Source organism: Ictidomys tridecemlineatus, chromosome 5, assembly GCF_052094955.1.
Source record: "Ictidomys tridecemlineatus isolate mIctTri1 chromosome 5, mIctTri1.hap1, whole genome shotgun sequence".
Lineage (NCBI taxonomy): Eukaryota > Metazoa > Chordata > Mammalia > Rodentia > Sciuridae > Ictidomys > Ictidomys tridecemlineatus.
Genome location: NC_135481.1, coordinates 114488427 through 114628220, shown reverse-complemented (window position 1 = coordinate 114628220; position 139794 = coordinate 114488427). Strand labels below are relative to the sequence as shown.

The following is a 139794-nucleotide window of genomic DNA, read 5'->3' as shown; positions in this document are numbered from 1 at the left end:
AGAATCACATGATCATCTCAATAGACTCGGAAAAAGCATTTGACAAAATACAGCACCCCTTCATGTTCAAAAGACTAGAAATACTAGGGATAACAAGAACACATCTCAACATCGTAAAGGCTATCTATGCTAAGCCCCAGGCCAACGTCATTCTAAATGGGGAAAAATTGAAGGCATTCCTTGTAAAAACTGGAACAAGAAAGGAATGCCCTGTCTCACCACTTCTATTTAGCATAATTCTTGAAACACTGGCCAGAGCAATTAGACGAAAGAAACTAAAGGGACACCTATAGGAGAAGAAGAACTTAAATTAGCACTATTTGCTGATGATATGGTTCTATACCTAGAAGACCCCAAAAACTCTACCAAAAAACTTCTAGAACTAGTAAATGAATTCAGCAAAGTAGCAGGATATAAAATCAACTTCCTTTCTCTTTCTCTATATTTTAGTTGAGCATAGCTAAGCTGTGCTCTATCACTGAGCTTCACCCCCACCGGCAAGATGCAAATTTCAGTGGTAAGATTCTAACGTCAGTAGAAGATGCTATAGGAGGGCTTTAGTGTGTGTGTGTGTGTGTGTGTGTGTGTGTGTGTGTGTGTGTGTGTGTATGTCACAGCTATAATACAATTTTTAGGAAGGGAGGGAAGGAGGAAAAAGAGAGGGGAGGTTGGAGGGGGGAATGGAGGGGTAGATTTGGTTGCAATGTCATGAAAGAACACTTTGGGCAAAAAACTGAGAATACCCAAGGAATTCCTGAGAAATCAACAAGAATAAGAGGGCCTTGCGAGAGGAGATGGAGGGAGGCTGCTCACGGGGAGCTCCAGGGGAGACCACAGGAGCACTCTCTCCGACTGTGGTGCGGGGAGGTGCAAACCAAAGCTAGCAGGTGTCACTCCACCCCCACAGACTGGCAGAGCCACACAGGCAAGGGGGACCTGTGGAATTCAAAGTGCCAGCAGGAAGGTGGTCCTGGGCAGCTGGTGCCAGCTGGGGGGAGCCTTGGGGCGGTGCAGCCCTCACACTCACACCTGTGGCCCTCGGGGCTATTTCTCAGGGGAACTTGGAGGCCGTCCATATGTGTCCTGGGGAACTGGTGCCTAAAGGTGGTGGGCAGAGGGGTGGTGTGCTGGAGGGAGCAGGTAGGTTCCGTCCCCAGTTCCAAAAGACAAAACAGAAAGGAGGCAACAGGTAAATGAATCCAGAGAGACGCTTCATGACCCTGTAGTGAGGGGAGCCATGACATGAGTTTCTGATTAGCTCAACCAGGACTTTTTCATGATTTTTTTTTTAAGAAAACAAGTCTTCTGCCATCGTGTTGGGGCTGTGGGGGCTGTGGGGGGGGGCATGCTTCAGCCTGTGGGCTTCTCCATTCCGATTCTCCAGCCTTGGTCGTGTGTGCCAGGCTGATTCCTCCACTCAGCTGAAGGACTGGTCTTCCACCCCTGGCCTTGGGCGTCAAAGGAGGGGTGTCGCTGAGAACAGACCAGGAGCTTTCGCATGCTGAAATGACAGTGGCAAATGGGGACACTTAGGGTGAAAGTAGCCCTCCTGGAAATCTTTGGCCTGAGAACTTGGGAGTGGTGCATCAAATGACAGGAGCAATGATCGGGAACACGCCTGCCCTGACGTCTAGAGAGCCTGTTGGAGGTCCAGGCAGGGGAGCGTGGCTAGTCCTCTGCCCTTGACCGAAGATCAGTCCTCCTGTACGAGGGATCGACCTCTTTGACCACGTGTGCAGGTTTGGGAGGAACGTGCATGGTGTGGCGAGGGAGGAGGGACACCTGCCCAGCCAGCCAGGTCAGCTGCACCGGCCCTGGAGAGCAATGGGGTGACAGATGTCCCAGCCAGCACATCCTGCACTCACATCTTTAATCCCCTCCCTGCCTCAGGGCCTCTGGACTCCCACCTGCCAAGCCTGGGAGGTAGAATCACCTGGTGACAGTGATCTCTGGCTTTCTGCCTGGGACCTTCCCACAGGCTGTGGCTGATTCTCATGACTCCCTAGGTAGGGAAGTAATTTGGACCCAATTGCACAAGACACAAGAAAGCAGACTCCTTCCCTCCTAAGGGTCCTCCACAGTCTCCCTTCCCCCAGGCCTTTACTCCCTGTAGAGACAACAATGGCTTCTCCCACCTACAGGGAGCCTGGCTGCAAATACTTCAGCAGAGTGCTGTGTGACCTTGGGCAAAGTGCTCAGTCTCTCTGAGCCACTGACTTCTCACCTATCAAATGGGCAGAAGACACCTGCCTGGCCCACTTCACCAGGTTGTCATGAGGATCACTTGTTCTGTGAAATTGTTCTTTGAATGAAAGAAGCTTTTGGATTACTAGGGGACTTTCTGGTATTGCATGGCTGGCAGGGTCACTTCCATAATCTCATTAATTTTAAGTTCCTTTCACCACCTTTTGATGCCCTCCCTCGTCCGTGACACAGACCATTTCACTACCACATATGACTTATGTATATCAGTCATCCTGATGACAGCTGCCAGGTATCCAATACGCACTAACACGCCATTGGGCACCGTTAGTGCCTCATCTAGGTGTTCCGTGTGTGTGTGTGTGTGTGTGTGTGTGTGTGTGTGTGTGTGTGGTGATCACACCCAAGCAACAGCAGCCCCTAATGCGAGGGTGACAGGGAGAACGCGGCATCGATACAGGGACCAAATAGCACAGCAGCTGCTGGGGTTCCCGGGTGCTCCACCCTGATCTGGTCTCCTCCCCCTGTCGGGGCTGCCTGTGTCCTGTGTCCTCCCCTGTCTCTGGTGGCTGCTTCAGGGCCACGGGATGGCTTTGGGGCCAGGAGAAACCGGAGTTTGAGTCCTGGCCAACAGCCAGCTTGCGGCCTGGGTGAGCCTCCTGCTGTGCCCAGCATCCCCCTGGGGCTCCAGTGAGAAGGCAGGTGATGGGGTTTGCCAAGCGCCTGGTGTTCAGTAGGCGCTCCGTGGTGCCCACTGCCTCCTGAAGATGTGTTTTCCTTCCAGTCTGGGTGCTCACGGATCTTTCAGAGAGAGAAGAAAGAGATATCTGGGAATAAAATAAATTAGATTTTTTTTTTGTTGTTGTTGTTACTGGGTATTGAACTCAGGGGCACTCGACCACTGAGACACATCCCCAGACCTAGTTTTGTATTTTATTTTGTATTTTATTTGCTTTTGCTGAAGCTGGCTTTGAACTCCAGATCCTCCTGCCTCTGCCTCAACCTTCCAAAACATTGGGATTTACAGGCATGCACCACATACCTGGCGAGATTAACATGTAATCAGTGGAATTTGAGTATAGCAGATTGCCCTCCAGGATGCGGTGGACCTAGTCCAATCAGTTGACAGCCAAAGGGAACAAAAGGCTGACCTCACTGAGTAACAGGCCTTCTCCTTGCTGACAGCCAAGTGCAACATCAGTTCTTCCCTGGGTCGCCAGCCTGTTGCCTCCCTGTTAGACTTAGAATTCACCAAATTTGCATAATCACTAATGATTATGTGTGCTCTGTATGTATACACATAGACATATAAACACATATAGACTTTTATTTTTGAGACAGTGTCTTGATAAATTGCCAGGCTGGCCTTGAACTTGCCATCTTCCTGCTTCAGCCTCCGGAGTCCCCAGGATTACAGGTGTGCACCATTGCACAGCTTGGGGTTTTAGAGGGAGGAGGAGGGGGGGCAGAAGAGGAGGAGGAGGAGGAGGAGGGGAGGAGGAGGGGAGGAGGAGGAGGAGGGGAGGAGGAGGAGGAGAGGAGGAGGGGAGGGAAGAAGAGGAGGAGGAGGAGGAGGGGAGGGAAGAAGAGGAGGAGGAGGATGGAGGAGAGGAGGAGGAGGAGGCGGAGGAAAAAGAAAGAAAGAAAGAAAAGTTTACAGTTAAGAGCGGCGGGTTACGCTGGCAGCTGTGTGCTGCATCTCTTCAAGGTGTCCTCTAGAGGCCACCTCGAGTGACGGACCTGTCCCATCTAGGTTTGCAGGCAGCACAATTTATGGTGCTGGCACAACGATGCAATTGATGAGCGACACTTTCCTCGGAGAGCACCCCGTCCTTAAGTGACACAGGACTCCTGCGTGTCTGGAGTCACGCCGGCTCTGCCTCAGGAGAACCGGAGCGGTCCCCGGTGCGCCCCCGCCCGGCCTCTCCGGGGAGCGCCTGGCAGCGGGCGTGGGCGGGGCGTGGGCGGGGGTGGGCGGGGCCCAGCGCAGGAGCAGCCCCGCCTCTTGCTAATGAGAAGGCGCCGCGGCCGGCGGCATCCCGCGACTTCCCGCGTGTCTGAATGATGAGGTGTGGCCGCCGCCGTCGCGGCCCAAAGTGCCCAGAATGCGCGCGGCGTGCTCTATCCACCATTTGGAGTAAAGGGGAAAAAAATCACATGGATTTTTTTTCTGCAAGCTCTCATGAAAGTGTGTGCTGTGTTCTCTGCCTTCCTCCCTGCCCCGCAGCGGCGTTAAGTTACCCCGCGCCCTTCCCTGGGTGCAGAAGTTTGGATGCTAAGTTCCTGGTCTTTTGCATTGTGGAGCTTTTTGTTTGTGTGTGTGTGTGTGCGTTTGTTTTCTTCTTCCCAAAGCACGCCTTTCATTCTTCATCTGATGCATCTTCTAGGCAAGAAGGGGAACTGTTCTGGGACTTTGTCCTCTGCACTGTCCCATGGCTGCAGCTCCCCTGGTCCTTACTTGTTAGTCACAGGAGACTCAGTACTTTTATTTAAAATCAGAAAGAAAGTGAATGTGTAAACAACAACATTTGATAATGAATTTAGGCTAAATTTTATTTCTCTTCACACTAACTCAATTTTAAAATATAATTTTTATTTGATTTATTATTATTTTAATGCAGGAAGGGGCTCACAAAAGGGGAGAAAGTGTGCAGGGCCCATAAATTCAAATTGCTGCCCTGACTGTACCCACTAGATGCCACTAGCATTCTCCTCCCCTATGGTGATAATCAAAACGGCATCCAGAGATTGGCAGGTGTCCCCTGGAAGGCAGCGTGAGGTCTGCCAATTGAGAAGATCTGCTTTCTGGTAATGAGAAGAGTTGGCATGCTTTGCTGGGTCAACAGCTCTCCTGGGCACCCGAGGGTGCCTGCAGGTTGTTTTGCTGAATGGCAAAGGGACCAGGCTGGAGGGGAGAGGGGGTGGCCAAGTGATGGGCTTGCAATGTGCTTGCACACCAGACACTTGGTCACCAGGAGCAGCAGGAGTTGGGTGGGATTCTCAGAGTTGGGCACTTCTGCAGTGGGTCCTGGCGGGTGGGTAGAAGTTTTACAGATTAAGAAGCAGAGAAGGTCCCCAACTTGCAAATGAAGTCTGGAGAGGGGTGAAGGGTACCCAGGCTCTGACTTCCTGACTGTTGCAAAGTTTCAGGGGCGGGACAGAGGCCCCCTTTGTAGTAGGTAAAATAAGTGGGTATTTAGTTCCCGGGAATCATGGAAATATTCATTTCTTCTTGAATCTCCTGAAAGATTCATTTCTTCTGTCGGCACCAACAATAACATACGATGTGAAACGCCACCGGCTCTGGCACCATGTCCAGCCCCGTGAAGTCCAATTAGAAATGAGCATTGATTTCAGATTTATCAGATTCGAGTTTTGACTTTTGTCCAGGGGAGAACAGGGATACAGTGTTGTTACAGGCTTATATTTCACCTTCTCAAGGAAGGAAAGGAAAGGAAAGACACACGTCATTTTGACGGGATCCAGAGCCGGCTCTGAGAAAGGCGCCCTATTTTATAACAGAGCTGCTGCCTAGCAGGCCCCGCACCCCGTGCGTGCGCTCTGTCTGGGGCCTCTCGTGCCAGAGACATGAAATAGAACGGTGGGTTCCCAGGCAGAGGGCTTCTGCCCCTGCAGAGCTACGTGGTCTTAGGACAGGGCTGCGTCCTCTTAAACTGGTCTTTGGGGCTGGGGGCACAGAGTTGAGGAACCTTTAAAGAAAGGTTTGCCCTTTGCCAACAGAATGGTGATGGCCCTTTCCGGGTCTGGAGACAATGGGGTGGGTCCTTCTATGGACTAGTGGGCCCCCTCCCCGCAGGGCCTGTTGAGAACACAGCAGCCCCCTCCCCACAGGCCCCTCCCTGTGTGAGCAGGGCCGTGTGGCAGGGGCTCACAGATTTGGGGTTGAGTTCCTGCCCCCCGCCCCCGTTTCTGAGGAATCTGGCCCAATGTACTTGATTTCTTTGAGTTCCTCCTCATCACAGAAGGGTGGATGCCGAGAGGGGCCAGGCTGTGCAGGTTCAAGCCCTGTTACTGCCACTCGGGTCAGTGGCCTTGGGAAGACGACTGGACCCTGGGGCCGTGGGGGAACCAGGCATGGCTCTGTTGCTGTTGGTTCTGTACCACGTGGCCTTGCCACAACCTTGGAGGGGCACAGGGCAGAGAGTGAGGCAATGCCAGCTGTCATCAGGGCATTGTGTGGATGGTCACCAAGAGCATGGGAGAGGGCAGGCAGAAGGGCTGAGCACCCACCCGATTCCCTGGAGGGGTTCCTGGAGGAGTCCAGGGTGCTCCTATCTGCTGATCCATGGTGAGCCTTGGTGATCAGGATCTGGCTGGGGACTCTGGACCTGGGCAGCAAGGGGGTACAGTCATTCTGCAGTGACAAGATCCAGTCTCAAGGAAATAGGGCCCAAGCCAGGCATGTGACCTGCCCAAGGTCACACAGTGGATGGTGGCAGAATCAGAAGACACAGGGTCACCTGCCCATGTCTCAAGAGTTCTTGTGTCTCCGTGGGACTTTCCTTTGGTCTGCAGCATTGCCCTCACTCCCTATTTTAATTAGGAGACTAGCACCCCCTCCTGGACTGGGACCGAGGTCTGTCACTGGGGACTGCCCCTGCACCCCCACCCCAGCTCTGGGTGAACCATCTGGGACTGGCTGCAGCAGGGGAAGCGGAGCCCAGCCGGGAGCCCAGCCGCCCCGTGCACCATCTGAAAAATGAAAATAACTTAATATTGCCAGCACAGCCCTCATTATCTCTCCAAGCAACAAGATCTGTCTCCAACCCTGAGAAGTTCAGATTACCAAGTTTCCAGGCCTTTTTACCCACCCCATCCAAAAACAATCCTGGTTTTATAACTCAATAAAAGGGACTCAAGAGCTTTAATAACAGAGCAGTGGAGGTGGGAGCCGGCAGGCTGGGGAGTGGGGGGCAGAGCAGGGGAAATTGACGATCGGTCTCCCCAGCTGGGTGCAGACGGCTGCCAGGGGGAGTGTGGAGGGCCTCTTTGGAACCAGCATCCCTGTCTGGGGAGAAAACCCGCCAGAAACGTCTCCTTCCACGTCCTGGGTGGGCTGTACCCTCAGGACAGACCCGAGGGGCAACCGGCAGATTACCCCCCTTTCTGTCCGACAGGTGGGGAAACCGAGTCCGGGAGAGGAGGGCGCAGCTGCTGGGCAGGGCCGCTGCGCACAGGCCAAGGCCAAGGTAGAGAGCAGGGAGGACGTCCCCTTCTCGCCGGGTGCGCGGCGGCCTCCGCCTGCAGGGGGCGCCCCCTGACCACCGCGCCGGTGCCAGAGCGCAGAGCGCACGGCCTCTGGCTCTTGGGTGGCGAGATTTTCTGCAGGATTTATAGGGGTTCCTCAGGTCTGGAAGTGAGGACCCCCTCCGCCCCCAGAGCACCTTTTTGCCTTGAGCTTTTCCCTGTGTCCTCATGTCCCGGGTGGCTGGGGGCGATGGTAGAGTCTGTGATCTTGGAATTTCCTCAGGCTGTGAGGGAAACCACTTTCCCTGAGCAGGGTTATGTAAGGTCTAAACAGGTGAGGCAAGGAGGTGAGGGAGAAGTCCTCTCCCACAGTCAGCGCGCCTAGAAATGGTTTCGCCTTATTGACCTGGTGATTTGAATCAGCGACAGGAAAACATGCTGCATCCATGATGCAGAGGCGCAGGTGGGTAGATCTACCTTCAGTGACTTGGAGTAAAAACTAAGTTACAATTAGTCAATCAATCCATAGCTAGCACACGTGCCACAGACGTTGGAACACGGTGGAGGAGATTATTCAATTTTTATAAAATCTTTATAGCACACATTTCTTTATATATGTTTTCTTGATGTGCATAGATAAATCTGTAAGTACTTGTCCGCCTGTTAACAGTGTTTTATCCCTTTGGAATAAGCATATGGCGACCGTGTGCAATCTACTGAATTCATTTTATAGTGTATGCTTTTTAAGAGAATAAGTGGCATGAACTTTAGAATCAGGACGAAAGGTTTTCCTGGTTGGAAAAACAAGCAAACAGATCACAGGAAAAGTTGGGTGAGCCACACAGTGACCTGCACATAGTAGGTGCTTGGTAAATGAGGCTCTGTACAGGGCTGTCACTATCAGCTCACAACTTCTAAATTTATGGGGCATTTGTCTCTTTGTGAAAGCCCACGGGTTTGGGGCAGCACGATTTGGCTAAATCAAAATGGAAATATACAGGCAAAGGAAGTCCTATCAACAGATGGGAAAAAAGGAATAGAAAAAACTTGACTCTACGCACATAAACCCCATCTTACGGCACGCTGGGCGAAGGCCACCAATTGGAAACACATGGAGCTGCCTTGGATGGGGTTGAAGATCTCATTTTTAATACAGGACTTGGAAGCTGAGCCATCTTCCTAAAGCACCTGCGGACGTGAAGGTGAGCAGGGCTTGAGGGAGCCTGGGCAGAGGGCAGGCTACTGGCAGCTGCTCTGGGGCATGTCTGTGGCCTCTTACTTCATGGCAGAGGCATTAAAAAGAATTTACCCGGCACCGACCCCTTCCCAAGTCACACAAGGGAAATGTCAAACAGATGTCCTCAAAGAGTGGAAAAATGAAATGAAAGGCACATTTAGGATTTATAGAGCTGAAAACCAAAAACCAGGGGAAATTAGTACTCTGATGAGCACGAAGCTCGCTGTTAATGTGGGTTCTTTTTTTTTGGACCACAGCACAGGCAAATTGGCTTGGATCCCCAAGCAGTCATCTGGAGCCTGCAGGGTGAGGTGGCCTTAGTGTTTGATAAGGTGGTGGGGCTTAGCCAGGCATCCATAGCTTTCCAAGGGCTGGCAGTGACCAACCTGTCCAGTTTTGACCCTCCTGCCCTGCCTTCACCAACATTCCCATCCTGCATCGACCCCACACCCTCTCTAACACTCTCATCCTCCATAATCCCACTACCCTCCACATCCCCATCCTGGGTCCCAGCACCTCCACACCCCCATCCTGGGTCCCAGCACCCTCCATATTCCCATCCTGGGTCCCAGCACTAACATCCCCATCCTGGGTCCCTAAAACCTCCACATCCCATCCTGGGTCCCAGCACCCTCCACATCCCCATCCTGGGTCCCAGCACTAACATCCCCATCCTGGGTCCTAGCACCCTCCACATCCCCATCCTGGGTCCCTAAAACCTCCACATCCCATCCTGGGTCCAGCACTAACATCCCCATCCTAGGTCCCAGCACCCTCCACATCCCCATCCTGGGTCCCAGCACTAACATCCCCATCCTGGGTCCCAGCACTAACTTCCCCATCCTGGGTCCCAGCACCCTCCACATCCCCATCCTGGGTCCCAGCACCTCCACACCCCCATCCTGGGTCCCAGCACCCTCCATATTCCCATCCTGGGTCCCAGCACTAACATTCCCATCCTGGGTCCCTAAAACCTCCACATCCCATCCTGGGTCCCAGCACCCTCCACACCCCCATCCTGGGTCCCAGCACTAACATCCCCATCCTAGGTCCCAGCACCCTCCACATCCCATCCTGGGTCCCAGCACTAACATTCCCATCTTGGGTCCCTAAAACCTCCACATCCCCATCCTGGGTCCCAGAACCCTCCATACCTCCATCCTGGGTCCTAGCACCCTTCACATCCCCATCCTGGGTCCCAGCACCCTCCACATCCCATCCTGGGTCCCAGCACCCTCCACATTCCCACCCTGGGTCCCAGCACTAACATCCCCATCCTGGGTCCCAACACCCTCCACATCCCATCCTGGGTCCCAGCACCTCCTTATCCCATCCTGGGTCCCAGCACTAACTTCCCCATCCTGGGTCCCAGCACCCTCCACATCCCCATCCTGGGACCCAGCACTAACATCCCATCCTGGGTCCCAGCACCCTCCACATCCCCATCTTGGGTCCCAGCACTAACATCTCATCCTGGGTCCCAGCACCCTCCACATCCCCATCCTGGGTCCCAGCACACTCCACACCCCCATCCTGGGTCCCAGCACCCTCCTTATCCCATCCTGGGTCCCAGCACTAACATCCCATCCTGGGTCCCAGCACCCTCCACATCCCCATCCTGGGTCCCAGCACTAACATCCCCATCCTGGGTCCCAGCACTAACATCCCCATCCTGGGTCCCAACACCCTCCACACCCCCATCCTGGGTCCCAGCATTAACTTCCCCATCCTGGGTCCCAGCACCTCCTCATCCCATCCTGGGTCCCAGCACTAACATCCCCATCCTGGGTCCCAGCACCCTCCACATCCCCATCCTGGGTCCCAGCACACTCCACATCCCATCCTGGGTCCCAGCACTAACTTCCCCATCCTGGGTCCCAGCACCCTCCACATCCCCATCCTGGGTCCCAGCACTAACATCCCATCCTGGGTCCCAGCACTAACTTCCCCATCCTGGGTCCCAGCACCCTCCACATCCCCATCCTGGGTCCCAGCACTAACTTCCCCATCCTGGGTCCCAGCACACTCCACATCCCCGACCTGGGTCCCAGCACCTCCTCATCCCATCCTGGGTCCCAACACCCTCCACATCCTCATCCTGGGTCCCAGCACCCTCCACATCCCCATCCTGGGTCCCAGCACCTCCTCATCCCATCCTGGGTCCCAGCACCCTCCACATCCCCATCCTGGGTCCCAGCACCTCCACATCCCATCCTGGGTCCCAGCACCTCCTCATCCCATCCTGGGTCCCAGCACTAACATCCTCATCCTGGGTCCCAGCACCTCCTCATCCCATCCTGGGTCCCAGCACCTCCACATCCCCATCCTGGGTCCCAGCACCTCCACATCCCATCCTGGGTCCCAGCACTAACTTCCCCACCCTGGGTCCCAGCAGCATAACTACTAGGTGCCATGTATTATTAAAGTGACAGACCATCAAGGGAGCTACCCTTTCCAGTTACCAAGCCCCACGTTGCTGGGCAGCCGTGGCAGCTGACCCACGGCCATGTCTGTTTTGGAGCCATTTGTTCTGCACCGACTGCCTGACCTTCCAAACACCCCTGAGGCCAGGCTTCATCTGGGAAATGGGCACAACAGACCAGTTTTCAAGGTGGACGTGAGGAAAGGGACTGAAGATGATGAGGGACACTCCTGTCGCTGTGGTTTTGAAACAGGCGTTGTGCCCAGGTGCCACCGTGGGAACCGCCCAGGAGCGAGGACACAGAGTACCCAGCCCCGCCCTTGCCCCCCAGGGGACACGACGTGAAGGCAGCGCCCCACGTTATAAAACCTGGTGTGAACCTCTAGTCCAGCCCAGCCACCGTCCCTCTCCAGGTACTGACCCTGCCAGCTGGGGTTGCTGTCCCCACCTCTGTCTCGCCTGTCCTCATGGAGGTCCCCCTCCGTCTCTGGGAACTTGGGGACCTCTTCCTGAAGTCAGGTGCCACCCAGCCAGCCCCTCACGGTGCTTCTGCACGGCCCTGTCCTGGCCCTCTGCACCCTCCGCGCTGTGCTGGGGAGGGGTCCTGCTGGGAAGCCCCTTCTACAGACGGAGACGGAGGACGCGCACCTCGCCGGAGGTCCCACAAGGAGAGAGGGAGGCGGCCTGGTCCGGGGCACCCTCCGAAGCCGAGGGCAGGGTGAGAGCAGGGGTCTGACAGTGGTCGGGGGGCTGGGGTGGGGGTGGTCGGGGCCTTGGGCATCCCCCAGCACCTGGCACAGGGTGTTGAGGGGAGACCGAGCCACTCTTGCCACCTGGTGTGAATGGCCGTGGAGGGTCTGCAGGAGGGTGGACAGGAGCCCAGGCTAGAAGGGGGACCAGGGAGGGTCTCCACACCCCTCAACGTCCGCCCACCTGGGCTTAGAGAGCGCAGGGGCCTGGGCCTTGCCCCGACAGGTAGCCCCAGACCCTGACCTTAGGTGAGGCCTCGGGGGGTGGGGAGCGCCCGGGGCTGGTCAGGGTGGCCCTGAAGTGAGTCGATGGCCCGGGGCCGGGGCTCCCAGGTGGGGGCAGGTGGGCCTGGGGAAGGAGCTCGCGGAGGCCTGACCTCCCTGACCTTGGGCAAGGCCGGCTTCTGTGTGTCCCCTGCTTCTCTCTGCTGGGGACGGGGGTGTTGGTCATTGTGTCCTGTGGACCCCCGACTTCTGACCCGGGTGGAACACAGAGTCCTCGGTTTCCAGTGTAGAATGTGGATGAGCCTCGTGCACCCCGGGGCTTGTCTGGGAGGATGCTCTGTCCAGGGATTTGGGCAGGGACAGAAGGAAACACAGGCCGAGGTGTTGGAGCTGGGGCTGCTCAGGACGGGGCCCAGGGGTCAAGGGGAGCCCCCCTGAGGTTAGAGGGGCACAGAAGGACGTGGCAGCCCAAAGCTCTCTCACTACTTTTTTGCTGGCATCTGCAGCAATTACTGGACTTCTCTGAGCCTTAGTTTTACAATCTGTAAAATGGGGAGAATCCCTGTCTTAGATCTACTTATCCCAACAAATTTTGACCTGGCTTTCTCCCGGCGTGGAATATTACCTCCTGGATCACACCTCACTGGCATTTCTCCTGTTCCCTTAACACCTTCATCCAGTTTCAGGTCACATTTATTAAATTCAGTCCAATTCCATTCACTGATTTTTTTTGGGGGGGAGGGGGTACCGGGGATTGAACTCAGGAGCCCTCGACCACCGAGCCCCATCCCCAGCCCTATTTTGTATTTTATTTAGAGACAGAGTCTCACTGAGTTGCTGAGTGCCTCACTTTTTGCTGAGGCCGGCTTTGAACCTGCGATCCTCCTGCCTCAGCCTCCTGAACTGCTGGGATTGAAGGCGTGCACCGCCGCGCCTGGCTCCGTTGCTGATGTTGATGGGGATTCCACATGGGGAGGGCCCTGGGTTCAGGTCCTGGGATGCAGAGGAGAGGTCCGGATTGTGCCTCAGAAGGAGGAGGCTGGTGAGGGAGACCTTCGGCGGGGCAGTGGCTTTTCAATACTCTACCATAAAAGAGAAGCTTAAAGTGGCGCGGCTGCTGTGACTCCCAGGGCCAGGTGGGGGAGGACTTCCCGGAGGAGACCCCATGCAGGACGAGTAGGAGCTGGGCAGTGCTGACGGCGCTGAGCTCAGGCCTGCTGCGCTAAGCCCTTGACATGTGTCACCTCCTGTGATCTGCACAACAGTGCTGAGGTTGGCACTGTTTTAACCTCATTTATAGATGAGGGAACGGAGGCACAGAGAGGTTGGGCAACCTGCCCAGGGTCACAGAGCTAATTTAAATAACCCAGGTGTCATTTATTGCCCCTTTTAAAAAAACAAATTGTTTTTTTGGTGGTGCTGGGGATGTGCCCAGGGCCTCCCTCGGGCTCGGCAAGTGCTCTGCCACCGAGCTGCCCCAGGCGCTGTGTATTCCCTTTGTACACCTGTGACTAGGTTACCTAGCTCCCAGCCCTGACATCCTACAGCGTTTTTCCGCAAGCTTGTGAGGTAGGTTCTGTCGCCCAGGTCATGGTTTACGTTTTGTTTTGTAGATTTGAAAATGAGGCCCAAAAGGCCAGTGCCAGGCCCTGACCCCATCAATGAGGGGGGACGCCCCTGCCCTGCGTCCATCCTGCGTCCATCCTGCGTCCATCCTCTGCAGTGCTGGGCCCTGTGCTGGCCCGTCCCCCAGAACCCTCCACTCACGGCCACAAAGCAGGTGCTCACTGGGTGAGGAGCAGCTGGTGAAGCACCTGCTCTTGGGAGCCCTGGGGTGGCAGGTCACCTGTCCCTCCTCACCCCCACCCCCCGGGTCTCCAGCCACTTGGTGAATGACGGAGCGGCCCGCCCTCTGCTCTCAGCTGACGCCTTCCTGGGAGCGTGGCCAGGCGGGGCAGGTGTTTCCCGGCATCTGGAGAAGTGCAGCGAGGGGGGCTCTGGGGCAGGAGGCCGCAGCCCGTGGCCTCTGGGGCTCAATTAGCGGGAATTCACACTTTGCTGCAGAACTGGCAAACAGAATGGCCCTGGAACGAGAGGAGGGCCGAGTTATAAAACGCTGGAATGTTTGGGTCAGGAAAAGAGAGCTCTCCCCTCCCTGCCGGAGGTGACCCGGCCAGAGCCCAGGAAGCCTGGCACCCCTCACGTGGTCTGCTGTGCGGGTGAGGCCACGGGAGGGACCAGGGAGACTCCAAGCTGGAGGCTTCAGAATCCGCCCAGGACCTTTGGCTGACTTTCCTAACCTCTCTGAGCCCAGCATCCTCGTGTGCAGAAGCAGAAGTATCTCCTGTCTCAAAGCACCCTGGAGGGTTGAATCCAATGCTCTACCTCATGGTTCTTTTTGTGTTGCTATCACAGAGTACCCAAGGCTGGATAATTTATAAAGAACAGAGGTTTACTTCTTACAGTCCTGGAGGCTGGGAAGCCAAGGTTGAAGGGCCTGGAACTGGCAAGAGCCTTCTTGCTGTGTCATCCAACAGCAGATGACAAAGAGCTGGGGGGACACATCAAAAAGAGAGGGAAGGGGACCCAGGTTCTCTTTTTTTTTTTTCCAAGATTCCCCTCCCCAGGGGACTAACCCCCTCCCCTGTGACGATGATAATCCACTCCCGAGGGCAGAGCCCTGTGACCTGCTCACCGCTGAAAGGTTCTGCTGTCAGCGCCCGGGGTGTGCTGCGGATTATGTCTCCAACCCGTGGGCTCTGGGGACCCGCCAGGGCCATGACACTGGGCAGGAAGCGCAGGGCAGGCCCCCTTTCTGGCCCCTCCATCCCCGTCCCTGCCCCTGCAGGTTCAGAACCATCACCCCGTGGACCTCATTTCCCAGGATCCTTTGCTCTGAAGCTTCAGCCTGTGGGAGGCCCCGTGGGAGCCCCGAGGGTCCAGAGTGGGGGTTCCTCCCTGTCTCTGGGCTTCCTGCAACATCCACGCTGCCCAAGTCCCTCTAGGGCTCAGCTGCCAGCAGGCATCCCCTGTGCGGTCCCCCTCCCCTGACTCTGGTAATCATTCCCCCATGTCCCCTTTTGGTGGTGGGGGCATCTCTCTCCTAGGCTTGGTGTCTCAATGCCCCGTGCCTTGCCCAGGTTCCGTCACTAGCCCTTGGTGACAGCCTCCCCAGCTGGGGAGCACACGGCCCCTTTCCTGCCTGGCCTATCCAGAGGCTGTGCTCCATGACGTCAGTCTCCAGTTCCAGCTGTGCACCAGCAACCTGGTGTGACCCCAGGAGTCCCAGAGTCCAAGTTGGAGATGGATAAAAGTGAGGCACACAGCCTGTCCCTGGCCGCTCCCTGCCCCGGTCCTTGCTCACCACCAGGATGGTGATTTGGGCTGGGAACTCAGGGCGCACGACTCGGCCCTCCCTTGGGGGTGCCACGGAGCTTGCGCGGTGTGGGTGTTTGGATTTGATCTGCAGAGGTGTTAGGTACTTGCGTTGGCCTTAGACCTAAGCTTGGCCTCTGATCCTATCAACCGTCCCGTCAAAGCTGAAAATGGGACCTATAATTGCACCAATTCTATGCCCGATTCTTGCTGCTAACAAACTCAGGGACAGTCCCCACCATGTCCTCCTGAGTCTCATCAGCCCCTCTGCAGGTGGCAGAGGTGCTACCAAAAGCTCACCCAGTACAGCTGGGAAGTTGTGCAAGTCTCTGAGCCCACGGGGTTGGGCCCTGGGTGTGGGTGGGCTGACTGTCCGTCTTCCCTGCAGGCTGCTCACAGCTGCTGCCCATTTCGGTTCTTCAGGGGAACTGGCTCCAGCCCCTCTCCCAGCCCAGCGCTCCTTAACCAGGAGGGTCTTGCTGCGGCAAAATAACCGGGGGTGGGGGTGGGGGTGTGATGAGCAACTTGTGTAGATTGATACAGCAGGAGTGGGAGCCGTTTATTGTAGGACAGGAGGGGTCTATATACATTCCACACAGCTTATCTAATTAACATAAACTAGATACAGCAGTCAACCAGGAAGGAATCTCCACACTTAATGGCTCGCTGGCGTTACTGCACAAACCACTCCCCCTGGCAAAATGCCAGGCGCCATCCCGACTTGTTTACAGACCCTAAGAAGCTAATACTTGGGAAGAGCAAGGGCCCCTCCCGATCCAGCCTCACGAGACACCTGATCCCCACTTCTGTCATTTGTGCTGGGGATCCAGGGAACTAAACTGGATTCAGTGCCACTATCAGGCTCAGCACTGTGGGGCACGCAGTGTGACCACAGTGTGACAGCTGCAGGTGACATCAACAGACCTTGTGCCCCCTCCTAGTCAAGGTCAAGTGCAGTCCATGCCTATAGGAGTCACCCTTGCATGTGGACAGAACCGTGACACCCTGATCTATTATTTAACGATTATAAAATAAATTTAAATTGAGTTTTAAATGCATGGTTGCTAATATTGCTCTTTTAAACTTGATTCTCTTTTTACTGTAATGTATTTCTTTTTATATTTAATACTTTCTTTTTTGTTTTGGTACTGGGATTGTACCTAGGGGCACTTGACCACTGAGCCACATTCCCAGCCCCTTTTTTTTTAATGTTTTTTTTTTTTTTTTAAATTTTGAGATAGGATCTCAAGCTGCTGGGATTACAGGTGTGTCTCACTGTGCCTGGATTACATTTCCTTAAATAAACCATATATATGGACAGAAGAGCACACCCCTTGCTATACACAGAAGGGACATGGGAACCAAGGCACATTAGTCTCTGGCTGTACCCTCTGGTCTTCTCTTGGCTGGAGGATGTGACCCTGCAGAGCCTTCTCTCAGCTGGAAAGCAGGGGTGACCAGGTGCTGGAGAGGAGTTTAAGCCGGCAGCACCACCCTGGGCCTCCCTGCCACCCAAGAGCAACACTGAAGAGGACCTGTAAAGACCTCCCTCTGGGCCACCTCTGTTCTCCAGGTGGCGTAGGGCCTCCAGGAGGGGGATCTAGGTACAGGTGTACAGGTGGTGGGCAGCAGCCTGTTCTCCTACAAAGGGCCAAGTCCACAGAGACTGGATATCACTGGTGCCACACTTGGGCTCCAACTCCAGGGTGGTCTCAGCCCACAGCTCTGGCCCTGGGCAGCCACAGTCTCTTGGATCCTTAGCTTTCCCACCCACATTCCACGAGCCCTGCCCTGGGCTGGCCTTCCAGGGGATTCAGCAGCTCGGAGGCCGGCGGCGTGGGTTTGCAGAAGGAGACCGGGTTTGATCCCTGCTCTGCTTCTCACTAGGTCCACTCTCGGGTTGGGTGTGGTGGTGGCACTTATCTGTACTCCCAGCAACTGGGGAGGCTGAGGCAGGAGGATCTCAAGTTCAAGGCCAACCTCAGCCATTCAGTGAGGCCCTAAGCATCTTGAAATCCCTGCATCCACATAAAAAATAAAAAGGGCGGAGGGTGTGGCTCAGTGGTCATGGGCCCCTGAATTAAATCCCCAGAAAAATATAAAAAGGAGAAAGGTCCACTCCCGGGGGTGAGCTCAGTGGTAGAGTGTGCGGGGCCGGGTTCCATCCTCAGTCACACATGCGCACGACGCGGTGTTCAGCTGGAGATGACAGCTTCCCCTGCAGAGCATCTGCGCGGGGCCTGAGAGGGATAAACAATTCTGCCACTAAAAATGCGCGTTGGCTGCAAGCAGGACGGCAGAAGCCCCACTGGCCCCTCAGCGATCCTAGGGAGGGCGGTGGGTGGTGGTCCCATTACACAGATGCGAAAGCTGAGACCAGAGTTAGGGTGCTCCGCCCAGGGTCATGCCAAAGGCAGCCCCCAGAGTCAACTCGCCCAGGTCCGGGACCCCGCCCCTCCCGTGCGCCACCCTGCTCCGGGGCTGCGGAGCTCTACACCTGGATCTGGTTTTTATGGCTCAGGTTTGGTATTTTCCTCGGGCAGCTGTGGGAGAGGCCCGCTCTCTCCACTGCCTTGGACCATAACTGACCTAATAACTGGACAAGACTTGGGCCTTTACAGGGTCCCATAAAGAGCACAGAGCAACCTGGGCAGAGCACACGGCAAACGAAATGCCCCTTGACTGGGAGCCCAGCCCAGCCTCGGCTCAGGCACCTGGGTGCAGAGTAAATGCTGACCCCGGGCCTCCGAGGTTGGAACCAGGGCCTGGCAGGGAGCCGGGCGCTCGGGAGGCACAGGGAGCCTGGGATCAGAGGGGCTCCCTGGTGTGGGCAAGAAGAGCGCGGGGACGCCTGATCTTCAGGAGGACAGGTCCAGGGCCGGCTGCGAGCCTGCACCTGGAGCAACACCCTGGGAAAGGGCCAAGGGTGCGGCGGGAGGAAACGGATGAGCCATGGACATGGGCTGGCTCTCAGCGCCCAGCGAAGAATGTTTCCACCCCCTGCACAGACGGGGACTCAAAGCCTCAGCCAGCATGGCTCCGTGGCCCCAGGTGTCAGAAGCAGAGAGGCCTGGGCAGGCCTGGAGCCCCGGGGAGGGAGGAGGCGGCCCTCCTGATCCTCCCTGGGGTGCTGCCTACACATGAGGCTTCTGCTGCAGGACTCTGGGAGGCCACGGATGGGCTGAGCTGGATACATGGCCCACACCTGGCCCAGACATGGACGGGAGACCCAGGTCCTCCCTGCACTTCAGATTGCTGCCTTTGAACCAGCCTGGTTTGGGCATCTCATTTAGGTGCTGAATGGAGATGGCTGGGGCCCTGCAGCCACAGGAAGTGGGGAAGGGAAGAAAGTTGATTCCGGATCTCTATTAGGGGGAGGGGTCTTCAGATGCCCCCTTTCCTGGTCACTGAGGGCGCGGGTGGTTAGCCTGAGGTGGGACTGGCCCGGGCTGGCCTGGTCCACACGTGAGCAGGCCCCTGGCTCTGCCTGCAGCACCAGGACAACAGCAGCTGGCCCAAACCTCAGGGGAAACCCTCGGCCTGTTCCTGTCCTGGCCAGCAGAAGCCTGGGAACCTCTGTTTTCAAGACAGAGGCCAGCGTTGGGGACCAGAGAGTGACCCTCACGGGGAGGGGTCATCCTACAGTGCAGCTGCAAGGTCTTGGCAGGTCATGGGTCTGGGCCTTCCTGTTTAGAGGGGGAAACTGAGGCAGGGAGGGGGGTGGTCACTGAGCTGCAAATCCAAGATCCAAGGTCCCCAGAAATGTTGACTTCATGCCAGAGGCCAAAGGCACTCTCCATCAAGGCCCCGGTCACCTCACGGCACGGCACAGGCAGCCAGGCCCACCAGCTCTAACCCGGGCAGGAGAGACATTTGGGGACTGTGGAGGTGGCCGGGGGCCCCCACCCTCCTGGTCTCTCCCCAGCCCCTGCCTGCTGCAGGGCCCCAGGGCCCTCCAAAGGGAACCACGATGGCAGATGGTTTTATGTCCACAGAGTCGACCGCAGAAGCGAGCGTTCAGGTTGCTGCGATGTAAAAAGAACCAGAAACGTCCCGGGTGCCTTCTTTGCCCTTCTTCCCCGCCTCTTCTAAACCAGGCTTTTAAGCGCTGGCCCCTGGCCTGTGGATTGCCTCGCTGCAAAGCTATTTAGAAACTTCCTGTTCCACATGCTAATTAACAGTCCATGAATTTTAACTTCCACCCCGGGCCGACCCGCACAGGCCTGTGTCCGCTGAGCCAAATCCTGTTTGCTCTGCCTTTCTCACCTGCACCCACGGGGGACTCCGGTGCCCCTGAGCCTGAGGCCGGGGACTGGACCTGGCTCCTTTATCTTGACTCATGTGGCCATTCCTGGCCCAATTTGGACTCAGTCCCACACTTGGACCAAGGCTGTGCCCCCTGAGGGTCCAGGCTGGGCCCAGCCCTTGGCCACAAGGGAGCTCCAGGCTTGGGGAAGGGCGGGCCGGTTGACGATGTTGATCCTGGGGACTCTTCATGTATTTAACGTGTACAACTACCCTGGTGGGGCCAGGACCCGTCCACACACAGGGACACCAAGGTCCAGAGTGGTCAGGTAGCTTGGCTAAGGACACAGGGGAGTAATGGGCGCAGCTGGGGTTGGAATTTTGGTTGTTGACACCCTGGGCCTGGGTTTTCCTGTGAGATTTTGGTCTTAGTGTCACGTAGGAGGTCTTTCGATATGAAGGAAACGTCTCTTATCGTTGGTATGAGCTGCAAATATTTTCCCCTTTGTATTTTGACTTTTGACTTTGATTTTTTTCCCATGCCGCTTTTAAATTGATGAAAATTTCACCATCTTTTATGTTGCTGGTGTTTTTTAAAAAATTTTTTTTAAACAATTTTATTTTTTTTTTAGTTGTTGGTAGAACTTTACTTTTATTTATTTTTTTATTGGTGCTAAGAATCGAGCTCCATACCTCACACATGCTAGGCAAGCGCTCTGCCACTGAGCCACAACCCCAGCCCTGTAGCTGGGGTTTTGTGTCGTACTTGGAGAAAGGACTTTCCTATTCTGAGGTGATGTACAAAAATGCAGTGTTTTCTTTTCATCTTTTAAATACATAAATATTTGGCCCATTTGGGATTTATTTTGATGCATGGGATGGGAGGTGGTCACCATCTCAGTTTTCTCCAAGTGGCTACCAGCTCTTGCGGTCTTGTCTGTCAAATGCTCCGTCTTGTCTGCTGACGACGTGAAACGCCTTCACTGTCACATCTGCATGGCCGGTGGATCTGTGAACCGGGGTCATGAGCAAACACAAAACAGCCACGCGGAGCAGTCTGCACATTTACGAAGTGACCTGACAGGCGATGGCAGTCACAGGGCCATGCATGGTGCATGCGACCTGGCTTTTGATGACACCCACACGCACACTCACGTGCAAGAGCACAAATGCACACGTGCCATGGGTAAGCACGACGAGTCAGGGGATCTCGTGGAAGTTTCTGGAACGGGAAGGCGCCATCCCATTGGCCGTGACACAGTCTCTGGATTAGAAGACTCAGGGCTTGGGGTCAAGGAGTGACCACACATGTCTACCCAACGGGGGCGCTGAGTGTTCCAGGAAACAAGGACATTGTCCAAGGCTGAAATCGTAATGCAGACGGGGCTGCGCTGTGGCCTGGACTCCTGTCACCAACAGCAGCTGAAATTTGAGGTCCCTGGAGCTACAGGTCCAGGTGCTCCCTTGTGCTCAGCCTGGAACAGACGTGGCACCTAAGGAGATGGGAGAGGTGCCCCATGCTTACAGAGACAGGCCCGGCCTGGGGGGCCATTGGGACAGGTGGGGGTGGGGTGCAGCTATGGGAAGTGCTGCCGAAGACGGACCAGAAGAGACACGCAAGGGGGCCGCCAGGGGGCCCAGCCCACATGCAGAAGGCCGAGTTTCTCTTCTCCCACGGGGGTGACCTGGGGCTTCAGCAGGATGGGACTGGACTCTGAAAACAGGCTTCTGGCCCAGGATTTCACTGGGTTTGCACGTGACGTGTGCACACTGCACCCATGTGTGCACACCACACAGACACACACCTGTGTACAGTTGTGCTCGCCAGCCTCATCCGGAAGCTTCCTTGAGAGGCCTCCACTACCTCACTGTACTTCCTCTGATTTGAGCAGCCAGGCTCTCCCTGCCCAGGGGACAGTGGCCCAGCATAGGTGGAGGAAGCCCCAGGGCTGCACAGCCCATGTTGCCCTCCCTCTCTGAGCCTCATGGGTGTGGGCCGGCTACTGCTCTTCCCAACCCCTCCTCCTCCAGCGTGGAGAAGCAGTGTCACTGTGGACAGTTACTGCAGGACCAAAAAGTGTCAAGCGCCTGGCGGGGCCAGGTGCACATGCCTTAATAATAAAGATGCTCATGATGCCACGTCCAACTATTATTGCGTCATCAGTGCTGTGCATGCGCAGATGCTTGTGTCGGCCACTAGATCACTGTTTCCGGGTGAGAAGGGGTCGCATGCTTCCCTGGAGGGAGAAGGCAGCTGTCTGAGGTGGCCTCTCTGGCATGGAAACACGCCTGCTCCCCCCCCCCCCCCCCCCCCCCGCTGATTTCCTCACTTGGCTTCCCACCACTTGTCCCATGGACCCCCTAGTGAAGGCTGGCGGGAGTGGCGGGAGACATTCCTTCAGTCCCTAGAGTCTGGCCTGGCCCAGGAGGCCCCCCTAAATAGGGGTTCCAGGTGGCTGGAGGCAAAGTGACTCACATTGGCAGCCGTCCTGTCCCCACTGGTGGACTGAGTTGCAGGGGCCAGATGGCCCAAGTGGCCCCCTGTGGAGGGCTCTGCAGTGGGCTCTGAGGGGACACCCCCGTGCACTCTTGACATCCACGTGGCTTTTGTCTCAAACTCTTTTAGTGTCGTCTTGTGATTCGAAGCATAAACATGTCCAGCGTAGCGAGCTATGAAGTCCATTCTTATACATCCCAGGGGCCTCCAGAGATTCTGGAAAGACGTTTCATGATCAGAGGGTGAGTGGCGGGTGCAGGTGGGAGACCTGGGTTCCGGCTGTTTCTCTGTGTGGCTCCCTGGGGAGAGGCATCTACAGAGGTGCTGGATGAAGACTGCAGCCTGGGGCTGGCTGTGTGACCTCAGGCTGGCCCACGGCCTCTCTGAACTTGCTGTAAAGGCGAGGGGCTGGGCTCCAGGTGCAGCCTGGCTGGAAGAGGCATCTGCTGCTCACTGCTTGGAGTCTCTGTGAACCGGGTGGGGGCAGCCAGGAAGACCCCTGTCCTGCTTTCGAACAGAGCCCTCCACTCTCGGTTCCCATTCTTCTTCCTGGCTGACAAATGAGGTCAAGGACATTCAGGGAGCTTAGGTAATTGAGGACACAGGCGCAGAGTGGATTCTTTTGAAAAGCTTCTAATCCTCTGCCAGAGCCTGCTCTACCTGGCCTTTTCCAGAAACCTTGCTCAGAGGCCTGGTTTGTCTCCTGGCCCCTCCCTCGCCAGCTCCAACCAGGCTGGACGCGGCGCCAGCGCCCCCTCGTGGCCGACGGCGAGCACGCACCTCGTCGCATCCCAGCGGCCGGGGATCCTTCAGCCCAGCGCCTGCAGCCCCCCAACCTGCCTTCCCCGAACCCGAACCCGCAGTGCCCCCCTCCTGGCGGCTGCCCGCTGTGCTTCTTCCCTTTGCGATTTTCTTCTTCACATCGAGGCTCTTTCAAGGGAGGGAAGAGCTCAGGGGCCAGAGTTGGCACCCCAATTTCACCGTGTCTCTCTTTGAGCCCCAGCTTCCTCATCTCTACAGCAGAAAAATAAAATCAGGAATTTCACAGAGACTCCAAGCGCAAAGGTAGGGGGGCGATTTCAATGACGTGGGATTTTAAAATGCTTGTGTCATGATATTTAGGTGCAGGGCCAGATGGCCCAAGTGGCCTCCCCGCGGAGGGCTCTGTTGAAAAATCACATTATTATCTAAGAATGTATTTTTATTAATATATTTGATAGACTTATAATGTACTATATATACAAGTATAAAGTATGCAGTACAAAACATTTTTGTTATTATTAAAATTTATTAATTGTAGGGCACCCGCCCACAGGCAAGAATTTTATAGTGATTTTTTTTTTCATAGTGGCTCCAATCTAGAAGAGCCCAAATGTCCATCCGTAGTAGAATGGATAAGTTGACCACAGGGCTGAGGGGTAGAGGGTTTGCCCAGCATGCATGAGGCCTGGGATCCATTCCCAGTATTGGAAAAACACCACCCAAACCCCCAAAAGCCCAGAAAAACAAGAACAATACACACCAGGGTACATCCCTCTCATAAAACCCTAGACAGAAAAGAAGCGCCAACCCAGGTATAGGCATCAGCGGGAAGGAATCTCACAGCCATTAAACTAAGTGAAAGAAGCAAGACACTCATGAGTCCATAGAAAATTCTGGAACAAGCAACTTCCCTTCCCAGCTGGAAGTGAGGGGCAGGTCTCTGGTTGGGGTGGGGGTGGGAGAGGAGCTGGGGAGGTGCTTTACATATGTTTGGATGTTATTCTTCTTTAAAAGAAAGGTAGCAACTGAGACTGCAGGAAACGCGGCAACATGCTGCTCCTCTGAGGCCTGGGATGTGGGGTGATCTCCCCATTTGTATGCATTACTGTGCCTTAATATCTGTAATTGGAAAAAATCGTCTTGAAAATCATGTCAGCACTGGTGATAAGGGAGCACACATAACATGGGCTGAGCACCCTCAACCCAAACCTGAAATGCAGGATGTTGCAAAATCCTCAACATGGCAAGGGCGCCCTGAGGGCACAAGTCTGAGGGCCCAAGGGTCACAAACTTTGTTTCTTGCACAGAATTATTAAAAGTATTGTGCAAAATGGCCTTCAGCCTATAAAGTGCATATGCAGCAGACCTGGGTCCCACCCCACGCCCCAGATGGATCTATTTATATATATGCAAATATTCCCAAATCCAAAACAACTGGAGACCCTGAAACACTCCTGGCCCCAAGTCCTTCAGAAAAGAGATGCTCACCCTGCAGGACACTGTGCTTTGTAAAATGCACTTGGGTTCCTTGTGCCTTTAAGGGACATTCTCTGTGTGTGGGGATGGGTGGGTGAGGGAGATGTGTTGATGAATCTGGATAAGAGCCCAGTGGTCCTAGGGGAATTTTCCACTTTAACCCCTGGGGTCTGACCCCACCTGGAAGCTTAGAGGGCAGCAGGCCTTGATGGGACTTCCGGCTACTAGACACCAGCCTGCTTTCTCCCGTTCACTTGTTGGGTGACCTTAGAGAAGTCCCTTTACCCTTCCCTGTCCGTCAGGTGCTCCTCTGGAAGCACAGAGACCCCTACCTTCCTTTCGGCCAGGCCTGACACCACCCCACACCTCAGGGTCCCAGGATGGCTTCTGTGGGTCCCTTCCGTCATGATGAACTTACCGTGTGTATTTTCAACATCATTGGTGTGAAGACAAGTACCATTTAGATCATGGTCATCCTTTCCTTCTGTCAAGGCATTAAGATATTTTGGGGGCTTTCTAAAAGTATCATGGGCTCTGGGTAAAGCAGAGAAGGTGGTCTTACCCCTCAGGAACCCAGCTTGGGGTGGGAACCCCAAGGGAGACCCTCTGTGAGCAGTGCATGTCTCCCCTGAAGGCCCCCAGGGACCAAGCCAGCAGGCTGTGAGAGCTGGAGGAGAGCTCAAGGCCACGCATCTGCCAGAACCCAGCCCCGTGCTCTCTCCCCCATTTCTGCCACCTTCTCAACGTGCCTGCTGTCCCTGGATAGATAATGGGCTGGGGGTGGGTTGGGAGGATCTAGCGGATGAAGCAGTCCGGTGGGCTTTCTGGAGGAGGCACGTTTTGCTGGGGGTGGAGGCAGCAGGAGCAGTGAACACCTCCCAGCTGATAACAACCATAGGGCACTCCCTGGGCTTGCTCTTACCCTTCTGGGAATTTGGAACTGTGCTGCAGTGCAGAAAGGCTCTGGATTCTGAACTTGTCCCCGAGGCAAGGGGGCTGCCAGGGCAGGTAGTGAGTTCCCTGTCACAGGACATTTGCTGACCAGAGGTCTTGTAGACCAGAAGCTCCCAACCTTGGCTGCAATGTCAGAACCACCTGAGAAGTTTTCCAAGTTTTGGAAGCCCAGAACTTGGCCCCACCCAGACCAATTAGATCCAAACCAATGCAGGTGGGACCCACACCCCAGCAGTTTTTCTTTATGATTCTTTTTTTTGTGCTGGATCCAAGGCCTCGTTAGGCAAGTGCTTTACCACTGAGCTACACCTCAGCCCTCCCTTAGTATATAAAGCTCTAAATGGAATTCGTGACTTGGACCAGGCTCTGGGTCTGAGGTTGGGCAACCTTGTAATTGGATGGTGTTTTTTTCAAGGGGGGTAGGGTATGATGATCATCCACCAGACAGCCAGGGCACAGTGCTCATCCCTGTCTGGGGCCATCCTGGGCCACCCACTCTCTGTCCTCCCCAGCCAGTGCATTTCCAGGGTCCTCCTGGTGTGTTTCCCCTTTCCTCCTGGCGCCCCCCTAGGCCCTCTCTGCCTCTCCTCTGCACCAGACTCCTCCCCACCTCCCAGGTCGGGAGTCCAGCTACGTGTGAACACTCTGTGGTTTCCTGCTGAGCTTGCAGCCTGCAGTGGCCAAAACACCAGGAGGGAGCAGAGGTGTCCCACAGCAGTGCTGGCTGGGGCTGCTGGAGGGCTGGCTCTGCGTCTGTCTCATGGTGGTTTCTGGTGTGGAGCTCCAGTAGGCTGTGCGCATGCACACTGGGGCTGGTGTGTGTGCTCAAATGTGTGAGCCTGCACGCACGCTCGGGGAGCACTAGTCAGGACGTGGGTGAGCTCTTGCTTACCGACCCCGGGGCAGCTGCGTGTGTGTGAACGTTCAGGCTCGTCCCTGCCGGATCATCTGGAAGGCAGGATCATACCCGTCACACTTGGGGCTCTAGCAGGGCAGGGGTGCCAAAAAGAATGAGCCAAACAAATAAATATGCACAGAAGACACAATTTCCAGTTATAATCAAAAAAATTCAGAAAAAAATTTTCTTCATTTCAGCACACACATGTTTCCTGACATTAAAAAAACAAAAACAAAAAACCAAAAACAACCTTTTCTTTTAAATTCCCCTTGTGGGGGGGTAAGGAACCTCCATAAGCTTTCCCATGCTTAGGCTCTCCTAAGAGTCATGATGCCACTCTGCACACAGAGGTGCTATTGAAAGCGTGCCCGAGTGTGCAATGAATACATTGGTGCATGGTCAAGGGGCTGCTGGGGGCTCTGCATGCACTTGCACAGTTGCACATGTGTGCATGCATGTGCCTATGTGGGACCGGCAGACGCAAGGGCTCCTCAGTATTGCTGTGAGCACTTGGTCCAGACCCAGAGACCAGTGTGAGTCACCCATAATCATAAATAGAAAGAAAGAAAAAGTGGCCAGTGGCAATCAGCCATTACACCACACAGAGATGAGCACTCCAGACCCCTGGAATCAGGAGGTTTGAGACAATCTGGCAGTAAAGGGTGGACACAGCCAGGTGACAGGGAAGACAGGAAGACTCTGCACACAAGGGGCCCTCCAGAGGGGCCATGTTGGGCAGCCTCTCTTATGCTTGCCTGAAACCTGCTTCCTCTGCCTAGGACCCTCCCTCCTTCTCCCCTGGCTTAGCTCTCCCCTGCCCTCCTTTTCTCAGGGCTCAGGCGTCTTCTGCACGCAGCAGCCTCTGATTACCAATTCCTGGAGCTGCCCTGAATCGTAACACTCTGCAAGCTGGTGTTGGAGTCTTCTCTTGGACCATGGCTCGTCTGTCTCTACAGACAGAAAACTCTTTGAAAGCAGACCTGAAATCATCTCCCCTTTCACCTGGCAGTGGCCCTTCTTGGTGTTTGTTGAGTGGGGTTTGGCCGTGTGGGTGCTTTGGAGAGAGCTCCAAGTTCATCACCTCATTCTAGTGCACAGACACCAGGCAAACAGACCCTTTAAACTGGCCAAGGTTCTCTAGCCTGGGGGGCACTGGGCCCTGCCAATGCAGCTTGGGCAGGACAGGGTGGCTGTGCTGGCCAGCCTCGTGGGCAATCTTTGCAGGCAGGCACTGGGGACAGGTGGGCCGCCACCAGAGGAATCCAGGCTGGTTCCCTTGGAACCTGGCCTTGCTTCTGTCACACCATGTTCTCCATCTCTTTAGCTTCCCCCCCCCCCAGGCTGTGTGGCTGGGCTGTGGGTGGACAGGGTCCCAACAAAAAGGAATGGCCTCTCAACTTGGGTAATTTGAGGAGAGTTGAATAAGTGGCCATTTACAGGGTGCAGCAGAGGCCAGGGAGAACACAGGGGAGTGCAGTTCCCCAGAGAGAGCAGTAGCAGCGAGCTGTCACCAGGTGAGGGCCTGTCACCTACAAAGGGACAGGAGAGCTATGTGGAAGGGCAGCTCAGAGGCTCCTACAGGAGACAGAAGTGCACAGAGCGCCCCCTCGTGGGCGCCCTTCCAGGCAGGGGAGAGTGGATGGGGAAAGGCTCAGGGGAAACATCCAGGCCAGGCTGTTTCCCCAAACTGAATGGATGGATTGGAAGGGTGGGTCCCTCTGGGACTGTTCAAAGAAGAGGTCTGCAGGGGTGGAGCCCTCCTGTCCAGGGCTCCGAGGTGGCGGAGGACTGCACACCACCCAGAGTTCTGCTCCTTTGCATTTGAGACTTCTGGGAGGGCAAGTCATCTCATAGAGAGCACTGGAGGGGGCATGCAGGCCAAGTCCCTATGGCTCCACGGGTCTTTAGAGCAGGGCCAAACAGCCACTGTCACTTCTGAGGAGGCGCCGACGCCCTCAGACACCAGGACCCAGCAGGTGATGGGGACAAATGGTTCCCAGGGAGAGAGATGCTCGTCACTGTGGCAGGCGCGCCTCTCGACTTCAGAGCCCTGCTTCCTCCCGTCCTTCCCGAGTGGTACGGTAACTAGAGCCTGCGGAGGGCGAGGGCTGCAGCGCCAGAGGGTGGTCGCCTTCCTCCTGCCCCCGCCAGGCAGGGTCGCTGCCTCTCGGCGCCCCCTGCTGGTGGGATGCGCCTCCTGCAGACAAATTTGGGCCAGCTCCTGGGAGGGGGTTTCCTTCCTGGCATGCGCAAGAAGACACCGACTCTGAGACGTGCAGAGGGCCTGAGAGCCCCAGGGCCGTTCCATCCACCCGGCCAGGAGAGGTGTGGGACTAGGCCAGCGGGCAGCAAACTGGGACAGGTGCCCGTCCCCTGGCTTCTCCTTGCATTCTGCCCCACCCCGACTTGGGTCTTCAGCAGTGTGGGCAGAAGCAGGTGCCGACTATGATTGCAAGGTGTCTGGACACCAAAAATTTCTGCTGTTAGCACTTAGCCACCGTCTCCAAAGGCCATTTGCAAACGAACCTTCCTCCCTCTGGGGGCCCAGTAAATGTTTTCTATAAGGGGCCGGAAAGCAGCTTTCTGAGGTGCTGTGGGCCAGGCAGAGGGGACCCGCTGGGGTAACTTAACCTGGTCACTGTTGTGCAAAAGCAGCCAAGGGAGGGACATAAATGAGCAGGTGTGACCGCATTCCCCTAAAACTTGATTGACAAAAGCAAGAGATGGGCTCAGTTTGGGCGCTTGGGTCCAGTTTATCCACTCCTGGCCTATGTAGTACACCCCTGCCCTGTGCATGGCCAGCATCTCCACTTCTACTTCTTTTGGTAAAACAAGTCTTCTCTCAGGGTTCTACCCTTCCTACATTTCCAAATGCATGGACTCTGTGGTCCTGAACTTCATTAGCATGGTCTCAGTTAATGAGCATGTTCTGCCTTACCCTCATGTGGTAATTGAGCCCTAGGTGGAAGGCAGAGAAATGATGGGAGATGTCTTTTCTCTGATAACATTGCTTGAGCCTCTGGATCAAGCCTTGCCTGAAGCCTAAATGATCTTTGCATGTTTCATTTCTGTGAGCCAATAAATCTCCTTTATGGCTTAACCTATTTGACCTGGGTTTTCCATCACTCGCAACCTGCCCTCCTGCACACCAAGTGGATTCAGTAGGCTTGGGATGCTATGTGGTTGCTTTGCTGATGGTGCTTCTACCTCTGAGACTCCAACATGCCCTGCTTTCCAGGGCAGTCTCAGGGCTGACCCTCCTGGGCACTGGGTCCCCCACACCCCCAAGCCAAGGAAAGCTCTGGCTTTTGCCTCCACCCAGGACTGGGCTTTGCCATAATATTTGGAGAACCCAGCTTCTCCAGCCTGTGAACTCTAAAATGTCCCGGAACGGAAACATCTGGGTCCTCCGCGGGCCCCAGGGTGCACACACTCAGCCTTCCATAAGTCACGACAGCGCGTCAAGGTTTTATTGCAGCTATGAATTATGGATATGGCCCGAGCTGTGCACTTTTCATTATTTTTTTCCTGCTGCAATTAAGCCACAAATCATGCTTGAGAAATGGGAGGGTGACTGAATTAGTCAGGATTCGTTCATAATAGGCTGACCCTGGAAAAGTCATCTGGGAGGGGTCAGATGTTTGCCAGGTCCCAAGAGCCCAAAGCAGGAGACAAATGTGTCTCCTCGCCCAGGTTTCCGGGAGAATGGACTATGTAAGTCTGAGAGGCTCCCACTGCCTGTCCACGGGCTTAACCCAGGGCGCACCTTCCCCGCCTCCACCAAAGGCAGAGAGACCGCCCACACTCGGTGAGCCTGAGCCGGGAGGCTGGTTGGGTCCTTGACTGACAGCTGCCAGGCTGAGGATTAACTCTCTGACCTCTAAGGCAGTAGAGCTGACCAGTGAATGTGACCAATCCCAAACTCTTGAGAATCCAGCATTCGAGGTGCTTCCCCTGCTGCAGTCTGTGGGTCTTATTCAGTAGCTCCTTCCACTCAGTTTTGTCCTCCATGGGGTCAGTTACCCATGGTCCACTGGGGTCTATAAATACTGCCTGGAAAACTCAGATAAGAGAGAGGCCACATTCATGTGACTTTTATTACTGCATATTGTTATAACTGTTCTATTTTATTATTAGTTATTGTTCCTCTCTTAATGTTCATAATTTATAAACTAGACTTCATCGTGGGTGTGGGTTTATAGGGAGAATCACAATACCTATGGGGGGTCCTATTCTATCCCAGGTTCCAGACACCCACTGGGTCTTGGAACGTAACCTCCTCAGGTAAGAGGGCGACTACTGTACTTTTTAAAATGATCTTTTAATTGAAATAGGCACCAGATCAGTGGGAAGTGTCTGCTGTGGACAGGAATGAGATGGGCTTTAAAGGCCCCGAGAAGCTCGCATTCAGCCAGAGGAAAGATGAGCAAATCCCTCAAAGTCAATCAAAATTAAGTCAAGGTAGGAGCGAGGCGGGGCTCTGCAGGCAGGACACGCCCAGCGGTGCGCATGCTCAAGGAGACCTGGTTTTCAGCCCCTGGGTTGAGGTTGAACTAAGACAGTGCCGTGTGTCAGGTGACCAGTTCTGGCCAATCAGCACGAGTGGGTGTGACCTGAACGTTTTCATTGCTGGTCTGAGATTCCCCAAAGCTCTCTCCCTTCAGGATGGTGATGAGTAAGGTTTGCAATGTAGGTCACAGAGGAGGGGAACGCGGGGCAGCGCCCTGGGTTGGCCTCAGAGGACGTCTGCAACGAGCATGGTTTCCACACAAGCCCCTGAGATTTTAGAGGTGTCCGCGCTGCAGAACCAAGGACCTCTGAGCTGATACAAGCCTCAGCCCCCCTCTCCTTTGCAAAGATGGTTAATGACAACAGCGACAGCCCAGAGACCATGGCTGACAATTAGGAACCTGCGACTCAGGTAGTGACTGCAGAAATCAATGAGGTTAATTGGTAACTAGTCACTTATCTTCCTGCCACCCAGATAAACCGGGGGACATTCTCGGATTCTCTGTCTCTGTTACCCTCCCCTCCAGACCAAGCCCAGGGACCTGTCCCTGAGCTGCCTCTCACCTCTTGTCATCCTTTATCCCCACAACCACGCCTCGGTTGAGTCCTTGGTGGTGACTAACTTGGATGCTGCAGTGTCTAAGGTCACCTCTCTGCCCCAGCTGTGGTCTGAATCCTTAACCCCTCCTCTTTCTAAAACACAAACATAGCTGTGGCTGTCCCTCTCCTCCTCCCCACTGAAAACCCTCCAGTGGCTCTCTGTTGCTTAATCGAGGCTGTTCAGGATGAGTGGCACCCCTTATAGGAAAAGACACTGACTCCAAAGCCAGCCTGGGCTTGATCTTAGCCACCAATGTGTCTTGGAGCAATTAATCAACGTCTCTGTGCTTCAACTACTTCATTTGTAAAGGCGAGGATCATACAAGTAATAATGCATAATAATACCTACCTCATAGGACTTCAATGGATAGTACATTGCTTAAACAATGTATTCGGTTATCTATTGCTGCAATGACAAAACAACCCCAAACTTGGCAGTATAAAACAATGGTGATTATTTTGTTATTATTGTCCACATCTGAGGATTGACTAGGCCCAGCTGGCCAGTTCTCATCTGGGTCTCCTGCACAGTGGCAGTCAAGCAGTCCTGGTGGCGAGGTCAGAACCATCGCCAGGCTTTCTCACTGTCTGCAGACCTTCCCTGCAGCGGGGCGCTGGGAGGCTGGGACAGAGACTTACTGGTGCTTGATCTTGGCTCCAGCCCTCACTGGGACGCCTAAGAGGAACATGCTGACCCTCAGGAGGTGACTGCAAGACTTCTGGGAAGCTAAGGCGCAGCACAGGGTCTTCCAGATGTACTGGGTCCCTTTCCGGGTCTGTGAAATCTCATGGCTCTCCACCGCCCTGGTTCCCTCCCATGGCTGCTCCCTGCCCTTGTTCCCTGGTCACCCCTGGTCCCTGTCACCCCCTCAGAGCTCTTCCTAGTCCCTCCTCCTGTCCCCTCTTCTGTGCCCCAGGGACCTGTGCTGACCTCCAGCCCAGACCCACAGGGGCCATCATTCCTATTTATTCTTGTGTCTCCTCCCTGTGGAGCTGAGCTGCAGGGGGAGCAGACCAGATGGCTTCTTCCCCATCTCTGAATGCAGCACACGCAGCAGTGAGCTGGCACACAGTAGGTGCTCTGTGCAGGCCTGTGATGGAGACTTGTGCCGCCCACTTCAGGGAGGGACCTGGGAGCCCTGGGAGCCCTGGCATGGCCTGCCCTGTGAGGCTCGCCGGCAGGCTGCATTCCCAATGCTGATTTTCTTTCCATTCCTCAAAGAAAACAGCGTCCAAGGAGGTCCTTCCACCCAGAATAGCACTCGGGGCGAAAACCAGAGAGAAATCGCCCACAGGAAATGGGGGCTGGTTCCCAGCTCAGTGGTGGCCTCTTGATGGAAGGGTGACCCTGCTTCTCTGGATAAACACATTTTCCTACAAGAGCCAGGGAAGAGGTGGCAGTCCCAGGCTCCTGGAGCCCCCTCGGGGGTCCCTCTGACCTCTGGCAGGGGAAGGCCGTGCTGTTGGCAGGCACTGCCCGGCTCTGGCACTCCATAGGTAATTAAAAGTGAGGCCTTGGATGTTTTCCTAATGAGCGAGAGCCGTCCACCACGCTGCCCTGCAGTCTCTCTCATCAACATTGTCTTCACATTTAATGGCAAATGACAGTGTTTATATAAAAGAAAGGAGGAAAAGGAGGCATATGGATCCCACCCACCCCATCTGTCTCCTTTCCGCTCCCCCCTTCACCCCCCCCCCCAGCCTCCTCTGTCCAGTTGGCCTCAGCAGGATAGAATTCAGTCAGGGGTGGGCAGTGTTTGTGGGCCCCAGAGGCAGTGACACCTGCTTGCTAGGGTCAGGGTCAGAGAACAGAGGCTGGCCCCAAAGGGAAAACAAACGACTGTGTGTGCACACACCGAGGTGTCCATTCTCCTGGACCTGCTGAAATGACCCTGCTTACGTGTTTTTCTCAGAGAAGGGGGAAGGATTATGTCCCCCCTCCCCCAGGGAAGGAAAAACTCAGCTAGTCTGCAGCTGTCCCCAAGAAACCACCTCTCTCTGTCTTCAACCTAGCTACCTGGTAATGATGCTGAGGTCACCAACCAGGGTTCTCTCTACCTTTTCTGGAAATCCTGATTAGGCATCACCTCGGAGCGTGGGAATATTTGGTGCACATTGTGCCCCTATAGGTGTCCGGGCTTCAGTGAAAGGTAACTCGTGTAACATTTGACCATCCTGTATGGGGAGGTTGGAGCCTTCAAGGTGTCCTGCTCATCCTTGACGACTCGTGGCCACCCCACCCATGCCTGTCTCCTTGACATGGGGGACGTGCCTACAGCGCAGTTAAATTTGTTCCTGTTTTACAGTTGAGGAGACTGAAGCTTAGAGAGTCAAGAAATTTGCTGAAGATCTTAGCCCCAGGAATCTCAGTGTCTTGACTTGGTCTCTGATCTCCTGACACCGCCCCACTCCACCCAGCATCCACAATGAGTGCTCTTGGGGGGCTTGCTAACTCACACTGTCTTATGCTTCCTGCTATCAAACTTGGATGGGACACTTGGCATAAATTACATTAGTATTACCCTGCTCCTATTCTGAGCTCTGTTAGCTCCTGGACGCCCTTATTCATTGCTCCTTTGGAGTGGCACAAAAATACTAAAAATTAATTTATTCCAGGTATGGTGGCCCATGCCTGTAATCCCAGCTACTGGAGAGGCTGAGACAGGAGGACCACATGTTTTAAAAATAATATTAAAAATAGGCTGGTGCTCAATGGTAAAGCACTTTCCTAGTATGCACGAGGCGCTGATTTCAAGCTCTCAAAAATTTTTTTACACTGAATTGCAGGATTGCTTATGCATCTGCCTTTCCGTCAGGACTTCCATGGGAAGGTGCTTAAACCCATGGTCTTGGTGAGGCCCTAAGGGCAGTAGGTGGACAAGACCCAGTCTTTTGCTTTCTTCCTTTTTCTTTTTTCTTTTAAATTTTATTTAGTTGTAGATGAACACACAGGATCTTCATTTTATTTTATGTGGTGCTGAGGATTGAACCTGGTGCCTCGCACATGTGAGGCAAGTCCTCTGCCACTGAGTGACAGCCCCACCCCAGACCCAGTCTTTTTCTTGGGGAGAGCGCTGTGTCACTCAGCCTCCCTGAATCCTACAAGGCAGGGAACCTGATCCTACCAGTTTTCTAGGGGAGACTACCCTGAGTGACAGTGACCACCAGCCAAGCCATAGGACCCCTCTGGGCTTTGCCTCTGGCCTCCCAGGGGCCACGTTCTGCAGCCCTCTGAAGGCAGGAGTCTGATTTGGGTTTTACTTTTTTTCCTCTTTCCCTCTCCCTCCTTCTCCTCTTTTCTTCCTGTCCCGTGTCGCCCTGCAAATGTGAAGTTCTTAAAACTTGAGGATCAGCACCTTCAGGATCCCCTGCGTTTCAGGAGACGAACCTCTCTGGGGGTGACTCATGCTGGTCTCAGAGGGTCTCTCCCGGGTGATCCTGCGCAGGTTGGGCATGGCTCCACAAAGCTCTGCTGATGCCACACTGCTGCGCCCGCACGCACCTGGCGGGGCCCTGGGGCATCTCACTGTCCTTATCAGAATGTGAGTCCTGAAGCTTGAGGGCCTGCTTGTCCTGTCTGATGTCACGCGTTATGTGTGTGCCTCCCCCCAGCTTGTGACAGACTCTTTGTGAAGAGACTGATGTTCTGGAACTTTCTGTGTATTTCTTCCTAAGGCCAAGTTACAGTCAGACTTTCCAAAGTTGAAGGTTCAGTTTTGATTTACTGGTTTTGCTCCCACGGGTCAGGTGATTAGGAGAACTCAGTTCTTTTGACCTTCCCACCCCTAAACCTGGCCCGCCTCTGAGCCCCTGACCAGCAAGTCCAGCCGCTAACAGCTCCTCTCCCCGCTGTGCCTGCAGAGGACAGAGTCCAGAGGAAGGCAGCTCCATTCTGCCTCCCAGGCTCCCGATGATCCTAGGAGGAGGGCCCTTCTGCACAGCTGGGCCTTGCCTGCCTGCCTGAGCACCCTGTCCCTGGTTCACCCTGGGATCCACCACGGAAACCTCGGGACTCAGAGTTGCAAATGCATCTCACACCAGTTCTGCAAACCAATTCCACTTGGACATCTGAACAGTGAACTCAAGCAAACAGCGTAAAAGGCTGGGAGGTAAGAGATTGCGAACGTGATCCGGGAGGGAGACTTTTGCATACTCTTATTTGGGTCACTCGTGTGTGTGCTGAGAAGTTCAAAGGCACCAATGCGTCACTGTCACTCAAAACTGCCTTTTCCCTCTTCGCCCCGCCCCCAGACTCCGCCTCCCCAGCCCCTGCCCAAGGTCACCTTCGTAATCACTGTCAGTTCTGGTGTATTCTTTTAGAGGGATTCTGTGTATTTTTTTTTTTTTAAATTAACATGAAAGTACATTCCTCTCACTGTTTCATACTTGCCTTTTCCAAAACGCAACTGATCATTTCTTATCGGGATGTGTAGGTCTGCTTCTTTTTTAAAAAAAAATATATAGATTCATATTGTGGTTTAGATGTGGTGTCTCCCAAAAGCTCTCGTGTGACACAATGCAAGACGCTTTCAGGAGAAATGATTGGGCCACAACCTTAACCTAATCAGTGAACTCATCCCTGATGAGATTAACTGAGTGGGGGCTGGAGGCAGGGGGTGCGGCTGGAGGAGGTGGGTCGTTGGGGGCGTGGCCATGGGGTCTATATTTTGTGTCTGTCTCTGTTTTGAGCTCTCTCTGCTTCCTGCTCATCATATGAGCGGGCTCTCTCTGCCACAGCCTTTCTCCACCATGTACAGCCTCACCTCCAGCCTGGAGGAATGAAGTCGGCTGCCTATGGACTAAGACCTCTGAAACCCGGAGCCCTCAAATAAACTTTTCCTCCCCTAAAATCATTCTGGTCAGATCCTTTGGTCACAGCAACGAAAAAGCAGCTGACTAAAACTCTTAATATGTTTTAATAGCAAGCTTACAGGAAGAGCACAGAGGACAGATCATTTCAAATCTGAATTTGCACGTAGGACATCATCTCGAACAAGTTCAGTAAATGGATGGAACAACAGAAGAAGAAAACACCTCCCATACCATTTAGTTGTAAGAAGTCTGTTTTTTAAAGTCCAGATTCTGGTATTGCCAAGAAAAGTTTGACAAGGTTTTAAAACATTATTATAAAAAAGTTAAATTTCTGCAACTTGTTCACCATCATTCTTATTGCATGAAAGCTGTACGACCTGCATTTATGTTATCACTTGCACACAAAGGAAAACGGGAACTGCCTGGATCTGATTTCTGTCCCCGTTTTCCATGACTGCCCGCCCAGCAGTCACACAGTGCTTAGGTACCTTTGGGCCCCAGGGGCAAAAAGACACCTGACGTTCAGAACCACCAATAACAGGAAGAAGAGAAAGATTCATTTTTCAAAAATGCAGTGTTTCCTATCAAGTGGCTTTTTAAAGATGTTCTGCCCCAAGAAAGGTGGTGAGCTGCGAGTGTTTTTTTGCAAATTGTCACAGTTGGGCACAGGTGGTGCATAGTGTCCCCAAAAAGGTTGGGACCATAAAGCCTGTCGGCTTCTGAAAAACACCAACAGCTGCTTTCTGGAATCCCAGTTCTGCTTTGAAGTGCCAAGCACCTTTGGACACCAGACAATGGAAGGAAAATGGGCAAATCTGAAGTTTACCAGATTTCCCACCATGTCTGATTGCATGGAGAGCTAAGGCACCTCTAGTCTTGCGGTTGCTTCCCCTGTCCAGCAGAGGGCGCGCGCTTCAGGGTTTTGTAGCTGGTTGCTTGGGGTGGATTTGCAGGCCCCTGGAACCTTGCTTGTTCCAGCCACGGATAGAGGGCACTCTTTTACCTGCTTCTCAGTAGGAGCTCAGTGAGCTGGAGGCAGTGCTGGTCTGGGGGAAACAGGCAGCACAGGGCCAAATCCAGTGACCATTCCATGATTTATTTCCTCAGTCTCATTGTTAGCTTCTTTCCAGTTGTTTGCCACTAAAATCATGAATATCTGTGTGCTTATGTGTGTGATATTTGTTTTACTGATTTCTTGGAACATGTTCCTATAAATTTAATTTCTTTTTTTTTTTTTTTTTTTTTGGTACTGGGGATTGAACCCACGGACACTTAACCACTGAGCCAAGTCTTCAACTCTTTTATTTATTTATTTATTTTGAGGTAGGGTCCGGCTAAACTGCTTAGGGCCTTGCTAAATTGCCAAGGTTGGCCTTGAACTTGTGATCCTCCTGCCTCAACCTCCTGAGTCACTGGGATTACAGGCATGTCCCACTGCACCCGTCTGATCCTATAAATTCTTAGAAACAAGCAAAACAGTCGATGAGAGCATTATGAATTTTGATAACAATAGTAAAAAGCTTCCCACCAATGCTGTAAAATTTGTGTACTCACTCAAGTTTCTGCAAGTGCCTATTTTCTCATTACCTTGGCTACCCAACATACTGCCACCTATCTAACCATCAGCTCCCTCTCGGCCTGAGAGATGAGTGAACCCTGAAGCTGCAGATTTCCTTTAACATGAGCTGTGTATTTAATGCTACCGGTACCTTCCCCTCCGTGAAGACACCTCTTTCCCCCTCCCTCCCCATTCAATTTTTTTCCATTTCTCTTTCTCCCTCCCTCCCTCCCCCTTTTTCCCCCTCTTTCTTTCCCTCCCTCCCTCTCTCTCTCCCCCCTTCCCTTCCTCTCTCTTTCTTTCTTTCCTTGCCACCCTCCCTCCCTACTGCTTCTCTCTCTCTCTCTTTCTTTTAATGGGGCAAGTGCTGCACCACTGAAGTAACACCCACCCCCTAATATTTAAAATTCTACTTTGAGTCAGGGTATCACTAAATTGCCCAGACTGGCCACTTGGGATCCTCCTGCCTCAGCCTCCTGAGTCACAGAGATCACAGGCGTGTGCCCCAGGGCCAAGCTTCATAGTCAAATTAATTACATTTTCTTTTATGGGTTTTGGACTTCAGTTCCTGATGAGGAAACACACACATACACAGGCACACGTATTATACATATTATAATTATAAATACAAAATTAATCTTGTCATCTTTATACTTTTTAAACATTTCATTTTTGACATTAAATTGTTACTTCATCTGGAATGTATTTGCAGTACAAATAAGAAAGTCAAAATCAATTGTCTGCATGGTTGCATTATCCTGATAACAATGATTGGAGATTTTTCTTTCTTTCTTTAAATGTCAAAGATGAAATTGAGAGGATTTCTTTTAGCCTAAAAATAATGGAAAAATATTACAAATAGTGGAAAAAACTACAATGTAAAGATCAATGTAAATGTCAAATTTCTGCACATGAAAATGTGCTATATATGAAATTTAAAAGTTAAAAAAAGTAAGCTTTTTGCCTTTCAAAGTAGGACAAAGGATTATATTTAAACTATAAAGAACTCCAACCAATAAATAAATATAGGCAATTGAATATGAAAATAAGTAGGTCTAGAGGAGTCATTGACAAAATACCAAGATTAAAATAGGAAAAAAATACTAATAATTGAAGAGCAAACTTTCTTTTGGGCCTATGCTACCTGCCAGTACTGTGTTGGAAATGTTTTTTTGGGGGCCTATGCTACCTGCCAGTACTGTGTTGGAAATGTTAATATTGGGAGAGAGAGAATTTAATGAGGCAGACACGTTACTGGTAGTAAAGTAAATCTGTACATCTTGGTGAAGAAATTTAGAAACACCCATAAAAAGCTTCCAAGTGGTACTCTTCTTGGATCTATCATTCTGTTTTGAGGAATCGACTTATAAAAACAACTAGAGATATTAATTTGTGGAATAGGATAAAACACACAATATTTATTTGTGATACCAAAATATCTCAAAGAACATGATGTCCATCCTTCAACATTCAGGAGCTTTAAAGTCAACTTTAAATCTGAATCCTGGAGCTGGCTTGTACTCATAAAAGAGAGCTGATGGTGCACAATGTTCAGTGACAGTGACATTACATGGGGAAAGTCATAGAACTGACCTCAGTGGGAGCATTGACATCAAGGAAATTGGCAAATGGTATGAAGAGGCAAATAGGGGTCTCCTCCCAGCACCCAGAGAACATTTGCCAGAACATTACCACTTGAAATTACATAAAACCCATAGAACAGACCACCGTGGGGCCTTGTAAAATAATCATTTTATAAAAAAAAATCTGCTGAAACTGTATAAACATTGTACTCCTAATTATTACTACATATAGATAGATACATCGTTTGTGTTTTATTTTTCACTTTGAAACAAGTATAAAATAATCTACAAAAGACTTAACCAGTTTTGTCTCTAGGAAGTGATATTAAAGATTGTTTTTAATGTTCATTCATTTATTTATTTAAAATAACTTTATTTTATTTATTTATTCTTAATGTGGTGCTGAGGATCAAACCCAGTGCCTCACATGTACTAGGCAAGTGATATACCACTGAGCCACAGCCCTAGCCCAGGAAAATATTTTTATTGCTTTAGGTTTTGCATTTTCCAACTCTAGAATCCCTGGCTTATGATAGTTGGATTTCCAGTATTTTGACTTTTCCATGGTTCAAAGGAGATATTCACTTAATAAAAATTCTGAATCAGGTTTGGATTCTTTACCAGGACTACTGATACGGTATGTAAGTCACAGCTCCCAGTCAACCACATGATCAGGGGGTAAACCGTCCACCTTACGATGTGCTGAGCTGCTAAGTGGGGAAGCTTGGTAAGTTAGGTGTATTAAGTACCATTTTCAATTTAGGATATTTTAAATTACAATGGACTTATCAGGACATAACCTGATTGGAACTTGAGAAGCATTGGTATATGAACTTCATAATCAGAAAATAAAATTTAAATAAAGTAGTCTCTTGAGGACACGTGTAGATTGTGCTTTGGTTGAATTGGTGCTAATGGTTATTTAGGAGGTTGCCAGGAATTGGGGAGGATGAAGACAAGGTCATCAAAGAGCTGCAGACCAAGGGTTTGCTTTTCCTTGAATGGGTCTGTTTTCACACACGTACCACACTGTTTTAGTTGATGTGGACTTACAACAGGTTTTTGTAGCTGGAAGCATAACAACTGTACTTTACTCTTCTTTTTTGAAAAATTATGTTAGCTATTCTAACTTTTTACAAAAGTAACTCTACAATTGCTTCTGTCAAATTTGAAAAACTTCTAGGGTCTGTAGCTCAGTGGCAGCGCACTTGCCTAGCATGCGTGAGGCACTGGGTTAGATCCTCAGCACCACATAAAAATAAGCAAATAAAAATTGAAAAACTTCTGTTGGCTTAATTGTTGTTACGTTAAATCTTTATTTAATTTGGGTTGAATTGACATCTTTTTCCCATGAGTGTCTTCCCATTTGGGAACATGTTCCTTCAATATTCTTAAATCTTCTTTTACAGCCCTCAGTAAAGTTTTATATTTTGCTTCGTATGGATTCTTCCATTATCTTTTTGGAGTCATCCTTAGGGATTTTTTTTTATTGTTGTTATTGAAGAAGGAGTCACTTCCCCCCCCCTTCATAGCTTCAAATCTGTTATAGCTGGTATAAAATAATGCTATTGGCTTTGGCCCACTAGCATATATCTGGCCCCATGGCTGAATTTCATTATTTCTTAATAGCTTTCTGATGATTCTCCTGGGCTTTCTTGATGTATCGTCCTGTCCGACAGTAACATGATTTCTTCTCTTTCCCCAGATCTCTCTTATCTGCCCGCTGTATGGAGTTGCATTGCATGAGAATCCAGGAACAATGTGGCCTAACAAACACAGCCCCTGGCATCCTTTCCTTGTTCCAGCTTAATGACAATATCTGTGATGCTTCCCCACGGAATGTGAGATGAAGTCTGACATTTTGCTTTTCCTAATTTTAGAAAAATGTTAAAGATTTAGATTAAGAATGAATACCAAATTTTATTAACTGCCCCTGTGACATTCGTTAAGACCGCACACATGCATTTCATTATGTAGTAGATCAGCTGCTATCAGGCAGCTGGCTTTCCAAGGGACTCAACTTGGTCCTGGTGGATGCTGTCACGAACAAATTTGGTCTTTGGGTTTGCTAATGCTTACTTGGTTTTCCACTTGTATTTTGTGTAAGTGGGATGAGTGTGGGTGGGTGTGCATGAGTAAATCCCTGGGCTTGGAGTCCAGGCCAGTCCTGACATCTGTGGGACCTAAGACAACGAGGCCATGAATAAAGGCCCTTGGGGCAGAGCACAGACAGAAGCCCACACTCTCTGTGCCTAGGCATCCAAAAGGTGCGAACCAAACTGCTGAACCACTAAACAACATATTTTATCTTGCCTTCTCAAATATACTCATCCAATGACCAAAAAAAAAAAAAAAAAAGGATAAAGCTATGACTTTTTATGACTTTTTAGTATAGCTACACTGTAGCAAAATATTTTTTAAAAAATGACTCTAGGGGCTGGGGCTGGGGCTCAATGGTAGTTACCTGACATGTGCGAGGCACTGGGTTCAATTCTCAGCACCACATATAAATAAATAAAAATGAATGCCTATCAACAGCTAAAAAAGCACTTTTTAAATAATTGACTCTACTCATTACCATGTATGTATGTCTGGCTGCTCTTGTGATAGACAGTCAATATCTGGTTATATAATAGAATATATTAACATGAAATCCTAAGAACAGTATTTTAATCCTTACATTTCAGCAAAATCTCCTGTCATTATAATCAATATTAGCACACAATAGTTTCTATTGATAGTAATGAGCTAAAGGATTAAAAATAAACTTTTTTTTTTTTGGTGTTAGAAATTGAACCCAAGGGATGCTCTGCAACTGATCCACATCCTCAGCTTTTAAATTAATTAATTAACTAATTAATCAATCATATTTATTTATTTATTTTGAGACAGGGTTTTATTAAACTGCTGAGGCTGGCCTTGGATTTTTAATCCTCCTGCCTCAGCCTCCTGAGCTTCTGGGATTATAGGCATGCATCACCATGCCCAGCTAAAATATAATTAAATGCCAAGTACTACATATAAAATATGAGTATATTTTTATAAAAATGTAAAAGAAGAATTTTCCTATTTTTGAATCATGATTTTTTTCTTCTAAAATATTAAAAATCATCTTTTACTTGATAAGGTTATACAAATATGATTAATGTGCAATTTTAAGTCAGAATTATTGAAATAAAGCAGAAGTTCAATGTAAATTTAATTAGATCTTATTACATATTTTAGGAAATATAAAACCATCTGCAGTTCTAGCAGAGATGCCTTGTGTGGTTGTATGGATCGATGTTTAGACAAACTTAGGAGTAATATGAATTCTTAGCATTAAAATGTTAAAACATTCCTCAGCTGTCGCGAGCCTCTGGAAATACGCTAATTCTCGAGTACCTTCAGAAGCACTAGTTGTAACACAAAAAGAAGCAGAGAGAGGAACAACCGTACTCCCAGAACACTCCACTGCTCAGAGCCTCCTGCACTTCTGCTGTCTGAGGCGACGGTTTGGCAATCTGCATATTCGTCTTCCCTCTTCCTAAGAACTCTGCCTTTCCCAGGCTCAGTGCAGGGTCTGTCTCCAAAATCAACAGAAACGCAACCCACAATCCCTCCCGGCTCCGGCACACACTTATCTTTTGTTCTGATGACGTGGATAAGAGACAAGAGGAGTGTTTCGGTTTCTATGGGTCCTGAAGGTGTCAGCGGATAAGAATGCGTGTTAGGGTTGTGTGGCCAGCGCTGAGCACCCGGCTCTCAGAGACAGAGGTGCCACCGGCTCTTCAGTTCATTTGTATGTGCATATATGTGTGTGTGTGTGTGTGTGTGTGTGTGTGTGTGTGTGTGTGTGTATTTCTGTGACTTACCTTCACATAGATCTACAACCAATGTGTCTATATACACACACAGAGAGAGACACACATTATATATATACTTTCCTACATAGGTATATTTCTCAAGTCTATTTATCTACCATTTATCTATCAAGAGGAACAAAAACAAATGTGGTACAATGTCAATAGCTAGTAAATCTAGGAGACAGATGGCTGTTGGTTGTGCAATTCTTTTTAACTTTTCTGTGTATTTGATATTTAAAAAATCCGGCTTGCTTCTTTCCTCTTGTTTGTTTTGATCTCAACCTTGTCTTTAACAGAGCTAATGCTCTATCTATGTAGTGGTCTAGTCTTTGCAGGGCTTTGGGCATCCCCACAATTGACCTCTTCCCTGTGTAGCTGTTAGGGGATCGGCAGGTTTGGGAGAGCTGTTAGGGGATCGGCAGGTTTGGGAGTTTCCTGGGCATGTACTTTGGAGGGGAATAGGAAAAAAGAATTGAAAATAAATGCAAGGGGATAGTTATAAAAATCGGAAGTGGGCTCTGGACGTGGGCTCTGGGGGAGGAGGGAAGTGAAGGCCGAGGGAGGCTGATAGAGGGGAGACCCTGGTGGAGTGAGTGAGTGATGCTGGGGGTTGGTGGGCTGTGGCCAAGGGCAGGAGACCCAGCTTCTAAGAGCGTCACTTGAAGGATGGTCAGTTATTTGTCATGACAGAATCTGGGGATCAGAGGGAGACTGCATCAGGGGCTAACCAAAGGAGTCAGGGCGAATTTCCTGAACATTCCAGAGTCAGCCATTAGCAGCCAAGGGCAGAAACTCATTCCAAACTTCCTTGGACAAGGCACTTTGCCTGTCCGAGACTCCGTTTCCTCATCTGTAAAACAAGTCCCACCCTCAGAGGGTTAGTGCTCTTGGACGGAACCACTTGAAACTGTTAGCAACCACTTTTGATCTGCAAAAATGTGATTCCTTAGAGTTCAGTCTGATATTTTAACATTTTATTCCTTTTTTTTTTTTTAGTTGTAGATGGACACAATACCTTTATTTTATTTGTTTATTTCTATGTGGTGCTGGGGATCGAACCCAGTGCACCACACATGCTAGGCAAGCACTCCGCCACTGAGCCACAACCCCGGCCCACATTTTATTCTTTTCAATAAAGGTCATGTATTATGTTTCCAATGCCATATGGTTCAATAGTTTGAAGTGCTGGTTTATAATTTCCTAACTTGGAGGTTGTCACATGCTTCCTCAGGCCTTGAGGTCCCCGCTGTTCGAACAAAGTGCACGTCTGTCTGCAGAGCACCCCTTACTGCTGGCCCAAGGTCTGCATGACTCGGGTTCATGGACTGATTTCTTCCAGCCCACATATGGTCATTTCTCTCTGGATATTGGCCAGCCTTGGAGTGGGCTTCTGAAGGCTAGGGCTGGGTGACAAGCTCTGCCAAGGTGCAGGGGAACCCAGGACTCCAAAGGCAGAAGTGGGTACCAGAGCCAACCTGCTGAGCCTGGGCAGACGCCTGGAGAAGGGGCTGAGTGGCCTGGCTGCGTGGTCAGGGCTCCTTGGCACAGGGTTCTGGGTCCGAGCACTTCTGAGTGGGGCTGATTCCCCAGCGTGCTGGAGAGTGCCGTGGACCGTCAGATTACTGTGGGTACAGGATGTTTTGTCCTTGACTTGGAGACTTTTTATTTATTGTTCCACTTCCTGTTGGGTTTCTCTGTCAAGTCACAGCATCAAAGAATTTGAAAATGAACTTTGTGTGCACATGAAAGCATTACGTCACCAGGGCTGGCCCTTTCCCATAACCACGTAGGATAAAAATGTCACATCGCTGGTCCTTGGAGTCACTTGGCACAAGGACTGTATTTTGGAAGAGCGGAGGGGGATGATAATGAGAAGGAGGGTCCTTGTTTAGGAATCAAGATCCTTTGAGTCACGCATTCAGAAGACGGGAGGGACTTCAGGAGCCCACAGTCCAGCTGCCTGCTAACGGGAGGATCCATGACATTGATTTGAAGTGATTAAAGGCTCTGACTCGGTGGTTCCTCTTAAGGCATCTCGGGCAAGGCTGTCCAAGACGCTGTGTCGATGACTGTCCTCGGCTCAGCAGGGGGAAGGCGCTCCACAGGGACATTGTGGAAGGGTCTCCATCCATTGTCAATAGCAGTGTCCTGGCGAAAAAGACCAGGACTTTCCCCGTGAGGCCTGGTGACCGCACACAGATCAAGAGCACCTGGCCAGGCAGGCCGTGGGACACGCCTCCAAAGAGAGGGACAGTGGAAGGACGGCAGTGAGTGAGGTGTTGGTTCTGGAATGCCTCTCGGGAGCTGAAGGCAGGTTGGGAAGGGCAGAGACCAACAGGGAGCAGGGCTGCTTCCACAGGGGGAAGCAGGGGTTGTCCCCCGCTAGCCGGGACAGCGGGTGAAGATTGAAAGAGAGGAGCCAGAAAACTGTGAGCCACTAAGGACGTGCAGCATGACCCCACTTCTGGGCTCACGTGAAGAGTGCGGCAGTGAACTCGGGCAGAGACCTCTCTGGGATCCTGCTTCCAATTCTTTTGTACCCAGAAGTGGGATTGCAGGATCAGACGGTGGGTCTGTATGCAGTGTTGTAAGGTGTCACCATCCCTGTCACAGCTGTCACCCATCTTCCATTGCTACCAGCAGCGCACACCAAGGGCTCTGGTTTCTCCACAAACTCTTATTTATTGATAATAGCCATCCCAACAGACAGGAGGTGCTACCTCATGGGCTTTTGTTTGTTTGTTTTGGGGTACTGAGGTTTGAGCCCAGGGATGCTCTACTACTGAGCTACATCCCAGCCCTTTGTATTTTTTTTTTTTTTTTTTTGAGACAGGGTCTTGCTAAGTTGCTGAGGCTGACCTTGAACTTGCGATCCTCCAGCCTCAGCCTCCCGAGTTGCTGGGGTTACAGGTGTGCACCACTGTGCTGGCTTTGCTGTGAGGTTTTCATTTGCATTTCCTGGTGACAGGGGTGTTGAGCATCTTTCCATTTGCCCACTGTCTTTTGTATGTCTTTTTGGAGAGGAGTCCTTGCCCCAATTTTTCCCCACATTTTTATTGGTGCATTATAGTCGTACTTAAGATGGGACCTGTTGTTACGTACTCATACCTGTACATAGTGTAGTGATGTAACTCGGCCAATACCACTCCCCAGCGTTTCCCCCTCCTTAACTCCTCCCACTCCTTGGTCCCTTTCCTCTGATCATCTCCCTTTGATCTTCACGAGCTCCACCCCCACCTTTATTTTCCTTTTTCCTCTCTAGCTTCAGCATATGAGAGTGAACACATGACCCTTGACCTTCTGAGTCTGACTCACTTCTTTTAATACAATGGTCTCTAGTTCCACTCATGTTCCTGCAAAAGACATAATTTAATTTTTTATGGCTGAATTAAACTCCATCATGTGTATAGACCATATTTTCTTGATCCAATTCATCCATGGATGGACACCTAGGCTGGTTCCGGAGTTTGGCTGTTGTGAATCATGCTGCTATAAACCTGTGTATCTGTGTACACTGCTGATTTAATTCTTCAGCATAAACACTGAGGAGTCTTTTAAGGAAGCTCCATACTGATTTCCACGGTGGTTGCTCTAATTTACAGCCCCACTAACAGTGTAAAGAGTGCTTCTTTCCCTCCACGTCCTCTCCAGCATCTGTTACTGTTTGTTTTCTTGACGACTGCCATTCTGACTGGAGTGAGATGAGATCTCGGTGTATTTTGTGTTTCCCTAATTGCTAATGATGTTGAACAGTTTTTTCATAGATTTGTCAGCCATTTGTGTTTCTTCTTTTGAGGAGTGTCTGTTTAATTTGTTTGCCCATCTATTAATGGGATTGATTTCTTCGTGTAAAGTGTTTTGAGCTCTTTATCCATTTCAGATGTTAATATCTGAAATAGATAGCAACGATTTTCCCCACTCTGTAGCTCTGTCTTCACATCCTTAGCTCTTGCCCTTGCTCTGCAGAAGCCTTTAATTTGATGCCATCCCATTTACTAACTCTTGGCATTATTTCCTGAGCTTCAGGGGTCCTATTAAGAAAGCCACTGCCTGTTCCTATGTGCTGGAGTGTTCTTGTAGGATTTGCACAGTTTCTGTTCTAATTCCTAGGTCTCTGGTCCTCTTTTAGTTCATTGTTGTGCAGGGTGAGAGATGAGGGTCTAGTTCCCCACTCTTTGATTGGTGGGAGATCCTTATGTATTATTCACATTAACTCCTTGTCAGACATACAGTTTGTAAATGTTTTCTCCCATTCCGGAGGTGGCCTACTTACCATGTACATATGATAACATATCATTCAGCTTTAAAAAAATAGGAAATCCTGAAATTTGTGACAACATGCATGACCACGGAGGACATTTTGCTAAATGTCCATATTAGACCACTTTCCAGTCACAGAGAGACAACTACCATGTGATGCCACTTATGTGAGGTTTCCACTACAGTCAAACCCATAGACACAGAGAGTAGAAGGGTGACTGCTGGGGTGGGGGAGGGGAAATGGGGAGCAGCCAATCAATGGGCATAAAGTTTCAATTATCCAGAGATCGGCGGTACAACCTTGTGCCTGTAGCTAATACGACTGTGCTGTACCCTGAATAAAGGGTAGATCTGTTGGGAGTCTCCCTGAGAACTCCCGGGCCTTTCAGACATGGCGGCAGGCAAATTGCCAGTGGGTGGCTAGAACTCCCCGGGCCTCTCAGATAAGGAGCCCCTGGTGCAACAGGGCGGCGGGCAAGTTACCAGTGGGCAGATAACAAGTTGTTTTGAAAACCTTCTAATTGGCCCTCCCGTCTTCCACACTCGTGGACAGCTCGTGCCCCCCATGAATCTTATGCAGGGCGACGTGCGTGCACCGTAGGTGATGACCTGACCTTTACTGTGATTGGCCCCGGGAGCTTCCTGGTTTAAGATAACTGACTCTCACTTTCTATATAAGCTAGCACCAGCTTGCAGTAAAGCGCTTCATCTTGTCACTGCTGTCTGTGTGTGTGCATTTTAATCTCCCACGACGAACCTTGGCCTTTCAAGATCTCGTGCTAGAATTTCTTGTTTATAATAAAGGGGAAAAAGAGGAATTCAGAGGCCAGCTGACTTGCCAATGCATTTCCTTCTGAGCAGCCCGGGGGCTTTCCGTGTGTGGGCTCAGCCAGCCCTGGGTCCAGTAGGCAGAGCCCCACGTGTGGTGGGCACAGCCAGCTGGTTTTAAGGGCCACACCTTCTGGGCTCTCCTAATGAGCAGTGGGGCATCTGGGGCTCGTGCTGCCGACCATATTAGACCAGTTCCCTTAGTCGCCCTCCCCAGGAGCAGTCAGGGGACGCCAAGGCTGGCTTGGTGAGATCTTGTCTGGCAGGCCCTCGTGGCCCAGGCCACCCCCTGGCTCCGTCTTCAGGGAGACCTGTAGACCCGTGAAGTGACAGCACTGTAGGGCAGGAGGCCAGCTCCAAGCTCCCTGGAAACAACTTTTCCTGCTTTGCCTTGGGGGTCTGTGAAGTTTTCTGTCCTGTCTCCTGGTTGCCTCCCTCTGCCAGCCACGTCCAGGGCTCTGCTGTCCCTCTCCCCAGCATGCTCCGCGTGTGCATGCGTGTGAAGGTAGGATGCTTCTCCCCTGCTCCCTTCTGTGCTCTTGGGACCGCCCAGGTCTGCGGTGGGTTCCAGCCAGCCAGACCTGAAGGCCCGCAGATCCAGAGTTGGCTCAGACGCGGTTCCGTCTGTTGTAGGAGCCAGAGGTGGACCCTTGCCGAAATGCACAGGCCAGGGGGCTCAGGGTGCAGAAGAGGCTTGGGGGGTGCTATGGGATCTGGGGGGGCAGACTTCACCTCACTCTGTCCCTGAGTTTCCTCGGCTGACAAATGCGAGGAGTCCTAGTTGAGGCAGGGTTCACAGGGCGGGGGAATATCCCTCAATTCTGAAACAGTGCCTGGCCTCCATTGACCAAGGGGGGACAGAGGCTCAGAGTGACCAAGCCACTTAGAGTCACACAGCTGGTGGCTGGCATCCAGTCATCTCCTAGCTCCCCTGGCCCCCAAAGTCTTTCCAAAGTGCCACTGGTTCTCCTTGTCCTTCCTGGGTTGAATCTGCTCCGTCCTGGCGTGATTGTCTCACCTCTGGCTGGCACAGTCCTTCCCCCTCTGCCGTGAGCTCCTTGAGTTCTGGCTAGCCTGAGTGTGGCAGGATGGTCTGTCCCTTGTCACCTGTGCTTGTTGGTCCCAGAGGTAAATTGGCCTTTGAGCTTCCTCCTTGCAGGACTCTGGGGCCATGACAGCCGGAGGGCCCCTCCTAGTGTAGGTGTTGTGAGATGTCTGAACCGCATCATCTCTCAGAGTGTGGCCAAACTGGAGGGGCAAAGCAGTACGAGTCCCTTCAGTGGAGATGGGCAGAGGTGGGGTGCACGGAGCTTCAGTCCTCGCAGAGACCCCGTGGCGACCCTTTTTCTAATCAAGGTCACAGGCCCAGGCCCAGGGGTTGCACGTTTTGGGGGCCACTGTCCAGCCACTCAGGTGGTGACAAGAGTGTGCCCTCCTCTGGCACTGACGTGTTGTGAGGGAAGCTCTAAACACCTCACCTTCATTGACTCTTCCACCTCCACACCCTGTGGAGCAGGGGCTCACATCACCCCCGTGCATGATGAGGGTGCTTCCCGTCCATTTAGACAGAGATGGAGGAGTGAAATGTGCTGCCAAGTACAGACCAAGCAGGGAGATGAACTGGCTCCCAACCAGTAGGCGGCCGTGCCCCTGGGTGACGTGGGTCACTGGCCGGCATGGAGATGTCACCAGCTCCTCTACTATTAGGGACTTGTAGCCTCTGGGTGTTACACATAATGGGCCTGAAGACAGGTGTTCTGGCAGGACCAATGGGTGCAGGCTGAACTTCTTGCTGGACTCTTCTCTGAAAGGCTGAATTGTCCAGGGGGGTTGGGGTCCCAGATAGCAGCCCCTGGGCTCTGACCGTTCCTCCAAACATGCTACGTTGGCCTGATCTTATAATTTCTTTCCTTTTAAAATACAAAATTAGCTCCACTCTTCACCATATGCCCCCAAAACCCTACCCCAAAGCAGCCGCTTAGATCAGGGTGTCAGGGCCCTCCTCACTGGGGTGTCGGGTGCCAAATGACTTTGTCTTCTCCATGGGCTCTCTGGCAGGGTGGGTTCCTACCTCCAATCTCACCCCCACCATTTAAGTTCTGTGAGCACATGCCCAGTGCCTGGCATACAGCAGGCACTCAACTGATGCTTGTGGAATGAGTGATGGAAGGGCCATTCAAGAGAGCCAGCCCATCCTGTGCGGGGATCCCTGCTGGCTCCGGCTCTTGGCCTCTCTTGGGCCGAGGAGCTGGGGCTCTGCTGTCCTGGGCTCTGGTTGTGAGGCCTCAGTTGCTGCAGCCTCCACCCCCCACAGGGTCAGCAGGAGACACCTCTGGAGGCTGGCGGGAGCTGAGGCTGAGGCGGGTGTTCCCCAGCAGCCTTTCATCCTTCCTTCTCAAGAGAAGCCCTGAGATTTGTCCTGCAGGTGGTCATCTGAGACAGACCCCGCTTCTCTCTCCTGCCTCTGCAGCAGGGTGCACCATGCGACTGGGGTATGAGCTGGAGACGGGTGTAACTTGTGGGCTGAATCATTCATGGGAATGGGTTTGTCCTTCCCCTTCTCCTGCCTGCTCCTTGCTGGTTGGAAGTTGGAGGTGCTGTGAGCCCTCTGGGAGCGTGCAAGTGGAGAAGAGACCCCTGGGATGTCACACCCACATGCTCCACCAGCCAGGGCTCCTGATGCCTGGGTGAACTACACGCCAGCCCACCCTGGCACGTGAGGACAAATACAAACTAGTCTAAGCCACGTTCATAGGCAGCTAACCACTGGTGCCCCTTTGGATCAGGCAGGGGATCTCCAGCTCATCATAGTCCTTGCCATAGACCCAGTTCTCCCCCCTCCTACTCACTTGTATTTCTCTAGAATCCCTATAGAAGGTGCAGGGAGAGCAGTGGCCTGGGATAGGGAAAGACTGGCCAGGGCTGACCGGGCTCTGCTCTACTTCTCCTTAGAAACACCTGTTCTGTTTTGTTTTGCTTTTTGGGTACTGGAGATTGAACTCAAGGGCACTCGATCCCTGAGCCACATCCCTAGAGAGACAGGGTCTCACTGAGTTGCTTAGCATCTCATTTTTGCTGAGGCTGGCTTTGAACTCGTGATCCTCCTGCCTCAGCCTCTGGGATTACAGACGTGCCTCACCACGCCCAGCAAACATGGTAAGCACTTTGGCTGAACATCTTCTGTGGGCTTGGGGTACAGGACCCAGATGAGGCTGGAGATCCTGGATTTCAAGTGGGCCATGCACAGACAAAGCAGCTTTGCCAGGCTTTGGGGGACCAGCTCACAGTGGACCCCAGGGTTCTGTCACCCTTTCCTGCCTGTTTGTAATACACCAGCTTAGTGTACCCTGTCTGCACGGGTCTCAATGGACTCAGTCAAGCTGGTCCTCAGTGGACCTGCTTTGCACCAGGTATGGGATTTGGTCTCTCCTGTGTCTGGTCCCAGGCCTGTGTGGCTCCCTTCAGATTCGAGGGCTGAGGTGGAGGGCGATACACACCCGTCGTAGTTTGCTTAAAACCAGGAGAAATATTTAGAAGAACCTGTTTTCCCCCAGGACACCCATTCATAGGTGACCCTAAAGCAGCTCTGTCTGCAGATTTCAAACAGATATTGCCAGACACTTTGCTCAGTCCCACAACGGGATCAAAGACCCAATGCCACTCTTCTGCCTTGCTAGTGACACAAGGTCCATCCTTCCTACTGTCACAGGGGCAAGAGCATTTGGGACCTCAAAATGTGGCCACCAGAGCAGAAGCCTCAGCACCACTGAAAAATGTAGGCCCTCAGGTCCCACCCTGGCCTGCTGAAGAGAGTTTTGCTTTTTGTACAGTGGAGTTTGAGAATCATTAACTCGTCAAAATGGATGAGACCAAAACAGTCAAGGCTTTGAAATAAAATGGCCCGAATCCCAGGACTGCTGCTTGCTGCTGAGCCCTCCTGGATTTATTTCTCACCTTCTCTAATCCTCAACTATGAAAAGGGAGAAATAATACTAGATTCAACCATAAAAAGAGCCCTTTTTTTTTTATAAAATTTAAAAATGGGCCAAATACAAGCCACTTTCCTATGACCGCACCTCATACTCGTTGGGTTGCTGAGAGACATTATTTTAAAATGAGCTATGATCTATAAAGCAAGTGGTGCACAGAGGGAGTTCATGGATGGTCGCTGCCTGTGTGCACCTGGTGAGCAGGGCCTGGATTCCTCTTATTCTTTGCACCTGTGGATACTCAGGAAAACGGAGCCAGGGAGCTGGACATCTGCCGCTTCTCGTTAGACTTGATTCTGCAACAGAGGGTCACGGTGCGTGGGCCAGAGTTATCTTTGTGGCTGCGTGAAACTGTCCAAGGGGTCTCGCCCTCTCCACTGAGGCAAAATAGTCCCCATTTCACTTCCAGACAAAGAGACCCAGACTCAGACAACCTGATGATGTCACGGGGTGTCTTCACAGACGACTCCGTGCCCCAGTCAGTGTCTCCTCTCTGCGGGCTCTGAGTCACCCAGCAGGTGCAGAGCTCTACCCCAGCGGGTTCACCACCTTCCCCAGGAAAAGCACGCTGCCCGTTTCTGTGTGGAAAGTCATCACCAGGAAGGGCCGGCTGAACCCAGTGGCTGGAGGGGTGGGGGGCGCACGGTCAGGGTGGGGCCTGGGAGTGAGCTGGATGCTGGTGGCGGCGGCAGCCTCTGAGCCCTTCTCCTCCAGAGTCATGGTGGCCTTATGAGTCACCTGTACAAAAAATTCTGGAATCATCACTCAACCCCAATTTTCTTTCTCTTTCTTTGCATGACCCCATACTTGTCCATCCGTCCACTTACCCCGTCACCCATCCTTGCATCTGCCTTTTGAAAAATTCACTCATCTATCCACCTAGTACTCTTAAATACACCTGTCCATCCATCATCGATCCACTGACCCATTTACTCAGCAAACCATAATCCATCCACCTAACCTGTCAACCATCTGCTTAACTATGACTTTATTCATCTACTGCTTATGTGTTCATCTAGCCATCTACTCACCCATTCACTTGTCCATCTCCATCAATCATCCATCCACAATCCATCCATCCATTCATCCACCATCCATTCCTCATCCATCCCTCATCCATCCATCCACAATGCATCCATCTTCCCCCCCTCCTCCATGCATCACCCATACACTCACCACCCCATCCATCCCCCCTACATGATCCCCTCTGTTCCTGATCCACCTCTCTGTCCCCTCTGTTTAAGTTTCCACTGCTGGCATCTGCATTATGCAGGTCGCAGTGTACTTTGAATATCACGCCGGCATCTACCCACCCGTTTCTCCACTCATTTCTTCCTGCGTCCATACAACAACTCTTCCACCCATCCTTTACTGATTCTTTCATCCACATTATTTTGATCATTTGTTTTCATTCATTCCATCCCTAATTCATTCATGAATAGATTCAGTAAATATTTATGGAGTATCTAGGATCCACAGTGCCAAGCACAGCAGGGGGCTATGGGCACGACTCCCGCAAGGCACTTGTGTTTGACAGGGCAGAGAAGACATGGAAAACCAAGGGCGGGGGCTTGCCAGGGGAGACTGGTTCTGCTTCAGGAGCAAGGGGGAGGGATAAGGTCAGAGGAAGCTCCCCAGAGGAGGGAGAATTTGGATTTTTGGAGATAAGTGAAGACACTTCAGGTGGTTTTTTTTGTTTGTTTGTTTGTTTTAAAGTCCAAGCCAAGACAGGGAGGGGGAAGCTGAGGACATCTATGGCCCCATGAGATTCCGTGGAGTGGCACGGCACAGACAGTAGGGGACAGGGCTGGCCAGGGAGCTAGGATGAGACAATGGAGGAAGCAGATCAGTGAGGAGGGGGCTTCATCCTGGAGTTGGCAGGAGACTTCTGAAGAATATGCTTCCATGGAAACCAAGGAGTGCTTGGAGAGGAAAGAGGTTAAGGAGGACCAGCAAGGCACTGGGCGGGGCCACGGAATGAGGGCGGGGCCACGGAATGAGGGCGGGGCCACAGAATGAGGGAGGGGCCTGGCTCTAGGATCCAGCTCAGTTCTTGCAGGTGAGGGTACGGCAGTCACAGGTGAGGTCCGTGACCACACATCACCCTCCCGTGAGCTGATGGGTCGAGAGAAGATCACAGGGGGCCTCAAGTTCTGGGTGCAAGAGAAACAAGACTGGGAGGAGCTGAACGGGAACCATCTCCCTCATTTACAGAGTGGTCACAGCCTCCTGAGGGCACTGTGGACACCCATACAAGCCTGGACTTGAGAACTATCTGCCCAGGTCCAAATCCCAGCTCCACCTGTTTCCCCTCATCCATCGCCTTTCAGCTGCTCTGTGCTCTCACCCCTGGATAATTTATGATCTTTTTCTAACTTAGGGGAATTCATTGCATCACTCTTCTGTTAAAGCCCTCGGTGGAGTTCTGTCTCACTCTTGGGGAAATCAAAGTCTTATTGATCTTGAAGAGTTCTGTCCTCTCCACCTCCCACGGCACTTCTTCTTGTCTACTGTGTTCCAGCCTCACTGGCTTTGGATGGTGTGGTCATGCCTCAGGGCCTTTGCACGTATTGAGCACTCTATCAAGAACTCCTTTCCTTCCCTTATTCAGGTCACTTTCCCATCAAGAACTCCAAGACTAGTGTTCCTTGGACAGACCCCATCCCCACCCGCTTACACTGCTATATCTGTGGGTTTATTGCCACCTGACCTATTGCAGGTCTGTTTGTGTGCTCATGGTCTGTCCTGCCGCTGCATCCACCTGATGCTAACTTTGCTCTGCTCTTTGTACCCCAGCTCTGTCCAGGGCCAACCAATTCCTCACTCCACCATCACATCTCTTTTATCACCACTGCTGAGTGTGAAAGTTCACCCAGCCTGAAGCTGGAGGACCCTGTGCTGCTGTGACATTGGACAAGGTGTTCCCCCTGAGACAGGGTCCAGGGTCCCAATCATCAGGTGAGGAAACAAAGGCCCAGAGAGGTGATGTAGCCCAAGGCCACACAGCTAAGGTGAGACAAAGCCAGGCCTCAGGCCTGCTTGGCCTCAAACCCACTGTCCCCTCTGGGGTGTGTGTGACATGCAGGTAATGGGGAGGTGCCCAGGGCTGGCTGAGGAGACAAATGCAGGTCCTGGTGCTCAACGACTTGCCCCCAGCTCAGATCCTGGCTGGACACTAACTAGTATGGTCACTGGGGGTAATTCCCTTGGCCCCTCCAGGGCCCGTGTGGAGAGTCATTGCCAGGAGCAGGACTAAGAGGCAGGCCTTTGAGGGGATTAGACTGTGGGGGCTCTGATCTCACAAATGGATTGATGTCACCGTGGGCGAGGGGCCGGTCACCACAGCAAGGGGTGGCCCATTTTCTCTCTGAGCTTTGGCTTGGCCTTCCTCCTTGTTATGACACAGCCAGAAGGTACTCACCAGGCGAAGCCCCTTCACCTCGGGCTCCCCAGCCTCCGGCACCATGAGGTAGTCAATTTACAGATGACCTGGTCCCTGGTGGTCTGTTACTGAAGCAGCACAGGAACTGATACACTGTAAGCTCAGTCTCATCTACAAAATGGGATGGCAGCACTTGCCTCATCTGTCCACTGGGGGGTGCTGATGTGGCACCTGGCTGGCGCTGGGCCTGGTGAATGTCCTTGGGAAAGCCACAGGGAGGTGTGGGGGCGAGGCTGTCACCCTCCCCCAGCCTCCAGCTCTGCCCTCTGCTTCCTCCCTGGCAGGGGGCTGGCTATGTGGGTCTCCTTTCATTCCTTTCTGGGGCTTGGCCTGACCAGAGCCAGCTGCAGAGAGAGCCCGGCCCAGGGGGTCGCAGTGGTGTGGGACGGGGCAGTGAAGCCATGGTCCTGAAGGTTAAGGCAGCAGCATGTCACCTTGAGGGGTCCCGCAGCTTCCAGGGATTGTCAGAAGCCCCCACTGGGCCCCGCCTGGACTTACCCTAGAGATGCCCAGTCCAGGCTGCCCGGGGAGGCCTCCGCCCACGGGCACTCGTGGGAGGAGCATCTCCAGTCTGGTGGTGCTGGAAATGGAAAATTTGGGGAAGTAGAAGTCGAGTTCTCTGTGGGGAGACAGAAATTGGTTTGCTGAGCAGATCTGGGAAGGGCCTGTGTGAGTCCCAGGGGGCCCCTTCCGCCCCAGCTCTCCAGCCAGCCCTGCGGCCTCTCCCTGCGGCCTCTCCCTGCGGCCTCTCCCTGCGGCCTCTCCCTGCGGCCTCTCCCTGCCTCTGGTCTCTGCCCCACTCACCCCCTGCCAGTTGTGGGCAGGGTGAGAGCTTTCTGTGGTGCCCAGCTCCTGTGCTCAGCGTCTGCCTCGTGCCTGCATGTCCAGGGCCTGGGGCTCCAGCCCGTGCACCTGTCCACACGCCTCCCTGTTCCTGCCTCCCTCGGGCTCCCTGGACCAGCCAGGTGCTCCTCATTCCTGGATGCCCTGTCTCACCAGGCCTCTTGGGTCCTTTTCTTTCTTAGGGACATTCTGGGCTGGGGCTTGCTGTGCAGGCTGCCAGACCCCAGCACGGGCAGGTGTCCTCCTCGCCTGCTACCATAGAACAGAGTGACCGTTTACATGTCCCTGTGGTTATCACTGGCCTTCCACCTCTGAGGAAACCCGGATCCTGGGAGGGGAGGCCCTTGCCCAGGGTGCTGCCTGGTCTGCAGCAGAGCCGGGACCAGACCTGGATTCCAGAGTCTTGGTCCAGGGCCCATACTGGTGCTTTCAGGGAGACCAGGGACCTCACCTAGAGGTGACATTGTCTGGGCCAGGTGTGACCAGGCCCAGGAGTGGCAGGGCCGTGGGGTGTGACAGCGCCCTGGGGTCTGGGCAGGGAGGTGAGGCCCTGCCTCCGGCCTGCTGGGAGCCCACCTGGTCCTGAGCAGACTGTCCCACTTGATCAGCGTCTCGGGCAGCAGCGCCTCCTCCACCTGCCCCAGCTGGCCCCGGTTGGGGAAGACGAAGAAGGTGGTGGCGTTCCCGGTGTGGTCCATCTGCAGCACGGTGCACTGCAGCTCGGGGTCGTGGAGGAAGCGGTGGCTGGCCTTCTGCTTCACCATGGGGACCTGCACGGCCCTGCGCTCGTCCAGGAAGAACTCTCTCAGGCTGGTGGCCCCCGGGTCGAAGGGCTGTGCCCACTCAGCTGAGGGGGAAGGAAATGCCACATTGTCCTTGCAGAGAACAGAGGAGGGCCCGGGGTTACCTGTGGCAGCTGGGGTGGGGCTGAGGCACTGAGTCCTGGGTCACACCTGGATGCAGAGCCCCGCTCCACCACCCGCTCCTGACCTGGCCCTTATTACCCAGGTGACCCCAGGGGCTGAGCCCTCGTCCTGTGTGAGCTTCTCTCTTTCTGTTTTTACAATAATTCAATAGTGTTACAATTGCAAAGGTACTACCACCCTGCTACACCTCGGATTTTGAATGTCCCCCAAGGCCCGTGTGTGGAAGGCTTGTCCCCAAGGTGGTTCAGAGGGACGTCGTGAAAATGTTAAGGGGTGGGGCCTGGTTGCAGGTCTGCAGGTCATTGGGGGACTGTGGGACCCCAGGCTCTCTCTCGTCCTCCCTTTTGCTTCCTGGGTGTGGAGTGAGCAGCTGTGCCCTGTCAGGTACCAGGTCCTGGTGCACTGCCTGAGCTCAGGCCCAAAGCAATGGGCTGAAACCTCCCATCGGCTGGGACAGGCTAGTGACGGACCCTGACCTCGCAATAGTGGGAGTGCAGGCCTCTTGGCTCTTTTGGAAAAAATAAAGGAACCTCTGCTTCAGGACTCTCTTGGTGAACCCACATTTCCTGGGACCTGCCAGAGGAGGGGCACCCATGCCCTGTAATTCAGTGGTGGCTCATGGGGCTGCGCACAGGGAAGACCCCAGCCCCCTGCAGCAGAGTCCCCTGTGGAGGAAGGGGGTCTGGTCCTCTGGGGACTTGTCCACCCCCTGAGCCAGAATCCCTAGGGATGAGCTCTCCAGGGAGCTCTTAAGCATATTAAAGGTTTGGAGGTCCTTCTTTGAAAACAATCTCAACAATTAACATTAAGAGGTGGTGGGAGCCCCATCACTGCAGGTAACAGGCAGAAGCATCCAGGATTCAGGGGACAGACGCTGAGTGCCTTCCATCCAAAAGTCGAGGGAGGCTGAGGAAGCTTCTATTGGTTGTGGGGAGCAGGAGGAGGACGTGGCCAGAGCCGGGGACCCAGAAGGATCTCAGAGGCGCACCTTACCTCTGAGAGCCACGTGATTCACCAGAACCTCAGCGGCTTCCTCCCCGAGGTCCTCCACCCAGGCCCCAAGCCTCCCCTGCGTCTGCTCCTCCACGTACTCCTTGATGTGTTTCTGGGTGGCCCCGGGGCCCAGGCCGTGGAAGCTTCTCTGGCCTGTGGTCAGGAGCAGGTGGGACCCCCGCGTGGGGAGCCTAAGCAGCAGGTCCTGGAAGCCCTCCTGGATCTCGGCCTCGGACATCACGGTCAGGTTGAAGCCCAAGCCCTCCAGGAGCTGGGTCCTGCTGGCCGCCGGGGCCCCGAGGGACACTGTGGCCAAGGCCAGGGAGATGCTTGCCGGGGAGAAGAGGATGTTCTCTCCAGGGGCATCCAGCGCCAGCCGTCGGTACAGGCCGAAGGCAAAGTCGATGTTGCTCACAGAAATTCTGTGGCAGGGCAGGGCCGGCCTGGGAGGACTGTCCTGGGGGCCAGGGTCCGTGAGCTCGAAGTCTCCTTGGACCAGAAGAGGAGTTGCAGCCATGAGCACAGTGACCAGCGGCCACCACCCCGAGGCCTCCATCCTCTAAGGTCCTTTGTCTGAAAGTGCAGGTGACCTGCAAGACAGCAATGACACTTCAGTGAGGGCAGAACCCGCCATCTCTGCCACCTCTGCTCTGTGCCTGCGTCCTCTGTCACCCTCACCACGGCCCAGTGGGGAGACCTTGTCTTTACACCCCCATTTGAGAGATAAGAAGACAGATTTAGAAGGGTTAGGAAACTTGCTCCAGGTCCAGCAGCCGGTGGGCGGTGGAGCCAGGACTTGATCCCAGCCTGGGGTGGCGCTGTGGGTGAGGACTGCACAGAGCACCCACACCTGCGCCCGCAGGGAGCCGGGTTGCACTGCACTGGGGACACTTAGGGCCACTAGGGGCACTCCTGCCTCCTCCAGGCCTGTCCCTGGGCTGGGGAGCGGCCATGGGTCTCCGCAGCTGAGCCCTTCTCCTGTCCTTCCTGTGGCCTGGGGGCGGGGACTCCCATCACCAGCCCCCCACAACCTCTCCTGCCTCCTCCTGCTCAGGCTCATCTGATAACTCAGGGGCCTCCCCCAGTGGACCCTTCTTTAAACCCTGGCTCCACCCAAAACCACATCTGTGCCTTGGGGATCCACTTAGCCCAAATCCCAGATCTGATTCTCACTCCTGGTCTTGGACTTGCAGAGTCTGTGAAGAGGGAGGTGAGGAGGGAAGGTGAGGAGGGGAAGGGAGGAGGGGAGGTGAGGAGATGAGGAGGTGAGGGGAGGAGGTGAGGAGGGGAGGAGGGGAGGTGAGGAGGGGAAGGGAGGAGATGAGGAGGGGAGGAGTGGAGGGGAGGAGGGGAGGGGAGGAGGGGAGGAGGTGAAGTGAGGAGGGGAGGTGAGGAGGGGAAGGGAGGAGATGAGGAGGGGAGGAGGGGAGGTGAGGAGGGGAGGGGAGGAGATGAGGAGGTGAAGTGAGGAGGGGAGGGGAGAAGGGGAGGGGAGGAGGGGAGATGAGGAAGGGAGGGGAGCACCGGGAGGGGAGGAGGGGAGGTGAGGAGGGGAGGGGAGGAGATGAGGAGGTGAAGTGAGGAGGGGAGGGGAGGAGGGGAGGGGAGGAGGGGAGATGAGGAAGGGAGGGGAGCACCGGGAGGGGAGGAGGGGAGGTGAGGAGGTGAGGAGGAGAGGGGAGGAGGGGAGGGGAGCACCGGGAGGGGAGGAGGAGAGGAGGGGAGGGGAGGACAGGAGGGGAGGAGGGGAGGGGAGGACAGGAGGGGAGGGGAGGACAGGAGGGGAGGAGGGGAGGGGAGGACAGGAGGGGAGGGGAGGACAGAAGGGGAGGGGAGGACAGGAGGGGAGGAGGGGAGGGGAGGAGGGGAAGTGAGGAGGGGAGGGGAGGAGGGGAGGAGGGGAGGTGAGGAGGGGAGGAGGTGAGGAGGGAAGGGGAGGAGGGGAGGAGGGGAGGGGAGGGGAGGAGGGGAGGAGGGGAGGGGAGCACCGGGAGGGGAGGAGGAGAGGAGGGGAGGGGAGGATGGGAGGGGAGGAGGGGAGGGGAGGAGGGGAGGGGAGGACAGGAGGGGAGGAGGGGAGGGGAGGACAGGAGGGGAGGTGAGGACAGGAGGGGAGGAGGGGAGGGGAGGACAGGAGGGGAGGTGAGGACAGGAGGGGAGGAGGGGAGGGGAGGACGGGAGGGGAGGGGAGGACAGGAGGGGAGGGGAGGAGGGGAGGGGAGGAGGGGAGGGGAGGAGGACAGGAGGGGAGGGGAGGACAGGAGGGGAGAAGGGGAGCGGAGGAGGGGAAGTGAGGAGGGGAGGGGAGGAGGGGAGGAGGGGAGGTGAGGAGGGGAGGGGAGGAGGTGAGGAGGGAAGGGGAGGAGGGGAGGAGGGGAGGGGAGGGGAGGAGGGGAGGAGGGGAGGAGGGGAGGGGAGCACCGGGAGGGGAGGAGGAGAGGAGGGGAGGGGAGGATGGGAGGGGAGGAGGGGAGGGGAGGAGGGGAGGGGAGGACAGGAGGGGAGGGGAGGAGGGGAGGGGAGGAGGGGAGGGGAGGAGGGGAGGGGAGGAGGGGAGGGGAGGAGGGGAGGGGAGGAGGGGAGGGGAGGAGGGGAAGTGAGGAGGGGAGGGGAGGAGGGGAGGAGGGGAGGTGAGGAGGGGGAGGGGAGGAGGGGAGAGGGGAGGGGAGGAGGGGAGGAGGGGAGGGAGGAGGGGAGGGGAGGAGGGGAGGGGAGGAGGGGAGGTGCCTGGAGGAACCGAGGAGAGGGGTGGCCTCAGTGACTTTAGTTAATCACTTTGTCCCTTGGGACGTTTTCTGCTCTGTGGGATGGTGCTGAGAACCCTCTTGTCACAGGGCTGTAGGAGCACAAAGGGACCCAGGAGGTGACACATGCTATTGTCCAAAGGGACCTGAGGCCCTGGTGGAGCCTGGAATCTATTTTAGTAAGGGCCTGGGTGGCCTTTCCTCCCCTAAGGAGCCACCGTGGCCCTGTGAATGGTAAATCAGAACATGCTCCTCTACCCTGGATGTCCCCGGCCCCTCACACTGGGACAAATCCTATGCCCCTCATCCCACCACCTGGAGAGGAAGCCCTACCTGCCAGGCTCTTGCTGGCCTCCCAACCTCACCTCTAATTGTCCTTCCCCTCCCTCCCTTGGCTCCAGCTGCTGCAGCCTTCTTGCAATTCTAGAACTTACCAGGCTTATGGCTGCCTTGGGTCCTTTGCACTTGCTGTCAGCTGTCTGGAACGGCTGTTCTCCAGTTCCTTCCACAGCTCGATTGCTTGCTTCATCCCTCCTCAGAGGCCACCTTTTGCAGGCCTTGTTTATCCTGTGTCCTGCTGCAATGACATGGCGTATTTATCTGGCTCCCCACTGGAAGCCCCCTGAGGGCAGACACTCTGTCTCATGCACTGCTCAATTCCCGGTGCTCAGCAGGGTGTGTGCTCAGCAGAGGGATCATGGTCTACCCTCTGCAAAACCCCATTCTCGGGCTTCGGCCTTCCCTGGCCCTCTGGGACCTCTCCCCCCAGCACCAGGCCATTCCCAGCTCCCCTTGTGACAGTCCACTTGTCCCCTCTTGTTCCCTCTGGATTTGGGTAAATGATTGACAGAATCGATCCTCGTCACGTTCCCTTGCTCTGGCATCCATTTGCCGTGTGACCTTGGGCAGCCTTGGACCTCAGTGAATTTGAGCTCCCCCTCTGTATAGGGAAGGGTCAGCGGGCACACAGCCTCCAGGAAAGCCTCGTCTGTCTGCCAAGGTCTGTTCTGTATCGTTTATTTCTTGACAGAACCAGCCCGTCTGCTCTTGTCCGCCCGCGTGTGAGAAGGCTGTGAAAAATACCTGTGAGAAGGACCGAGAGGAAGAGAGTCTATTTTGGCTGCACGAGGCTCAGCTCATGGTGGGCTGGCTTCATCGCTTAGCACCGAGGTGAGGCAGCAGGTCACTGAGGAAGGGCCTGGGGGAGGACAGCTGCTCAGCTCACAGCAGCTGGGAAACAGAGATAGAGACAGACAGAGAGATAGAGGAGAGACTGGGGAAGGTAAAACCAGCCAGGAGACGTCCCCAGTCACCCACTTCCTCCAATGAGACCCGCTTCCTTCAGTGCCCATCATCTCTCAATAATCCACTCTAATTCAGCAAGTGGATTAATCCACTGACGAGGTCAGAGCCCTCAAGACCCAAAGCCCCGTCTCTGGACATTGCTGCACTAGGGACCAAGGCTGCGCACATGGGCCTTTGGGGTCATGTCATAGACAGACCCTCACCGTCTATTTGCTGCTTGATGAGGCTCTTGGTGGCTTTGGTGAGACATTGGTGCTTGCAGACCCCAAATTCCTTCACTCACTTGAGTCTGCCGTGGGCCAGGACCAGAGCTATATTCTGGGGGCAAGAGGGGTGACACATGCCTGCTCACTCTGTGGGCTCAGGCCCAGGGGACAGGGGCACAGAGACAGAGGCAGAGCAGCATGCTCTGCTGCGTGCAGGGCTGGTGACAAGCCCACCTAGCGTCCCGACAGCTTGTGAAGCCAGTCATCCTTGCTCTGCCTGGGCTCCCTGGGTTGTGCGGAGCATGACCTTACCTGGACTCTATTGCTCACCTGCCTTGACGTCCACACCCACGTCTGCCCAACACCTTCCTTCTCTCTTCCCTCTGTTCCCAGGAGGGGAACGTGCAGGGGTCTGTCACGAGATTCATTCATTCCTTGGCAACGCAAAGCCTCCTGCTTGCTGAGCTGGGGAGGAAGACACCATCCTGCTCTCGAGGATCGGACAAGCTTTTTATTATGCAAAGTTTCAAAAGTGCACCAAAATGGAAAGAGTAGCAGATAAGCCCCTGTATTTCCATCAGCAGATTCGGTTATTTTCAACAAAGATCAATACCATTTTGGGGTACCTCCTGGTGTTCCCCCGTGAAATGCTTTAAAGCAAATCCTACGTATCATTTCATGGTCACGGATTTAGAACATCAGAACCTGGTAGCCCTATCACACCCCAAAAGCAATAATCCCTTAACATCACAAATACCAAGTCATCGCTTCCCTAATACACAAGGCCTTCTCTCTCTCAATCTCTGTCTCTCTTCTCTCTATTTGTGGTAAAATTCACATAAACAAAGTTGCCCTTCTAAAGGGGTCAGTTTGGAGGCATGTAGCACACTCACAATGTCGTGCAAACGCCACCTCTATCTGGTTCCATCACCCCTGAGGACTTCGCTTCCTTTTATGGCATAAGGTATCAGTGGGTAGCCATTCTGTTTGTCTGGTCATCTGTGGGTGGACACTGGAGTTGGTCCTGCTTTTGGGCTGTTGTGAAGAACACTGCAGTGGACATAGGCTACAAGTGTCTGTTCAAGTCCCCGCTGTCAGTGCCTCTGGGTCCATTTTGCTTTTGGAGCAAACGGAAACTGTTTCCCCTGGACACGGCGTCATGATCTTACAGACACTGACTGTGGGGGGGGGGGTTCCAATTTCTCCATATCCTTAATGACACTTGCTATTTTCCTTTTTAAATTTGATTGGTAGATTGTGGTACTAGGGATAGAAGCGAGGGGCTTACACATACTAGGCAACTTTTTAAAACATAAAGGGTGTCCTGCTGGATGTCATGTGGGTGCTCACTGGGGTCTGGGTTTGCATTTCCCTAGTGACCAACGATGGTAGCATCCATTTAGGTGCTTGTTAGTTGGCTCGTCTTCTTTGGAAACATTGTATTCAAATGCGTTTCTGTTTTTGATTGGACTGTGTGTTATTTTATTATTGAGTTGGAAGAGTTCTCCAGATGTTGCAGTATGATCTCCTTATCCCATCAAGGATTGGCAGATGTCTCTACCCATTCTGTAGGTTGACTTTGGACTCTCTTGAGAATGTCTTTTGAGGCACCAGAGTTTTTAATTTTGATAAAGTCCTGTTACCTGTATTTTTCTTTTCTTGCTTGTGCTTTTGGTGTCAGATGTAAGAATCTGTTGCAAATAAAAAACCTTGAAGACTTGCCCCTATGTTTACTTTGAAGAGTCTGATAACCTTGGCTCTTAAAATTTAGGTCTTTGGTCCATTTCATATATGGTGGAGGTTAGAGGTCCCTCCTGACATCTCCTGTTTACAAAGGAATACAGCACAGGACATTTTTTTCTTTTGGTATCATATTGGTAATATACTTTATTATTATTATTTTTATTTGTTCTACTTAGTTGTCCATGACATTGTACACAAATGGAGCGCAACATTTCAATTCTCTGTGGTACACAGTGTAGAGACGCACCATTTGTGCAATCACACATGTAGCTATGGTAATGATGTCCATCTCGTTCCACCATCTTTTGTACCCCCATGACCCCTCAGCACATGACTTTTAATTGAAAACTTTCTTATTTGCACTTGTTAGTACTCTCAATGCTGTTGGAGAGGTGACACCTTGACACTTTGATTCACCATATATTCTCAATAAGATGGCAATGATCAGCACATAGAATATAATAAATATTTAGTGAATAAGTGAATGAATGAGTTGCTATGATTTTTGGTATAGGATATGGTTACTGATATCATTGGGTTCAGACCTTCCAATATGTTTGTTTTCTATTTTGTCTATCTGCATTTCATTTTTTTTCAAGTCTATTAACTTCTGTTTTGGGTTATTTGAGTCGTTTTCATATTTCCATTTTATCTCAATTGCTGACTCATTTGTAATTTGGTCTTATATTTTTTTTCAGTAGTTTCTTGAAGCCCTACAACATAAATTTCTGATTTATTATGATGTGCTTTCAAATAACATTTTATCTCTTCAAGTAATGTGTAAGAGCCTTTTATGAACACACTTGCTTTTTTCTCTCTCTGGCCTTTATGCTACTGTTATTATCCTTTTATTTTGGAATATGAAATAAAATCCACAACACAATTATTTTTTCTGTAAGCACTCAATCATCTTTCCAAGAGACTATAAATGAGGAAGATTCTACCTATTTGCCACTGTTTATTCTCAGGTTCCTATACCAATTTCCATCTGGCTCATTTTTCTTCCTTCAAAGCATTGGCTTTAACATTTGTTGGGGGATGGTTAGGGGAGTCTGCTGGTAATGAATTTTCAAATCTTTTGTCTGGACATATTTTTATTTCCCTTCAGTTCTGAAGAATATATTTTCTGAATATACAATTTGCTTTGATCTTTAATTCTTTTAGTAGATTAACCAGGCCAGTCCATGACCTTCCATCTGCATAGTCTCTTATTGGAAGTTCAATGTCATTCTTTTAAATTTTTCCCCCTCTGTGCACACTCCATCTTTTCCTCTGATTTTAATATTTCCTCTTTATCACTGACTTCCAGTGTTATGATTTTGATGAGCCTTTGTATATTTTTTATGTTTACTATGAGTTTGTTGAGCTTAGCATTTTTTTGAATCTTTGAGATTAGTATTTTTTTTAAAAAATCACATCAAAAAATTTCAACCATAATTTTATTCAATGTTTCCTGTCCCTAATCTTTTCTTCTAGAACTGTAACTATTTGTTTGTAAGACCGCCTGGAATTTTCCAACAGGCCCCTGGTTTCCCAGCCATCTCTCACTTCAGCCTTTTTGTTCTCTGTTCTTTATTTTTATAATTTCTCTTGCTATGTATTTAAAATGACTGATCTTTTTATTTTCACTCTCTAATCTGATGTTCATACCAATTGGTGTATTTAAAAAAATAATTTCAGATATTGTACTTTTTAATCTCTAAAAGTTCCATTTGGTTTTTTTTCCAAATATCTTTTCAATCATAGCCATTTCCCCATTTCCCCACATTTTATTGAACATGCAGGCCATATAATTAGAGTTAGTATAAGGGTTTTTTTTTTGTACTGGGGATTGAACTCAGGACCTTGTGCATGCAGGACAAGCATTCTACCCCCAAGCTACATCCCCAGGCCTATTTTAAGGTTTTTATCTTCTAATATTTCCATGTCTGTCCTGAGTCTGTTTCTATTGATTGATTCTTTTCTTGTGGTGAAAGGTCATTCCTGTTTTGATGCATGCCTGCTGATTTATGAATTTCACATTGTCGGGTATTATATTTTGTTCTATTTCTTTAGATAGTGCTGGAATGATTTCCATCTTGCTTTTAAGGTTTTTAAAGACAGATTAAGAGTGGCCTTTGGTGTGGACTTATACAGCACTACTTTTAATTCTGTTGGCTCTACCCAAGATTCTCATTTTTCCACTCTGGCTGCTAACCAATCATGTTATTCTGTAGTGGTTCCTCACCTCATCTCAGGTAGATTTCCTAGGTGCCCACAGAGTAGTGCCCAGCCTGAGGCCTGAGCTGGCCCTCTGCAGATCTCTGGAGCATGCTGTCAGCATCTGCATCTTTGGTATTCTACCTCACAGACGCTAACCACCTTGGCCTCTTCATGTTCTGAGATCTATTTCTTCAGCTCAAGGAGGCAGACTTTCTTTGGGTTTCCTCTTCCTGACCTAAGGTCTAGAAACTTCCTCCAGGCTATCAGAGAGGCAACAGTAGAGCCCACGTTGTGTGTTGGCTTCTCTCTGTAGGACAGTCGCCCAAAGCCTATTATTACTCAATATTTTAACATCATTGCCTCACATATATTGTCCAGCTTTCTGATTGTTTCAGGAGAATTTGTCCAGTAATTATTATTCCGTTGTAGCTAGCAGGAGGATTTTTAAAAAATTACTAGTTATTTTTATAATTTTTTTTTATAATTATAAAATTTTCTTCATTGAAGTTTAGAGAATATGTTCTGTTAACAATTTTATGAAGTTTTAAGGTTTTGTTGCAGTTGTAAGGTTTTGTTTTTGTTGTTCATAAATAATCTTAAAAAGGTACTATGGACATATAAGATGCATATTTTCTCTTGCAGACCTGGGGATGAAACCCAGGGTTTGGAGAATACCATGCAAGCATTCTGCCACCGAGCTATATCCCCAGCCCTTTTCATTGTTATTTTGAGACAGAGACTTGCTAAATGACCCAGACTGGCCTCAAACTTGAGATTCTCCTGCCTCAGCCACCTGAGTAGCTCAGATAACAGGAACGTGCCACCATGTTCCATGACTTCCACATGTTTATAGAGTCCCACACACAGAATGTGGGAGATCCGGGGGCACAAGGCACCTCCAAGGTCACTCACCACTGCAGGATTCATTGGGCTTAGAGTCCCAAGGCCCCAAGTCTTCTTTGCTGGACCTGCTCTCTCTGCAGAAAGTTCTAGGTTTACTGAGGTTGAAGTAATGGCATTAAGACCACCAGGAAAACCTGTGGATCAACTGGGTTTGTTGAACTTACTGAGCAAGGAACAGCACCACTGCTGTGGTTGGAATATATCCCCCCAGATTCATATGTTGGAGACTTAATCCCCAAATTCATAGGTTAATGGTACTTGGAGGTGGAGCCTTGGCAAGGTAATTAAGATTAAATGATGTCATGGAGGTCCCACATGACATTGGTGGCTTTATTAGAAGAGGAAGAGAGACTAATCTAGTGTCCTTGTCCTGTCCTGCCATGCGACACCCTCTACCATGTTATGATGAAGCAAGAAGGTCCCCAGCAGCTGCTGATTCATGGTCTTGGACTTCCCAGCTCCAGAACTGTGTGCTCCCTAAGCCTCTATTCTTCATAAACTATCCAATTGCACAGTACTCATTATGGAAATAGAAAATGGACCAAGAACCCAGCTTGACAGCATCTCTGCAAAGTCTTAAGAGGGTTTTTTTGGGGGAAGTCCCCATAGAGTCCCCTGGGATGGAGCCAGCCTGTGGATTTCCTGCATAGCTTTGCATCCCAGCCTGAATTCCTGTCTCGGTTCCCAGACCACTTTCTTGTTCAGCAGCATCTGGAGTAACTTTTCCAAGGCACAAATCTGCTCACACAAACTCTGCTCAGATGCCTTCAAAGCTCCTCCTGACTCTCAGGACCCATCCCAGAACCTCACCAGGATCCTGGTCCTCTGCCGTCTGGTGCCTGTCAGGGTCCCTTTCTCCCCACAGCCTCGCTGTTCTGTGCTCCAGAGCCACACACCTTCTTCAGATTCTTTGAAATGCCACCATGGCTTTCTCCGGACAGTGACATCCCCTTTTAGGATCACCTAACCACCTCTAGTCCTCCTCTGATCTCAGCATAGAAGTCTCTTCCTCTAGAAAGCCCTCCCGGACTCTCAGACTGAGTTTGGTGCTCTCCTCGAGGCCAGGCCTACTGTTGTCATCCATTTCCCCTTCAGGTTTGAAGGCCCGTGAGGGCCAGAGCCGTGAACATCTCTGGGAGCACTCACAGCTTGGCTCTGGAGATGTTCCTAAAGTCTCCTGTGTGGAAGGCTTGGTCCCCAGTGCAGCCAGCTTCGGGTTGGGGGGGGGCTTTGGAAAGTGGTTGGATCATGGAGGATCTGATCTCACCCGTAGATTAATAATTTGGAAGCATTATTTGGAAAGGTAGCAGGTGGAACCTGGTTGGAGGAAGTAGGTCACTGGGGGTGTGCCCTTGGGGACGACATTATGCTCCTGGCCCCTTCCCCTCTCTCAACTCATGCACCTGCCATGAGTTGAGCGGCTTTCTCTCACCACACCCTCTGTCATGATGTTCTGCTTCAATCTGCGACCCAGAGCAATGGGTCCAGCTGACCTGACCGTGGCCTGAAACATCTGAAACTGTGAGCCAGACCGAACCTCTCCTTCTTTGATTGGTTTATGTCAGGCATTTTGGTGACTTTTATGAAACACTAACCCAGAATCACTAGGTGGCTGAGGGTGCTCCTCTGGTGTCAGGTGGCCCTCACCAATACCTTCGACGGTGAGTGCGGTGCCGTTGTGTGGTCGTCACACCGCATCCACTGTGGTTGGTCCCCAGCCCCACACTCTGGTTGCTGGGGGGAACCGTCTGTCAGGTGAGATCTTGGAACTGGGGAGGCAGTTCAAGTGCTCAGTCTGGGAACCCAGAACAGAACTGTTCTCCCCTCATGGGGGATGCTGGGGTGCAGAAGGGGGAGATCCCACCAGAAGACCCCCCTCAATTGCAGGAGCAAAGGGTCGGTGGCTGTCCCAGATGTGGATAGGACCATGAGTCCCTACAAGAGGCAGTAGGTGGGCAGAAGCTGGGCCTTGGGACCAGGTGACTCTGGAGGCCAGAATGGGAGAGAGGGCAGCAGGGTCTCCGCTTTGCCCTGGTCTGAGGTCCTGGTGACCTTGGTCACAGGCTTGTGTGGTTTGGTCAATCTGCTAAAGATGAAGGAAGCAGCCCAGACCCTGGGGTGGGATGAGACTGTGTGAGAGGCCAGGGGGCTTGACGCTGGGACACAGGCAGAGCAGGGATTCAGATGGTCAGCAGAGAAGGACGCCAGGAAAGAGTCCAGGCACAGGAAGATGTTTATTGCCGTCAGGAGACCTCAGAGCCTCAGAGCTCCACAGTCCCCAGAGTCTCTGTGCCTATGGGAGCCACACATGCAGTTGCCGTCACCTTCCCAAGGATGAGGAAAAGGGCCAGGCCACTCTTGGTGCTCTGCATCAAAGCCAGGCTGTGTCCAGAGACCCATGCCTGGACTTCCATCCCTGGCTCCTAGTGGGTGTCCCCCTACTCAACAGAGGTTGGCTTGGGGTTGGTGACTTTGCTCATAAAGAGGATGACGTCTTCATGGATGATGGCCATCAGGAAGGGCTTGTTGAAATTCACAATGGTCTTTGTGCCTAGCTTTGCCGATGTGAGGACTATTTTGACTCCAGTGGCAGCAACCGCTTCCGTCCCCTCCTCAGTCACATCAAGCAGAGCCTTATGGATCACCTGCGGGGACAGGAGTGGGCAGGAGGGAAGCAGCCTGCCTGAGGCTTTTAGGGAACTGATGCATCACAGGTTTCCGTCGCGACTGTCATGTAACCATTGCTGTTGCCTGTTACCATGACTGTCCTAAGAATAATCTGTGCCCACAGATGGAAAAGCTCATGGTGGAAGCCTGCACTTATTTTCCACTGGTGTCTAGCATGGGGTAGTGTCTGCTGCGGTCTGATCCCAGGCCCAGGCTCCTCCCCATGGAGGGCTCCTGTGTCTTGTCATGATGTGTGTGTGTTTGCAGGGTGGGTGACCAGCCTGTAACACTGCAGGAGGGGCTGGGCTGTAGCCCGGCTCTTCAGGGTTTGGTGGAGACCCAGCGAGGGTGATCGGACATTGAGAAATACAGTTATCTGTACAAATTCAAGAGTCCCCAAACGTCCACCCTGGCCTTCACTATTCAGGTTTAGCCGTGGAGAATGAACTGCCCGGAGTTCACAGACTCACCTTAGAGACCATCAGGTTCTTGTACCCCGTGACCCCTGACAGGTCAGCTTGCTTGGAGAAGACCTCCCTGATGCCCAGTTGGTGAAGAGCATCTTCCAGATTGAAGTCACTTGAGATGCAGAACTTGGGCAGATAGAGCTCATCTATCCACCTAAGGAATGAGAAAAGTGAGATCTGACCATCGCTTGACTCCGTGGCCATCCTCCCCCACTGCAGCACTGGATTCCCCAGTTTCCTCCACCACTACCCCTTCTTGCAGGAAAAATGTTCTCTTCCTTGATTTCTTTTGTTACTGTTTGTTTTTTTGGAGAGGGGTCCCCGGGATTTAACTCAGGGGCACTCGAACACTGAGCCACATCCCCAGCCCTGTTTTGTATTTTATTTAGAGGCAGGGTCTCACTGAGTTGCTTAGCACCTCAGTGTTGTTGAGGCTGGCTTTGAACTCGAGATCCTCCTGTCTCAGCCTCCCGAGATGCTGGGATTACAGGCGTGGCCACTGCGCTGGCACCCTTAATACACTTATCACTGTATGCTTGGTCTTACAGCTGCTCGACACAATGAGGCTCTGTCTCCCATTGAACTCTGAGTTCCATGGGTGCATCCTGTTTGTCTTTAGATTCATTCACTCATTCAAATCTCTGAGCACCCAGCGTGGGCTGGGCACGTGCACAGATACAGCAGAGTTTTGTAAATAGGATGTCTTTGATGAATATTCAGAACTTCTCATTGAGATCTGCTCTGTACTAATCAAAGATGAAGGAAAGGGAGATTTTGGAAGTTGAGAATAAGTGGACGGGGAGGGCCCTCTCCAAAAAAACAAGTGGACCCAGGTGTCCTGGGGTCTCCAGGGATCTGGTGTGAGGAGGGTTGAGAGTAGGTAGCCCCAGCAGGTGCCACTCTGGAGTTGCTCGGGGCTGGGGCTGTGGCCTCAAGTCTGTGTTGAGGCAGATCTTTGCCTTCTCTGTTCTGTAAGTGTCTTCCCTGTCTATTGCCTCCATCCAATTCTCAAAGTCACCCCAAGAGGACAAGGACCACAGAACAAGAGCTTCACCTTCAAGAGGCGGAGGCCAGGAGAAAGCAGGTGAGGGTCGGGGATGGTGCTGGAGACGCCTCGTGACTTAGAACATGTCTGAGTCAGAAGAAGCCTGGTTACATGTGATGTCCTCTTAAAATATCTGGCCTAAAGCCATCAGGCAGCAAAGGGAAGAGTGGCCTCAGATAACCCCTGTCCCCACATGGGTTCTTCCATCACTGTGTCATTGGACCCTGGTGAGACCCTGGGGTGGAGGGAGACAGGGCCCTAGGGGCTGGGATGGAGGGGCACCGTCAGCTCCAGTCCTGGGGATACGCACTCCATCTGCAGCGAGTTTCTCCACCTCTTCAGGGTGTCTGGGAGCAGCATGGCCTCCACCTTCCGCATCTTGCCCGAGTCAGGGAGGATGAAGAGTGCACTCGCATTGCCAGCGTAATCCAGCTGAATCACGGTGCAGGAGAGCGCCTTGTCCCGGAAGTAGGGTATGTACAGGTCCTCGGCGCTCATCATGGGCACTTTTATCCACTTCTTCCCGTTCAAGTAGAACCTGGCCTCGGAGGTATCGCCGGGGTAAAAGGGCGTCATCCACTTGGCTAGAGGGGGAGCAAGCCGTTGCAGACCATGAGCACCAGGGCCCCTGTGCTCCACCCCAGCTCTGCCCCCAGCCACTCAGGGTCCCTCTCAGGGGTGACCCTGCCTGGGTTTGGGAAAATCCCTTGGCAAGTGGAAAAGCCACGGGGGAAAGGGGAGACCCAGGGGCCTGGATTGGAAAGGGGACCCTGAAACAAAGACCTGGTTACTCGGGCCAGATGACAGGTAGCCAGGCATCTGGGAAGAGGGGATGCTGGAGAGAGGTGAAAATAGGAGAGGAAAGATGGGGCACCCCCTGAGAGTTGCTGAGGGGCAGATAGAGAGGGCCTCACAGTGGGAACCAGGCAGGAGGGGTGAGGAGGCAGGGCTCAGGGCCAAGAGTGACCATAGAATAAAGCTCGTGGGCACTTGTGACATCTCAGTGGTCAGGGTTACTGGACAGCCCATAGCTAGGAAGTGTAGTTTGTGGTTCCCTGACATACACGTGGGTCATGTCCATCTGCATGGACCACAGGCGTCCAGCTCAGGCCTGCCCTGGGTTCTGAGTCTCTGGTCCCACTCCCATCCCAACCCACAGACTTGGAACTGCAAGGATTCCTTGGGCTCGGGACCCAGTGGCCCCCACGTGATGCGGGAGCCTCACCAGCCTTGTGGCCTCTGCGCTGTGGCTAGTGGAGACTTGCAATTTAGTCTAACCTTCAGGCCCTCCTGGCGTTTCTTCCTGCCCTCTGCAGCCCACGGCAGCCCTGGGCCCAGCCTGTGCCCCTGCCCTGTCTTCTGTCTGCCCTTCCCTCTTGATGATTACCCTGGTTTCTGAGAACCAGCCACTTTCTGCCCCAGGCTGACTCCGGTGCCCAGGCTCTCTGCCAATGATTGCTGGTGCTGGGTGCCCAGTCCCAATCTCTGAGCTCTCGACACGGCTTCCTATCCTCTGGGGTTGAAAGAGAGACTCTAGGGTTGGGTGTTACTGCATGTGGGCTCTGGGTGGGCCCCTGTCATGACATCTCCACCTGCTCAATCTGTTGCAGGATCCCAGCTTTCTCTCTCCTTGACCTATTAGGGGTGCGGGCCGGGGACTCCGTCCTGGGTGCTGAGCTTGTAATTCTGCCCAGTTGAAATCATGAGACTGCTGTGGCTGGTAGAGCTCCCCGAGCGGCCAGCAGCCCGAGGACCCCTGCCAGGCTGGCATAAAAGATCCTCACACTGAAGACCCAGCCACTGGGCTTCCTGTCACTCGGTGCCAGGCGACCAGCTTTCAACGAGAAGCCTTGTCTCCCTGCTGTGGGGCGGGGGCTCCCCTTCCTGCCCTCCCAGGATGGTCCCCTGGGGCCTCCCCTTCCCTGCTGTCCTCTCACAGGCCACCACTGACTTCCCTGGGAGGGGCGGGGGCTCTGCTCTTTGTCTGGATTCAGAAGAAAAGAAAGCCACTTTTTCTGGCAAAGTCTTTCTTTCTTGGCTCCAGGCCCCGCCTGGCCCCCTCAGGTCATCCAGTCTGCATCCTGGCATCCCTTGGTGTACCCTTTGTGTACCCTCTGCCATCTGGGTGCAGAGGAAGAGGAAGGACGGGGCGGGAGGGGGAGGGGCCAGTGCTCCTCAGCTGTCCTGAGCCTGTCCCCGCTGTCCACGCTGCAGCCCCAGCAACGACCAGGCCCATCCCACACTCTCCAGGTCCTGTCTGTCAGTCAGGAGGATGGGCGGGGTGACGAGGGAGGGCAGGGTGGCACAGGTCTCCATCCCCACCAGGAGGAGGAGCGCGCCCAGCTCCTGGGCACTCCGCGGACCACTTGGTTACCAGCCCTGCCAGGAAGAAGGGACGATAGGAAGGCAGGGGCGGTTGGCGTGTGGCTGGGAAGGAAAGGGTCCTAACAAAGGGACAGGTGTTAGGAGGAACAACAAGGAGATTCGAAGATCAACAGAGCACATCAGGCCAGGACCAGTAGAGAGGGAGGCTTGGTCCCGGCCTTCCTCTACAGATGCACCTGCAGGCCCGGGGACAGCGCTCCCCGGAGCTCTGCCTAGTCCACCCTCTCCCTGACTCCGTGGTCCTTTTCTGTGTCCCCATCTCTTCTTTTACTTGTATCTGGGCCACTGGTGGGATCTCCCTGCCCATCCTCTGTCCTTCAGAACTACAGGCTGAGGTTGGCCTAGCTGGGTTCCCATCAATGGGATGTGGCACCAGACCAATTAGAACCTGAGAAAGGGTCCCGCCTTTCACAGTGCCCTGGCCAGAGTCCTGGACCCTCAGGGCTGCCAGGCCCCACAGGGCCATCTTTGTCTTCCCCTGAGAAATGGCCCCAGGCCTGCCTGGACTCCGTCTAGGGACAGAGGCTGAGCCAGGATAAGGACTACCCTGGGTGGGTAGGTCAGAGATGCCCAAGAGGGCACAGGCAGAGAGTCTTCCTGTCCACATTCGGCAGCATGGGGACAAGGACAAAGCTGTGGTTCCTGCCTTCCCTGACGGAATTTGGAAGGAGTGAGTTTCACCTAGGTTAACGGGATGCGTGGAGGTCGCGTGCTGGAAGGACAGACTGTGATTCACAAGCCACAGGGGAGAAGATGAGGCCTACGGACAGAGTGGGGTCTGGTGCCCAAGTCCCCCAAACCACGGACACCTCCTCTCTAGTGGTGGCTGGTTCTCCAAGCCAGGACAGACAGCTCCGAGCTTGGAGTTCCTTTCCTCTGAGCCCAGGCCGGCACTCACCTTTAAAGAAGATGTAATTTAACAGGACCATCACCGTCTGGGGGTCCAGCCCTTTGATCAGGTCCACGATTTTCCCCTGGGTTTTTTCCTTCACATAGTCATTGATGCTCTTCTCTGCAGCATCAAGGTCCTGGAAGTTGGTGGTGAAGGTCTGGGCCTCATATAGGCTCTGGGCATCATCAGTGAACTTGGTCAGCAGCTCCAGATCGTCCTTGACGAACATGGCATTGCCTATGCTGAGCTGCAGCTGGTCGCTGGGCTGGCTGAGGGTGCGCAGGAGATGCTGAAAGCCCTGGTGGATTTCCGCCTCCGTGATCGCCATGAGGTTGAATTTGAGGCCCTGGAGAAGCTCCCTCAGGGTGGTGTTGTGGGCCCCCAGGGCCAGGAAGGCCAGGGCGGTAGAGATGCTCAGGGGGGAGAAGACGACATTCTCTTGGGGATTCCTGGAAGCCAACTGTTTGTAGAGGCTGAAGGTGAAGTCAGCATTGTTGGAGGCAAATCTCAGGGTGTTCGAAGTCGGTGTGCCAGGTGAGTGGCAAAGGACAGCAGGGCAGAACCCTGCCACCAAGAGCCCTAGAGCCAGGAGCGGGGACATTCTCTCCACTCTGTAAAGCAAAGATCTTTTAAGTCTGAGAGGGCCAGGTGGCACCCTGACAGCCGCCCCTGCCTGTACTCTGTCCCTGCTCTGCTGTCCTTTGCCGGCGCTGTGACCCCCCACTCCCTGTAGGTGCTCTCTGGGCACCCAGTGAGCACTCAGGAGCTGCCCTTGAAGGGTTAACTTGCCCCGTGTAATTACCTTTCTCCCATAAGGTAATTACAGTCACTTGGTCATTTTTCCCAGTGGAGAAACTGGGCAGAGAGGTAGGGTTGGGCCAGGGTGGCACCAGCAGGTGGAGGCATGCAGGTGGGAACTGTTGGGAAAAGTGTAACAGCAGCTGCACCCCAGAAAAAAACCCCAACACGGCGCCTAAGGACCTTCTCTTCCTACTTTCCCCTTTTTCCACTGGCACTAAAAGTTCCCACGGGTATGAACTTTCCTGCGGGCGCCAATATTTCAAATCTTGCTGGCGGGGAACCTTAGCCTCAATAAGAACTAATTCCTGGGCTCTGGAACTGATATCTTGAAGAGCTTGCCAATAAACGGGTGGCCCGCCATTTACCTAAGCCCTGCCATCTCTCCCTAGATCTATATAAGCCCACAGCCTTTTGCAATAAAGTGGATCTCTCCCGGGCAAATTGTCTTGCGTGGAGGCTTCTTTCGGGAACAAGTTGAGACACTCAGAATGTCTCCTACAGCAGCACACAAGTGACTAACCCAATCTGGCCTCTGTCTCCGTCTCTACCTGTGAAGTGGCTTGGGGAAGGTCCATGATGAAGGTGTGGCCCCTGGCTCATAAAATGTGTTCCAGGGGGCCACCTCCCCACACTCCCTGAGCTAGGGACCAGGGACTGAGAGGGCCGAGCTCAAAGCAAACAGAGAGCTCACCTGCAGCTCCAGCCCACTCTGTCCCAGCATCCAGGGAGAAGGGGACAGCTTGAGAGGTGGGAAGCAGAGGAAGAGCCAAGAGGGAGAAGGAGAGGGAACAGGAGGGGGAGGGGGGTTACTGAGCTGCTGTCACCAGGGAAATGGAAGTGGCTTCAGACAGGTCCAGGGACTGTGGCAACTTGGTTGACCGTCCTGGTCAGCTTTCTGTTGACTGTACTCTCAGTAATATTTTACACACAAATCATTTCAGGAGGGGAAGGATGGTGAGTTTGGGCTGTCGGAGGTCTGGCTGTTTCTGAGCTGTTTCAGGATAGAGATGCAGCCTGTCCCTGTGCTTGGCCCTGGGGCCTTGGTGGGAAAGTGAAGTCCCCACCCCAAGGCAGCTCCCATAGGGACCCTAAAATCACCCCTGGGTCTGCTGCCTCTGCCCAGAGGGACTCACTCCAATCATCATAGCTGTTCTTTGTTCTGGTTCTGAGAGGACACCCTGTGCCAGGAGAGGGTACCTCCTCCCCCTGAGGGCCAGACTCCAGCTGGCTCCGCACAAAGAATCTACCAGTGTTGCCCAGAAGCACCTCCACTCTTTGTGGGCTTGAAAACACTGCCCCGGGGGTGGGGGGGGGAGGAGAGGGCTCCCCTGGGAGAAGAAGTGGCAGCCCCAGCGCTGCCCCCTTGCCACCGAGCAGCTACCTGCAGGACTCCGGGCCCCCTCCCGCCCCACACGTTCCAGGCCTGGTAGAGCCCCATCCTGGAGAAATGGAGCCCTTGGCTCCCAGACAGAAGGCTGAGGCCTCAGGATTACCTGGCAGGAGCGCTGGCTGGCTGGAATCAGAGGAGGATCCAAAGCCGGGGCCCCAGATTGCAGAGTGCAGTGTTCTCCCCAAGGCCCAAGCCTATTTATCCGCTAGGACTCCTCCCCCTGCTTAGGAAATGTTGACCAGGACAAGGGAGGGCTGTCAGAGTCCAGCTCCAACAGGGGGGCTCAGGAGACTAACGGATGGTGAGGAGTCGGGGAAAGGGGGGTGGAGAATCAACACAGACACCAAAGTGAAGGTGCCGAATCCCAATCTTTACTTGTGAAGTTAGTCATATATATTTTTCATTCTGGCAGGCTCACAGTACTTTGTGGTTACAAAAAAAAAATCATTATTCAAAGAAGCAAAGTGTTACGCAGCTTCAATTAGAATAGAAGAATATATCTTGGCTTATGCATAAGCAAGCATTTTTACTTTCAGTTCCCGTTTTGCTTTGAGCTGTTTCTGTTTAGTCAGCTTTTATTGGCCTATACCTTGACTATTCTTTCTTGACTTACTGTCTGGAGCCGGTGCCATGGTTATAGCAAGTGGTTAACTTGTTATTAATTTTAATCAAATAAGAGTAAGAGCACAAACCATTGTGCACAGGAACAAGAACAAGTTGCCCAATACCAAGCACTAATCTGTCTTCTTAACATTAATTCTTCTTCTCTAGATTTTAATTTAATTTTTCAAAAACTTCCTTGACTGTTTTTCCTACAGGGGGTTTTTCATTAAACATTAACAATTTACGTTCCATAGCTGAATCATTGCATTTAGAGCAAACAGATTTATTCTTTAGAAGTAGTTGCATTAATTGGGAAAGTCATGTTTTTTCCTTCATACTTAATGGTCATATGAGAAGTCGAATCTATACTTATTAAAGGAATACAAAAACAAATCAGCCCATTCCCAGAAATACACCACGCTCCTCCAGAGGATGGATGCCTTGTGCCATCCACCTCATTAGGGCCTTGCCAATGCCTGAGTCAGGGGAGGGGCACAGCAGAGGGCTCTGTTTTCAGACTGGAAATGCCCTGACACCCATTTCTGGTAACATGGATTTATAAGATCTTGCAGAACAACCCAGTTACAGGAATAGCCCCTAACTTTTGCTAACATCAAAAAGCGACATTAAAACCATGGTCTCATTAGTGTGATTTCTGTTTATGAAATGCTCACTGAGGAACATGGAGAACACCAGAAAATAAGAAGACATCAAAAATATCCCCCAGATGTTTATTGCCCAGAGAGGGACCTAGCTAACATTTCGGTATATTTCTAAGTCATTTCTTTCCTATCTGTGTGTATCTTTGTGGGGGTGTGATATGAATCTCCATGCAAATTCAGATGTAGTGTTTAAAAATACAGGACTTTATTTTTCTAGATCTCCATTTGCATTTTGAGCAATCCTCCCCCAGAAGGGTTGGTCTCAGGGCTCTGCCCCTCCCCAGAAGTATTCAAAGAAATAGGGTGGCAGGGACCTCATCCGAGCACAATCACTGTGGAGTCCTTGTCCCCAGGTACTATGTGTCATGGGGGCCTCCTCTGGCCAGGACCTGATCCTGAAGCCAGAATTAGGCAGAAAGGCAAGGGTCAGATCCAGAGATTGGAGGAATTGAAATGTTAATTTCTTCAGAGCCCTTCCTCCCCCTTATCAAGATAACCTGCCCCTGCTCCAACCTGTTGCTAGGTTAACCTATCTCAGGGATTGTCCCCCTTCCTGCCCAGGTCACTCCAACTTGGCCCCTCCAGCCCACCTGCTTCTCACCCTCTGGCCATCCCACTGAGCGTCTCCTGGGCTCGTCAGGAACCCAGGAAGGAGACAGAGAAGGGGAAGAGAGCAGAACAAAGGAAGCCTAAGACCTGCTTCTTAGGATACCAGCTTTGGCCCCTTCTCCCTCCCAGGAGAAGTCTGTGTTCCCCCTTTTTAAATAACTCTGCTTCATATTTCATGCCTCTGCGCGTTTCTCTAATGCTAAGCTTCGACACGTGAGGGAGCACCAGTAACCGGCGTTACCCATCCTTCTGCACCTCTGTCGTTGGTTCACCCCAACAGCTCGTTGTCCCTCATCCCTGGCCTTTGGTTCCCCTCAGGTCTGTCTCTTACTTAATCTATCTTGGGGTGGGGAAGTGATCCCGGCATTCCACAAAATCACCCACCCCTATCCACAATGGCCTCTGAAAAAATTCAGTGTAACCCTTGGGGTTCCACAGAGCACCACTTGGAAACCGCTGATTAGTGGCACGATGTAGGTCTGATTCGAATCCTGAAGGTGCTAGTCATGACCTCCATCACAAGCAAATCACTGGAAATCCCTAACCCTCCATCTTCTCATGTCTAAGACATAGATCACCACATTTCCCTGTCAGGTGCTTATAAAAATTAGGTGAAATACAGTCCGGCATTGCTTAATGACGGAGACGTGTTCAAAGAAATGTGTTATCATGTGGCTTTGTCATTGCACAAACATCACGGAGTGTCCTGTCACAAACCTGGCTGCTGCAGGTCAGTTGCTTCATGGGGCCCTCAATGCATGTAAGGTGGCTTTACAGTCAACTGTATTTTTATAAATAGAAGTTCACTCTAAAATGGTAAAAAAGTCTAGCGTGGTAAACAGGAATCAGCAGCACAGGGGTCCACGGTCATTATCAAGCCTCACGCACTGAAGGGAATTGTACATACTGTGCTTTGATAGACTGGCAGCGCAGCAGGTCTGCTCACTGGGCCAGCTCACATCAGCATCTCTGCAAATACGAGGACAGAGCTGTGCGGTGACACTCTGCCTGCCCATCACCAGGAGCAGAAGTTCTTCAGTTCCATTGAGATCCTATGGAACCACGCTGTACATCCTGCCTGCTGTGGACTGAAACACCGTTAGGCAGCGCACGATTGTAACTAAGCTCTCTGAGGACGGGACTTTCTGCAGAGCTACATCCCTTGAGTACTCGATGAGCAAGTGTTGGTTGTGAAGATCAGTCATTGACAGTAGGAGTTGACTGATCTTCCGCTCCCTCCTCCCAACTCTCCCAACTCCCTACCACCCTTCCTTATGTGATGACTGACACCTTTTCAGGCTCCCCAGATTTTTTGTTGAAGACATATTGAATCTTATTTAAGTTGGGGAGTGAACCCAGCCCCTCCTGGTGCTAAGCATGGGCGCTTCATGAGCCGAAAGTTTATTTCTGTCTTGTGTAAGTCCAGATGGAGATGGTGGGGTGAGGGGCAGCTCCACGTTGGCAGGACCCCAGGCTCCTCTGCTTTGCTCTGCCATCCAGGTGTGGTTGGCTCTGCAAGATGGTGCACACCATGCCTACTTTCCAGCCAACAGGAAGGGCAACGGGGAAGGAGGCCCACACCCTTCCCATTTGTCACTATGTCCTTTCCACTTGTGCTCCATGGGCCAGGACTGGGTGTCAGCCTCCCCTCAGAATGAGCAGGTGAACTGAACTTCAAATAGCACGGATGTTTTTGTTCCTGCGGTTACCAAGAGCTTTATAGGAAAGCTCTTGGTAACCGCAACACCAGTGCTCAGCAATCCACGATCCCCCACATAAAACCCAGAGCAGAATGCTTGCTTTCGGGCTCCTCAGCTGGGATTCAGCCTTGGACCTTGCAATGAGACTCTATTTGCCCTGGGGTTTTCCTGAGCTTATCAGGGGTCTTAGGCTTCTGTTATTCCTGCCACCTCTCTGTGAGTGATAAAGTTGATCTGGGTGACTTGTGCAACCCTTTTGTCTTACTGTTTTCCTACTTGGGCAGCTGGATTTAGGCAAAAACCTCCTGCCAGATCTAGAAACCAGAGCAGAAGGTCTCAAGGCCTTAAGACTCAGTGGTTACCGTGAGCCTTCCTGTTAACCTTCCGTTCGTTTAATCCTTCCTTCATTTCACAAATATTGACAGATGGATTCTGTGTGCCACGCATTTTCTCAGGCATTGGGTGTCCAACAGTAAAGGAAATACATGGTGACCCTGCTCTGAAGGGGACACTGTCTCAGCTGTTCTGGAAGAGTGCCCTTGCTATAAGGGGAGGCCTATAGGATTTTAGACTTTAAGGGCCACAGATGGTCTCGGTCTCTTTCCCCTCTGCTCTTCCCGTCTCTCCCTCCCTCCCACTATCTACTCTTCTCTTCCTCCTTTTCTCTCCTTGCTCCTCCTCCTTCCCAGTCTTCTCCATCTTTTACAAATCTGTAGAGCCACCCTTAGCCTGGGAGCTCCTTCTGTGGATTGGCTGTTCTGAGCATGATCCCAGTACGGTGGGCTGAGGCGGTAGGGCCATGGAGAGGCGGGACCTGGGGAAGGCAGGACCTGGATACCATGCTCAGAGGGGATTAACGCAGTTCCCGTGGGGCCTCTGTCAGTTCCCATTAGTGAGAGTTGTTATAAAAAAGAGCACATCTCATCCTGAGCCTCTCTGGCTTCCTGTGTCACGGTGTGATCTCTTTGTCACCCACTCTCTTGTGATATAGCCCACCATGAGGGCCTCACCAGGGGCCAAAGAAATGGGCCCACCTGGTGTTGGATTCTCAGCCTCCAAAACTGTGAGCTAAGTAAACTTATTTATAAAGTACCTCGACACAGATATTCTGTTGTAGCAACAGAAAGCCGACCAATACAATATGTAAAAACAGACTGAGGCCTGGATTTGGCCAGTGGACCTAATTGGTCAGCCCCTAGATAACCCCTTTAAACAGCTTTCCTGTAAAGTAAAGCAAGGCACTTGGAGTCCAGGAACATGAACACTTTTCCTCTTTATTTTAGTTCAGGCCCACAGCAGGCATCGCCCATGGAGATTGGGAGCTGCAGTGAAATTTGTTGCTTCTGCTCCCTCCTCCCAACTCCAGGCACCCTGCATGCAACTTCAGGGAGTCCCTTTCTAATTGGGATCTACTGTGTGTGAATGGACACCACGCACCTGGGGCCCTCGCACGGGAGGAGTCTCAAGGCCTTGAGAGATTATGCTCCGGTTTCTAGATCTGGCAGAAGGTTTTTGCCTAAATCCAGCTGCCCAAGTAGGAAAACAGTAAGACAAAAGGGTTGCACAAGTCACCCAGATCAACTTTATCACTCACAGAGAGGTGGCAGGAATAACAGAAGCCTAAGACCCCTGATAAGCTCAGGAAAACCCCAGGGCAAATAGAGTCTCATTGCAAGGTCCAAGGCTGAATCCCAGCTGAGGAGCCCGAAAGCAAGCGTTCTGCTCTGGGTTTTATGTGGGGGATCGTGGATTGCTGAGCACTGGTGTTGCAGGCTGCAGACTTGGCTTCCGGCATCTCCATCTTGCTTGGCTTCCTCCTTCTCCCACCCTCTTCTCCTCAGCCCCTGGCAGGTTGTCAGGTGGCCAGTCACTCTTTCAGTCCCACCAGCCTCCGCACTGGGTGGCTCCGGGCGGGGGCAGCTGTTTCACAGGGAGAACACCTACCAGGATGTCTTATTTCAATATTGTCTTTTCCCTGGGGGGAATGGCTGCCTTTTTGTATAGCTCCTGTCTCTGACTGTGTTGAAACAAACCTCCACCCATCTTTTACCCTGTGGATTATTACCAGGCTTTAGCCTGGGTCCACTCTAGGAAGAGGGGTTCGGAGAGAGGGAAAATCTTCCAATGTTTAGTCCTGTGGTTTGGCCAACCGCAAGCCGTTAGGTGGTGGAGCTGGCAGAACTTGGGTAAAACCTGTCCAAGGCCAAGCCAGAACTCAATCCCATGCTCTTTCAAAAAACACCAACAACAGCAGCAGCCTCCCCTCCCCACACCCCCCACCCCCGAAAAAAAGGAAGAAATTTTCCTTCTGGATACAGAACAGCAAGTGATTGTCTCCCAGGTGTTGGGGTGAATGTGGGGCTCGATGAGTCGTCAAGGTTGCACGGTCTGTGTGGAGAAGCCTGCCTTCTTCCTGTGGGTTGGGGTCCAGCTGAAGAAGAGCTTTGTCCCTCCCAGTCACTGTCCTCCCAGGGGATGGTTTAACCCCCTGACCTAACATGGACCCAGCTAGGAAGCCACGGTGGTAGGGAGCTGGAGGTCACCCTGGCCTTGGTGAGGCCAAGGCCAAGCCTCCACAAGCCTATTGAAAGGAGTGGAGAGAGATGGGGACCCCAAGTGGCACCAGCCTTAGGTGCCTGTGAGTGTGGCTGTAGCACCTGCCTGAAAGTGTCCCAGGAGCTGTGACCAGCAGGTGTTCCTGTGGAGGGACAAGTACCCTTACTGCCTTCAGCCTGGAGTCACCGTGGTACCTAGGGAGTCACTCAGAGCCTTGGGTGTCTCAGGTTGGGTTGTTGATGCTGTCCCCTGTTTCTGAGTCGCTGGCTTGGAGGTGCTCCTCGCGATTCTTCAATGCAGATTTGGCTACGATGGGCTGAGGAAAACCCTGGGAAGTGGGCAGTGTCCACTCTGGGCTGGGAGGTGAATGGGGAAGGGTGCGCTTGGGGCCTCACAGGGGTATCAGCAGGAATTCAAGCAGGAGGGGGCCTCACAGGGGTATCAGCAGGAATTCAAGCAGGAGGGGGCCCCACTTCCATGGAGAGGATGAGGCCGTGCGTGACAGAGCTGGTTCCTTCTCACGGGAAGGGCCTGACCGTCCCAGGCTTGGGTCGCAACTCTGACACATCCATGAGCTGGGGACCTTAGACCAGTGACCTCTCCACCTCTCTGAACCTCTGTTGTCTCAGAGCTCTTCCAAGGATTCTTAGGAGGAAGAGCTGAGGTTCTGAAATGGCAATATCAAGGAACCCCCGAGAAGGTGCAGCCTTCTTTGCTACAAATGGCCCCTGGTCTAGCTGGATCAGGAGGGAGCCTGTTTTGCTCCACGTTCAGGCCTGGTTTTTCTTTGGACTGACCTGGTTTTGTTGGAGAAGCTCCTGGCTGCAGATTTGAGGTAGAATTTGCAGATTTCCTTCAGCATAGCCACCCCAGCTTTGTCCCCACAGGGAGCACAAGGCACCTGCAGAAGGATTTGGCAGGAGCAGGCAGGGAGTTCCTGGTTCTCATTTGAATGCGACTTAGTCTGACCTTTCTTCTCTGGGCTGTGTCTTCTTTTCCTCTGGGCAGGGCATGGCTACTGCAAATTGCTGTCCTCGGCTTCTATTTCACAACCGCTTCCTGGGTGACACGCCATTGGAAATCACTGGTAAAGGAATCAGACCAGCCTGGCGCCTGCCCTTACCAACTGGACGGCCTTGCGGGCACCCCGATCTTTCTAGTCTTTGCTCCTTTTGCCTGTGTGAGGTGAGCCCGCCACACTCTCCCTGCTCACCCTCTCATTTTCTCATTCTGTGAGCTCATCCATTTTTGAAATGAAGAACCTCCTAGGAGGGTGTCATTGGGAGGGGGTTCAACGAGGTCTTTCTAGAGGCAGAGGAGACCTACTCGGAACTTCCAGGTTCTTGACACATCACAGGAAATAATTTAAGGACAAGTCAGGTCTCAGTAGCAAAGACAAAAGTTTATTATAGGAAGTGAAGGTAGGCACTCGGAGCAGATTAGGGGCTGTCTCGAGGGTGAGAGGTGCTTTGGGGGTCCCAGGCTGTTCTTTTAAAGGACACTTTGTGAGGAGTGGGCATGGACAGGTGTGTGGAGAATACATCTGTCTGGTGATCCTCGATGGTTTATGTCCGTCTGTTCCTCCAGGATCTTGAGGTAGAAATGTCCACCATGCGACCAGCGCACTGGTTTCATTAATGAGGTTCTTGGCATAAAAGTTAACTAGTGAGATCAAAATAAACACACAGACTCAGTTACCTCTTTCTATGACCAGGTCCGAGACGGCTCCCCCCTCTGGTTCTCACTTGGAACCACCGGGTAGGGCAGCAAGGATGACTCAGGGCCTGCAGGAGAGAGAGAGAGCACTCCAGGGAGTGGCCTTTTATTGGGGAACAAGAAATTCAGGGGAGAATTCCATCCAATGAAGGTTGAGGGGGGCCGCCCTCCAAGGTCAGGGTCAGTGATTGGCCCCCGTGGTCAGTGGTTAGTCCAGGAGAGGGCCCGGAAAGCTCCGACACAGTTTAGCCAGAGCGCTTCAGACCCAAACCTGGAGTTGCCCAGTCACGTGTGAGAATGGCTCCCCACAGACGTGGTCTCTATTATCTGATCAACACATGACATTTGGAATGTACCTTCTGTTATAGCCGCCTGCTGCCTTCTTGCTTGCTCTCTTCTTTTCTTTCTTGGTACTAGAGATTGACTCCAGGGGTGCTCTGGCAATGAGCTACAACTGCAGCCCATTTTTTTTTTTTTTTTTTTTTTTGAGACAGGTTCTCGCTAAGTGCCAGGCTGGCCTCAAACATGTGATCCTCCAGGCTTAGCCTCCCAAGTACCTGGGAGTGTGTACCACCGCACCCAGCTTATTATAGGTTTCTTAAAATGTTGTGTCTCCCTTTGTTTAATCCATTCTAAAAATGCATGTTTTGCAGGGCAATTTTGCACAGGGCAATTTTCATAAGTGAGTATATTTCCAGTAACTTCAGGATTGTGAAAGAATTTACAGTAACATTAAGATTTGTAGATTTCTCAGAATTCGGGGAAGTCGTGGGAGAAAAACTGGGTAGGAGGAAGGTATGAGAAACTTTAGCAAAGTAACAGTCTCCTTTTCCTTTCTTTCTTTTTTTTCTCCTTTCAACTGCTTTCTAATCCTACCCCACCCACCTCTGTTCCCTTATTCTTAGGGGCTAATGAAGGGCAAGGGGTCTGTCTTCCAGAACTGCTTCAAGCTGGCAAGGGACAATGGCCCTGCGTAGCCAGGGATGGAAAATCTCATCCTGTCTGATCTAAAGGAGACCCAGAAAGTGATCTGTGCTTCATGGATGGGTTGGAATCCAGGCACTGCCACCTTCTCAACGTGGAATTGTCACAGTCTGGGAGACGTGATGCTCTTGGAAGATAAAGAAGGTAAGAGGCCAACAGCAGGAGGATCAGGCAGCCAAGGGGGGTCAGGCTAGAGGGCCCACAGATCTGCTCTTGATCTAGGCCCTGCTTTGCAGTCAGGGTAGGCTCTCATGAAGAGGGGAAGAGGGCCTCAAAGAGAAAGCAGATCCTGCCCAAGGGACTGGTTTCTGGTAGAGCAGAGAAGTTCCAATCACCAAAAAAAAAAAAAAAAAAAGTTGTATGTCAGCAGAAAGGAGTGAGGCTCCTGGGACCTAGAATGTAGGGGACTTGGCTTAAACAGGGCTTTTCATTGCTTTGAACAGGACCCTTGGATCCTCCAGTGGCTCAGATGAAGAGGAGTCCTGTTCTCCTCTCTCCGGTGGCTTACGGTCCTGGTCCTGTAAGACCTCAAGACGGGCAGGTTTAAGTTTTCATAAATGGCTCCACAATGTTTGGCTGTGGATTCTGACAGCCACCAGGGTGCTTAAGGAGACCTGGAGGGGGCCCTTCCCTCTGGGGAGAAGCTAGTCAGTGGGTGAGCACCTTTTTCAAGGTTTTAATAGAACAAGTTTCCTTGACTCAACTTGTGGGGTGATGGGGCAGGTGCAGGAGGTACTCGATTTCTGTATTCCAGATGGGTCCTTCGTAACTACCCCCAATCTGAGAACATGTTTAATAACAATTTCTTTGTGTTTTAGGATAGTGGCAAGGTCTGAGATCAGAAAAGGTCTCTGTATAGTATCTTGTAAGGACAGGGTTGGAGAAAGACTCTCCCCTACCCTGTAAGCCTAAAAGTGAAAGTACCAAGATAGATCGTAAAGCAGAATACAAGAGGGGTCCAAAGTCAGATGTCTAATTAGGGGGTGGGGTGGGGGATGGGGTAAATTATTTTTAAATGGCGCCATGAGTGTGGCCTTCCTTGTGCCCCTCAGTAGCATGCCTGCCTCGGTTATTCTTCCTGGCTGGGTGTTCAGGGCTAAGCAGGCCCCTTTCTTGGCCAAAAGTGAACCTCCTTCTCTTCCTTTCTTTTCTGTTCCTATTCAGGTCCATCAAGGCCCCTCAGGAGTTACTCTTAGGGACTTTGTAAGGAACATCCTGGCTCCTTTAGTCTTTCCCCCTCTCCTGGTCTTTCCGTCTGCCAGGATGGTTCAGGACCTTACTGACTCCGTGGCTTCCCTTGGGAGCGATAGGGACATCCCATCTCCCGTGAACCTCCTCTTTGCAGAATTGACAACGGGTTGGCTCTTAGTCTCAGGGAGTCTTTGCAAGCCCCCTGATTGGGATTCTGGGTGACTTGTCAGAATTGCAGGGCCCTTAGAGGATTCCCACTGCTCCCTGAGTCCTAGGAGACCTTGGATGCTGAGGGCCAAAATATTAGCTATTTTTTTTTCTTTTTGCATCCTTTTATTTCTTGATTTTGGCCTTCAAATTTCAGCTGTTGAACACTGAGAAGGCTACTCCTGCCTGTCCTTTTTAATGAACAGGGGTTAATATCTGTCCTGTAGGTGATGACTATTATATCAAAATATTGCTTATGTTCTAAGTTCTACTTCTGCAAAATATTAACAGACAACAGTTACAAAGTTGTACAAGAAAAATACAAAGTAAAATTATTAAGAACAAAGTAAATTCAGTTTATATAATAATTTTAAGTGAAGAAATACACACACACATATGTACCTTTTACCAATAGGTTACTTGATCTGTTAATAAATATTGAATGGTTTACATAAAATTTGCTATTTTTATATTTTTGTTATTTTTATATTTTTTGTCTTTTTAAATTGATTTTATTTTTTTAAAAACATGACAGCAGAATGCATTACACATATAGAGCACAATTTTTCATATCTTTGTATATAAAGTATGTTCACACCAATTGATATCTTCATACATGTACTTTGTGATTTTTTGCATTACAATTCTTATTACACATATATACCACAATTTTTCATATCTCTGTATATAAATATGTTGACACCCAATTCGTGTCTTCATACATGTACTTTGGATAATAATGTCCATCACATTCCACCATCCTTGCTAATCCCCTGCCTCCTCCTTTTTCCTCCCACCCCTCTGCCCTATCTAGAGTTCATCTATTCCTCCCATGTTCTTTCTCCCTACCCTACTATGAGTCAGCCTCCTTATATCAGAGAAAACATTAAGCATTTTTTTTTGTCTTATAAATAAATGACATGTCTTGAAAATAAAGTAGAGCATACTTTTTCCTGATGTACTTCCTAGGTGATCCATGCCCAATCCTTTAATTATCAGAGTGTCAAGGTTTTGAAAGACAAGTGTTGAGCATATTCAATTATCTTTGATGGCCAGACTATAACCAAGAACACATAAATGTGAGCCTGAAAAAGGCTATTGTTACTAACATGTGAGTTCCGGGGATACCAACTTGGTAAAGTGTTTCCTTCAACTTGCATGTCAGCAGGCTTTTGTATTTGGGGAATACAGATACATTTTAACACACAAGAAGTCAGTAATAATTAGCGGTTACACGACATGGCTAGGTAGGAAATTATAATGATGTTGCTCTCCCTTTAACAGCTTTACGCAGGTAACTAATGCTGGCAAAAATTAAAGAGTAGCTTTAGATATCTTATAAGTTTAATATCTAGTGCCAATTACCACAGATAGAATTATGGCCTCATGTATAAGTGCATCTCATATATACAGTAAGAAAACACCTATTTAAAGCAAATAGATGTAAATTGGGTTTTAAATGGCAGAGTTTTTTTTTTTTTAAATCTAAATGGTACTAAATACAAATGACAGAAATTCCAAAAGTTCCACTGTTTGTTTTATATGCTTATATGAAATATGCAGATACAATGTAAATTGTATAAAAGAGTAGTTCTTGGTTACCTTGCATGCCTTAAACTTATATAACTTTAACACTACAAAATTATGCATAATATTTAGAAAAAGCTCAGGCAAAGCTCATAATATTTAGACACAGCATATTTAGCTCTCAGGTATATACTACACATCTCTAATCTCAGATGTGTTGGGTCTCAAGTACACTATAGTAACCATAATCATAGTTGTTTATTTTTTTAGAGTTATAAAGTGTTCATAAAAACATAGACACTTAAATAAGCCCTGACTTTGATAAGAGAATTTCCTGAGTAATTAAAAACATAAATAGACAGCAAATACAAGAGTTGATCTCGATAAAACACAAAAATCTTTGTTCATTAAGTCAGTTTTTCCTTCATAAATGTTACCAAGAGCAGAAAATTTTAAACATAGAGAATTAATTCTGGCTTTACCTAAATGTCTTAAATTTTTACCTTAGAAAGTCACTCAAATAATCTTTCAAATTATATTCAACTAATCACCCGTAACTGTTCTAATAGTCATCCTTCATAGGCAATCTATAACTACCTAATCACTAGATAATTTGTTTACATCCTTATGTTTCTTGTCCTTTCTTTTCCCCATCTTTGAACAATCTAGATATTTTATTTTAGGACAAAAATCTTACTTTACCGTATGAAATTCTTTCTCATACCAAAGTATTCCCTTCTCCTTTCAACTTTCCTCACCTAAACTATTCCCATACCTATAACTCTCACGAGTTTTTATTTAGTGGTTTTCTTTTGTTTTAGCACTTTTTAAAACTGACAATTTGAAACAATCCTTATAAAATTCTTGAATTTAGACAAAATTACTTTTTTTTTGGTACCAGGAATTGAACCCAGCAGTGCTTAACAATTGAGCCACATTCCCAGCCTATTTTTTTTATTTTTTATTTTGAGACGGGGTCTTACTAAGTTGCTTAGGGCCTGGCCAAGTTGCTGAGGCTGGCTTTGAAATTTTGATCCTCCTGCCTTAGCCTCCCAAGCTGCTAGGATTACATGGATTAGACAAAATTACTCTTTCTTAATGAAATAACAGACTTTATGCTGCCTATAGTTTTCTCATCAAAACACAGCTTAAATTTTTTATTTTTACATATAGAGTACACATTATTCAATATATATATATATATACGTTATATATAATATTTAGAAATTGATTTTTTAGTATTTTAACTTAATTATAAACAACTCAGCTATTTTTCTAACATATATTTATAAATGTTTCTTTTTTTCTACCTAATTTATCCACTTTATCAGCTAGTTTTAGATTACCCATGAAAACCAAGATATCTAACAAGCACAGTTAACATTGTAGGTTAATTCTTATCAAAGAAATTCCCTAAAAGCAATGGACATTGTGTTCTAAATGTCTAAGAGAGACCAATATACAACCCTGATTGGTTTTCGATCTAGGCAAAAACATGTGTTACCAAGTTTAAAGACATCCTCACTTCTATCTTACCCACAAATGTAAAGTGACCTAAGTCACATGAACTAAAAGGTATGTGGCCCTTGTTCCCTTAATTAGTGAGCACTCATTTATCTGTGAGTCAGTTAGGTACCGTGTCAAGGAACACAAGCCCACAAGCAGGGACCACCTACAACACACACAAGTGCAAAAATACACATAAAAATAGAAGATGATGACTGTAGAGCTTTCGTGGCAGGTATTGGATCCCCACAGGTAAGAACTAGAGAGTTACAGACGCTCCCTAAGCAGAGTATGGGCCAGATTTAGAGTTTCAGAAACCAAAGGAGGGCCTGTCCCAGGCATCTGTCATGTGGCACAGTGAGCAAGGATGTTAAGAGGAAGACCACAGCACACAGACACTGGAGGCCCACACAGCTGGGGGTGGCCGGGCAGCACTCACGGGTCACCCCAGACACTGAAGCAGCGCCATAAGTGGCCACTGGCCCTCCCCAAGGCAGATCCTTTTTGACCACCCCCACTGTGCACCCCATCTTCAGACCCTCTGAAGGGGAAGAGCCCCTCTCTTTGCCTCACTCTCAAGTGAGTTAGCGTTTGTTCCTGCCCACCTGCTTTGCAGTCACAACCGGTTTAACTACATTTGAATAATTCTCTCTCTATTTTTTAAAGATAGCAGAGAAAAAAAAGAAAAAGACTAGATTGGCAGAGAGGTAAAAAGCTTTTGTGTTAACCCATAACTGTAACGTAAGAACTATCTTGAAGTCATTTATAAGAAATGTTTTAGGCACGTCAACCAAAAAATATGGGCCAATTTTCTTGTTTTCTAGCTTATGTTGAGGCCGTGTGATACTGTATAAGAAAGTCTGCCACAAGAATGAGAAGTCATACTCCATTTATGCATGATATGTCGAAATGCATTCTACCTTCACGTGCGACTAATTAGAACAAATTTAAAAAGAAAAAAGAAAGAAAGAAAACTAGCCTCTTCTTGAGGCCATCAGCCTCAAAAAGACAGTCCAGTTATTTACAATGTAACACAAAGGAGAATCTGCTGGAATGGATGAGGTGTTGCTCATTTTGAAAGTGAGAGGCCTCGGCTTGTGCATGAGCAGGGACTTCAATCTTTTCATGTCTGAAGGAGAGAAAAGGGGAGTGATTGCCCCACCTCTTACAGAGATGCCAACCCTAGAGGCAAGCGTGCCTGCAGTGGAGCTCATGAAACGCTAATCTGAAGGGGGCGTCACCCTCATAATGAGCAACGCCAGCTCATTCCCTCTGGACACTCCCAGTGGCTGGAGCACCTTTGCCTCTGATGAGCAGACACACTCTGCTTTCAGGTACCGCTGGAGTCCCAGGATCCAATGAACCATATTTTCAGTGTTTGGAAAAAAAGTAGAAAAATGACGTCACAGAAAGGCCTAGACTGCAGTGTGATAATGCAAATGATTCTCATTTCTGTACTCATCCAGGGAAGCATGATTACTCACATAGCAACAGGCAAACACCCTGAAGACTTTCCAAATGTTGTGTCAAGGATGTTACCTATTTGGATAACTCAATGATGGATATGCCCCTCTGGTTGGCCGGGGGAGACACTTCCTCATCCACCGGTGGGTGAGGCCGTGTTGTCTATCAGGACAGAAACTCACAGAGGGTTGAGAACCTCACTGAGGATGGTAAAAATGATCTGTTCCCAGCTGGCCAAGTTTAAGATGAGACAAAGAATCGCCACAGGCGTCTCCCCTACAAGGGGAGACCCAGAGAGAAAGCTCACCCGTGTTTTGAAAATAAGGACAGGAGTCCAGTTGTGACCGAGAAGAGAGGTGAGCATGGGGAATAGTGTTGGAAGAGAGGACTGACTGCCACCCCCTAGTCATCCAGGGACCTGTTTGTTCTGGATCATTGTGAGAGCTGGTTTGGGGGTTCCTTCACATCATGGCTGATTGCCTCCTCTCATTCTCAGATGTGGTCTGAGAACATCACGGAGGAGATGTGAGGTTGCATGAGACATTGGGTGAACTTGTCTCCCTGAATGAGCTTGTGGAGTTCCACTGGAACTGGGAACAGGGTACGTTCATTTGGGACTTTTCCTGTGAGGCCACTGCCCATCCTGGGGTGCACCTTCACCTGGTTGAGTTGGAGGGAATGAATGCCTCTTATTTTTGGTGTCTTTATAATCCGATGCTTATTGTTTCACTGATCTGGAAAAGAGGAAATCTGTAGGCACTTTAGGAGGAGAGAAGAAAGAGTGAGAGAGAGAGGGAGGGCCAGTGAGCTTGTGTTTGACTCCAAATTGTGGTTCCCAGTCAAGCCCATACTATCACTCAAGTAGCTCAGAAAAGGGTAGAAAAAGAAGTTGCAGACTCTTGTGGAAGTGCAGGAAGGGGACATCAGACCACTCCCCTGACATGCTTTGCCAGGTCCATGTCAGCAGAAGGGGGCTCCAGGAGGTCTCTCCAACCGGTACAGACCTCCACTCACAACTTCCTGGCTCTTGACATGTCACGGAAAAGAGTTCAAGCACACATCAGGTTTTGGCAAAGAAGAAGAGCCTTATCAGAAAGCAAAGGTGAGGATCCACATTCCCGGGCCCCTTACACTGACACGGGCACCTGCTCTGCTGGTTCTGGGGTTATGATAAACTTACCGATGTGTCCACGAATGCTCTGAAGCTCCTCCTTTCTAAACACAGAGCTGAATGACACACCTGCTGCACTGTGACTTGCTTCTGATGAGTGGCATATGTCATAAGGGACTGGACATCATTTTGGTGATTGAGTTGTATAAAGACAGTGCTTCTTGGGCTCTGTCTCTCTTCTGTACATGCTCACACTTGCTCTCTCTTCCTTGAAAGTCACATCAGATCAGCTTCTGCATATACCCTCACGGAGGAACTGAGACCTCCTGCCAAAAACCCCATGAGAGCCAGAGCGAGAGCACTTGGACACGGAACATTCTGCCCCAATCATATCTTCAGAAACTGCAGCCTTGTCCCCCAACTCGACTACAAGCTCAGCCCCTCTGGGATCCCTGGAAAATGTTGATCATTTCAAGCTATGGGTTTGGGGGGATTTGTTCTGCAGGGGAAGGCGGCCAACACCAGCTCACATCTCCTGTCCCACTGGCGCCTGGGATCAGAGGCAGAGAGTAAGAAGAGAACCTGAAGATGGTGTGAGAAAACAGGCTGGCCTCAGGACAGTGTGTGCTGCAGCTGACACGGGTTCCCTCCTTCACTCCACAGCGGCCCAGGCTCACTGATGAAGGTCACTGCCGGTGCCCTGGTTTTTATGCTGAGGGGCTCATCGAAGCCTAACAAATACCAGTGGAGGCCCCGTTTGATTCCTCTCCTTTACACACCACACGGAGGAGACCTTGGCACAGAGAGGTAAAGTGAGTTCCCAAGGCCACGTCACCATCAGCGCTGAGGGAGCTGGGATTCTGAAGCAGGCCCCCTGCGGGGGGTCCACCCTCTCCCTCTCTGGCCAACAGCACTCCTCTCCCAGCTGACGGGTGCCCAGACTGGCCTTGGGGACACAGTGACCTCAAAAGAGAGGAGTCACCTGCTGCGGTCCTCCAGCGGTGGCAGCCTGAGGAAGAATCCTGGGATTTGGGTCAGAAAGCAAGGGCTTGGTCCGGGCAGCATGGATGAGGAATCACGCCTCTCTCCTCTCAAGACACTGGGAGCCTCTGAGGGGCCGGAGGAGAGGTCCCGCCAGGGTTTCAGGTGGAGATCCAGGTCCTACTTTTTACCTGGGTTTCCGCAGCTCCTTCCACACCTCTCACCCTCTGGTAACCAGGATTCTGATGGAGGATCTTGATGCAGGCATGGCCCTGCGCCACCCAGAGCATGCCTGAGCAGAAACCCCTCCGTTCCCAGGGTCCTCATCCCAGAACAGTGCTGCTTCTTCCCTGGCAGCCAGCAACCCGGGCAGCACCCTCTCCCTCCAATCTCCTGGTGAAGCGGGCAGACACCCTCCTCCGCTTACCCTCTGCTGCACACTTCCCAGCCAATGTCACTGTCCCACTGCAATGACCCTAGGCTGTCCCACACTTCCACGCCTGCCCCGCCAGCTGGTCTTCTTCACAGTCACCCGAATATCTTCAAGAATACGAGGCCTTTGCATCATTCGCTGGTTTCAAGCCTTCAGCGGGCCTCCCGAGACCCAGAGACCCAAGCCTCCATGCTCCCCCTTCCACAAGCCCCCAGCCCCTCCTACTCCCACTGGAGGTGATCTGGCCCCGCCCACTGCTGCCGCTGGTAGTCCCACAATGCTCCCTAGACCTGAGCTCTCCCAGGGGAAGTAAGGAGAGGGCTCGAATCCCAGGGGAAACTGCTGCAGAAAGGCATCTTTGATACCACAGGCCGGCCAGAGTCCCGGGGGTGCCAACTTGCCCTGGTTGAGTTAGCAACTCTGCTGGAGCCCACAGAACCTCAGGGAAGGTTCGGTCTCAGGCTTCCACCTCCCAGTCCTGCGTGAGTAAGGCTTTGTTATACTCCTGGCTGTATGTCACAGAGCAGGAGGCCTCCCAGGGTCCGCTCCTGGTTTTCCAGGCCTGGTTCCCACACCCACTGGTGCGCAGTCTTTGCATGTGGTCAGTGACTCCCCCCGACATCTCTGCAGAGAACTGCTGGCTTCTGGCCATAGAGGCGGCCACCTCCGGCTCATTGCTGTACCCTCAGACAGAGTTGCCGGATTTGACAAACAAAAACACCACAAAATTCGCAGGACAGACTTGCAGTAAAGTTTTTTCCTTATGTGAAGTTCACGCTTCTCTGGGTCCCATGAATGGTCAACTCACCCGTGGACAGTGCCTGTGAGAGGTGGTCCTAGGCTTAAGGACCAGGAGCCCCTAGGCACTATCTTGGGGACTTGCAGAGTCGAAAACATCCGTGTGGTTGGGAGCACAGGGGAGTCACCTGGATCTGTGATTGTGACATGGCAGGTGCCCTGGTAGTGGCTTAAGAAGTAATGTCTCTGAGGCCTGCACCACCGAGGGGTGCAAGGGTCATCTTGGACACGGAGGTGGGTGGGTGGTACTGCAGGGAGCAGAAAGTCAAGGAATCCCCAGTGTTTGGGTGTCAGGGTGGCATGGTGAGCTGATTGAAGAACTCTGCCTCCCAGGAATGAAAGCAGTAGAGAGAAAAACCCTGTGTGTGTCCCCATTCCAAGGGGAGCCCGAAGGCCCTCATCTCAACTCTTATTCCTGGGTGGGCCAGAAAAACACATTGGAAAAACAAGCTTTCCTCCACAACCTTCGAAGGTCACCGCCTGCTCCCTTGCCTGCCTCCTCTAAGCCTTCAAACAACCACAGGATCCAGACATCCTTCCAATGGATTTGGGCCATAATCCAGATAATCTTACATGTCAATTCTAAATGTTGAAATCCCCAAAGATCAAAATCCCCAAAGATCAAAGTCCCTAAAGTCTGAAATCCCAAAAGATCAAAATTCCCAAAACATATTCTAGAAAACAAAAATGATTTTAAGATTAAAATTTAAAAAAATAATTTTAACTTAGTGAGGCCCTAAGCAATTTAGCAAGACTCTGGGGACATGGCTCAGTGGTTAAGCACTCCTGGGTTCAATCCCTGGTACCCAAAACAAAACAAGACTTTTGGGGACATTTATTTACATTTTGAAAGGGCATTTATTGGAGAAAAGCAATAACAACAAAGTACCCAACAGAATGCTCCCAAGGCCACTTTGAACAGTAAAACAGACAATCACAGCATATATCTTTGCATAAACCTCAGGAATACTGTCAACAGCCACAGGCTGTAACAGTTATAAGCAGGTCATATTCAAAAAAGAAATAGGTGAAGAGTGTTAGGTGCAGGGCAGGCTACATAAGTTGTCTGCAGGGCATGCCAAACAAAGTTAGCTGCAGGATGACCTGGCCTCTCAAACCCTCTGTCTGGTTCTTTATCACCTGTTTGCTTCAAGCCCAAACGCCCAAGCCCCCTGCTCAAGGCTGAACACTCAACCCCCTGCTCAAGGCCGAGCACTTAACCCCTTTGTGTGCCAACAAGGCAGCTTGCAGACCCAGAGACCCCATTAGATTTGGGCTATAAAAACTCCCTTCTGATAGTAGAGGATAGGAAAGGTAGCAGAATACAACAGTTACTAATAGGGCATTATGTAAAATTGTGGATGTGTAACCGACATGATTCTGCAATCTGCATTTGGGGTAAAAATTGGGAGTTCATAACCCACTTTAATGTATGAAATATGATATGTCAAGAGCTTTGTAATGTTGTCAACAACCAATAAAAAAAATAAAAAAAATAAAAACTCCCTTCTGCCAGGCTCCTCTCTTTCTTCTCTCTTGCTCTGTCTCCTTTATTTGAGTCCTCCCCCCCCCCCATCTCTTTCTCTCTCTTCTCCTCTGTTGCACTACTGCAATAAAGATCTCTTGGTTGCTCTGAGTGTTGTGGTCACTTTTATCACTGTGGTTGGTAAAGGTGTACACTTAGTTGGTTTTATTTTATTTATTTATTTATTTATTTTTGGCAATACTAGGGATCGAACCAATGGGTGCTGTATTTCTGAGCTACATCCGCAGACTCTTTAGTTTTATTTTGAGATAGTGTTTCTAAATTGCCCAGCTGGCCTCAGACTTGCAATTGTCCTGCCTCCGCCTCCTGAGTAGCTGGGATTACAGGTGAGTACACCCACAGTGTCCACCCAGCTGGATAACTGGTCATCTGGAATACTGCAAGGGATAGCTGATCTTTTGAAGAGATGGATCAAAACCTGCAATGGGTCACCTCTGCAAATAGTTGCCCCAGGAGCCCACCAGTTGGAGGAACGTGTGGCTAACGGACTCATTTCAATTGTCCCTTTCCAGATTTCCGGTTTCCCTAGCCCTCTTACATAGCCTCCATTTCTCAAGGGGAATTGTGGGTTTTCTGGGATTTCTGCTTTCATAATATCCACACTCAAGATTTTAGTCTTTCAGGATTGTGATGCTTGAAATTTTGATCTTTAGGAATCATAGACTTTAGAAATTTTGAGTCAGAAAGATCGTGGTGTTAGGGATTGTCTTTTGGGATCCTGATTGGCACAGTCACCTTGGTGCCCCCTTATTCCCTGCTACACGATCTTGGGGAGGTAGGGGGTGGTCAGTGCTATGGAGTGACCACAGGAAGCTGGAGAGGGCCAGTGATGTCACCTGCTTACCATGCCCAGCCCTTTGAAGGTGCCTCTCCATTAACTGAGTCAATATATACAAAGGCTCAGACAAGTGCCAGGCACCCGGGCGTAGCCTTGGTATCACTGTGACTCTGCTCAGAGCCCTGCACGGTGTCTGGTGACAGTGGAGGAGGGAGCCTCTGCTCTCCTCCCCTTCTGCCACCTGCTCCAGCCACAGGCGCCCTCTTCACACGGGTGCCCACCTCTGGGACTTTGCTCACAAAGCCACACTGAGCTTCTGCCTCTTTTGTTCCTCTGTCCCCTTGGGTCTTGGCTTCAATGCCATCACCCTGGAGACACCCTACGCGCCCTGGCTCCAGAAGGCTCCAGAGATCCTCTCTTAGCACCCATCCTCTTCCTTACCTAGTCGCCTTCTTTGGACGTTGGGACTCTCCACCCCACTTCTCTTCCCTTTCTGGATTTTTTTTTGGTTTTTCTTCTGGAATATTGTATTTTTTAAAAATTTTTTTTTTTTTTTTTAACTTGAGACACTTTGGGATTTATAGAAAAGTCATAGAAACCGTACGGAGGGCTCCAGCTTTGCTCCTCCCCTAACATAAGCAGCCCGTGGAACCGCAGCGGATTTGTCAACAGCTGGAAGCGAACCTTGGAGAGCCCAACCTTAGCAGGACGCCACCCACTGCCCGTTCACGACTCCCACACTGTACTTGGTCACAGGTCTCCTTAGTCTCCTTAGGTCCCTGGTGGTCCTCAGGATCTCCTTTCTGTTCCTGAATTAGCACTTTGCAGGAGGCTAGTGGCATCTTTTTGAACGTCCCTTTGCTTGGGTGTGACCGCTGTTTTCCATGATGGACTGAGGCATGGGTTTGGGGAAAGATGCCACTGATCCCTGGCTCCTAACACGGTGTCAGGGGCAGGAGATGTCACTACGGCTCGTTGCTGGTGACGCCACTTCCATCCCTCAGCCAAGGTGGATCCTACTAGTTCTTTGTTGTCACTGGACTGTCCCCCACTTCCCGTGCCATGCTCTGAGGTGTGCGTCACCCTCTGCAGCCCTCCCCCTCCTCAATCCACATGCAATGAATTCTATTTTTCTGCTTTTTTTTTTTTAAAAAGTATTTTTTTAATTTGTTCTTGCTCATGTTGGAATATCAGCTCCCCAAGGATAGGGATTTTAGGGTTTTGGAAATTTAAAATTTCCCTCCAGCACTTGGAACAGTGCCAGGCACACAGTGGACACTCGGTAACTATCTGAGGACAAATGAGTCCCTCTCATCACAGTTTGTGACTACGCTAATCTATTGGCTTCCCTGGTTATGGCCAGGTCCGTGGCTGCTGGGCTTACCCTTGCACCAGCTCCAGGGTAGACTCCTAGTGGCACCCACGAGTAGCCTTTGATTCATGAGCTCAATAAGCCTGGAAGTGGGGTACTGGCAGGCACGGCTCATCACTGGAGGTGGGAAGTGTTTACCCTGGAGACCAAAGTCACCGTCTCACCCGAGTCTCTGTGGGGAGAGACGGTGGAACCAGTTCCGGTCTTCAGCACAGTGCGGTTCCTCTGCATCAGGCTACAGCTCCTGAGAGGTGGCCCCAGAGTCCCTGTGGGTAGAGAGCGGAATAAAGTGTACTTTCCAAAGGGTGAGCTCCACAAGGAGCATCAGGGACTTGAAAGGTGAGCTGGCCTATGGGTTGAATGGTGTCCCCCTCAAAACTCACATGCTAACGACCTGACCCCCAATATCTCAGAATGTGACAATTGGAATTGGATCTTTAAAGAAATGATGGAGTTAAAATAAGGTCATTAGGTGGACCCAGCCCAATATAGCTGGTGTCTCGACGAGAAAATTCAGACACAGACACGCACAGAGGGAAGACACAGGGACATGGTGCCTCAAGCCAATGGGAGAGGAAGCCAATCCTGCTGACCTCTTGGTCTTGGGCTAGCAGCCTCCAGAACTGTGAGCAAGCCAATTTCTGTTGCTTAAGCCCCCCTGACTGTGGCTCTTTGTTAGGACAGCCTTAGGAAGCCAGTTCCGTGGCTAAGAACGAGGGTCCTGAGGGGAAAGGTCAGGCCTGTATGAACAGGGACCCTACAGGACATTACCTTAGTTTACCCAATGGCAGAGGTCAGCCCTCAGAAGGGGCTGGTGGAGCCTGGGAGAGGGTGTGAGCGCCCCCTAGAGGGGGAGTGGAGGCACCGGCTGAGCTGCAGATGGAAGAAGGGGTGCAGGAGACTCAGGGTGTGCAATGAACCCCAAGGTAAAACGTGATAGCAATGAAAGAAATAGTGGTGGACCCTGTATGCAAGGTCCTTGTCCCTGAACCACCAGCATGGTCCCCTCCTTCCTCCTCCCTCCTCGTCCCCCTTCACACTCCCAACACTGGTCCAGAGAGGTCTCCATGATTTCCCCAGCACACCACAGCTCGCCCACATCATGCTCTGCCCCGGACATTCCCTTGGCCTGCAGGTCTCCTACCTGTTCCCAAGCCTTCTACTCACTCTTTAAGACCAGCTCTGTCTCCCTTCTGCAAAACCTTTCCTGGCTCCTTAAAAGTTTCTCTCTTTCTCTCTCTCTGAGCTGCTATTTCATTCTGTGCACCCCAGGACCTTGTGATGATTGAGCTAAATGGCCTGTGAGGACCCTGACAGCAGCGCTTTGATGTGTGGCAGGCAGCAGAGGCTCAGTGCACCAGACCCCACCCCAGACTCCCCACAGCTCCTGCTTTGGGCCTGTTTGCCCAGTGAACTTTGGACGGCACTGGACCATGTCCTTATCCATGACACACGGGCAGGGCCCCCCTCTGACCTTGGACAGGCTGGGTAAACAGGGGGAGAAATATTTGCCAAGAGAGACTAGACATTATGCAAGGGAAAGACACACAGGGGCAGGGTGACCCCATGAGGAGGTCCAGTCCTGGCCAGCTGCCCTGAGCTCTAGGCATAAACACAAACAAGAGGTCTGGGTCTGCTTGCAGCCACACACCCTGCCATGGTCAACCGGTGGGCCACCTGGGATCTCAGAGTCTGGCCCTCACTGTCACCAGCTATTTTCCCCTATAAAATGAGGACAATGACAAATCTTGGTGGATTGTCAGGGTACGAATGAGATCACGCATGCAAAGCATCCGGCACAGGCTGGCACACAGCAGGTGCTCAGTTCTATGGGGGATTGTCAAAACCCAGGCTTCTGGCCTCGGTACTCCCGTGGGTACCAGCTTTAATACAGTCCAGGCCCTGAGGTCACAGCCGTGGGCACAGCCTCAAGGAAATCAGGATAAGAACATGCAGGTCGGGTGGGCAGGGGCTCTGGGGGCAGCTAATTTTGGGACAGTAAGAGGCCGAGTGAGGAAGATGAACTCGCTCGCTCACCCTTCAATTCTGGTGTCTGGTCCCCTTCATTTGACAGTGAAGGAGCTTGTTGTCTTGGGAAAGGCAGAAAAGGACCTTGCCTGGGTCACTCATGGGACTTCCCCTTGTCTCATCATCTCTCCTCCACGGCGGGGCATGGGACTGAGCCGGTGGCTCCGGGGACATCCAATCATCTGGGCTCTGTACCTGGGTATACCACCCAGCCTCACCAAGACTCACCTCCCGTCTCTAAACTGGGGATGAAGGTGGCACCTGGCCTTGGGGGTACCGTGAGGGGTGAATGGGAGCATGCAGGCCAAGTGCCCAGCACCAAGTCTAGAGCATGGCAAGTTGTCAGTGTCACCGTTCCTAGTAGAGTTGCCGCCACAAAGACAATGAGGCCCAGTGTTTGGAAAATGCTTTATTATTATTGCTGACATGAAATTCACAAGGTGAGTCATCAGGGTCTGCAGCCGCTCCTCTCCCCTTTGCAATAGACCTCCTGTCATCCCCAGCCAGGCCCATGAAAGGGTAACTATTCACCGGTTAGTCCAATCCTGCATTGGGACACTTCCACCCTGGCCTCTGTTTTACCTAACACTCAAATGTGCTGAAGTCAACCAAGGCTGACATGGGACAGTCCAACCTTTTAAATACTTCAAGGGTCCTTTATTGGGATCCTTTCACTGGAGACATGAGGATCCTGAGGTCCAGAGGGGGCCGGTGTGGATCCAATGTCACACAGCTGGTTAAAGCAGGGTGAGTAGCCCCATCTAGAACTCTTTCCAAACTATGATGAACTGACAGTTGTTGCTGATAGATGGGGGACAAGACTTAAAAATGTGCCTCCCGGTGTCTCTCAGCAACCGGAACTGTCTTCCAAATGTGTTTGAAACACTGATCTGAGCATCAGTGGCCTGAACTCTGGGCCTGTCTGGGGTACTAATGTTGTGGGAGCTTGAATGAGTCAACTGGCCTTTCTGAGCCTCAGTGCCAATCTCTACTGATGGACAGCAAGGACAAGACCAATTGTTCTCCAGGTTTCTCCAAGGCACCCTTGTCCTGCAATTGTGTAAGAAGTAATCACCAGTATATTGATCTTATTATTATTTGTGACGTCCCAATAGTCAGCTAAACCTATGTTAATCACCAGCTACTAGCAGATAGATGGGCCATGCTCACCCCTGTCTCCCCCTGCGGAGCCTGTGAATTCCAGGAGAAAACTGCCCTCAGGGTCGGGTCACTTTGCCAAAGAAGAGGATGTTCGTGTTTCCCACGATGGTCAGCAGAAAGGGTCTGTTGAACACGACCCTCTGAGAGCCCAGTCGGGCCGACCTGAACATGAAGACTGTCCCGGTGGCTGCAGCTGCTTTGGTTCCTGACTCGTCCACCTCCACCACGGCCCGGTGCACCATCTGCAGGGAGACAGCAGGCATTATCTGGCCACCCAGGGCTGGGAGCAGGATTCGTGGGAAATGGCAAAGCCACCTACAGCTCCAACACAGGCCTCAGTGCACCTGAGCCTGGGAGAGGGAGGAAGTGGAACATCTGAGCAGCCACCTGTGCCAGCCGCTGTGCCCAGAGGAGACTGCACGTGTGTCAGTCACTGAATCCTCGTGACATCTCACAGTGAGGTGTGACTTCCCTGTTTCACAGGTGAGAGAGAGGAGGCTCAGAGTCTCAGGTATTTGCTGGAGCTCCCACAGCTAGGAAGGGAAGGGGCTTGCACAGGATTCTGAGTCTTGACCAGTTATTACTGCACTCCCTCCCCCCAGGCACGGTGGCTTCCTATGGCAAGGAGCAAGAAGCCCAAAGTAACATCTTTGTGGAAAAGAGGAGGGGGTGGGGAGATCTCAGGGCAGGGCAGGCCATTCCTGAAGGCGGTGGCTCGGGGACTTCTGGACTCACCTCGGACACCTGGATGTTGGAGTGGTTGGTGAGGCCGCTCAGGTCGGCCTGGGAGGTGAAGACTTGGCTGATCCCTAGCTTGGGCAGGATTTTCTCCAGCTGATAGGAGCCCTCGATGGAGAACTTGGGAAGGTAAAGGTCCAGCTGCCTAGAGAAAGAAAAGAGCCGTCCTCAGCCCGAGCCGGGGCTCCCTGAGCTTGTGTTCCAGGCACGCCCCTCGGCTTCTTGGGCTTCTCTGCCCTTCATCTCGGACAGACCTCTGTGTTCCAGGCACGCCCCTGGGCTTCTTGGGCTTCTCTGCCCTTCATCTCGGACAGACCTCCCCTGGGTCTGGACTTGGACTTGGGCTGCCCCACTCTGGCACCTCCCCCCCGGGAACCCAGCTTCCCACCTGGGTCCCTCCAGCTGGCCCAGGACTTCACCAGGTGACTTTGGGTTTGGAAGGAGCTCCATAACTGGGTGGGTCCTTCCCACCACCACTGTGTGGTCTTGGGGGCCATGGATGTCCCTGGGCTCGGGCAGGGTCAGGCTGGCCCTGGAGTGGTCTGAAGAGTACCTCTTGGTCAACAAGTGAAGCCACTTCCCCAGCCTTTTCCCGGTCAGGCCGTTCTCCACCTGCGCCATCTTGCCCTCGCTGGGGAGAATGAGAAGGGCAGTGGCGTTGCCTTCGTAGGGGACCCCCACCACCTCGCAGGAGAGGTTCCGGTCCAGGAAGTAGTAATATTGATCCTCCCGGTTCATCATGGACACCTTCACGGTGGTGTCCCAGTTCACGTGGAAATCTTGCTCCTTGGTGTTTTCGGGGTTGAAGCCTGTCTCCCACTTAGCTAAAGGGGGGGGCGACAGGGAGGGAAGAGAACTGGGTAAGGGTGAGGCATTCTCTGCTGCAAAGGAAGAGTGGATTCAGGAAGCAGAGTGGCAGAGCGGCTCCTCGTATAGAGCCTTCACTACAGAGCAGCAGAACCTGCACTCTGGACTATGAAGGCAGGTCCCTTTATGACCCTAGGGTATGTCTCGACTTGTCATGGTGCCTCTCCTTCCATATTTGAAAAACAAGAAGGTTGGCTTTCATGTCTTTGGAGGCCCTTTGATTTTCTGATGCCTGAGGTGCTCCCTGACGTCTAGGGGAGGTGCTCTGTGTTTTACTCTTTTCCTGATGGTTGCATTTTGATCTGGGTTTTGCACAGAGGTGTAAGGGGTCCTGGAAGGACATGATCATCCCTGTTAGGAGGCCTTCCCTGGGCTCCTTCTCTGGCTGCTTCCCATGGGCACTGCTAATCAAGGATGGCAAGTGACCGCTTCCGACTTCTTAATCGTTCTCAAGGTGGGCCCTGCCCCAGAACCAATGCTTAGCTTATTTCACAGTTGCTATAAGGGGACCAGTCCTGGACCGAGGGACAAGAACCTCAGAATCCAAGCCTGGTATTCCTTGCTGTGAATTTGTTCCCTCTCCCCAAATCCATTTGTTGAAACCCTAAACCCCAAGGTGATGGTGCCAGGAGGCAGGGCCTCTGGGTGGCTGTTAGGTTGCCAAAGCAGAGTCCTCGTAAGTGAGGTTAGTGCCGTTGTGGGAGGGACCCAGGGACCCACGTCCCCCTCCCCCTGTGTGAATGTGCTAGCTGTGGGGATCCTGGCTTCGGCAGACACTGAGTCAAAGCTCCATCTCAGGCTTCCTGTTCTCTAAAAACGTGAGAAATAAGTTCTGTTGCATATAAGCCACCCGGTGTGTGGTGTTTTGCTGTAGTCACCCAAAGGGTCTGAGACACTATTTGTGACTCTGGGAGTTGACAGATGGACTCCCCCCTCTCCTCCCCTCTTCCCCTACTCTGCCTGTCCCCCTTCCCTGCAGGTCACAGGGCTCAGCATCTGCAAAGAGGAGCCGATGAGCCTTTGGAGAGCAGGGGCGTTTTCAGTGAATCCAGGGAGATGACGGCTCTACCTCTGTCAGTGGGCCAGAGGGGCTCCCGCTGGGACGAAGCACTAAAGCTGCCTCACTGGCTTCTTTAGGTGGAGGGAATGGGGTATTGTTGTGGCTAAAGCAGTGGAAAGAGAGAAAGTTCTGGTTCAAACCGGAACCTGTCACCTCACCTTTAAAGAAAATGTAATTCACCATCACTATGATGTGGGTGCTGTCGAGGTCCTGGATCAAGTCCACAATCTTGCCCTTGGTTTGCGTTGCCACATAGTCATTGATCTGCTTCTGGGCTTCTGTGGGGTTCCCGAAGTTGGTGGGGAAAATGTCCGCCTGGTACATAGTCTTCATGGCCCTCAGAAAGCCCTCCTGAACGCTCACTGTAGGGTCCATGAAGAGGGCGTTGCCGAGGCTGAGCTCGAGGCCCTCTCTGGGCTGACTCAGCTCCTGCAGAAGCTTCTGGAAGGTGTTGTGGAGTTCCTCTTCTGAGTCGGGCTGCAGGCTGTGGCCCAGGCCCTCCAGGATCTGCGCCTTGGTGTTGGAGTGGGCCCCCAGGGTGAGCATGGCCAGGCTCATGGAGATGCTCAGAGGGGAGAAGAAGATGTTCTGTCCAGGGGCGTTGGAAGCCAAGGCTCTGTAGAGGTCAAAGGCGAATTCCCTGGTGCTGGGGGCCACTGTGTCATGGACAGCGGGTTCCTTGATTTTCCTCCTTGTCTCCCGAGAGTTGTGGCGTCGGAGGGAGGCCAGCTGAGGGCTGATGAGCGTCAGGCACAAGAGGAGGACCAGCTTCATGGTGGCTGCCGCTGTCCTGGAGGGGATGTGGGAAGGTGTTCTCAGAGAGGGCGCCGGCAGCAGTTCTCGGAGCTGTGGACAGAGAGACAGGTGAAGCTGACATTCTAGAGAGTTGTCACCGCGCATCCCCCAGCCTCCGGTTGGGTCCATGTGGCCTCAAAGAGGAGTGACAGTACCCATGAGGTCTGGGTGAGGGCCTGTGGAGGGCGCTATGGCTGGAAGGGCTGGACGGGGGATGTGGACATCTACCATAGGGACAGGAAAGAGAAGGCAGAGCAAGTGCAGACCCGAGGACAGGCAGGGGCCTGCTAGCGCGGGACGCCTGGCCTCTCATTCACATCAAGGCTCCTGTCGGTGGTGGGCATCGGGGAGGTTTCCAGGGGTGAGAGGCCTCTGACCTTCCCTGGGGTATCATGGCCCAGCACTTGGCAAGGCTCCACTCCCTCTGAGAGCTCAGACCAGCTCCTCCCCCTGGGCCTCCACCTGGCTGGCTTTGCCACTGCATGTCCCCTGAGCCCGGTGGTCAGGGTATCATGGTACTGATCCGTCTGCCAGGGCTGCTACAGGCCACCTTTGTCCCCAGAGAGTCTCTTGAAAAACTCCGCACTCTTACTGTGAGCCTCCGACCTCCCCGTCTTTCATCAGCATCTGAAAAGTGCCCATAAAATTCCTGACCCTGGACACCCCACAATGTGTCTGTATTTGGAGAAAGGATCTTTAAAGAGCTCATGGCATTAAAATGAAGTTACTAGAGCGTGCCCCAAGCCAACAAGACATTTTTTTGTTTTTTAAGATGAGGGCGGGGAAGTCAGGACACAGACACACCAAGAGTGAAGTCCTGCAGGGTGGTCCACTGCTCCTGCTCACAGGCCTTCTGTCTCTGCTCCTGTCCTCCCTCCTGCATGCCGGGAACCTCCTGCCTGTGCCCCCATCTGGCTGTGGCCCCAAGTCCTCCTTCTACCTCCATGGTGGTGAGGAACCCCGCTCTGGAGCCAGCTGCCTGGTTCACCTCTCAGCCTACTAGGACTTCACACTGTGACTCTGGGTGGCCAGTGCTCCCCAAGCCACCCTCCTCACTGTGAGTCAGGGTAGAAGCAGCACTGACGCACAGGGTTCTGGGAGCAGAGCCTCCCAGGGAGCAAGTGCTATGCAAATTGTATGAGGCATCTGAATGGCTTGTCTGCCAAAGCTCCACCTGACACCCGACACTCCATGTCCTCAGCTGTGCCTGGAGGCAGCTCGGTCAGCCCCTGGGGAGCATCTTCATCCTGCACACTGTTCTTGGAGCAAGTCCTTCCCTGCTAGGTTTATTCTCCAAACACCATGTCATCAGGTCCCCTAGAGCCAGGGTGAGCAGAGACAGCCGGCCAGTCACACGACCCAGACAAAGCCAAACCCTAAAGGAACCCAAACTGCAGCACTGGAAGCTGCTACCGAGTGGCCCACTTGGGGAGACCTTGGGACAAGAATAGGTTGGGGCATCAAGCGGACCAGGACCACAGGCCCGTCTTTGAACAAGGCTGAAGGGCTCAGGTAGGTCATCCTGACCAGCCCTCCTCTCCCAGTTGCATCTGGGCTCAGAGAAGAATGTTCTGCCTGCAGAATGTCTGGCCGTGGGAGCCAGATGCAGCAGCCTCTGCAGTCACGGGCCACGGGGTGGGGGGTGGGGGCATTGCCCACCCTCTGCTAGGTGCTCTGCTGTCTATCAACTCCTTCAACCATACCCCCCAGGGAGGTGGGCTCGCTTAGGGCTCCATCTTACAGAGGGGTAATCCAAGGTCCAAGGAGGAGCCTCCTGCTGACTGGCAAGGTGTGGACTTAGACCCATTGTGACCCTGATTGTGTCTGCATCTTTGATCCTGGTTCAGCAGCCGCTGCGATAGCCCTCATCTGCAGATAATTCAGGAGCATACTCCCAGATTCTAGGCTGTTCTCCCTCCCTGTTCCCACAGTGACGGCCATCTCTGGAGGTCTGTGAGGGACAAGGTGGCTGTGGACTACTGTGTGTCCTTTAAACTAGTCTATCTATAGTACAGTGTGCCCTCTCCTGCAGATCGAGTTGCCCTAGAAAAACCATTTGGCTGAGTCCCCTGCAGATCAGCACAGAGCTGATAACCCCATGGCTGGAGCAGCCGGGAGCAGGGGACATCCTGTGTGGGCAAAGCCCTTGTGAGGCTGCTAGGCAGCTGGCCAGGCCACCCAACCCAAGCCTTGCATTCTTCATCAGCGACACCAGGACTGGAAGGTGCGGTGGCCAACAGCTGCCCCCACCATGTCCCCAAACCCCTGAACACCAGAGACCTGAGAGTGAGCAGTCCCTAGGTCTCCTGGGAGAGCCAGGTCTGTTCTTGGGGTGGAGGGTCCCAGGTTCACTCAGGTTCCCTTGGGCCACAGGATTGGGACCCAGAAGTCTTGGTCCATTTGGGCCCACCCTTTTATTAAGGCCACTATTTATGAAGCACTACAATTACTACATAAAATTGCCTCCAAAATTAAGTATTATTAGCCCCGATCTTATAGTGAATTAACTGAGGCTCAGTGGAACGGACGTGTTCACTCCCAATGTCCCCTCTCAAGGGCTCGTTACCCTCCCCTGCCACGTGGTGTGAAGAGAAGTCTCTCTGAAAGTGGAGGCCTCAGGGTGCGTTTGGGCTTCGTGGTTAAAAGCCTGGTTTCGCCATCAGGCTCCTGGGCCTCTGGTGGAAATACGTGGCTTTGAGAGCCTTTTGGGTCCTCTCTGAGGTAGGCTGAGCCTGAGCGGGCCCAGGGAGCCTCCCAGGCTGCAGACCAGCCCCACTATGTGCCAGGAGAGCCCGGACCCTGACATTAACATTCCTGCAGGAGGAAGAGAGGAGACCACTCAAGTTCACCTGCAATTTCAAGCTTGAGGTAGGTGGCAGTGCCGGGGGAAGGGGAGGAGGCTCTGCCCTGTTTCCCACTGGTCCCCTACAATACGTGGACGTCAAATCTGCTGGCCTTCATTCCAAATTGGGCCACAAGGTCCCACCTGGTCTGGGTCCAGACTCAGCCGAGAGAAGTATGCAGCTGAGGAGGGTCTTTCCAGCATCTGCTAATCACGAAGGGACAAGGGCGTGGATCTGACGAGGACGGGGAAGCAAAGCCAGCGCTCCGTCCAGACCCTGAAGACCTGGGTAGGGCTTCATGGGAGAAGCAACCTTGACCTTTCCGCCTGCAGCCCACGAGCAAGGCTTGTGGATTTCTATTTCCACACAGGCCTCCGACCTCCCTGCCTCTCTCCACTCTCCCCACCACCCTAAGGGGAGACCCCACTTCCACCTGGACCACTAGTGGCCTCCCCTCTGTGCCCGGGGGGCCACTGTACACACTGCATGGGACAGAAGCTCCTTCCCTCACGGCCTTGGCCCAGCTCCCCCGGCCACAGAAGACCACTGCTGCCCACTGTATGTGGCCTGAGGATCCCTGTGTGTCCTGGCTGCGCTGGCCCCCGTTGGCCTCACCTTGACCTGCTCTGCCTGGCTCACGTGAGTCCCCAGGCCTAAGGCTTCCCTTCCAGACTCCCCCAGCCCAGCAGTCTCTGTCCTGCCCTGGGCCCTCCCCCACACCGCTCCCTCTTCTACAGTTCCCTCCTGACCGTCCCCCCCGCCCAAGGCCGCTTCTGCACAGGTTCACGCTCTGCTTTCATGTCACCCTTGGTGACATCCTCCCACGCCTGAACCTGTTTCTCCCCCTGTTACTTCCCATAATGGCTTCTCTCCTGTTTCTCCTAGAGCTCCACCAGTTGTCTGGGGGGACCCCATGCGCCACTGTGGAATAAATGAAGGAATGCAAGCCTGGACCCCTCTTCTCCTCAGAGGTAGCAGATGCCAGCTGGACACTGGGGGGGACACAGTCAGGCTGGGAGCTGCTGCTGGGCTCCGGGCTTTCCAGGCATTCAACCCCAAGTAACTCCCTCCCTGTGGCTCAGCTGGGCCACCCACCTTATCTTTTAACACCCTCTCTGTTGAGGTCTAACTGACCAACAGCCCTGCATCCCTAGAGAACAGGGCCAGAGCCTGGAGACCAAAGACGCCGTGTGTGTCACCTTGGTCAATGTCATGAACTCGTCCTCCACCCCCAGGTGTCCCAGCCTCTTCACGCTCCACGCTTCAGGCTCCAACCCAGGACGCTGGCCCAGGGAGCTGCGGCCCCTCACTGTGGCATTCCTTGCCGAGACCCCGTCCTTGGAAAACTTGAACACCCCGCTCACCTTGCTCGACTTGGGTTCTTTAGCAAACTTCCAAGGCTCCTGGAGCCTCCGAGCCTCCGCCCGCCCGCCTGAAGGCTGCCTCCACCAGGCGCCTTATCTAGGGAAGCAGCTTTTCCTGAGGCTCTCGAGTGGACGACGTGAGGGAGCGGCCCCCATCCAGCAGACAGCTTGTCGCCACTGCCTTGGGTCAGGGTTTCTCAATCTTGTCCTGTTGACACTCAGAGCTGGAGCATTCTGTGTGTGGGGGTGGGGGTGTTGTCCTGGGCATCGCAGGGTGAGCAGAAGCCTAGCGGTTGACCACAGTGGCCCCTCCAAAGGTGACAACCACACTGATCTACGTTCCAGCCAGGTGTGGCTGGTGGGCACTGCCCCTGGGGCTGTGCCTCAGTCACACGTGCAGGGGCTGTAACTACCTCCCTCCCACCTGTGGGGACACGGAGGCTCGGCCAGCTTCAGGGTGCAGCCCAGCTTGTTCTGGGCACTGTGGAGGCCCTTCCCGTCCCTTGGAGACTCCCGAGAGATGTTGAGCCCTCCAGACCCGATACTCTAGAGTGCCCCCGGGTCCCTCCCCGCAGCCTCAGGCCCGCGAGACCACAGCCACAGTGTCCGTACTCACTCTGTCTTGCAGCTGAGTGTGCACACAGCAGGGTGGCCGTCCTCAGGGCTCAGGACGGGGGCAGAGGGCAGGCAGGACTGCAGCCCGCATTTGTCACTGACCACAGCAGCCCTGCCCCTCCCCTGGCCCCGCCCAGGTCCTGCCTATCCTACCCTAGAAGGCTTCCAGCCAACACTCTGGCCATAGGGAAGTGGCCTGCACAGAAGCTCCTACCAGGCCACCCACTCAGTGTCACCAAGCCTACTGGGGCCACCATAAACCTGGAGGGACAGCAATGCGAGGTCATCAGCTGCTGCACTCCAGAGCAGGGAAAAATCCCCCAGTGGCCACCCTCCCCCGGCCAGGCTCCATTTCTTTGTTTTCTGCAGCTATTGCCTGTGGACCAGGGGACTGGCTTGAGCCACCTCCCCACTAGCCTGCTATAGTTACTGATCAGGGACAGTCCCCATTCTGGTGGCAATGAGAGTCTCACAATGGCTGTGATGCTGTGGTCATTGTATCCACCCAATTGCATCAACACCTCCACAGGATCAGAAGGACAAAGGAATTGTTCAAGGTCATGTACCAAATTAGGGAATGAAGGGCCCAGTGCCCAAGCTGACTTCAAGGTCCCTGCTCTTTGCTCAGAAAAGGGCTGAAGCAGGGATTCCTGTGGCTCAGCGGATCTGTCCTTTTCTACCTCGAAACTGGGGCCCTCTCTGCCCCTCGCTTTGACCAGTGTTCCCAAGGTGTCCGTGCAGGGTGCTGGCTCAGGCCGTGATGCTTCTAGGTCCCCAGGCCTGGGGCTTCCTCTCACCACAGGGCCCTGCGTGTGACCACCACCAGGAAGGCGGGTACAGGCGGGTGTCGAGAGGGCCCAGTAAAGCAGAGGACAGGAGGCACCTGGGACGTGTGACCTGCAAGTTCAGCAGGCCGGTCCCCACACCCTGTGAGACGTTTCCTTTCCTACCCACCATGGTTCTGAGGCCAGTTAGGGCACTCTGCAGGGTTAAGAACTCGTATTCATGGGCACTTTTTAGATTCTTTTTTCCTTCTTTGAACTACTAGGGATCCAAACCAGGGTCTCACGTCTGCTAGAGGAGCGCGCCACCACTCAGCGACCACCCCGCCCATTTTGTGTTTTACACTTTTATTTATTTTGAGAAAGGTTCTCATTAAATTGTCTGGGCTGGGCTCTAGCGTGGAGTCCTGCTCCAGCCTCCTGAGTAGCGGGACTGCAGGGCTGGCCATGTGGACACTCTAAACCAGAGCCCAGTTCCTCCCAGAGCCCTGTGGGTTCTCTCTCTTTCACGGCAGCCCTGGGAGCCCTGACCTCAGGCTCATTGTGGAGAGAGCAGGCCCCACCAGGTGACCTGTGCACAGCGCCCTCCATGCTCCAACCTGTGCGTGACACCTGCTACCACCAGAGGGACTTTCCAGGTGTGATTAGGGTAAAGATCTAGGAATGGGGAGAGTGTCATGGTCACCCAGGTGGGTCCTAAACGTAATCACTGGGTCTTTAGAGAAAGAGATGCAGGAGGTGGAGTTAGAAGCAGGTGGTGTGGTGACCAGGGCAGGGGGAGGAACCAGGGGTCTCGGAGGTCTCTCTCCAAGTAGTGAGGAAGCTTCTGGAAATTGGAGAAGAAGCCCCCTCCCCGGAGCCTCCAGAAGGAAGGATCCCTGCCCAAATCGGGACTGTGGCCCAGCGAGGTCTACTTTGGCCTCCCAGCAATGAAAGGATAAATGTCCTGCGTCATCCTCTGCCTTGTGACATTTGGTCACACTAGCAACAGGGATAGAGAAGGAGCCCAGACAGTTCCAGCTGAAACTGCTTTGGGAAAGAGGGGGCCACGCAGCATCCTGGGGCGCTGCTCACGCTGTGACCGTCCAAGGCTGAGCCATGCCACGGGTACGATTTTCCAAGCCAACCTCCGAAGGAATACCGTGGGAAACTGGGAGCAACCGGTGGTAACCCAGAACTCCCCATGGCCCCTCAGAAAGGGCCTGAGAAAATGGGGGCTGAGGGTGGGTCAATTTTGAAGGGGGGGTTGGGGGTCTCAGGGCTCAGCACACCGGGGCTGCCTAACCCAGCATCCCACCTGGCAGCTTAATCACAGAAAGAAGTTTCTCTGCGGTTCTGGAGGCTGGACCCTCACATCCTCCTTTGCCCCAGGTACCTCCTAAGGGCTTTTCCAAATCCTGTCACCTGGAGATTAGGGCTCATACGAACTTTGGAAGGACGAAGTTCTATCCACAGCACTGGGGACAGTGCATAGGGAGGGCCAGTGGCCAGGATGGGCTCCTAGAGCCTGGGAGGCCTGGGGAGGGCTGGCAGTGGACGGGTCCTTGGGAGCAGAGCCAAGGAGCGTGGGTGGCCTTTGCCGTCCTGCTCAGTTGGAGGAGGCTGGCTCTGCTTGCTCTCTGCTCCCCGTACTGGCCTGGGCCCACTCTGGCCTTGGGGGCTTGAGGAACATCAGCCCAGGAGCTTGGGGGGCCCTTCCTGCTATGAACTGGACACTGGTCTTGGTCCTAGTAGGGGACCACTTAGCCCACTTTGCTTGGGACTAAGGAATTTCCCAGGATGTGGGACAATCAGCCACAAACCAGGCCACGACCCTGGCAAGCCAGGAGGGGTGGACCCCTGGTTTCCTGGTTCTTGGCTAATTTGGGCTGTGGCTTGGCCAAGCTCTTGATCTAGCCGTGGTCCCTGTCTCGTCTTCTCACACTGAGGGGCTGGCCTTCCTGCCTGCAGCATCTGCTATGATCCTGCTGTGGGCCACCTGCCTGTCACCTGCCTGCATGCCTGGGTCAGTACCCCTGGCCCTTCCTTCTACTCCTTCCTTCTTTCCTGCCTTCCATCCTCCCTTCCGTCCATCCTCTGTCCTTCAATACCTCCATCTGATCCAGTATTTGCTAAGCGCTGACCATGTTCCAGAAGATACCCTGGATTCCAGAAGAGAAATGTTGATCTAAAGAGGCAAATGAGAGCATGGAGCCCGACGCTCTGACCCAGCACCACAGTGACCCTGGGAGTAAGGCCCTTCTCATGGGCTGGAGAGGGCAATGGGGACCCCTAGGCGGTGGCGCTGGACTTCAGGCTGGCAGCAGCACCAGAGGTGCAGCCCAGAGCCAGCTGGGAGGAGGGGGTGGGAGGATCCCAGAGAAGCGGGGCCATCTCAGGAGCAGAGGCCTGGGAGTCCCATTGGCCGGAGGCAGGTTGGACTTTACCCACACACCAGAGAAGGAGGCAGAGGTGGCAGACAGACCTCTTTAGCTGACATTTGCTTGAGGTGCTGGGCTCCTCTAGGTGGGAGAGCCTGGCCTGGACCTGCAGATACTGGCAGATGTAAGGAGGAGGCCTGGGGAGGAGGGAGCGTGGGCGCTGTGAGTGGAGGGCAGGCACCTTGGGGGCTCATGAGTCCAGCTTTGGGCCTGGTGAACATGGGCTGTGTACCTGCTGGTGGAGGGGTGGGTGGGCAGCAGGTGAGTGGGTGAGGAGGAGGCGCGGGAGGCAGGAGTGGGGGTGGGGACAAGGGTGAAGGGAGAGATGACGAGGACCAGAGAGGGGACCAGGGAGGGAACTGTGGGCCCTGGCAAAGGCCCTGTGTAGAGGAAGGAGGGCTCACCAATGGACAGAGATGCAGGGGAAGGAGCGGCTGACTCCAAGGAAGGAGGCAGGAGGCCACGGTCAGGGTCGGATGCAGCAGGATCTTTAGGCAGGAAGAGGGGAGTCAGGGTCCCCCGAGGCCAGCAGGTGGACTCAGTGGGCAGGAGGGAGCAGCTGCCTTCCTTCACAGCTGAGGGTGAGGCTCAGAGAAGAACCAAGTGCACACCCAGTGTCCTGTGCTGAATGGGTCCCCTCTTCTGTGGAAGTCCCAGCTCCCAGGACCTCAGAAGGTGGCCTTACTTGGAAAGGGGGTCCTTGGGGGATAGGGTTAGTTAAGATGGGGTCACGGTGGAGCAGGGTGGGCCCCTGACCCCATATGCCTCTGTTAATTTTAAATAGGAAAATTTGAACCGAGGGAGATAAGTTAAAATAAGGTGAGAGTGGGGACAGAGAAGCTCGGGCAGAGGCTGGCAGTGCGACCCTGGGAGCTAGGGAGAGTCATGGCCCGTGTCCTCCTCATGGCAACCCTGGAGCCCAGACTTGGGGCCTCCAGAGTGTGAGAGAAGAAATGGCCGTGGGTTGGCCAGGCGCAAGGCTCTGGGCTCTGGGCTCCACGGCCCCCGATGTCCCCTGAGCACTCGGCTGACCTCGTGCATGGCAGGTGTGCAGAGCCTGGACTGTCAATTCTGCACCTGCCCATCTCAGACAAGGGCCCAAGTGGCCAGCCATGGAGCTCCTCTGACCGAAAACACCAGGCTCACTCCTGCCCTGGAGAGGTCCCTCTAGCTGTCCAGGTGGCAGCCTGGGCGTTGTGACACAGTAAGAAATACATGTTTGCACTCTGTCCCCCTCAGGTCTGTACACACCTGTCACCGAGGAGCTGGAGAATCCTCTGCTCTAACGTTTGCCTTGGATCCCGGGGCTCCTGACTCAGAGCTCCCGAGGACTTGGCCATTTCCTGAGTGACGGGAGCTCTGGGGCAGAGCTCTGAAATCCCTTGGGGTTCCTGGGTGTGAAGGCTTCTGGCTCTAGAAGGAGAAGCCTGGTGTCTGGTTACCAGGGAAACCCAGCTGGGCATGGAGGATTGGCAGAGTGGGCCACCTCTTCCCCAGCCTGGGCCTCTGGGAGGGGAGAGGCTGCAGGTTGCGTTGGTTGCCAGTGGCCAACCATGTTCTTGATCTGCCCATGCAAGGGAGCCTCCGTGAAGCCCTCATGAAGGGACAGGGACTGGGAACCTGGGACAACGAGGCAGGTGGAGGTGCCTGGAGGGGAAGAGCCAGGGAGGCATGGAGGCTCCAGCCTCTTCCCCATTCCTCGCCCTGTGTGCTTCTGTCTGTCTCATCCGGCTCTTCATCTCTGTCCTTTATTAATATTGTATTCTGGGGACATAAGGAAGTGTGTCCTCGAGCCCTGTGAGCCCTCCCAGCTAATTCACTGAACCTGACGAAGAGGTTGTAGGACCCCAGTTTGTAGCCATCTGGCCAGAGCTTAGGTGACAGCCTCCTGCTTGGAACTGGCCTTAAGGGACTGAGACCCCCATGGATGGGACCCTGACTCCTGGTGGGCAGTCAGGTGAATGAGCTGAACAGCAGACGCCCCAGGGGAGTGGCTGAGGTGGTGGAGGAGCCCCACACGTCTTGGTGGCCGGAGATAGAGTGTCAGAGCAGGAAAGACATTTGTCCTCCCGTCTGGAGCTCGCCGGCCCCACTCCTCACTGCTGGCTGAACCGAGCGTGAGGCCCAGGAGGAAGCCACGCTGCGTGCCTCTGTGCACTGCTCACAAGACACGTGCACGCCGGCACCCTGTGCTGGAATCCAGGGCTTTTGTGCCTGACCAAGGGCACCACTGCCACTCACCGTGGCAGATGACCTCCCTCTGCACAGTGCAGAGCCTCTGCTCTCCTGCTGGAGGAGGGCCACGTGCTCACAGGCATGTCTGCTCCTCTGCGTGCTGACTGTGGACTCCCAGGACTCGGTGCACAGCGAGGGCCTCGCAGATCAGACACCCCACAGGCAGCCACAGACACAAGAGGGCCCCGCTGCTCCGGAGGAACAGGTTTTCCTGCACGGAGTCTTCATTTACTTATTTTTAATTCTCTAAAAGGGCATTTTTGAGATCTGAGGAGCTGGGCCAAATATTTGCCCAATCAATCCCAGGCCAAGGGGTGTCACGGGTACTGATGCAGAGCAAAGAGCCGGTGACCTTGCACTCAGCCCAGCGCTTCCGACGTCCAGCAGCGAGCTCAGGGACTGCCTCTGAGAGGCCTCATCTAGTGGGCAGCATGATTGACAGGCCAGCTGTGTTTGTGGCAGGATGACAGCTGACACAAGGAGGAGAGGGCACAGTTGTGTGGGACCTTGGGAGACGGAGACGGGGACCCACATGAAGGGGTCAGAAGCTGGAGGACAGAAGCTGCAGGCAACCTGGGAAGACAGCAGGACATTCTGCAGCTGGTATCACAGGACACGAGGGACTGTGTCCCTACAGGATCTACCAGGAGAAAGGGAGAGAGTTGGAGAAGTGGGTGCTGATCTAGAACCTTCTGGAATCTCAAGTAGGAACTTCTGGGACCAGCGTCAGAAGAAGGGCCCTCAGAACATCTCCAGTTTGGGGAAACCCCTGCTGGGACCCTACATGGATCTTTTGAGTAGGAAAAATGCCAAATGAGAAGGATTGGGGTCCAAGGGCAGCTGGCTTGATGGGAGGAGATCATCACTCAGAGGTGGCAGCACCGGGGCCACAGGATAGTGGTGAGAATTGTGGAGCTGATGCTCCCAGAGCATCGTCTCAGGACGTCACACGCATACTAAGTGTTTAGTTTTGCAGTGGTTCCCAGAGGCAGGGAGAACCATCGTCATCTCTATCTTGTAGAAGGAGATATTGAGGCCCAGAGAGGTTGGATAACTTCCTCAAGATCACACAGCTCTGTAGCAGCAGAGCTGGGATTTGAGCCCATGGTGTTGACTGTGCAAAGGGGGAGCAGAATGGCCCATTGGCTCGTGTTCAGAGGCTGAGCAGCTGATGGCAAAGCGCTGTGGGCATTCTTCCTCTGGACCTCAGAGCAGAAGGTGAGTTGGGCCCAGGAAAGACAGGAGAGAGGCTGCTGGCTGGTCGGTCTCTGCTCTAACTGTCCCTGGAACTCCATGTCCACATTCAGAGAGGCCAGGCTCCCTCTGACCCACTGGCCCAAGTAAATCCAGGAACGCTACCCAGGGAATGCTTTTGCCAGAAATTACTGAGGTTGGCTGTAAACAAGACCACTTCCGGCTACCGTGCCTCCTTCTGCAGTAGCGGGGACCTTCCTGGGAGAACTCACCCCGGGCACTGGCGCACTGAAGAGCTCTGAGCTGTGTCACCGGGGGCAGGCTTCGGTACCCAGGGGAAACTGAGGCCCAAGAGAGAGGATGTGCTGGAGGTCCCAGGGCCCATCTCTGTGGAGCCCAGGTGTGAACCAGGCTGCCGGCTCCAGACTCCTGGCTCTGTCGCATACACAGCCCTCTGTCCTGGGAGTCTCCGGGCACACCCCATGGCCACAGGCAGGGGAGTCTGATCCCACCTCTCCAGGCCTCCATCCAGCCTCCATGGCCTCCCAGCCCTGCTCTGGAACAAGGCACCAACCCCACGGGGCAGCTGGCTTCCCCTTCCCCCAAGCCTGGATGACCCCCTGCCACCGGGTGCTCCCCACGCCCACCTAAAGGAGCAGGGCCCTAGGGTGCAGGGCAGGAGGGACAGGAGAAGGGCATGTTTGTTGACAGTCCCCTATTTCAAGGCTCTGTACCGGGGCTCATGGCCAGCACTTGGTTTACTCGAGTGCCCTGGGAGGGCTCCCCACTACCGGCCACCTTCCCTTGCCCATGCCTCGGCCCTGCGCTCCAGGCCCCTTCCTTGCTCATCCCCAGCTCTGAACACAGCTGCTCACCCCCAGTGCTCCCGGCCACATCAGCCTGCGGGGAACAGGCAGGCCTCTCCTGGGGTGGGGAGTATTGTTCTCGGGGGTTGACCATCTTGTCCAGAAAGGGGTCACTCTGGGTGCTGGTGAAATAGGCCAGCCGAGGAAGGGCTGATTGAGACAGAGGACCCTCGGGCTGCTCCTGGCCGACAGGAAGCAAAGCCCGTGGTGTTGACAGAGGTGCCATGGTGGCTGCAGCCTCCCGGTGGACTTCACTCAGTCCCAGGGTGGCCTTGGGAAGCTCTGAGAGAGAAACCACAGGTGTCATCTCCCAGACAGGACTGCAGGGTGGCTGGGCAGGGCTAGGGTGGGAGGCCGGAGCTGCAGGTGATCAGCACTGCTGTGCCAGGCCCCCAAAGCCACCTGCTGGGACTCCACACATTGGCTGGCAGCTGGCTGGAGGAACCCCAGGATGCACAGTAATGACAGCTGTTGTGAACGGAGCCCCCAGTGTCCCTGTGGGTACGTATTTGGGGGAGTCTCATGTAACCCTCACAGCCATCCTATGAGGTCAGCAGTAGTATGTCCTTTGTGCAGCTGAGGACAAGTAATGCTGGGACCAGGGGCCCCCAGAGTCATCGCTCAGACTGTACCCTCTGGTGCGTGTCTGCACCCCTCAGTGGAAGTCAAGGTCTGCTTCCTCTAAAACATCTCTCCCACGCACACCAGCCCAGCCTGGGCTTGTCCTGCCATCTCCATCACTGCATTCACAGCTCTCTATCACCGTGATGTATGCAGATGCCATCTCCCAGACCTGACCCGGGACATCTCTCAAGGGATGGACGGAGCCACCGCATGGCCAGCACATGGCGGGCTGTTTTTTGGATCTGGAGGCTCATGAATGACCAAACAGACCCAGGCTCTTGGATGCCACCTAGTGGTAGGGAGCGCACCCACCACCTGTTTGCTTCCAAGGGACAGAGGTCCCCACAGAGGTCTCCAGGGTTGACTGACTTTGGACACCCACAGTTTCTGCTGTTCAGAGATGCAAGAGAGGTTAGCTGACTGGGGGAACAGGTGCCTGAAGCCCGGCTTGGGCAGAATCTGACCCAGGTCACGGGAGCCCCAGATGGAGAATCCGGGGATGCGCAGCTCCAGCTTCCTGCAGAAATGCCTGATGGGCGTTGGGTTCACCGTTAGAATTGCAAAGCCATTGGGGAATGCCTCTTCTGCAAGTCTGCTCCCACAAACACCTGTGGCTCCTGCTGACCCTCAAATGAGGGTGCCATAGAGGCTGTGGGGGGCTCCTCGCCCCCCGGGGCTGCCCTCCAGGAACCGCTGCATGGAATCTCATCTTCTGCAGAGGCTGCATTCTTGGGTGCACAGGAGATGGGTGTAGGTGTCTCCCTGGAACAGGAGGCCTGGGCCTCTGTGGGGGTCCTGTGGGTGGCTCATGCTCTGGGGCAGCTGAGTTCCATGGGTGGGTTCCCTCCACCACTGCACTGGGTGACTCTTCCACCTGCCCTTGGCCTCAGCTGGGCCTTTTCTACATGTTGTTGGAACCTTTTCCACCTGGGGTCCCAGGGTGAAGGGAAGCTGTCTTGCTGTGACCTTGGGTGAGTAGGTGGACTTAGGCCCGCTTGGCCCTATCTGCATGGAGGTATCTATGCCCACTGTGCACGGGCCACCCCTCAGAGAGGCAAAGCCACTTGACCCAAGGCTTGTGTAACAGAAGAGCTTTGTCTGGAACCCAGGTGGCCTAACTCCTGGTGTGGTTCCCTTCACCAATGAGGGTGAAATCCTACAGCAGGAGTGTTCAATAGCTAGACGACCCAGAGGGAGTCCTGGAGCATGGGCAGGGGATCTTTCACGATGTGCCCATTGCCCCTTCCTCTGGCCTTGGCTCTTAGGATGAGGTACCTTTGTGGTGGCTCTGTGGATTCAGCCCCAATCACACGCTGGTTACCTCTTCTGCAGCAGTGGCTCCACCTTGTTGGCACCTCTAGAGTCAGTGCCTCTCCAGCGGCTCCATCTTGCCTGGGTCAAGAAGAATGAAGAAGGCCACTGCCTGGCCTTGGAACCCAGACGCAATGCCGGGCAGGTGTGAGACCAAGTGGAAGCCCTGGACCCCAGGGAGCAGAGGTGGCAACTGAGGTCACCCCAGGGAAGGCCAGCAGCCATGGAGCAGGGGTGGAAAGGGAGGACAGGAGCAGCTTCCTGGAGGAGGTGGCCTTAGGTTGGTCTTAGTGTGGTTTGCTTGAAGGACATCGATTCTGTCCATGCAGAGCAGGTGACACCTTGGCCATGGGCGTATTCTGTCTGATCCAGGCAGGTTATTTGAGAGGGTGGAATTCCCTGAACCGCAGTGCAGGGCAGGCTGGGGATCTCTGCTCCCAAGCAGCCACGTCCTGCCAGCTCTGCATACCCACCCTGCCTCCCTCCCTCCCAGGCGCTCCTGGGGGCTCCGTGGGTTCAGAGCCACTGCAGCCTCAGTGCAGCAGAACATCTGCCTCCTGCCGCCTCTGCCCTCAGTCCAGAGCCTCCCGCCAGTGAGCATCTGGAGCAGAGTGGGCCGGGGGAACAGGGGAGGAATGGTCTTATAAGCTGTGCAGAGACACTAAGTGTCACAGCAGGCTCTTGCCACACAGACTGATTCTGTGTTTTGATTCTGACCGCGGACAGGTCTTTGCCTCATCCCTCCCTGGTCCCTGTGTCCTCAACCTGGGTCTGCCTAGAGAAGGCCCAGGACCCCTTCCTTTGGTGCTGTGACTGGTTCAAACCATGCTTGGGAGTCCTCACCCCCACGTCACCCAAAACCACCATAAACCCCCACCTGGTCACCTTTCCTGGCTCTCTTGATCCACTTTTGAACAGCCCCAGCAGCCAGGCCTGCTCACCCCGGAAACCCCCCTATGTGGGTGTGAGGCTTTATCAAACCCTCTGGGTGCTTGCGTGGCGTCACCCATCTTGACATTCAAACCCAACTTTGAGAGGAGTCTCTTCTTGTCTCAATTCAACCATCTCCTTTTCCAGGATCTGCGCCTGATACAGTGGTCAGTCCCTGAGTGCTGACCAGGCCTGGCCCTTCATCCCAGGCTAGAGCTGGTGATTCAGCCAAACAGGAGGAAAATGAGTCCCTCTCCTGGGAAGTGGAATTGGGAGGCGGGATGAGCAGCAGCCTTATGTGCTGAGCCACGGTTGTGGCCAAGCCTGGAGAGGTGGTCCACAGACTCCCACAGCTGGTTCCCCGCTGTCTTCCCTGGGATCCAGCTGTTTCAAGTTCTGTGAGTCTCCCCAGTAGCCATTCTATAAATTCTTCTTGCTCATTTATTTAAGCAATTCAAAGTGTGTCAACTCTGTTTGTGACCACAAGGAGTGTGACGAGCATAGTGTCCAGCACAGTTTACAAATAATGAAACCAAGTTGGGCTGAGGTGGCCCTGCTTAGCATTTATTTGCTCAGCAAAACCATCTTTGACCTCTTGGCCCATCATCAGGTTTAGACTTCCTGTGAGTAGTTGTAATCCTCCAATTAGTGGCACCAGCCGAGGTCCCCCCCACGTGCCCTGGCTCCTTCCACTGGAACCTGGTCTCTGTGGTGGATGAACTAAGGTTTGCTGCTCTGCCCACCAAAGGTGGGGGCTATTTCCCTCCCTGGGAGTCTGGATGCCCCCAGGCTAGTCTCTGGAAGCTGAGCACTGAGCAGGGCAGTCTCTGACCTCAAGGGACTTTCTCGGCAGGATGATGGCGGTAAACAAATAACAGGGTTTCTGCTCATGGTGAGAGCCAGGAGGAAAGGCGATAAAGAGTGACGGGGACAGCCCGTCAGGGAAGTCCAATCAGAGCAGGTGGCATTTGAACCAAGGCCTCCATGAGAGACAAGCTCTACACACCAGTGTGGCCAAACGCTGCAGGCCGGGGAGATGCCAGTTGTCCAGGCCACTCAGGAAGTCAGGGCCGAAGCCCTTGAGGGACGCCAGGGAGATGAGCAGAGGCAGCCACAGCCTCACTGGAAGCCACAGCTCCTGTTGCCATGGAAACCTGGCAAAGAAAGCGCTGGTCCCTCTTCCTCACTCTGCAGGAAGAGGGGAACCACAGAGAGGAGACCGTCCAGGGGAGGAGAGGCAGGGAGGCTGGTGACCTCCAACAGGTGCGATGCCGAGGGATACTGAGCGACCATCGTGCAGAGTTGAAACGACTGTGCCACCATGAGATGGAGAAGATGGCGGTGGCTGCTCCCGCTGAGAGCGTCATTGGATCAGATTTCCAAAACAGCCACCGACTTAAGGAGGGTCACTAGATGGCGAAGTTGGACTCCACGGGTTGTGATTCATCAGGGGACAGCAGCTGCTCACCATGTGCGTCCCTCTCAGCAGGAGGCAGGCGGGAACCCCCCTCACAGCCTGGCTGATCGCAGCCCAACCTAGACAGCCCCCCACCTTGGTGGGGACAAGGGGGTCCTGGCAACCCTGAGAGAGGTGGGGTCCACGGGGAGGGCAGGGTGCTAAAGAGGATCATGGTTGGGGACAGGAAGGGCTAATGCTCCTCAGCCACCAAGGCCGGGAGCCTTGCTCAGACCACTGACCTAGGAATGGCGGTCAGGAGGCCGGGGCTCCCCTTTCGTGTCTGCCACGGGTCATCGAGTGGCCATCAGCAACTTACTCTCCCTCGCTGGACCTCAGTGTCCCTTTCTGTGAATGGAATTGGTTGGAGAAGTTGCAATGGGACCATCTTAGGAGCAGGTTGTTAACAGGACTATGAGGCCAGCCACCAGACTGTCACCTCCCCAGGACCAAGTGCATCCACAGCACCAGGGGCCGTGCTCGCTGGGTGGTAGACGGTGGATATGGGAGGTGAGGATGAACCCCTGTGCCTGGTCTAACAACTCCAGGGGTCTCCTGATTGTCCCGAGGAAGTCAGAAATTAAAATTATTTAAAATACAAAATATCCCAATTTCTAAATATGAGCCCTTAATTTCAAATAAGGTTTTTTTTTTTTTTTCATATGGTTCGGTGTCATTCAGGCAGTGATTTTTTTTGTATAGATTTGGCTAAAAGACCTTCACGATCTTTCCCAGCTCTGCCTTCTTGGGAGGACCCAACCGCTGTGGGGCCATAAAGAATCCGCAACAGCTTTGGGACCTCCCCTCATTTAAGTTTCAAAGTTTTACCTTTAAACATCAGACTCAAGCGATCAGGAAAAAATGTAAACTAAACCAGAATGCTGATCAAAGCAATATTAAAAGGAAGAACAAAGTTGGGGAGTTTCTCCTCCTGACTTCAGGCCTCACTGTGAAGCCACAGCCACGTCACCAAGCCGGAAAGTGGCCGCTGGAAGGCCGTGTGTACAGCGGGGGTACAGAGGGCGTGGCTACGAGCTTCAAGGTGTCACGATCAAAGTCAAAAGGGTCCTTCTCACTGTTCACGTGGGAAATGGAAGGAGCTTCTCTCTGTGGATGAGTGTGGTCCTGCTGGCTGCACACTCACCCTCCTGCTTCTGGGGTGGACACTCTCGGGAAGGACAGAGCAGGGGACCAGGGACAGCTCCTCCCTTGAGGCAGAGTCCCTGGCTGGGTGTGCGTCACCCAGGGCAGCGTCCCTCCATCAGGGCTAGTGAGAAGGAAAGCAGCTGTGTCCCAGGCCTAGCCGGGTGGATGTCACTACAGGGGGAGCCTCCAGATTGCTGTGTGTCCTGCCCAGGGCATCCAGGCGAGGTCAGGGTCTGGGGCAGCTGGGGACGCAGGGCTGGCACCTAGAACAGTGGCTTGGCTTGCTTGGCCTCACTGCTGTCCTTCCCCTGCCTGGGAAGCTGCCTCCTGCTTCTGCTAATTAGGACACTGTCCCCCCCCCCATCATCCCTGACCACCCCGCCCACACACACACACACACACACACACACACACACAGTGGGAGACGGGCCTTCCCAGGGCTTCAGATCCCTCTGGATGTTGTGGGTCAAACACGGCGGAGTGCCTGCTTTTTCATACGGTTCGCTGTCGTGCTGGCAGCATCCCACCCTGCTGACCCACCCCATTGGACTATGAGCACCCCCACTTAACAGACGCTTCCGGACATCCTGAGATCCCCTCTTTGGGAACAGCCGTGCTGTGCTTGGACGGTCCTGTACCGCTGGGCACCCCATTCACTCGTGAACACCTTTTCAGCCTCGGGAGACAGTGCCGGGGGACGTCCACAGCATGACCACCCGACTTCTTCCTCAGAACAAGGTCCTGGAATTGGGCTTTGACCCTGTGTTAGATTCCCAGGGCCGCCACGTGAAGTGTTGAGACCAGATACCCACTGCGGTACCAGCCGTCCTGTCCACGTGGCCCTCTCCTGTACGTCTCTCTGATGATCTTGTCTCGAGTCCTTAATTACGTCAAAAGGTTTTTTCCAAATAAGCCCACAGGCACAGGTCCCAGAGTGAGGATGTGGACACGCTTTGGGGAGGACAGCCATCAACCCACACCAGATCCCTGGCTGATGGCCCTCCCTGGAGGACCCTTCCCCAGCCCTCATGTGCTGTCAGGGTGGACCGGAGAGCCTCCTTCCGTTGCCTCCTGTCAGTGGCCTTGGGAAAGCCTTAGCTTCTCTGAGCTGAGTTTCCCCTCTGTTGACTGGGGATCATAATCCCAGGTTCTGAGGGCCCAGGGAGATCAAGGTTAAATAAGACATGGCGGCTCCTTCCCACCCATGACTCACCTGTCAGAATCCCCGATCCATTCATTCTGACCCCGTCAGGATCACCCAGAGGCCTCGGACTCCACCTGGAGGGGCCGCCAGTGGACAGGTCTTGGGGACAACATGGTTTGGGGATTGGATTCCAGGGCAGCTGCTCCCCTAGGGGAGCAGAGAGCACCCTCAGGACACCAGGAAGTCCCCAGGGTGGCAGACTGGCCCACGAAGCCCAACACCGTGGTTTCTAGGGATGTCTTTTCTTTAGATCCCTGTGGGCCACCTCCCTACAGGTTCCTCATCTAGGACTTCAACCAACCACAGAAAATGTTTGTTAAAAATGTGTCTCTACTGAGCATGTGTGGACAATTATTATTACCAGAACAATATACAATAGCAATATGATCTAATACAACATAACATGAGCGTTTCTGTAGCATTTACACTGTATTAGGTATGATAAGTAACTAGGAATTATTTCGAGCTTTGGGAAACTGGGTGCCTTACATTCTACATAAGCAACACGAGCACCACAGATTGGGGTACCCACGGGATCTGTCTGGAACCCATCCCCCTCGCACGCTGAGGAGCAACTGTGTTAGAGCGGGGCACTCAGACCCTCCGTCTCAACTCCCGCCTCTACCTGTGTTCACACACGTGTGTGCCTGGCTGCATGGAGGTCTCTGTACACGTAAGCCTCTGTAGTCACTCAGTCTCTCTCTAGACGTGGGTGATTTATACTGCACATAGATAGATACGCACAGAGTTATGTGTGAACACACACACACACACACACACACACACACACACACAGGGAGAGGGGATGCAGGGACTTAGGACCTCATAGAGACGAATCCAAAGTGCTAACACCTTCCCCACAAGGAGAGCAGCTGGTGAGTGGGCCCCTGAGAGTGTCCATCAGTCCTCTTGATGGGGCATGGAATGAGGGCCTGATGCAGTGTGACCTGCACCATAGCATGTTCCAGGAGCTTCCCTAGGGCACCCTGATGCAAAGGTGACACTGACCCAGTCACTGGCACCCGCTGCAGTTTCCAGCCTGGAGGTGCAGGCTGTGACAGCAGACAGGCCGTGGGCACTGCTGGCCTTCCAGGCCCATGTGTTCTGCGGGACAGCACAGCGTCACACAGTGTTCTTAGAGGAGGGGTGGACGTCTCCCTGGGGACAGAGGGCCATGGAAGGCCACCTTTCTCCAGGAAGCCGTTTTCAGAACCTGACGGTGCCTCTCTGTTGGCAGACCTTAGATCTGGGGCTCTCAGCAGGCACCTGGAACCTGGGAGCTCCCCGTTCTTTGCGGAGGAGCAGGCACAGGGAGCAAGACTCGGCTAATTTAATTAATTAGTGTGCCCAGAAGCACGGGACAAAGTGTATTCCTCCACCATCCACAGTCACACAGGGGTGAGGCCCCTGGGGACAGAGAAGCTTCCACCCTGCCCCTGGAGCCACCGTGACAACGCTCCTTCTTGCAGTTGGAGACCCTTCTCGCCCAGTGATGGCACTCGCCGTCTGGTAACTGGGGGGGAGCTCTGGGTTGTAAAAATGGCCAGAATCAACATGGAGTCACTTTTGTCAAATCCCAGCAAAAACATTAAATGAAGCCAGGAGGAGCTGAAAGAGGGGACCTCACGCCTGACAGCAGGAGGTACCACCAAAGATGGACAGAACCACGGCCTTGCTCAAAGGCCACCGCAACCGCACACGAAGATACTTGCACAAGGACGTCTGCTGGGCGACCTTGGGCTGACGCCGCCCTTGCCAGTGATTCTCGTAACCAAAGATAATTGTTTCCCGATGTCTGTGTGACTCTCCTCCTGCTGCCTTTAGGATCTCCCCCGGCCTCACCCTCCCTGAATGCACACGTAGTGCTGTTGAGGTGGCGGTCCCTGAACAGGCCTACTGTCTTGAAGAGCGCCCCTGTTTGCCCTTGAGGTTGACAGGACAGTTCAGAGGAACGCCAGACCTCCGAGGGGCCGTCTGCTCTCCTCCCACATGCTCAGGACCTCGGGGCAGCCAGGCCGGCCACCAGCTGGCCCTGGGCTATGCTGCCTGCCAGGGACAGGGCCTTTACCTCCCTTTCCTACCAGCTTGTTCTGCAAATTCACAGGAAGAGGAACCTCCAAGAGATTCACAGGTCTTCGGGGTCTGCCTGAATCATGGCCCGGGGGTGCCCTCTTCGACATGGGGCTGGTGGTGCACTTTGGTTGAAAGGCTGTGAACCTTGGTGCCTGCTGAAGCTGTGGTTTTGCCATTCGCGGGGACTCTTCTCACTGGTACATCACAGGGTCTCCAAGGGCACATGAGTGGCCACAGACCTCTGTGTCCTCTCCTACTGGCCGTGACCTTAACCCCACTGAAGGTGACCCTCCCATGGGCACTGAGTTCCGCTGTGGCTTCCACTGACTGGGACAGGCCTGGGCATCCCTCCCCAGGGGCCCAGAGGTCTATGGGGGCTCAGTAGGCTCCTGCCTTGTCCAAAGGGTCTGCTTTCTTTGTCTGCCTCTCCCACATCCAGCAGGAGTGCTCAGGGGGAGGCTGGGCTGGGCTGAATCTCAGCCGGGCACATCTGTAATCGCACAGTTCAGCACCACCTCCACCAGCTGTTTACACGGCTGCCTGGGGTGCTGTGTGCGCTCAGTAAGCGAGAGCCCTAGGATCCAGCCGTGATGTCTGCTCTGGGTATGGAATCGCAGGATGGGAGATTCAGCCTGTTTGCTGATCCTAGAATGGATGCTAGAAAGGCTGGGAAGAAAATATCGTAAAAGAGGAGCTTTCTTATAAATGCCTTTGCTGTAAAACAGATAAACACCAAGAAAGGGAGTCAGTGGAAGAAAGGGACCGGGGTGGGAGAGGGGAGGGAGGCGGGGTGCTGGGAGCAATATTGGCCAAATTATATTGTGTGAGTGTCCGAATATGTGACAACAAACCCCATCCCCATGTACAACTACAATGCACCAATAAAAGTGTGGAAAGAGAAAAGGGATACATTTAGAGTGACAGAAAACAATGAAATGTGGCTCAGAAAAACAGTAGCTAGTGGAGGGGTTTCATGGCGTGACTTTTTGGTTACATTATGTTGCGTTTTAAGGAGGCAGAGAACACCAGTTGCTCACCAGGATGGATTTCAGGGAACAGCCTTGAGGATTAGGCGCATTCTCCTGAGATAAGGGAAGCCTGGGAACTTCAGAGAGCTGACCACCTGCCAGGGCTCAGTCAGGACAGGGCGGCAGCTGAGTGCACAGGGCTGGGGTGTTGTTTTGTTCTCTTGTCCTTGGGAGGTTGGGGCTGGTAAACCTCAGCCCTCTCTGTTCTCCTCCCTTGTCTCTGTTACATTTCCACCAGATAAAGGTGGTGGGCTAAGAGCATTGCAAACCAGAGTCGCTGTCATTACCCACTCGTCTGGTCTGAGCCTCTGCCTCCCGCTTAGCCCTCATTTGCTCTGTAACGGGCTTCTCACCCCAAAGTAAAGAGCAGTGGCTGACTCCAATGCTGTGGGGAGACTGAGGCCCAGCAGGTCTGAGGGTGCAGGGGGAGGGTGCTGAGCACAGCTGGGGGTGAGAGTCCACTCCCTCCGCTCTCTCCCTAGGAATCACACCCAGGAGTCATCGTTGGCCAAGAGGTGACAGGGAGGTGGGAAGTTGGGGACAAGGATGGCAAAGGGAGTGACGGAAGATGGCTTAAGGCAGCCAGAGTCCCTGCCTAGAGAGGGGGGACCACCAAGGAAGCAGAATCAGAGAGGGGACCGTCCCCTTGGAGGAGGCACTTGGACAGGCACCTCTGAAGCTAGCCAGGGTCTTTAGGGAGGATGCAGTCCTTGGAGGTCTCAGGAGAGGAGGTGTGTCCCAGCTCCGTTTCTAAATAGCCAGTGACAGTGCAAGACACTCACCTCTTTGAACCTCTGATTTCTTCTTCAGAAGTGGGGATGCCCACCCCTTAGCACTGATGCTAGAGCCCATTAAATCATGGACTGCCTGGCTCAGTAGGTGCTCAGCGAATGTTATACCCATAAGGTGCATTGGGAACCAACGGAGTCTGGAAGAGGGCAGGCAGGTGGAGGTCCACCATCTCCGCCCATTTCTAACACTGAACCAAAGTGTCCCATTAGAGGTCCTTCAGGCATGGACAATGAGAACATGGCTAGGAAATGCAGATGAGGAGGAAGCAGGCTCTTTCAGCCTGTGTCTTAGAGCCTGCCTAAGAAGGTGGTGTCTGCCTTGTGATGTGTGTGACTGGGGCATTGGCTGCATCTGCCCAGGTCCTCCACATGTGCCTCTATTGCACATGTGGGGGTTCTGGAGACTCAGTGCCAGGCTTGGCCATCCCGCAGGGCCTTTGCACATCCCATTTCTCCTTCTAGGATCACTGCTCCAGGCCATGGCCTTCTTGTCACTCAGGTTCTATGCAAGTGTGACCTCCAGGAGGCGTTCCGTGGCACCTGGGGAATGAGCTTCATTCACTCTCTGCCCAGAGTCCTTCTTCATCAGATGGTCCTGGTTAATCCCCTAGAAGCTTCCATCTCTCCCTGCCGTCTCGTGCCCGTTTATCTGCTCGCTGACTGTCTGGCCCCACTGGCCATCAACTTCACAGGAGCAGGCCAGATGGCTCATGGGGGGGGGGATTAGCACTTTCACTATTCTAAGGAAAAGGAAAAGAAATTAATAAACGGCTTGCTGCTGTCCCCCTCACTCGGGGCCACACTGTGTGTGAATCCAAGGAGCGTTGTTGGCAAGGCGGGCACCCGGGTGGGTTGAGGGCAGTTCAGCCGCAGTCCAGCCTCTGGCTGTGGGTTCTCAGCACGTCCGGTGCCCTGTGAGGTGCGCTTCGCACAGAGCATCTTTCCAGGGGTCACCAAACTGACCCTCTCCACTGGAACCACCCATTTAACGGGCTCCTGCAGAGGAGCCGACAGGTGGTGGGACGTCCTCAACCTTCACGGAGGCTGGCGTGGGCTCCCCCAGGCCCGTCCTGCCCCAGGCCCGGGCTCCCCTGGCTCCTCATCTGCCCATCATCGGGATCAGGACCAGAAGCCAGGCAAAGTGCCCAAGGGGACTGAACGCCCCTTGAGAATCTTGCTTACAATCCCCGGGCGTTGCCTTGGGGACCCTGCTTGCTGGCTGCTTCTCCTTTCTTCCCGCTAACAGAATTCCCGTCTACTGTGCCAAGGCTGCGTGCCCAGGAAACAGCTACGTGGGCTACCTCCCTTATTAATAGGGTGGTCAGGTAACAGAAATCTGGCTGAAGAGACTTTAGAGGATGCCTTCCAAGGATTTGGGGGAAACTTTCTTTTTCTAATGTAAGAAATACTACCTCTCCTCCCCTGGCCTCCTCTTTCTAGCTTCTTTCTTCTTTTCTGGAATGAGGATGTGATAACTGGGCAGGTGGCATCTATATGGTGATCTGGAGACAAAGGGAAAGACAATAGTGAAGGCTGGTCCCCGGATGTTTGAACTGCTGAAATGACGTCACCTTTCTGTTACAGGAGAAGAGGCAAGCCTCAGATTTGTTCAAGCTATTGCTTGGTCAGGTTTCCTGATGCTTGAGACTGGACAACAATTTTAAGATTCCCTCCTACTCAGCAAATGTCGTTCCTTTAAATTTCACCTAGAACCAGGACAGTCAGCAGCCATTTAATGTCTGGGAGGTGACCACATTCCCAGGAGGCTTCTTGGGGAATATCCTTAATAGTGAATGCAAAGTCCACGTCCTGTTGGTCTCGGTAAAAATGGGTAAAATGGGTAAAATGGTGGAAAATGACACAGCCAACAACCAATCTGCACCTATTTTTTTTTTTTTTTTTTTGGCAAGAACAGCTCAACACAACTCAGAGAACGGCTGCTTAAGAATCGACCCAGAGACTGCATGAGAAGCTTGCCCGTGGGTGGCTTTCTGGGTCACAGAGTCCCGAGTCCCAGACACCTCACGTTATGACATTTGCTAGATTCTCGGATTCTGTTTCAGCATGAGGCCTAAATAACTATTATTTGGGGGGAAACTCTAAAAGAAAGATGTACTGGGGGATGTGTATTTTTCAACACTACATTATTTCGCACGTCAAAACAGTCTTTATGGGGGGCTGGGGATGTAGCTCAAGCGGTAGCGCGCTCACCTGGCATGCGTGCGGCCCGGGTTCCATCCTCAGCACCACATACCAACAAAGATGTTGTGTCTGCTGAAAACTAAAAAATAAATATTAAAACTCTCTCTCTCTCTCTCTCTCTCTCTCTCTCTCTTAAAAAAAAAAAGTCTTTATGGGGGAAAAAAAGGAAGGCGCAGATGCACTTTTGTTGAGACTGAAATGTCCAGAGGAGTGGGTGGGTTTATGGAAGTAGCAGGACCCGTGAGGCTCCTTCATATGGCGTCTGCGAGCAAGGTGCGTGACATCATTGGTGTGTGTGACTTTGTAAAAAAGAGGTCTTTTTAAAATTCTTTATGATAATAGAAGGGGTTATTTGAAAAGATATTATTAATATGGTGATTTTTTAAAAAGAATGCCTTAACTTGAATCCTCACAAATGAGGGATTATGTGGAAAGTCTGATACCACATGGAAAATTTCTGCTTATCTTGCACCAAGTCCAGGAAAGTTTGAATCCCACACTTCTTTGGTACAAGTTTTTTTTTTTTTTCCCCCAAAAGTGTTGACCTCAATTTTTTTTTTTTTACAATGAAAATGAGTGGATCTCATTTCCATGTGGATTTATTTCCAATAAAGAATCTCTTTTTAATGTGAAAGGTAGCTTTTCATTATGAGGGGAAAAAGTAGCATTTCTCAAAGGAGGAAAAACAACCTCATTTTCTGAAAACAGGTATTTGGAAACATGGTTACGGAGTGTTGCTGAAAGCCACATAAACCTGCTGTGGGTAAAAATTCTTGTAACTGTAAACTTAAAAACATGCATCCACAAGAATTTTCTGATCTATTTCATTTTTTTTCCCAAGCAAAGAATTTCAGTGCTTTGGAACCTGGAGAAACTGATGCTCGCTCACCCGCCTTGAACAAGATCAGGCTCTGACACTGGACAATGAAATGCACACAGAGTGACACACGTCATGTGCCACCCATAGTCTGTGACAATTTTCTCACCACTGAGCTGATACTGCTGACTTAGGAAAGCATTGGATCCAGAGTGAAGATGCAGGCCAGCAGCCTGTCCATGACCGACCTGTGGCCTCATCAAGAACCTCTTACCCTGGCCCAGGCCAGAGGCTGCTGGGATCCCAGATAACTGGACTTGGTCACCCACCCTCATCTGAAATAAGAGGAAATGACATTAAAAGGAAAATTAGTTTAGTCACAGTTTGGCCTAAAATGGGAAGACAGATAAGCTGTCTTCTCCCCTTCTACAGAAAGGTTACAGTTTATAGGAACAAGGGTTAAGACATACACATATATTGATTCAGCTAGGCTGTGCTAGCCTAGGGGTACATTACAATTCCTCTTCCTTGACACCTGCCTGGACCAGCGGGGACAGCTTCTGTTTCCATTCTCACAATGTGGAAGCTGGGATGGAGAAAATACAGGTGACCAAGAAACGGAGAGGGGAAAAAAATAATTAGGGGCTTTTAATTTGAAAGAAGCCCTGTAACAAAACAACCATTGTTATTGAAGGCCCCTGAAATGCTGGGTTCATTTGTTATTGCAGCATACCCTCATCCACCCTGACTCGTTTGTTAAAAATATAAAAATTCACCAATTGCTGATTTGTTTTCAAATATAGCTGACTGACATCAATTCTAGATTATCAACAAAACCAACCAGTCTCTTGTCTTATTGTTGGCAGGTGTCTTTTCCAATCTCTTAGGAGCCTGGGGGATCATCCAGAGCTTAGAGATATCTAACTCATCTTTGCTGTTCTAGAGTTAAACACAGAGAAAGCCAAAAAACACATTGCTATATTCATGTTTGGAGAACAAATGAATACGTGCAGACCACTTCATCTTTGATCAGCTGTCTTCATCCTTCATAACTCTATGTATTTGAACGGGCATTTGCAGAGCCTTTGTACCAAACAGCGGTGCAGAGGTTGGTCTGGAGTCGGGGCATCTGGATTAGTAGCTGACATGAACATTCATTCCTTATAGCCATGTAATCTCTGATTTGTGCTCCAAGGTGAGTCATGATCCCTATCTGTAAGATGAGTAAATAGCCACCTCTTGGGGTTATTGAGAAAACTGCATCAGATGACATTATCAAAGGGCTGCTGGAATTTTATCATCTCCAAAGCACTTTCAGGAGCATCTTGGACACTTTGAATCTGTCTCTTTTATTGACACTGGTCAGTTCTGTGGTCTCTGGAACGAAGGTCAAGAACTGGGATAGGAGGTTGTATCATGAGCAGATAAATGGAACGAGTCCCCACCTAGCATTTCAGTTCAGCCAAACAGTGTCAATATAATATGAGGGTATGGCCTCCCCTCCAGCTGCCCTTCTACTGTCTCTTTAGTTTTCTGGGTAGAGTTGCCCGGTGCCTGTGAGTTGTGCTGTGTCCCTGGGGAACTCAGCTGTGCCAGATGGGGAGGGGTTTCCACAGGCTTTTTCCAAAAGGCTTTGCTCTCCTGGGTCCCCTCTGCAAGGCCAGCCCCCTTGGTTCCAGAGGCTGATCCAAGGTGAGGAGCAGGGCCCGTGGTTCAAAAGTCAGCACCTAACACGATGGTTCACACCAACATGGGAGAGAATTCACCCCCCCAGTGTGGCCAAGGCTGCAAGCTCTGTAAGACCCTGGTGTGCAGGAAAGCTGCTCTCTGTGACACCCCCAAAGGGCAGGAGAGGCTGGGGGTGGAGTCCAAGGGGCCTGAGGGGGCCCAGGCTTTTTGTTTAATCAGCTCATGACCTTGGGCAAGTCACTTAACCTCTGAGCCTCAGTGCCCTGCTCTCTAAAATGGGCAGAATGACCCACAACCTGGTCAAGTCCTGGAGGGGGTGAGAAGGGAGCGAGGTAACTGCATGTACCTCATCTGCCCCTGGCTCCTGGGGAAGTTCTCCATATCCACAGTCTCCACATCAGCGGCTCAGCCAACAATGGATCAAAAATACTTGAAAAAATTTATTTATGTATTTATTTATTTATTTATAGTAGTCAGTGTACCTCCCCCCATTCAATCTACAACAAGGCCAGAAATACATTTTCCAAATTCCTATTTTTTTTGGGGGGGGGCTCAAAAGTGATTATCTCAAGTGATTAGTGAAAACAAAACTCTTAAAAACACAAATAAAAATAATACAGCAAAACAACTGTGATATTCACATATCATTCTGTCAGTCACCTGGAATGATTTAGAGGGTACAGAAGAATGTGTGGGGTTCTGTGCGATCATACGCCGTTTTGCATAAGGAGCACCAGCATCCATGGGTTGGCACCTGCAGGGGTCCTGGATCCGGCCCTCTAGGGGACACAACCAGGGAAGTTAGGGTTTCCTTATATTTGATTCATTACAAATTCTCATACATGAGACTCTTTCTTAAATAGTTTATTTTGAACTAGAACTCACTCTGGTCTAGAACTCACCCTGAACCAACTGCATACAGTTGGGGACACTACTGTGTGGCAGCTGCCATGCTGATGATAAAGAGCCAGCGGATGGGAAGTGGGGAGTCTCCAGATGAAGGGTTTCTAGCTAATGAAAACAAGGGTGTCACCGACACCTGCTTAATTTTTTTTTATGTTTGATGAATTTGCAGTGTTTTGTTCAATGACAACATTTCATGTCACTTCTTAAGGTGTCAACATACACACATGACTCCACTTCTTAGTGTAATGTTCTTGTAAAATAAAAGCAGAGACGTTCTGTTTACAAAAGCTGCGTGTCCGCATCTGTCTGGTCACTTAAACTGGCGACTTTGTCCTTTCCGTGCACAAACACGTGGACTAACCTGCCATGAAGGTAACAGGCTGTCCACGGGAGGGAGTGGGTGGTCATCACAGGGTGGGCTTGTCTGTCACGCGTCACACCCTCCCACTCCCTCTGTGTCACATGCCGTGTCACGTCACAGCAGCACGAGCCCCTCCCCAGATGGGGCACCGTGTTCTTGCACTTCCCAGCTCCCAGGACTGAGAGCCAATGAACTTCTATTTGCTTCTAAACTGCACAGCCCTGGTCTGTGGCTACAGCCACAGAAGAGGAAGACACTTGATATCATTAGAGAAGGAGTCTCATGATAAGGGTCTGTGTTTCCCCAACAGTCACCAATACACTAAAATAAAAAAGAAAAAAGAAAGAAAGATCCATGAAATTGTGCACTTTAAAGGTTTGCGCGGTGTTTCAGTCAGCTACGTCGCTGCTGTGACTAACGGATCTGACCAGAACAAATTTTTTTTTGAGGGGGGGCCATACCAGGGATTGAATTCAGGAGCCCTCAACCACTGAGCCCCATCCCAGCCCTATTTTGTATTTTATTTAGACACAGGGTCTCACTGAGTTGCTTAGCACCTCTCTGTCACTGAGGCTGGTTGTGAACTTGGGATCCTCGTGCCTCAGCCTCCAAGCTGCTGGGATTACAGGTCTGCGCCACCACACCTGGCTCTGACCAGAACAATTTTAAAGGAGGAAAAGTTTATTTGAGGGCTCACAGTTTCCGAGGTCTTATTCCATAGAAGGCCAGCTCCGTTCCTCAGGGCTCGAGGTGGGGCTGAACATCATGGCAGAAGAGTGTGGCGGAGGGAAGCAGCTCACATGGTGATCAGGAAGCAGAGGGAGACTCCACTGATACAAATATATACCCACACCACACCCCAGTTTCCTCCAGCCACACCCACTGCCTTCAGTTGCCACTCAGCCACTCAGTTAATCTCTATCAGGGGATTGATTCTCTTATTGGTTACGGCTGTCACAACTCACTCATTTCCCATCTGAACCTTCTTGCCGTGTCTCCCACATGAGCTTTCGGGGACACCTCACATCTGAACCATAACACAAGGTATAAAGTGAAAAATATTTCCAAATAAATCTGTTAAAATCTGCATGTGAAACCATCCTTTCAACATATATTGATTGAGCATCTACTCCTGCCGGGGGCAGCTCCCGGTCCTGGAATGACAGCTGGGTCCGCCCTTGCAGAGGTGACACTGGTGTGCAGGGGAGACAGACAGTAGACAAGGGCTAGGTGACAAGTGCTAGGGGACGTGGAGGAGCGGCAGGCACGACTGTTGCTACTGGGCTGTCGCTAGTCACCACGGGTCAGGAGCAGAGACATTTGTGAAGCCAGGGTTGGGGCTGAGGCCCAAGGAGGTGGAGGCCCAGGTCTGAGATGTGCAGGTTCCAGTGGTCACGGCCAGGAGCAGCGCAGGGCTCACGGTCCAGCTGTGTTTCCCACTGTGGCTCTGGCCCGGGCTTCTCCAGAGGCCAGCTGGAGAAGGTGCAAAGGCTGTGGGGTGGGGAAGGGGCACTGCCTTCCGCGTCACCCCACTCCCCTTTAGTCAGTGGCATCTCTACTCTTGTTTCACTGGGGTTTCGTGTAACTGTGTTTGGACGAGTGGCGGAGCTGTCAAGCTGCAGGAGGTTGGAACCCGCGGAGCTGGGTGCTGGAATGGGAGGGAGGTGGCCCCACGGGAAGAACACGATGCTAAGATCAAGACCACGGAAAGGCAGGCCCCGTGCTGGGGGCTGAGCTGGGTCCTCTCTGCTGGCTCCCCCAGTTCAGAATGTGACCCTGGAAATCTTGTTCAGTCCCTAGATGCCACCTGTCCTGGGAAGGGCAGCCTCTGAGAAGCCGAGAGCTGGAGGCTGTCTGCTGAGCCCCGTCCCCAAGGCAGGTGACCCCCACACCCCACCAGCTCCAGACTGGACCCTAGGGCCATGGGGCTGTGGCAGTGATGATGGAAACCAGGAAGGCGGGCAGCTGGTGAGTGCCATCTGGGGTCCCTGTCACAGGCAGCGTGCGGGAGAGAAGGGTGCAGCCTCTTCTGACGGGTGGAAGTTGGGGAGGCTGTGGGGGGTGGAACTGGGTTGAGGAGTTTCTTTCTGGGCCCTTCTCCAGCTGGGCTGGAGGGAGCTGTAGAGCAAGGGCAGCCCCAGCCAGGAGCCTCTGGACCTGATGGGAAGGGGCCAGAGCTCAGCTGCAGAGTGGGTGCTTCTGGGAAGGCAGGGGGTGGCCCTGGTGAGTGGCCAAGGGCGGCTACTTGCTGACCTGCTCTGCTGAGAAAACAGGCTCTTTCCCAAAGGCTCTTGCAAGCAAGGATCTAAGGCCTTTTTGTTCTCTTTTTGGACCCAGCAGGGAACCAGAGTGAGGCAGGGGCTGCCTGGGAAACTGGAACGGGCCTGGGGAGCCAAGAGGCCAGGCTTTGGCAGAAAGTCATCTTACCCAAGTGTCCCCAAACCAAAATCCCACTTACAGGAAAGGAAAATCAGAGTTCAAGAGAATGTGAACCTGGGGAGTCTGTTTAGAAACCACTGGGAAGGATGGAAAGGATCAGTCACTCAAGAGGTGACAGAAACTTCTGTTTTCTACCCAAGTCCCCCAGAGGTAAGTGAGCCAAAGAAACCCTTGCTGACTTCTGCTGTCATCCTCCAGGGTGGATGATGGAGCTGCTGGCACATTCTGTCCCCAGGATTAGAGATGGAGCCACGCGATGGCACACACCAACTTGAAGTGCACATGCCACACTAGCACCTGCTGTCCCCACTGGCCTGCCTATGCTGAGCATTGGGCCTCCAACTCATTCCAGAGGGGCTTCTGTCCTCCAAGACCCCCAGCTCCCCTGCCTGCTTCTCCCTGCCCTTTCACCTCCTCCAAGGGCCAAGTCTAAAATCCAAAGACCCCCAGATTTCTGCACCCTGGATTGTCACCACGATTCCTACCACTTAAGACAGCAGCTGAAAAGCCAGCCTGGTGGCACATGCCTGTAGTCCCAGCTGCTCAGGGGGCTGAGGCAGGAGTCTGAGCCAACCTGGGTGATAGAGCAAAACCTCGTCTCTTAAAACAAAACAGAGTTCAGTTGAGGAATTGTGTGTTCTGTTTTTTTCCTTTTATTAAATATCTGTTTGGGGGGCCTAATTATCTAGGTCATCAGACTGCCAGACATGCAAGCCAGTGTTGGATTACAGACAATTCCATCAGTGGATTCCAGATAGAAGGACGGGGAGCGGTTGTACTTCCCCAAGGGAATCCTGCTTGTGGGGCAACCCCAGAGGAGTTGCTTAGCACTGGGTTCCCAGCGCTCCCCACAGAGCCAGGCATAAAGAAGGTGGCCATGAAAACTTAGAAATGGATAAATGAATGGATGGATGGATGGTTTCAAGGACAGCCCAAAGGAGGAAATTCCTTCTCCAGTACCTGAGCCCCATTTTTTAGTGCTCTGTTCCTGTCTGGGATGCTCTGCTGTTTCCTCTTATCCAACATCAAAGGGACCTTCAATGCCTTTATTCTCACTCAGAGAGAGATTGGGAACAGGTCAAAGATGAAATGCATGGAGATTAAAATGTGTTGCATTTTAGGAGAAAGAAAGGGAATGTAATACAGTACTTTTATCTTTTTGATCACAGTTAAATAATTATTAGGGTCAGGATTGATTTAGTGTCTGCATCATTGATACCATCACCACAAGCATTATTATCAACATACCACCACTATCACCACTACACCACCATGACCACCACCACCATCACCACCACTACACCACCATGACCACCAACACCACTACCACCACTACACCAGCATGACTACCACCACCACTACCACCATCTCCATCACCACTATTACCATCATTACTGTCACCAGCACCATGATCACCACTACTACCACCATCTCCATCACCACCATTACCACCATCACCATCAATACTGCCACCACCACCATGACCACCACCACCACTACCACCATCTCCATCATCACCGTCACCACCCACCATACCCATTATCTCCACCATCACCATCACCATTATCACCCTAACACCATCACCACCATTATACCACCTGGAAAAAGTGATATCTAAACTGGATTTTGAAGCTGGATAACAACTGGCCAGGTGGGTAAGAAGCAGGTGTTATAAGTCCCAGAGTGTATAAAGACAGGACAGGATTGTTAGGGTGAAGGCTAAGGATTCTGGCTCTTCCCAAGTGTGAACAGAGGAGAAGAAACCGAACAGGTTGGTAGTGGGAGAATTGGGAGTGGCAGGTATTGACCTTGCAATTCTAGCCCTTCTGACTGTTGCTATTTAACAAACTTGGCTTTTCTGTCATAGGCAAGCGATTTTAGCAAAGGAAATGATACTTACTCACTCATTTATTCAACAGATAATTATCTACCATCATGTACAAGGTTCAAGGGATACAGGCCAAGAACAAAACCACGGAATACATTCAAATGGCCTCATTGATCTCCACAACAGGCAGTGAGAATCCACTTGGCTATTATTGGTAAAAATAGCCTGGGAGCCTTCAACTCAACATTTACATAATCACTTTCCTGGCAGTCCGGTAGGGTACATGGTGTCCATTTTCAGGAAGGCTGACGGTTGACGAGAAGCTAAACATGCTGTTCAGACACATCCAGCCAATCAGGACTGCAGCCAGGACTCCCAGCCAGGTGGTGTGGCATCAAGCCTCAGGATCTTGGCTTTCCTGGCACCGTCTAAGAGAAACACAGCTGCAGCTGCAGCCAGGCCTGCGGTGTTTCAGGACTCGATTTGCTCTGGGGACACCATTTATTTAGACTCCCTCCTCCTCTCCAAGCAGGGGCCATGGAGGCTTGGGAGACCCAAGCGGGCCCCTCCCCACCCACATATTTCCAAGCAGCTCTGCAGCCTGACCTGCCTCTGGAGGACTCGGGCGTCACGGGCGGAGCTCCCTGCGTACTCACAGAGGCCCTGGGGTGTCTGGGTAGGTCATCCTTGCCACTTGCCCACTTCCTGCCTGGTGTCCTCTGGTAGGGGAGGGGGGCAGGGGGCAGGCAGGTGGTGAGGAGAAGTCAGCTGACAGCTGTGGGAACCAGTTCCTTCATCCAAAACAGAGCAGCTCCAGGTCAGGACAGAAGGCCCAGCCCAGGATGCCCAGGTTCTCCCAAAGTCTGGAAAGAATTCAGCCCTGGGGGTGGGGGCGGGGAGGCACACACTCCAACACTGGGAAAGGGGATGTGGGAGACTGGAAAAGAAGAGCCGACCAATGAACCGGAAGGCCAAGGAGAGCCACCTCAGAGGGATGTAGGCACCTCCCAGCATCCAGCCTCCTAATACTTAGCCTCTCGGGGACAGTGTGGTGACTGTCTATTCTCCCCCACTCCAGAGTCAGCTCTG

General features: G+C 52.5%; 3 protein-coding genes and 5 long non-coding RNA genes across 25 annotated transcripts; 5 read left to right on the top strand and 3 right to left on the bottom strand.

The window, feature by feature from the left end:
* Window positions 1-29896: 29896 nt before the first annotated feature.
* Window positions 29897-76239, top strand: LOC120886803 (uncharacterized). 12 transcript variants are annotated; one of them, XR_013439259.1, is made up of 6 exons: window positions 29923-30058; window positions 30585-30711; window positions 35221-35468; window positions 41018-51401; window positions 55031-55192; window positions 62213-76239. It is a non-coding gene; the product is annotated as an uncharacterized LOC120886803 (long non-coding RNA). The 12 variants fall into 12 exon arrangements; XR_013439264.1 differs by having other exon boundaries at window positions 29934-29964; XR_013439261.1 differs by lacking the exon at window positions 30585-30711 and having other exon boundaries at window positions 29897-29964.
* On the bottom strand, window positions 52253-62222 carry LOC101960548 (putative serpin A13). Of its 5 annotated transcripts, none has more exons than XR_005729910.2 (6): window positions 61617-62222; window positions 58439-59028; window positions 57096-57366; window positions 56175-56295; window positions 55656-55875; window positions 52839-52972 (listed from the first exon to the last, which is right to left on the bottom strand). XR_005729910.2 is itself a non-coding variant. In XM_040276029.2 (5 exons), the coding sequence occupies exons 2-5, from the start codon at window positions 58992-58994 to the stop codon at window positions 52763-52765; spliced, it is 1158 nt and encodes a 385-aa protein (XP_040131963.2). In that variant the 5' UTR covers window positions 58995-59028; window positions 61617-62210; the 3' UTR covers window positions 52253-52762. The 5 variants fall into 5 exon arrangements, 3 of the variants coding, with proteins under 3 accessions (XP_040131963.2, XP_077906915.1, XP_040131964.2); XR_005729911.2 differs by having other exon boundaries at window positions 55656-55787; window positions 61617-62215; XM_040276029.2 differs by lacking the exon at window positions 55656-55875 and having other exon boundaries at window positions 52253-52972; window positions 61617-62210.
* On the bottom strand, window positions 69757-75598 carry LOC101958737 (alpha-1-antichymotrypsin). Its single transcript, XM_005341174.5, has 4 exons — window positions 75004-75598; window positions 72031-72304; window positions 70679-70829; window positions 69757-70186 (listed from the first exon to the last, which is right to left on the bottom strand). The coding sequence occupies exons 1-4, from the start codon at window positions 75596-75598 to the stop codon at window positions 69980-69982; spliced, it is 1227 nt and encodes a 408-aa protein (XP_005341231.2). The 3' UTR covers window positions 69757-69979.
* Window positions 76240-83159: 6920 nt separating the features above from the next.
* Window positions 83160-96746, top strand: LOC120886473 (uncharacterized). The gene is made up of 4 exons (XR_013439253.1): window positions 83160-84503; window positions 85940-86162; window positions 86462-86673; window positions 91274-96746. It is a non-coding gene; the product is annotated as an uncharacterized LOC120886473 (long non-coding RNA).
* A 4608-nt stretch (window positions 96747-101354) lies between these two features.
* On the bottom strand, window positions 101355-110834 carry Serpina5 (serpin family A member 5). Of its 2 annotated transcripts, none has more exons than XM_013365616.4 (5): window positions 110405-110834; window positions 104945-105632; window positions 103413-103683; window positions 102857-103004; window positions 101355-102363 (listed from the first exon to the last, which is right to left on the bottom strand). In XM_013365616.4, the coding sequence occupies exons 2-5, from the start codon at window positions 105558-105560 to the stop codon at window positions 102178-102180; spliced, it is 1221 nt and encodes a 406-aa protein (XP_013221070.2). In that variant the 5' UTR covers window positions 105561-105632; window positions 110405-110834; the 3' UTR covers window positions 101355-102177. The 2 variants fall into 2 exon arrangements, with proteins under 2 accessions (XP_013221070.2, XP_077906914.1); XM_078050788.1 differs by lacking the exon at window positions 110405-110834 and adding an exon at window positions 109789-109965.
* LOC144377936 (uncharacterized) lies at window positions 108284-111415 on the top strand. 2 transcript variants are annotated; one of them, XR_013439251.1, is made up of 4 exons: window positions 108284-108449; window positions 108795-109063; window positions 109310-109395; window positions 109660-111011. It is a non-coding gene; the product is annotated as an uncharacterized LOC144377936 (long non-coding RNA). The 2 variants fall into 2 exon arrangements; XR_013439250.1 differs by lacking the exon at window positions 108284-108449 and having other exon boundaries at window positions 108463-109063; window positions 109660-111415.
* Window positions 111416-113870: 2455 nt separating this feature from the next.
* LOC144377937 (uncharacterized) lies at window positions 113871-132318 on the top strand. Its single transcript, XR_013439252.1, has 2 exons — window positions 113871-117058; window positions 131507-132318. It is a non-coding gene; the product is annotated as an uncharacterized LOC144377937 (long non-coding RNA).
* A 4380-nt stretch (window positions 132319-136698) lies between these two features.
* LOC120886667 (uncharacterized) lies at window positions 136699-137503 on the top strand. Its single transcript, XR_005729745.2, has 2 exons — window positions 136699-136988; window positions 137076-137503. It is a non-coding gene; the product is annotated as an uncharacterized LOC120886667 (long non-coding RNA).
* The last annotated feature ends 2291 nt before the right edge of the window (window positions 137504-139794 follow it).

Coding starts and splice junctions, on each gene's coding strand:
- LOC101960548 (XM_040276029.2), bottom strand. CDS start 58,994: ATGGAGGCCTCGGGGTGGTGGCCGCTGGTCACTGTGCTCATGGCTGCA. Junction 57,367..58,438: donor GAATCACGTGGCTCTCAGAG/GTAAGGTGCGCC, acceptor CTTCCCCCTCAG/CTGAGTGGGCACAGCCCTTC. Junction 56,296..57,095: donor GACAGTCTGCTCAGGACCAG/GTGGGCTCCCAG, acceptor GTCTCCCCACAG/AGAACTCGACTTCTACTTCC.
- LOC101958737 (XM_005341174.5), bottom strand. CDS start 75,598: ATGTCCCCGCTCCTGGCTCTAGGGCTCTTGGTGGCAGGGTTCTGCCCT. Junction 72,305..75,003: donor AAATTACATCTTCTTTAAAG/GTGAGTGCCGGC, acceptor CTCCCCCTCTAG/CCAAGTGGATGACGCCCTTT. Junction 70,830..72,030: donor AGAAACTCGCTGCAGATGGA/GTGCGTATCCCC, acceptor CTCATTCCTTAG/GTGGATAGATGAGCTCTATC.
- Serpina5 (XM_013365616.4), bottom strand. CDS start 105,560: ATGAAGCTGGTCCTCCTCTTGTGCCTGACGCTCATCAGCCCTCAGCTG. Junction 103,005..103,412: donor CTTCACTTGTTGACCAAGAG/GTACTCTTCAGA, acceptor TTCTTTCTCTAG/GCAGCTGGACCTTTACCTTC. Junction 102,364..102,856: donor CCAACATCCAGGTGTCCGAG/GTGAGTCCAGAA, acceptor GTCTCCCTGCAG/ATGGTGCACCGGGCCGTGGT.